This window comes from Scyliorhinus torazame, chromosome 18 (genome assembly GCF_047496885.1).
Source record: "Scyliorhinus torazame isolate Kashiwa2021f chromosome 18, sScyTor2.1, whole genome shotgun sequence".
NCBI lineage: Eukaryota > Metazoa > Chordata > Chondrichthyes > Carcharhiniformes > Scyliorhinidae > Scyliorhinus > Scyliorhinus torazame.
In genome coordinates this window covers 77197978-77342156 of record NC_092724.1, presented here as the reverse complement: position 1 = coordinate 77342156, position 144179 = coordinate 77197978, and the positions used below count along the sequence as shown (strand labels likewise).

The 144179-nt window shown below is 49.5% G+C and overlaps 1 long non-coding RNA gene across 1 annotated transcript; it reads left to right on the top strand.

Annotated features, from left to right (window-relative positions):
- Positions 1-26639: 26639 nt before the first annotated feature.
- On the top strand, positions 26640-119252 carry LOC140394825 (uncharacterized). The gene is made up of 4 exons (XR_011936019.1): positions 26640-26703; positions 26823-26936; positions 27040-27201; positions 119139-119252. It is a non-coding gene; the product is annotated as an uncharacterized lncRNA (long non-coding RNA).
- The last annotated feature ends 24927 nt before the right edge of the window (positions 119253-144179 follow it).

The following is a 144179-nucleotide window of genomic DNA, read 5'->3' as shown; positions in this document are numbered from 1 at the left end:
TGCTTTACCTGCACTGGGAGTGTTTGATGGGGATAGGGGGAATTTTAGTCTGTATCTAACCCCGTACTGTACCTGTCTTAGGAGTGTTTGATGGGGACAGTGTAGAGGAAGTTTTACCCTGTACCTAACCCCTTCCTGCACCTGTCCATGGAGTGTTTGATAGGGAACGTATAGAGGGAGCTTTACTCTGTATCCAACCCTGGGCGAAATTCTCCGGAAACGGCGCGATGTCCGCCGACTGGCGCCCAAAACGGCGCCAATCAGACGGGCATCGCACCGCCCCAAAGGTGCGGAATGCTCCGCATCTTTGGGGGCCGAGCCCCAACATTGAGGGGCTAGGTCGGCGCCGGACTAATTTCCGCCCCGCCAGCTGGCGGAAATGGCCTTTGTTGCCCCGCCAGCTGGCGCGGAAATTATATCTCCGGGCGGCGCATGCGCGGGAGCGTCAGCGGCCGCTGACAGTTTCCCACGCATGCGCAGTGGAGGGAGTCTCTTCCACCTCCGCCATGGTGGAGACCGTGGCGGAGGCGGAAGCAAAGAGTGCCCCCACGGCACAGGCCCGCCCGCGGATCGGTGGGCCACGATCGCGGGCCAGGCCACCATGGGGGCACCCCCGGGGGTCAGATCACCCCGCGCCCCCCCCAGGACCCTGGAGCCCGCCCACGCCGCCTTGTCCCGCCAGTAAGGTAGGTGATTTAATTTACGCCGGCGGGACAGGCAATTTATCGGCGGGACTTCGGCCCATCCGGGCCGGAGAATCGAGCGGGGGGGCCCGCCAACCGGCGCGATTCCCACCCCTGCCGAATCTCTGGTGCCGGAGACTTCGGCAACCTGCGGGGGTGGGACTCACGCCAGCCCCCGGCGATTCTCCGACCTGGCGGGTGGTCGGAGAATGACGCCCCCTGTGCTGTACCTGTTGTTGTGCATTTTCTCTTTACTATGCTCTTTACTCCGGCTCTGTTCCAATTAGGGCAATCAGTGAATTTGCCTTCTTTCTATATTGCCTATGTCCGAATGCTTAGAGTCGCCAGGTATCGAATGATACCACCACAAGTTTCAACCGGCTATCGATCAAAGAGCCAAACACCAGTTAGTTAGTTCAAGGTCAAGGGTACTTTATTTACAGACAATCAATCATGCAACATAAACACTACTAGTTAACTACACCTATTACTAAGACAACCTGTACTTAACTTCAGGCACCCGGTTTAGGTCAGGAAACAGTGGCCGCTGTTCAGGATCTCTTGGGTTCGAAGTGGTAACTGCTGCGCGGCTGGGCTCGTCCTTCTGGTAGTGGGCGTTGAACTCAAACTTGCTTCTGGTGTTGCTGTAGTTGGCAATGGCCGTGACCGGGGTACCAAGGCCAAAAGAGAGCGAGCATATGGCGAACTCTTCCTCTATACTTGGGGGCTTTTGCGCTATTTTGGGCGGTCCTTCGATTTGGGCCTTACTAATTGGGTGATCCCTGATCACCCCGTTCGATTCCTTAGCCAATAAGTGGGCGGGGATCTGGATGACTGGGCGTGTCTCAAGCGGTCATTGACCCTGTTGTTTGTGTTTTCCTTGGACAGGGAGTGGCACCGAAATGTCTGGGACTGTCCCGGTTGCTGGAGTACCAGTTCTTTGTGTTGGGGGAGATGGGCCATCACCTGCTAATCGGCCTGATTAACATGCTAACATGGGACGGGTTTTCGATACCATCTGGACTTTGCTGACGAATATGCATTTCAGGCTCAGAACCTGCCTGACTCTTGGCTTGTCCATTTTACCCATCAGTCTTTGCGAGGTACTCTGTGCTTAGTTGGAAGTGGCCATGTCAGATGCCTATACTCCGTCCTCTTGTTTCATAACGCGAAGCGTGAAGGATCACAATACTGGGTCTTCTTTGTTCTCTTGGGATGCCAGGTACTCTTAACCAAGGACAGGTTCTACTCTACTCTGCCCTATGGGTCCAAAAACATTTCCCTAATTTCCCGAAACAACACATGTCTAAGAATCTCTAGCTTGGGATTGCCAATCCCATTCAGCATTCAGTAAAAGGGGAACCTCTAACTGCCTCTAACTAGACTACACTCATGCTGCTATTTACAATCCAAGCTTATGTTACAATACAAAAAATATCCAATAGCAGCATCGCGTTTCTTCCTATCACTGAGACCTTGCATACACAGGAAAATAAACTTTATTCACAAAAACAACAATCGCGGAATTTATTAAAGAAAAGGTTCAGAAAGAGGGTGGGGTCTGTTGGAGTCCAAGGAAAGGGGCTCTGAATGTATATATTGGGGGGCAGGAGGCTCTCCGTCTCTCTTTCCGCAATTTAATTGTCTGAATGACGCTGTACAATATGGTTATTACTAGTAAGGCTTCCACTGTGCAGGACAGGGACTACCACTTGATGAGGTTCTCACACCATGTGGGGGTATCGGTGGCTGGGTGTGTGTGCTGGGTGGTCGTGTTCGGGGCCTGTGTGGTGAGGGGGGTGGAGGTAGGTAACGCGCGCAACTGGACTGTTCCAGCGACGGTCATCAGGGCCGTCTTCATCTTGTTTTGGTTTTCCTTCACCATCGAGTGTCTCCGTATCTCTCTGAGGGAACAAGCATAGTGTCTGTTATCATCGTGTTGTTTAATATCTCGTATATCCGTCTGTGTCTCCTTAACATCAATTCTCCCATTATAATCGTCACCATATGTGACTCCCTCATTAAAATTTTTTTTTTAACAGCCATTTGTGGAGACAAGACATTCCAAAAGTTCTGTGTCACAGCGCGAGCACTCTCACAGCCTGTGGTCGATGAGCTGGGTGGGCGGACAATTTCTCCGTCCTCTGCAAACTTGTTTTTTTTTCTAACCAAGTGTTTCTTACATGTAAATAGTATGTGGGGGAATAGCAACCGAAGGGTTGCCGGGGAGGGCAAAAAGCATTCTTTAAACCACAGGACTCGAAAAACCCCAGAAAAAGAGTTTCAAAACCAAGTAGTCGAATGGGGTGGTGCGTATGGTCCGTGGCAGGGCAAGAATGGGTGGGATCCCCGGGTAGGGCAGTGACCAGTGCCGTTGCTCCACTACCCGAGCTTGGCTGACCAAATGTATAGGGGGTCCCCAGGCAGGGCGGGGATCAGTGCCGTTACTCCACTGACTGAGTGACCTTCCAAGAGCGGAACAAATTTGTAACAATGTGGGTTGTCGACAAACTTGTTTCACTAACTGCCATGTGGCGTCAGAAGAGTGGTTATGACTGTATCAAGAACGTTGGTGTGAGACCGAAAGAAGAAACTGTATCAAGAAATTAAGTGAGAACGACACGAGTAGTCGCACAAATAAACAAACATTCACCATTTAAAAATAACAAATTAAAGAAAAAAACGGGCAGGCTCCAACAGGGTACAGGACACCGTAAATCTCCATCGGTTCCTGACTCTCATCATCTGGACACCTCACGATTCCATCTCAAAAAGAATTGCAAAAGGGTTACCATGGTGGGATTCAGACTCGTAGCTGTCTCCATCTCCCGGGTGCCAAACGCTTTCTTTTTAAAAAAATATATTTTATTAAAATTTTCAAACAGAATTTTTCCACTTTACAAATCAACATAAAAATAACACAATAGCTGATAAATAACATTATTTAAATAAGTGAACTAACAAAGTAACTAAAAATAGTGCTCCCCCCCCCCCCCTTCCCCGGGCTGCTGCTGCTGACGATCTATTTTCCCTTAACGTTCCGCGAGATAGTCAAGGAACGGTTGCCACTGCCTGGAGAACAACTGAGCAGATCCTCTCAGCGCAAATTTCATTCGTTCCAGTTTTATGAACCCTGCCATATCGTTTATCCAGGTCTCCACGCCGGGGGGTTTCGCTTCCTTCCACATAAGTAGGATCCTTCGCCGGGCTATCAGGGATGCAAAGGCCAGAATATCGGCCTCTTTCGCCTCCTGAACTCCCGGCTCTTCCGCTACCCCAAATATAGCTAACCCCCAGCCTGGCTTGACCCGGACCTTCACCACCTTTGAGATCACCTTTGCCACTCCCCTCCAGTACTCATCCAGTGCCGGACACGACCAGAACACGTGTGTGTGGTTCGCCGGGCTTCCCAAGCACCTCCCGCACCTGTCCTCCACTCTGAAGAATCTGCTCAGTCTTGCTCCCGTCATATGTGCTCTGTGTAGAACTTTGAATTGTATCAGGCTAAGCCTGGCACACGAGGATGAGGAATTTACCCTACTTAGGGCATCAGCCCACAGCCCCTCCTCAATCTCCACCTCCAGCTCTTCTTCCCATTTTCCCTTCAGCTCCTCTACCAGCGCCTCCCCCTCGTCTCTCATCTCCTGATATATTTCGGACACTTTGCCCTCCCCGACCCATACCCCGGAAATCACTCTATCCTGGATCCCCTGTGTCGGGAGCAGCGGAAATTCCCTCACCTGTTGCCTCGTGTTTACTTGCATGTATCTAAAGATATTCCCCGGGGGCAGCTCATACTTTCCCTCCAGCGCTCCCAGGCTCGCAAATGTCCCGTCAATAAACAAATCTCTCAATCTCCTATTTCCTGCCCGATGCCAGCTCTGGAACCCTCCGTCCATCCTTCCTGGGACAAACCTATGGTTGTTCCTGATCGGGGACCACACCGAGGCACCCGTCACCCCCCTGTGTCGCCTCCATTGCCCCCAGATCCTTAAGGTTGCCACCACCACTGGGTTTGTGGTATACCTTTTCGGGGAGAGCGGCAGCGGCGCCGTCACCAGCGCCTTTTAGGCTTGTTCCCTTACAGGACGCCATCTCCAGCCTCTTCCATGCCGCCCCCTCTCCCTCCTTCATCCACTTACAAACCATCGCCACATTGGCGGCCCAGTAGTAGTCGTCCAGATTCGGCAACGCCAGTCCCCCTCTGTCCCTGCTACGCTGCAGGAACCCCCTCCTTACCCTCGGGGTCTTCCCTGCCCACACAAAACTCATAACGCTCCTGTCTATTTTCTTGAAAAAGGCCTTAGTGATCAGAATGGGGAGACATTGAAACACAAAAAAAAAACCTTGGGAGGGCCATCATTTTTACCGCCTGCACTCTGCCCGCCAGTGAGAGCGGCAGCATATCCCACCTCTTGAAATCCTCCTCCATCTGCTCCACCAGCAACATCAGATTGAGTTTGTGTAGAGTTCCCCAGCTCCTAGCTACCTGAATCCCCAAATATCGGAAGCTCCTTTCCACTCTCCTTAACGGCAGGGTGTCTATTCCTCTTCCCTAATCCCCAGGGTGTATTACGAAAAGCTCGCTCTTCCCCATATTTAGCCTATATCCCGAAAAATCTCCAAACTCCCTCAATATCTGCATAACCTCTGTCATCCCCTCTACAGGATCCGCCACATATAGCAGTAGGTCATCTACGTAGAGTGACACACGATGTTCCTCTCCCCCTCTAACCTCCCCATTTCTTAGAGTCTCTCAACGCTATGACCAGTGGTTCAATTGCCAACGCGAACAGTAATGGGGACAGGGGACACCCCTGCCTTGTTCCCCTATGTAACCGAAAATACTCCGATCTTTGCCGGTTTGTGACTACACTTGCCACTAGGGCCCGATATAGGAGTCTGACCCAACTGACAAACCCCTCCCCGAACCGAAACCTCCTCAACACTTCCCATAGATACTCCCACTCTACCCTATCGAATGCCTTCCCTGCATCCATCGCCACCACTATCTCTGCCTCCTCCTCCGCTGGGGGCATCATTATCACCCCCAACAGCCGTCGCACGTTGACATTCAGTTGTCTCCCCTTTACAAACCCTGTCTGGTCTTCATGCACCACACCCGGGACACAATCCTCGATCCTTGTCACCAGCACTTTTGCCAGCAGCTTGGCGTCTACATTCAGGAGTGAGATAGGCCTATATGACCCGCATTGCAGCGGATCTTTATCCCGCTTCAGGATTAGTGATATCGTCGCCTCCGACATTGTCGGGGGTAGGGTCCCCCCTTCTCTGGCCTCGTTAAAGGTTCTCGCCAGCAGCGGGGCCAGCAAGTCCACATATTTCCTGTAAAATTCCACCGGGAACCCGTCTGGTCCCGGGGCCTTCCCTGTCTGCATGTTCCCCAGCCCTTTAGTCACCTCATCCACCTGAATTGGCGCCCCCAGGCCTGCCACCTCCTGCTCCTCCACCCTCGGGAACCTTAGTTGGTCCAGAAACTGTTGCATTCCCTCTTTTCCCTCCGGGGGTTGGGACCTATATAGCCTCTCATAAAAGGTCTTAAACACCTCATTTACCTTCCCTGCTCTCCGTTCCGTAGTTCCCGTTTCATCTCTAACTCCCCCAATTTCCCTTGCCGCTATCCTCTTGCGAAGTTCGTGGGCCAGCAGCCGGCTCGCCTTTTCCCCAGATTCATATCTCACCCCCTGTGCCTTCCTCCACTGTGCCTCTGCCTTTCCTGTGGTCAGCCTCTCGAACGACACCCGTTTCCCCACCGATATCGCACCCCCCTATTTTTCGCGTCCAACCCTGAGTGGAACACCTGTCCCACCCAACCTTTCCTTAACCTAACCTGATCCGCCACCTTCAGATGCGTCTCCTGAAGCATGACCACATCTGCCTTCAGTCTTTTTAAGTGCGCGAACACTCGGGCCCTCTTAATCAGCCCATTTAGGCCTCTCACATTCCACGTGATCAGCCGGATCGGGGGGCCACCCCCCCCCCTGCCGACTCGCCATCCCCTGTTCTGGGCCAGCCCCCCCGTCCAGGTCCCGCGCACCCACCTGTCCCCCAGGCGGCGCCTTCCCGTCCCGACCACCTCTTCTCTTGCCAGCTCCCACTCGCTCCCAGCAGCAGCCCCCCCCCCGCTAGATCCCCATCTAGCATGTTGACTTCCGAAAGTCAGCTAACTCTAACTGACCCCGGCTTCCCCCGTTCTCTCCTTAACCCCCCCTGTGCGTGGAACTCTCTTCCTTCCTGCGCCTATCTTCCCGCCATCATCTCCCTAGCGCGGGAAAAAACTTGCGCTTTCCTGGATCGGCCCCGCCCCCCATGGCGCAGCTCCCCCATTCCCCACCCCCCCTCTCAGTCCCTTTTTCCACCGGTGCCCACATTTCTCAGTGTCCCCCCATCAAGAGGAGAAAAAATCCCCGTCTGTCGTCTCGATACTATTAACCTCCCATTCCCCAATTTACACTTCTGTACATCAACCTCGTTGTCTCCCCCCCAACATCAGTCCCTCAGTTCTGGTCCAGTTTCTCTTCTTGGATGAAGGTCCATGCCTCATCCGACGTTTCAAAGTAGTAGTGCTTGCCCTGGTGCGTGACCCACAAGCGCGCCGGCTGCAGCATCCCAAATTTTAGTTTCTTCCTGTGAAGCACAGCCTTGACCCGATTAAAGCTCGCCCTCCTTCTCGCCACCTCCGCGCTCCAGTCCTGATACACTCGTATCACCGCATTCTCTCACCTGCTACTCCGTACCTTCTTGGCCCAGCTCAAGACAGCCTCTCTGTCAGTGAAGCGGTGAAATCTCACCACTATCGCCCTTGGTAGTTCTCCAGCCTTTGGTCTTCTCACAAGGACCCGGTGAGCCCCTTCCACCTCCAGTGGGCCTGAGGGGGCCTCAGCTCCCATTAGCGTATGGAGCATCGTGCTCACATAAGCCCCAACGTCAGCTCCCTCCATTCCTTCGGGGAGACCCAGAATCCGGAGGTTGCTCCTCCTCGAGCTGTTCTCCAGGACTTCGAGCCTTTCGATACACCTCTTATGCAGCGCCTCATGCGTCTCCATTTTTACCACAAGGCCCTGTATCTCATCCTCGTTTTCGGCTGCCTTTGCCTTCACCACACGGAGCTCTATCGCCTGGGCCTTTTGTGTTTCTTTCAGCCCATCGATTGCCAATAACATCGGCGCCAGCACCTCCTTCTTTAGTTCCTCCACACACCGTCGGAGGAATTCCTGCTGGTCCGCGCCCCATGTCGTCTGGGCTCCATCCGCCGCCATCTTGCTTCTTCCTTCTCTTCTCTGCCGCTGCTCCAGAGGATCCTTCGCAATCTGGCCACTACCACCGGTCCTTTCCATACACACCCGGGGGGACACCTTCCTTCGTCACCCCACACTGGGTTTGGTCCGAAATAATTTCCGTTGGGGCTCCCGAAAAACCCAAAAGTCCATTAGAACGGCAGCTGCCGAAACGTGCGGCTTAGCAGTGGAAGTACGTGCCAAACTCTTTCATGGAGTTTGCGTGCTAACGCGGCTTGTGCCGATGTGGGGTCCATTTCGTCATTTCTCGTCAAACGACAGGAATTGTCACGGTGCCAGTGCTTCATGGTCCGTAGGGAGGTTGTCAGGGGGTGTCGCTATCATCGGGTGGCGGGTCAGGTTCTGGATTGGGCAGATAAATTGTTTCAAAGGGGTTGAGTGTATCGTCGTCTGGGTTTCTGGGCCTGTAGTGACTGTGGCCTGGTTCATGGGATCTCTGTTCGGGTCTTTCAGGGGCTTCGGTAGTGCTTTCGCTGTCGCTGTCGCTAGCAGCCGAATCAAGCCTCAGGGTGAAATTTGATTCTGGGGGCTTGGTCAAGGCCATGTCTGTGGACGTGCTGCTGTTGCTGGGGGAGGGGGAGCTCGGGTTGTCAGTGGGCGGGTCCTCATTGTCTGCCATCGCCAATGAGAGATGGTGCGAGTGGCTGCACTGCGTTCCATAAACATTAAAGTTGATTGACATGGAACCATCCTGATTTTCCATTGGGAAACGTGATTTTGTAAACCGAGGGGCTTGCCTTGTCTGAAATTGAATAGGATCCTGCAAATTTCGGGGAGAGGAACGGACTAGGGTTGTACAAGGCGATCATTACCTGCTGTCCGACTGTATACTCCGTCGGGTGTACTGTTTTGTCAAAGCAGGCCTTACTCTGCTTTCGTTTAGCGCCTAGTCGAACAGCTGCAGCGAGCTGCGCTGCTTTAATATTCTCTACCATGTGCTGGACTGCTTTCTCGTGGGTCATGGTGGTGACTGCGGGGCTGGCCAAATCAAGTCCGAATAAGTATCCGGTACCCTTCATGGATCGTCCGATCATGAGGGTATGGAGGGTATATCCTGTAGAGCTCGACACTGTGTTCCTAATAAACATCAGTGCGAATGGGAGCACTGTCCCATGTTGTATTGTGCTGCTACACCATTTTCCTAAGGGTGGCTTTTAGCGTACGATTCAAGCGCTGGACTGTGGGTGATAGGCAATGTGGAACTTTTGTTTAATTCCAAATATTGTCATAACATTTTTCATGACTCTTCCCGTACAGTATTACGGTGGCAGAAAGGACGTTTGATGAGGACTCGTCTACTGAGGTAGTATGGGCTGAGGTTTGAAACAGGAAAGAAGAGGTCACCCTGTCCTCCGAAAAGTTCCACAGATGGAGAGGAAGGATTGCAAAGATGATTCTGGATAGGAGCGAAAGCAACAGGGTAGTTGTTATGGGGGACTTTAACTTTCCAAATATTGACTGGAAACGCTATAGTTCGAGTACTTTAGATGGGTCCGTTTTTGTCCAATGTGTGCAGGAGGATTTCCTGACACAGTATCTAGATAGGCCAACGAGAGGCGAGGCCATATTGGACTTGGTACTGGGTAATGAACCAGGAAAGGTCTTAGATTTGCAGGTAGGTGAGCACTTTAGTGATAGTGACCACAATTTGATTACGTTTACTTTCGTGATGGAAAGGGATAGGTATATACCACAGGGCAAGAGTTATATCTGGGGGAAAGGCAATGATGCGATGAGGCAAGACTTTGGATGCATCCGATGGAGAGGAAAACTGCAGGGGATGGGCACAATGGAAATGTGGAGCTTGTTCAAGGAACAGCTACTGCGTGTCCTTGATAATTATGTACCTGTCAGGCAGGGAGGAAGTGGTCGAGCGAGGGAACCGTGGTTTACTAAAGCAGTCAAAACACTTGTCAAGAGGAAGAAGGAGGCTTATGTAAAGATGAGACATGAAGGTTCAGTTAGGGTGCTCGAGAGTTGCAAGTTAGCTAGGAAGTACCTAAAGAGAGAGCTAAGGAGAGCCAGGAGGGGACATGAGAAGTCTTTGGCAGGTAGGATCAAGGATAACCCTAAAGCTTTCTATAGATATGTCAGGAATTAAAGAATGACTAGGGTAAGAGTAGGGCCAGTCAAGGACAGTAGTGGTAAGTTGTGCGTGGAGTCCAAGGAGATAGGAGTGGTGCTAAATGAATATTTTTCGTCAGTATTCACACAGGAAAAAGACAATTTGTCGTGGAGAATATTGAGATTCAAGCTACTAGACTAGAAGGGCTTGAGGTTTATAAGGAGGAGGTGTTAGCAATTCTGGAAAGTTTGAAAATAGATAAGTCCCCTGGGCCGGATGGGATTGATCCCAGGATTCTCTGGGAAGCTAGGGAGGAGATTGCTGAGCCTTTGGCTTTGATCTTTAAGTCATCTTTGTCTACAGGAATAGTGCCAGAAGACTGGAGGATAGCAAATGTTGTCCCCTTGTTCAAGAAGGGGAGTAGAGACATCCCCGGTAACTATAGACGTGTGAGCCTTACTTCTGTTGTGGGCAAAGTCTTGGAAAGGTTTATAAGAGATAGGATGTATAATCATCTGGAAAGGAACAATTTGATTAGAGATAGTCAACACGGTTTTGTGAAGGGTAGGTCGTGCCTCACAAACCTTATTGAGTTCTTTGAGAAGGTGACCAAACAGGTGGATGAGGGTAAAGCAGTTGATGTGGTGTATATGGATTTCAGTAAAGCGTTTGATGAGGTTCCCCACGGTAGGCTACTGCAGAAAATACGGAGGCATGGGATTCAGGGTGATTTAGCAGTTTGGATCAGAAATTGGCTAGCTGGAAGAAGACAAAGGGTGGTGGTTGATGGGAAATGTTCAGACTGGAGTCCAGTTAATAGACGTGTACCACAAGGATCTGTTTTGGGGCCACTGCTGTTTGTCATTTTTATAAATGACCTGGAGGAGGGTGTAGAAGGATGGGTGAGTAAATTTGCCGATGACACTAAAGTCGGTGGAGTTGTGGACAGTGCGGAAGGATGTTACAAATTACAGAGGGACATAGATAAGCTGCAGCGCTGGGCTGAGAGGTGGCAAATGGAGTTTAATGCAGAAAAGTGTGAGGTGATTCATTTTGGAAGGAATAACAGGAAGACAGAGTACTGGGCTAATGGTAAGATTCTTGGTAGTGTGGATGAGCAGAGAGATCTCGGTGTCCTTGTATATAGATCCCTGAACGTTGCCACCCAGGTTGAGAGGGTTGTTAAGAAGGCGTAAGGTGTGTAAGCTTTTATTGGTAGAGGGATTGAGTTTCGGAGCCATGAGGTCATGTTGCAGCTGTACAAAACTCTGGTGCGGCCGCATTTGGAGTATTGCGTGCAATTCTGGTCGCCGCATTAAAGGAAGGATGTGGAAGCATTGGAAAGAGTGCAGAGGAGATTTACCAGAATGTTGCCTGGTGTGGAGGGAAGATCTTATGAGGAAAGGCTGAGGGACTTGAGGCTGTTTTCGTTAGAGAGAAGAAGGTTAAGAGGTGACTTAATTGAGGCATACAGGATGATCAGAGGATTAGATAGGGTGGACAGTGAGAGCCTTTTTCCTAGGATGGTGATGCCTAGCACGAGGAAACACAGCTTTAAATTGAGGGGAGATAGATATAGGACAGATGTCAGAGGTAGGTTCTTTACTCAGAGGGTAGGAAGGGCGTGGAATGCCCTGCCTGCAACAGTAGTAGACTCGCCAACACTAAGGGCATTCAAATGGTCATTGGATCGACATATGGATGATAAGGGAATAGTGTAGATGGGCTTTAGGTCGGCATAACATCGAGGGCCGAAGGGCCTGTACTGTGCTGTAATGTTCTATGTTCTATGTGGGAACCTTGGTTCAACTCAATAGAACGGGGGAGTCCCCATTTGTAATAAAAGTCTGCTCTGTTAAGATCTTTGCGGTGGCCTTGGCTGTGTTCGTTCTCACTGGGAACGCTTCGACCCAATTTGTGAATGTGTCTATCACTACTAAGACGTACTTGTAACCATTTCTGCAGGGGGGGAGGGGGCCAATATAATCTAATTGGAGGTTTGTCCACGGGCCATTTACAGGGCGGGTGTGTCGTAGCTGGGCTTTCCTCGCATACGTATCGGGGTTGTTTTGGGCGCAAATTAAACAATTCTTGACGTAATGGGACACGTCGGATTTCAACTCGGGCCACCAGCTGAGTTGGGCAAAGGTGGATTCAATCCCTTGACGTCCATGTCCGTCATGAAACTTGCAAATTATTTCATTCCTCTCCTGGGTGGGGACTACATAAACTCCATTTTTAAAAACGATTCCCTCATGGACCGTCAGAGAATTTCTGAACCTGTCAGAGGGAGCTGGGAAGTTTCGTTTTAAAATTTCCCTCAATGTCTCGTCTTCCTTCTGTGCCTGGGCTGGGTCTGGGATGTTGGTCTGTGACACCTGAACTGCGTGTACTGGCGCACTCTCCGGGGGGTTGCCAAAAGTGGCCATGTCGTGAGCATGCCTTCGCTAGGGCATCAGCTTTCACATTACCGGGTGGGGAGGAGCGATGGTGACTTCTTACTTTGATGATGCCGTATTCTCTGCCTTTAGCTGTCTGAAGGATATGTTTTAGTAGTGGGGCAGAGGGTAGGTTTTCCGTCCGCGGAAATAAATCCTCTCGATTCCCACAGGGGTAGGAATTCTGTAAGGCTGTTGCAGACGTACAAACTATCCAAATATATGTCTGCAGGGGTCGGGAATGAATCGGGGTGCTGAACAATGTAAGCAATGGCTGCTAACTTGGCAGCCTGCTAACCTAATTGTCCAGGCAACTTTAAAGCTATCTGTTCTAAAGCGTGTCCCTGCGCGTCCTCTACACAAATGCCACAGTCTGTTATCCTTTTTCCCTCAAGGACGGTGGAGGATCCGTCTACATAAATTCTCAGGGCTTTGTCTGTGGGCTGGGGTCCGATACCTGTCTTTCTTGGTACCGACTTGGGAACAAAGCTATGCTTGGGGGCTATGATCTCGCACTCATGTGGGGTTCCTGCATAGTGCAAATTATCGGCCAAAAACGTATGCGTTTTGGTCCGTTTTACCGTGATGTTGCATCCCTGTAGTAGGGTCCATCGCGCTGCGCGAATTTGGCTTACTGTGCCGTCTTTTAGTCTGCCGTCCAATAAAAACTGTGTCGGGGCGTGCTCGGTCAAGATGGTTGCTGGGTTGAGTCCGGTTATGTACGAGAATTACTGTACCGCCCCGAAAACTACAAACAGGTGCCTCTCGCAGGCTGAAAATCCTTGTTCGACCAGATCTAAGATTCGTGAGGCATAGGCCACGGGTCCCAGACGATCGTACCTTTCCTGCAAGAGTACGGCCGAAAGGGCTAGGTCTATGGTCGCTACCTCTATCGCGTACATAGAACATAGAACATAGAACAATACAGCGCAGTACAGGCCCTTCGGCCCACGATGTTGCACCGAAACAAAAGCCATCTAACCTACACTATGCCATTATCATCCATATGTTTATCCAATAAACTTTTAAATGCCCTCAATGTTGGCGAGTTCACTACTGTAGCAGGTAGGGCATTCCACGGCCTCACTACTCTTTGCGTAAAGAACCTACCTCTGACCTCTGTCCTATATCTATTACCCCTCAGTTTAAAGTTATGTCCCCTCGTGCCAGCCATATCCATCCGCGGGAGAAGGCTCTCACTGTCCACCCTATCCAACCCCCTGATCATTTTGTATGCCTCTATTAAGTCTCCTCTTAACCTTCTTCTCTCCAACGAAAACAACCTCAAGTCCGTCAGCCTTTCCTCATAAGATTTTCCCTCCATACCAGGCAACATCCTGGTAAATCTCCTCTGCACCCGCTCCAAAGCCTCCACGTCCTTCCTATAATGCGGTGACCAGAACTGTACGCAATACTCCAAATGCGGCCGGACCAGAGTTCTGTACAGCTGCAACATGACCTCTCGACTCCGGAACTCAATCCCTCTACCAATAAAGGCCAACACTCCATAGGCCTTCTTCACAACCCTATCAACCTGGGTGGCAACTTTCAGGGATCTATGGGGGTACGGGGAGTGGGGATCTGGGGCTTGCAAAGCGGGGGCTCAGGGCGCGTTTCAATGCATCCATGGCATCCGTGTGCTGTGGAAGCCATTTCCATGGTGCCTGGTTTCTTTAATAAATCGGAGATTTTTGTGGCGAATCCGTCGATATGGTTCTGACAATAGCCAACCAGTCCTAAAAATGACCGGAGGGCTGTAACCTTCTGGGGCAAGGGCAAATTTACGATGGAATCAATCCGTTTGAGTTCTATTTCACGCTCCCCATGCGTGGTGACTGTACCCAAATAAGTGACCTTTTCCTGAAGAATTTGGGCTTTCTTGGGGTTAATTTTGCATCCAATCGTTGTAAGGAGTTCCAATAATTCCGAAAGAAGCGAGATGTGCTCTTCCTTGTTGTCAGTCTATTGGAGCAGGTCGTCCACATACTGAACAAGGCATTCAGGGCGGGAAAATTTAGATAATCCATTTGCCAATTGTCTATGAAAAATGGAGGGGGAGTTGTGGAAGCCTTGTGGAAGGCACGTCCACGTGTACTGCTGTCCCTGGAAGGCGAACGCAAATTTATACTGGCATGCTTTGTCCAGTTGTATGGGCCAAAAGCCATTACTGATATCTAAAACGGAAAAAAAATTTGACTGGAGTCCCTGTCTCAACATGGTCTCGGGACTTGTGGCAACTTTGTTCAATTCCCGGTAGTCGATGGTCAGTCGCCATGATCCATCGGGTTTGCTAACGGGCCAAATCGGGGCATTATTTGTCGATGCAACGGGTCGAATGACGCCTTGCGTCAATACGCTTTGAATTACCTTGGCTATCTCTCCCTCGGCTTGCTGGGGGAAGCCGTACTGTTTCTGTGGTTTGGGATCAGGACCTGTAATGTTTACAACACCTGGGATTTTACCGCAGAGGTGCTTGTGCTGGGCAAATGCTGTCTGATGTCTTTTCAAGACCTCTCTAACTGCTTTGTCTGTGGTAATGGTTTGTGGATCAAACCAGGACTCTCCTACTGAGCTAAATTCTATGGGCATAATCTCCTACTGTGAGCGTGTCGGGGGCTCGGGCTGCTCTAGCCATTTTCCAGGTGCATTGGTTAACTGGGTCGAATGAGAGGTTGTGTGTACTCATGAAATCGATGCCCAGGATGTGCTCTGCTGCCTGGGGCAAGTCTACTAAAACAACCAAATGTTTTGTCCTAATATTACCAAGCTGTACGTCCATAGGGGCTGTGATGTTTCCCTGCTGGAGGTGACCTGTAAAGCCACTAAGGGTAATGGTATCCGTAGTGGGCCATATCTCTTTCTGGGACGTGATGGAGGAGTTTAATGTGGTTCGGGACCCTCCTGTGTCCCAAAGGAACTCTACAGGGTGTCCCCGGACTGTGCCTGCAATGACCGGTCTTCTGGACCTGTCCCAAAGGGTATCGCAGACCCAAATTGGGGAGCCCGAACACCGTCAATTAGTGCCATTCATGGCCAAATGATCTGGTTGGGCGCTAACGCTGTGAATGGGTCGGATATTGTTTCTGGGGGCGTCGTTTGGGTGCTGGTTCCTTTGCTGCTTCGGGGGGGGGGGGGGGGGGGGGGGGGGGGGCTTGACATTCTCGGGCGTAATGTCCTTTCTGTCCACAATTGTAGCATTCCTGAGTCTTGGGGTGTGACACTGTACCTCTGCCTTCATTTACCCATGCGGGGTCTTGGTGTGCCTTTACTGGGTTCATGGTGGCGTCTACTCTCTCATGTTCTGTCATTTTCAGTGCCGACTGTTCCCAAGCTTTGGACAATCGTTTCAGAACGCACACTTCATTGTGCGCTGGGTCTGAGGGGTCATAATTGGCGCATGCCTTCTGTCCTGCCTCTGTGGTGTGGGACACTAACGTACGGGTCCATTTGGCCGTATTGTCTACTGATAAATGGGTGCAGGCTAACTCACCGAATACCGCAGTAAAATGGATCCAAAGGCATCCAGCAAACGCTGTTGAGTGCTCTCCCTTTTTCTGCCTGCAACGGTTGAGTCCGTCTACCGGATCTCCTCTGTTATATCCTATGGCGTCTAAAATGGCCATTTTCATTTCTTGGAGGCTACCTCCTCCTATATTTTGTGGGTTGGGAAGGGCTGAACTAACGGACGGGTCTAAGCACATAACTATGAGCTTAACCTGCTCCGGCTCATCTAAACCATACATCAGGGTTTGCTGTTTTACTAACTCGAAAAAGTGATGTGGGTCTGATGTGGGGGTGGAACGTCTCTATCTTCTCACGGGCATCTCGTAACTGGGTGATCGATAATGGGGTGGTGTACACAAAATCGGGTTGGTCTTCCGTGGTAACCCTGCGCTGTGTGGTGATGGGGTTCATTGGGTTGGGTGCTGCCTGTGCAGTCAGTGGTGCGGGTGCTTTTCTTTTCGGGGCCTGGGCGGCTCTATTTTGATTCTTGGTCTCACTTACATACCGTTGGGCCGTTTCGCTGAGTTCCTGCCAATCAGGGCCGTCTTCCTGGTCTAGTTGTGGGCCAAAGGTGTCTCTAAACCCATTTTGAACTGATAGCAGGGATTGCAACCTTGCAATTTGCTGCGTGCATTTGGCATGATCCACCGAACTCTGCCTCTGTTCCGTGGTAGAACTGTGGAGTGCTCGGAGGGCTGCCTTCAAATCATCGCACTGTTTCTTTAGGATCTGTACCTGATTCTCTGTCTCTTCTCTTACCAGTACAGCATGCTGTGTGTCCTGGTAGGCCTTATCATGTAGGGTTTAGAAGCTGCTAATGTGGGCGAGTCAGGATTGATGTGCCCTCTTGACATCATCCATTTCCTTGTCCCTCGCTGCTAACTGCTCCCGGAGCTGTACATTTAACTTCTCGCACTCACTTAAATCTCCCTCTCTACTTTTCTCTTTCTCCTCAAGCTGCTTGCGGAGCGTTCTCACGACTTCCTCTGTGCCTCGCAATTGTGCCAGACAGGACACGATTGCCATCGGCTTACGAACCTTAGCTAAACTCTTTTTATGGATCTATGTCAGGCTGTCCCATCAAGTTTGTCCTATCCTGCCAGGACCTGTCTCTTCATTCGAGCAAAATTCCGACCATAGGGGCCATCCTTTCCCCTTTGGGTATTTCCTGATCTCTCCCTCCCAAATGGGGCACTGTTCTGATCTCTTGGTCGCTGCGACCTCGGGCACTTGTGGATGCATAAGGTGTTCCGTTGCCTTCATGGACATCCTTACAAATACTTCTTTCTACCGGAAATTTGGAACAAGGGGGAATAAAACGGTGGTGTAAACACGGGTACGGCTTAAGCTATTTTCCGGTTTACGCAACTCCCGAAAGTTTCACGCAACAAAATCTATCGAGTTTACCTTATATCCCTTTGTTAGTACACATGCAAATCACACATGTCCGAATTTTGGAGGTCTGATCGATACTGGTTTCGCTTGTGGTTTCTTTTACTTTGCCAATTTGGATTCTCATTCAAATGCTTTTGTGGGTTCTCTCGGAGTGACACGGTCCATTCTGGGTCGAGTTCTGTCAGATGTCGCCAATAACTGTTGTGCGTTTTCTCTTTACTATGCTCTTTACTCTGTCTCTGTTCCAATTAGGGCAATCAGTGAATTTGCCTTCTTTCTATATTGTCTATAGAACATAGAACATTACAGCGCAGTACAGGCCCTTCGGCCCTCGATGTTGCGCCGACCTTTGAAACCACTCTAAAGCCCATCTACACTATTCCATTATCATCCATATGTCTATCCAATGACCATTTGAATGCCCTTAGTGTTGGCGAGTCCACTACTGTTGCAGGCAGGGCACTCCACGCCCTTACTACACTCTGAGTAAAGAACCAACCTCTGACATATGTCCTATATCTATCTCCCCTCAATTTAAAGCTATGTCCCCTCGTGCTCGACATCACCATCCTAGGAAAAAGGCTCTCACTGTCCACGCTATCTAATCCTCTGATCATCCTGTATTCCTCAATTAAGTCACCTCTTAACCTTCTTCTTTCTAAAGAAAATAACCTCAAGTCCCTCAGCCTTCCCTCATAAGATCTTCCCTCCATTCCAGGCAACATTCTGGTAAATCTCCTCTGCACCCTTTCCAATGCTTCCACATCCTTCCTCTAATGCGGCGACCAGAACTGCACGCAATACTCCAAATGCAGCCGCACCAGGGTTTTGTACAGCTGCAACATAACCTCATGACTCCGAAACTCAATCCCTCTACCAATAAAGGCTAGCACACCGTATGCCTTCTTAACAACCCTCTCAACCTGGGCGGCAACTTTCAGGGATCTATGTACATGGACATCAAGATCTCTCTGCCACACTACCAAGAATCTTACCATTTGCCCAGTACTCTGTCTTCCTGTTATTCCTTCCAAAATGAATTACCTCACATTTTTCAGCATTAAACTCCATTTGCCACCTCTCAGCCCAGCTCTGCAGCTTATCTATGTCCCTCTGTAACGTTTTACAACCTTCCGCACTGTCCACAACTCCACCGACTTTAGTGTCATCTGCAAATTTACTCACCCATCCTTCTACGCCATCCTCTAGGTCATTTATAAAACTGATAAACAGCAGTGGACCCAAAACAGATCCTTGTGGTACACCACGAGTAACTGGACTCCAGGCTGAATGTTTCCCATCAACCACCACCCTTTGCCTTCTTCCAGCTCGCCAATTTCTGATCCAAACTGCTAAATCACCCTGAATCCCATGCCTCTGTATTTTCTGCAATAGCCTACCATGGGGAACCTTATCAAATGCTTTACTGAAATCCACATACACCACATCAACTGCTCTACCCTTGTCCACCTGTTTGGTCACGTATTGTCTATGTCCGAATGCTTAGAGTTGCCAGATCTCAAAGAACAAAGAAAAGTACAGCACAGGAACAGGCCCTTCAGCCCTCAAAGCCTGTGCCAACCATGCTGCCCGACTAAACTACAATCTACTACACTTCGTAGGTCCGTATCCCTCTATTCCCATCCTATTCATGTATTTGTCAAGATGCCCTTAAATGTCACTATCGTCCCTGCTTCCACCTCCTCCTGCAGCGAGTCCCAGGCACCAACTACCCTCTGTGTAAAAAACGTGCCTTGTACGTCTACTCTAAACCTTGCCCCTCGCACCTTAAACATATGCCCCCGAGTAATTGACCCCTCTACCCTGGGGAAAAACCTCTGACTATCCACTCTGTCTATGCCCCTCATAATTTTGTAGACCTCTATCAGATCGCCCCTCAACCTCCGTCGTTCCAGTGAGAACAAACCAAGTTTATTGCACAAGTTTCAACCGGCTATCGATCAAAGAGCCAAACACTAGTTAGTCAGTTCAAGGTCAAGGGTACTTTATTGACAGACAATCAATCATGCAACATAAACACTACTAGTTAACTACACTTATTACTAAGACAACCTGTACTTAACTTCAAGCACCCGGTTTAGGTCAGGAAACAGTGGCCGCTGTTCAGGATCTCTTGGGTTTGAAGCTGCTGCGCGGCTGGGCTCGTCCTTCTGGTAGTGGGCGTTGAACTCAAACTTGCTTCTGGTGTTGCTGCAGTTGGCAATGGCCGTGACTGGGGTACCAAGGCCAAAAGAGGACGAGCATATGGCGAACTCTTCCTCTATACTTGGGGTCTTTAGGGCAGTCCTTCTATTTGGGCCTTACTAATTGGGTGATTCCTGATCACCCCGTTCGATTCCTTAGCCAATAAGTGGGCGGAGATCTGGATGACTGGGCGTGTCTCAAGCGGTCATTGACCCTGTTGTTTGTGTTTCTCTTGGACAGGGAGTGGCGCCAAAATGTCTGGGACTTGTAGTGATCTGTACATCTGTACATACATCTGCACATACACCAGGCACTACAACACAGATGTGACAGCAACAGCATCACTAGAAGGCAGCATCAGACACGGGTATAAAGGGTCCAGCTCAAGGGAGGAGTGCCTCTTTCAGAAGCACAAGGCTAGTGAGCAGCAGCAGACAGAGACAGCTCAGCCTAGGCAGTTTACCTTAGCTTCACTGGTCATACCTCTTGACTATATTATATATAGTTAAGCTCTGGAAACAGAGCAAAATCACTGAATAAAGTATTTGTGTTAACTGGAAGTCTACAATCTTTATTCAGACTTAGAGTCACACGGGATCAGGGGTGAACTGGCAAGGTGGATACAGAACTGGCTAGGCCATAGAAGGCAGAGTGTAGCAATGGAGGGATGCTTTTCTAATTGGAGGGCTGTGACCAGTGGTGTTTCACAGGGATCAGTGCTGGGACCTTTGCTCTTTGTAGTATATATAAATGATTTGGAGGAAAATGTAACTGGTCTGATTAGTAAGTTTGCAGACGACACAAAGGTTGGTGGAATTGCGGATAGCGATGAGGACTGTCTGAGGATACAGCAGGATTTAGATTGTCTGGAGACTTGGGCGGAGAGATGGCAGATGGAGTTTAATCCGGACAAATGTGAGGTAATGCATTTTGGAAGGGCTAATGCAGGTAGGGAATATACAGTGAATGGTAGAACCCTCAAGAGTATTGAAAGTCAAAGAGATCTAGGAGTACAGGTCCACAGGTCATTGAAAGGGGCAACACAGGTGGAGAAGCTAGTCAAGAAGGCATACGGCATGCTTGCCTTCATTGGCCGGGGCATTGAGTATAAGAATTGGCAAGTCATGTTGCAGCTGTATAGAACCTTAGTTAGGCCACACTTGGAGTATAGTGTTCAATTCTGGTCGCCACACTACCAGAAGGATGTGGAGGCTTTAGAGAGGGTGCAGAAGAGATTTACCAGAATGTTGCCTGGTATGGAGGGCATAAGCTATGAGGAGCGATTGAATAAACTCGGTTTGTTCTCACTGGAACGAAGGAGGTTGAGGGGCGACCTGATAGAGGTATACAAAATTATGAGGGGCATAGACAGAGTGGATAGTCAGAGGCTTTTCCCCAGGGTAGAGGGGTCAATTACTAGGGGGCATAGGTTTAAGGTGAGAGGGGCAAGGTTTAGAGTAGATGTACGAGGCAAGTTTTTTACGCAGAGGGTAGTGGGTGCCTGGAACTCACTACCGGAGGAGGTAGTGGAAGCAGGGACGATAGGGACATTTAAGGGGCATCTTGACAAATATATGAATAGGATGGGAATAGAAGGATACGGACCCAGGAAGTGTAGAAGATTGTAGTTTAGTCGGGCAGTATGGTCGGCACGGGCTTGGAGGGCCGAAGGGCCTGTTCCTGTGCTGTACATTTCTTTGTTCTTTGTTCTTTGTTAGAGAATAACATCTGGTACCAGAAGTGATTTCAGAAAGCTAGCTAGGCACCAGCAAGAGAAGAAAAACTTAAACCGGATATTCAACTGTGGAAGACTTTGCAGCAAATGGATCCTCAATGACTAACTGATTCGATGGAACTTGTTGGAACTCCACGGCAGCTGGAAACAACCGGTAATTTAAGTTATAACTGGAAAATGTATGAACAGCTGTTCCAAATATTTATCACAGCTAATGATTTAAACACTGCCTCTGACACAAGAAGAATAGCCCTACTACACTCAACAGGAGGGCATGAAGCTAGAGAAATCTATAATTGCTTTAATTACTTACAAGGTGAGGACAACACCAAAGTAGAAGTAATACTCAAAAAATTTGATGAACGCTGTAGCAGTCAGTCTGGTGAGATGCTGGAAAGATTTGTCAGAGAAACGGAGGGCCCATCCTGATTTTATTACAAATCTCAAGTCAATACCACAAGGCTGTGATTATGCTGATTTCAGAGACACTGTGATAATGCATCAGTTAATTTCTGGACTATAGATAAAAATTTGAGGGAAGAACTTTCACAAAATAAGTATCTAACTCTAGAAATAGCTATACAAAAATGCCTTGCTTACGAACAAAAACAAAATCAATACTGTCAGTCTTTACAAACACAGAATCAGTGTCTAGAAAATAAAATCGGAAAAAACGCCGCCAAAACTTACCACGAGGAAGAAACAGGGTTGAAACAGAAGACGGAAGTTCTGAGCGGCAGCCATCTTGAGAAAGGAGCCTCACACGCGCAGTTGTGCCAAGAACAGTAAAGGAAACTCGAATTGCGCATGCGCAGTCGAGTCCTGCGCATGACGTCACTAGCGTCATGATGTCAGAGGACCAGGACCACACCCATTTAAAAGGGAAATGCACGAAAATGAACAAAAAGAAATTTAAAGCTGCAAAACCCAATTTTCTTGCCTCAAAAGACAGAACAATGCCCAAACTTACACCAGCAGTTGAAAATAACTTTCACAACACCCAGGAACAAGCAGTTAGCACCGCCCTAGAAAATGATATGGTCCTTGGGGCTGTTTACAGGGGCTGTACAGGGACTGTTGTGCACAGGGCTAAATCTCTGGCTTAGAAAGTAGATCAAGGCAGGCCAGCAGCACGGTTCAAATCCCGCACCAGCCTCCCCGAACAGGTGCCGGAACGTGGCGAATAGAGGCTTTTCACAGTAACTTCATTGAAGCCTACTTGTGACAATATGCGATTTTCATTTCATTTGTAGACTACGACTCAGACGAAGATTTCAGCTTGAGAGATGGGTACCCCAGTACCAAATCTGAACCGCAAATAGAGGTGTTATACTGTGAAGACCCCGACAATGAGTTCTTCGGATTGGGTAATCTTCAGCCCAGCATATATTACATCCCGACTCATGAGTGCAGGATTATGCTGCGGCCTGATGCCAAGAAACAGCGAGTGGTCCACGCACCACGAAGGGTCCCAACCTCCACACAAGAAGATGATTTGTTCATTGAACATGAAAAGAACGATCACAAATCCAAAACAAAAAGCGATGATTTGTCTATCGAACAATACACACAATACTGCTCAGACATGGCTAAGTTATTCGGAGATCCTGATCACAGCATCAGCAACACGGTTGAAAAGCTCAACATGACTCTTCTCATGGTAGATGAATCCAATACCATGGTGCCATGGCAGATCGTCGATACATTGGATGACAGCAATACCCAAGACGAAGACGATGCCACACAGAGAGCACAGATCGACTCTGTTGATAGAACACAGATCGACTCTACAGTGAGAACACTGCACGACTCCACAAAGAGAGCGATGACAGACTCCACAGAGAGAGCGATGAAGGACTCCACAAAGAGAGCGACACAAGCCTCCACAAAGAGAGCGACACAAGCCTCCACAAAGAGAGTGACACAAGCCTCCACAAAGAGAGCGACACAAGCCTCCACAAAGGGAGCGATGCAAGCCTCCGCAGACAGCTTGGTGACAGGCTCAAAAATGGAAGCAAGCAAACACTCCATAGCGAACGCCATGCATGAACAAGACCATGAAGATCTATCAAGCTTATTTGAGCCACCAGAAGAAGACTATAAAAGTCTACCCAGCTCATTTAACCAAGAAGAAGACACTAAATGTCTACCCACGAAGAAATCACAATTCCCATACAGGATGTGCAGGATCACAGCGAGACTGACATATCTCAGCTCGTCTGCACAGCAGCACTCAATAATCAGAGGACGGCTACTCATGAGTCCAGAGAGACCACGTCAAATGAAATCCTGAAGATTTTGACTCCAGAAGAGGAGCACCAAGAGTCCAGAGAGACCACGTCAATAGAAATCCTGAAGATTTTGACTCCAGAAAAGGAGCACCACGACCCACAACAAAATGAAATCGTGAAGTTTTTGACTCCAGAAAAGGAGCACAAAGAGATCAATGATGATTCAAATGAACCTGAAATGACTCCAAAAGAGGAGCACCAAGAAATGTTTTCGTTACAGAGAAGAAGGTTAAGAGGAGACTTAATAGAGGCATACAAAATGATCAGGGGGTTAGATAGGGTGGACAGTGAGAGCCTTCTCCTGCGGATGGAAATGGCTAGCACGAGGGGACATAGCCTTAAACTGAGGGGTAATAGATATAGGACAGAGGTCAGAGGTAGGTTCTTTACGCAAAGAGTGGTGAGGCCGTGGAATGCCCTACCTGCAACAGTAGTGAACTCGCCAACATTGAGGACATTTAAAAGTTTATTGGATAAGCATATGGATGATAATGGCATAGTGTAAGTTAGATGGCTTTTGTTTTTTGACTTCCCATGTCGGTGGAACATCGTGGGCCGAAGGGCCTGTACTGCGCTGTATCGTTCTATGTTCTAAGAGGAGTACCAAGGAAGCAAAGAAGAGGAATCAAATCCACCACAAATGACTGATGTCACCAACATCAATGCAGCATCAGATCATTCTCACAATTCTCAAGAAGAAACGCTCAATGTAGCGGATACCACAACGGACACTGACACCAATAACTGTGACAATGACTCAAATCATCCACATGGCACACTCATTGAGTGCAACAAGAACAACAAAAATCGCAAGAAGCACAGCAGAAACAAGAACAACAACAAAAACAACATGCAGCGCAACAAGAACGACAAAAGCAACAAGAAGCATCCCAGAAACAACAAGCACGACAAGAAAAAGAAGAAGAATAAAAGTGAAAACAACAAAAACAGAATCAACAAGTGTGACAAAAAGAACGACAACAACAAGAACGGCAACGAAACCAACCAAGACAGAAACGACAGAAACAACGACAATGAAACAAGACCTGTACAACATGGTACAACTCTGCACGTGAAGGACAATGACACAGCACACTGCGAAACAATGACAAGACTACAAACATGCCATGGCATGTTAAAGAATCTCACGAATTCACATCTGCTCCAGAACAAACAAGCAAAACAGCTTTCACAAACGATGACATACAGAATCAATACCACAAACACAAGAAAAAGTCGAGGTCAGACAACGGTGCGACACAGAATCGCTACCCACAATCAAATGGAACAGGGAAAAAGGTGTCCACATCATTAAACGACTCATCAGCAAGGCAGCCGAGTCACGTTCCGACATCAACCTAGCTCTGTTATCGTACCGAGCAACCCCATTGAGCTCAGGACTGTCACCAGCGCAAATGCTCTTCGGCAGAGACATCCGGACAACTCTACCGGCAAAGCAATTCCGAGACCCCAGCAACGCACCGGTTCTCGACGACATGCGGGCACTATGCTCCAAACAAAAACTATACTACAATCAACATGCAATCCCACTCAAGCCACTGACAATAGGGGACACCATCAGAATCAGGGACCCAGAAGGCAGATGGTCTGACTCAGCCACGGTGATCAGGCAGGAGGCACCGTGGTCCTACATTGTCAAATCGTCTGCGGGGGTACTTTTACGTCGTAACCACAGGGATCTATTAGAGATTCGACCTAAAACGCCAGCATTTCCCATATTGGACTTGACCGAGTCCATTTGTCCACAGGACGTTCCTCGCCACACAACGGCAGACAGTACGCTTGATGACATCAAACCATCATCCCTACTACCAGCGTTAAGATGCTCCAGCAGAAGACGTAAGGCACCCGACCGGCTAGATTTGTAACGACACTTCAACACATGCATAAGACGAATATGGACATTTCTCACGATGGACTCACAACACAGTTAATTGTTTCTGTATTACTTTTATCATTTTCACAGTGTGCAGATTTGCATATTCTCGCCACTTGTTATGCACAGTTTTCTTGAGGCCAGTCAAGAAAACATCTGTACATACATCTGCACATACACAAGGGACTACAGACAGATGTAACAGCCACAGCATCACTAGAGGGCAGCATCAGAGATGGGTAAAAAGGGTCCAGCCCAAGGATCTGCCTCTTTCAGAAGCACAGGGCTAGTGAGCAGCAGCAGTCAGAGACAGCTCAGCATAGGCAGTTTACCTTAGCTTCACTGGTCATACCGCTTGACTATATTATATCTAGTTAAGCTCTGGAAACAGAACGAACCCACTGAATAAAGTATTTGTGTTAACTGGAAGCCTACAATATTTATTCAGACTTAGAGAATAACATAGAGGACTGTCCCGTTTGCTGGAGTACCAGCCCTTTGTGTTGGGGGAGATGGGCCATCACCTGCTAATCGGCCTGATTAACATGCTAATGGGACGGGGTTTCGATACCGTCTGGACTTTGCTGACGAATATGCATTTCAGGCTCAGAACCTGCCTGACTCTTGGCTTGTCCATTTTACCCATCAGTCTTTGCGAGTTGCTCTGTGCTTAGTTGGAAGTGGCCATGTCAGATGGCTACACTGTCCTCGGAGTGTTTGATGGTCACAGGGTAGAGGGAGCTTTACTCTGTATCTAACCCAGTGCTGTACCTGTCCTGGGAGTGTTTGATGGGGACAGTGTGGAGTGAATTTTACTCTGTATCTAACCATGTGCTGTACCTGCCCTGGGAGTGTTTGATGGGGACAGTGTGGAGTGAATTTTACTCTGTATCTAACCCCGTGCTGTACCTGCCCTGGGAGTGTTTGATGGGTAAAGTGTAGAGTGAGCTTTACTCTATATCTAACCCTGTGCTGTATCTGCTTTGGATGTGTTTGATGGGGACAGTCTGCAGTGCAATTATCCGTTCTGAAAAATATTGAGAAGAGGTCTCTGATACAAGTGTCCATGACTTGTTGGAAACTGACCTGTTGCTTTCAATGTCTCAGGGGCCAGGTGGTTGGGACCTCCATCTCCCACTATCTACTGGAGAAGTCCAGGCTTGTTTTTCAGGTAAGTGTATTCATGGGTATTCCCCTCATGACATTGTGTTTGTGTGGATTTGAGTTGAATTGTGTTGTAGTGATTGATGGATTTCTATGTTAGTTACTGTTTTTTCTTTGATGTTTAAGGCACGTAATGAGCGTAATTACCATGTGTTTTATGAATTGCTGGCCGGCCTGGATGAGGAGCAGAAACAGGAGCTGAACCTACAGGAGCCAGAGACATACTTCTATATCAACCAGGTGGGATTGTCCCCTCTGCTCTCAACTAGTTAGATTACTCCATGCTTATAACACTGTGGTTCCGTGACCAATCCTGAACTTTATATCTCTGCTTCTTGGGCAGGGCGGAGCATGTGAGATCACTGGCAAACATGAGCATGAAGACTTTCTGTGTTTGTTGGGTTCTCTGGGAAGAATCGGGCTGTTGGAGGAGCAACTGATAACAGTGTGGTCCATCTTGTCCTCCATTTTGCAGCTTGGCAATGTCTGCTTCACATCTTATGAGGTAGGTCAGACACATCCAAACTCCCATCTTAGTGTGCAATCGCATTACAATTGCAGTGCTGACATGCTGTATTTTTGCTTTGCACCAATATCTAACTTGTATTTTACTGTAAATACCCATGTGACATTTCAAGATTTCTAATTGGAGGGTCTGTTAGAAATATGTAATATGTGTTATATATGATACAATAAAAAGACTTGCATTTATATAGCACCTTAAACCTCAGGATACCACAAAATGCTTTACAGCCAATTAAATACTTTTGACATGTTCAAAATGTGGGAGCCAATTTGTGTCCAGCAATCCCCATAAATAGCAACGTGATAACAACTGGATAATCCATTTCTGTGATGGCCAGGAGGCAGGGGAGAACTACCCTGACTTCCTCGAGTAGTACTGTGTGATCTTTTATGTCCAGGCACGCCTTGGTTCAATGTCTCATTTGAAAGACAACGGACTGAATTCTTGCCCCGCCGCGCCACATTTCTGTTCCACCCTGCCGGTGGGATGCTCCGTTACGCCGACTGGTCAATGGGGTTTCCCATTGTGGGGCAGCCCCACGCCGTCGGGAAACCCCGGGCTGCCGGCAAAATGGAGCATCCCGCCGGCGGAGAATCCAGCCCAACAGCTCAATTTGTGCAGCATTCCCACAGACTGATGTAAAATTGAGTTAAACATATGCATAGAGCAGTGGTTTGGCAGACACAGATTTAAATTCAGTTGGGTGATCTAAACTAATGTGGAGGTGGAGAAGAGGCAGGGGTGGAGGCACCACTGGGATAGGAGGAGATTATGGACTGTATTGGTGCTATGCAGTCGGGGATGGCACTGGGTTCAGATGGCTTCCTGGTGGAATTCTACAGTTTGCAGCCTTGTTGACACCACACTTATTGGCGATGTTTAATGACTTTCTGTCTCAGTGGGTGCTGCTGGCCACGTTGATGCCGAAGAAGAACAATGATCCCATGGAGTTTGTGGCTTACAGGCTTATTTTACTATTGATTGCTGATGCAAAGGTATTAGCTATTAGGTACTCCCGGTTGTATAGGGGCAGAGTAGGGGATGGCCGCTGTCCCTGTTGTTGTATGTGCTGCCGATTAAATCATTGGCCTTCGCACTTAGATTGTCAGGTGAGTGGAGGGAGGGGTGGGGGTGCGTGTGTGGGGGTTGGGGGTTGGGGGCTGGGTGGGGGGGCTGGGTGCTGGATTGGGGGGGCTGGGGACTGGGGGCTGGGGGTTGGGTGCTGGGTGGGGGGGAGGGGTTGGGTGCTGGGTGGGGGGGGGAAGGAACATAGGTGCCCCTATATGTGGGGGCAGATGAAGGAGGCTTCCTGTGTAGGTTCATGCCTAAGGGTGCTGGTTACTGCCCCTCTTCCATTCTCTCTAGCCAAGTTTTCAAGGAGCCCGGTAGTGGTGGCCTCTCTAAGAATTTGGAACCAATTCAAGCAGCATATTAAATTGGGGCAATATCATTACTGTCACCAATTTGTGGGAACCTTGTGCCATCTGGGATGGATGCAATGTATAAGATTTTGAAGAGGGTGGTGTCGAAAGGTTCAGGGATTGTTTGTGGAGGGTAGGTTTGCGGACTGGAGGAGATAGTGGAGAAACTTATTCTCCTGAGGAAGAGTTTGTTTAGGTATATGCAGGTGTGAAACTTTGTTCGTAAGGAGCTGACTTTGTTCTCTCGGTTACTGGGACCTACACTTATGAATGGGATGCTATCTCGAGATGAGATGGGGAAGGGAAGATATCCAATATATGTGGATGGTTGTTGGAGACAGGGAAGACACCGTTGAAGGAAGTAAAGGGGAAATGGAAGGAAGAGTTGCGCCTGGAGGGAGGGGTGTGGAGCGAGATTTTGTATAAGGTGAATTCCAGCTCTTCTTGTGCCAGGCTGAGCCTGATACAGTTTAAAGTAGTCCACAGGGTGTACTTAACTAGAACGTGCATGAATGGGTTCTTCGTGGAATAGAGGACAGGTGTGAGCGGTGCCTGAGGGAGTTGGTGAACCATTTACAAATGTTCTGGTCCTGCCCTTAGCTGTTTGAGTTCAGGTTTGGAGATTGTGGGAGTGAAGCTGGAGCTGTGTCCTTTGGTGGCGATCTTCGGGGTGTCAGATTCGCTGGCGCTCCTGGAGGGGAGGAAGGCTGATGTCCTGTCCTTCGCCCCCCTGATAGCCTGGAGACGAGTCCTGCTTGGGTGGCGGTTGTCGGTGCCACCAAAGGCCTTGGCGTGGCTCGAGGTCTTGTCAAAGATTCTGAGACTGGAAAAGATTAAGTATGCCATTAGAGGGTCGGAGGAAGGGTTCTATTCCAGGTGGAAGCCGTTCATCACCTTCTTTAAGGATTTGTTTGTGGCCAGAAATGGGGGGTGGGGGGTGGGGGGGAGGGGGGTGGATAGGAGGGTGGGGGAAGTAGTGGGGCGGGTTGGGTCTTAAGGGGGTGGGGGTTGGTTAGGGTTATTGGTATTATTTTGTTAAAAAACCTGCTGGCATTATATTGGTTGCATTCTATGGAATATTTTGTATGTGATAATCTGAAAATATTTGGAATAAAATATTAAAAACAGATACACAGAGGGGGTCCTATTTCTTTCAGCCAATACTGTCGCAAAGCAACACATGATTCGGAAAATTCCAACCTGGAATAAAATAAAGAGTTAGTTATTTTCTTTGTGTGGCGAGTGAAGTGGTACCAGATTGGAGTAAGTGGCTTTTGGCTGCAGCTTGCACTCTGCTGTGTGAAATAAATACAGCCGCTTAAATACAGGAATCTGCTGATCTCATCTTGCCCAGTGTACACATGTCCATTTTCAGAAAGACGCAAATATCCGATTACACTCCCAAGGAGTATAATACACAAATAAATGGGTGTGATACCTTGACTTGGGTGCACTTTCTTACTGTGCCTGTCACATCAAGCTTCATCTATTGTTAGGTCATTACTAATCTGGGCAAGAATGAACATGCTGCTGCAGAATTAATGTTACAGAACATTGAACTGCTAACCTGTCATGAAGTATTTCACAGAGGATAGGCGCAATCTACCGGCCGTGTCGCACCCCCAATCGGGTGAATGAGGGTACAACACAGCTGGTAGATGACGTGAGAGGCCTCTTCCATGATCTACCCAGTTCGCCACACCTCGGGGGTTCTAACAGGATCTTGCGAGATGGCGGGATAAGTATTTTGTAAATCTGCACATTAGAGTGAAACAGCTAGTCTTACTCTAATGCACAGCTCACGTGATCAACCTAAGGCATTGGCATCTAACCCCTTCGCCTCAGAGACATCAGGCAAGCGCCGTTCAGTGCTAGTTCCCAGAAACAGGGGTCAGTTGGGGTGGCAGGTGGACAGGTTTCCCATGGGATCAGAGGCTCGTGGGTGAGTGGCCTCTGGGCGGAATAGCACCCTGACACTGCTTGTGCCACTTGGGCATCTTGGCATTGCCAGCCTGCTACCATCATGCTGGCAGTGCCACCTGGGCACCTTTGCAGTGCCAGGCTGGCAGGGCACACCCAGGGTACCAGACTGGCAGTGCCAAGGTCGCAGGCTGGCATTGTGCCCACTCCAGGGATCAGGTCCATGGGTGCCTTGCCTGTGTGAGGTGGGGTGCAGGGGGCGAGTTGGAACTTTGGGAAGTCTGGGAATCATGTCACAGGGGGGTCGAGAGATGGGGGCGCCATTTAAAAATTGCACCCTGATCTCCTCCTGTACTGGGGAGTTCTGGCGAGCCGAGCTCCTCAGTGTAGGAAACAGGACAAAGTGCAGCCTTGGTGGAGCGTTCCCTGCTGAGGCTCCGCATTGCAACAAAGTCCTTCCGATAGCGGGGTCTTTCTCAGAGCTGAGAGTGCCGGGAAATACCCGGCTAAACGCGCTCGACATGGGATTCTGTTCCAATTCGGTTAGATCGCGTGCTTTGTTTTTCTCTGGAGACTTTGGTTCACAGGTGAGAGATGAGATTCCTAGCTACGATTCTCATCAGCAGGGCACGCTTCTAAACACACCATCTCTCCTTGGTTCACCAGTCCTGATGGTATAGCTTTCCAGAATTCCTTTTCAACCACCCAATCAATGACACTCTGGTTCATGGCTTTGTCACTTTGGGGAAAACACCCAGCTCTTTAGCATTTTGAGCTATTCACACAGCTTGCCAGGTGTTAGAACTTTCTCGCAAGTTCACACAGGACATGCAAGTGTTCCTGTTTACTTTTCTGCCAGAAAAAATTGGCCACCTGCTGAGAGTGATTTTCTTCACCTCACAAGAATTCTGTGTTGCTCTTTTGTCTGTCAACTTTCGGCACAATGTGCCAGCCTCATCGTGCCCGACTTGGTGTTGCAACGAGGCCGTTGAATCTTGCAAGAGGTCTCTCGCGAGAACTGCGTCTCGAGACATCTTGCAAGATTCAACCAAACCTTACAAAATGTTGCAATCTGGATTTTGCCGCACTGGGCAAGATCCAGATGAGCATATAGGCTCAGCCATTAGGCTAACTTAAACACTCATGCATCAGATTCACTTGGCTCCCGGGAATTAAGGGCCTCCAAGAATCAGAATCACAGAATACCACAGTACAGAAGAGGCCCTTTGGCGAATCGGCCCATCAGCCCATGCACTGACGCATGAAAGGCCCTGACCTGCCCGCCTAATCCCATTAGCCAGCACTTGGCCCATAGCCTTGAATGTTATGACGTGCCAAGTGCTCATCCAGGTACTTTACAAAGGATGTGAGGCACCCCGCCTCCACCACCCTCCCAGGCAGTGTGGCCAGACCATCACCACTCTCTGGGTAAAAACATTTTTAATCAAATCTCCCCCAAAACTCCCACCCCTCACTTTGAACTTGTGTCCCCTCGTAACTGACCCTTCAACTAAGGGGAACAGCTGCTCCCTATCTGCCCTGTCCATTTCCCTCATAACTTGTACACCTCGATCAGGTGTACAAGTTAAGTGTACACCCCTGTCTTCTCTGCTCCAGCGAAAACAACCCAAGCCTATCCAATCTCTCTTCAGAACCTAAATGCTCCATCCCAGGCAACATTCTGATGAATCTCCACTGCACCCCCTCCAGTGCAATTACATCCTTCCTATAATGGAACTGTTGCTACTTCTATTAACAAACCACCAGCAGCGAGTATGTTTCTTGTATTGACTAAATGACCACACAACCAGTATGTTAGTTCAAAAGACAGTTTATTATTAAACATAAGACTTATCTCTATGTGCAATGGTACCTGTGCCTTCGCATTAAACTACACCTATCAACTAAGATAACCTTTACTTATCTTCTGGATGACCGGCTCTGTGCAGGTAGATAAGGCCTTTATCTGTGTTGGCTGGAAGTCGTCAGGTTCGTCTCGGCTGCGGCTCGTCTCTCTCAGGTAGTGATCGCAAGTCTTTAACTTGGCTGGTCATTTTGCTGCAATTGGTGTGCGCACAGGCCGGTCCCAAAAGAGACCGATCCCTAGTTGTGCAGTGCCTCTTATCCTTCTCCTTATTCGCGCCATTTTGGGCGGTGCTAACTCAGGATCCAATGGATCGATAGGGTCTCGATCACCCTAATCAATTCTGGCCAATTAGGGGCGGGTACCTCGAAGCTGGGTGGTTCCTAGTTACCATTGTCCCAAGTACGTATGCCTTTCCAAATAAGGGGAGGCGGCGCTCGTGAGTCTGCTGCTGTTGCTATTCCTTGATTTGAGTCTATTGTTCTGGGGAAATCGGTGATTGACCTTTAACAGGCGCAAGTTTCAGTTCGGTCTGGTTTTCCTTTGCACAATACACAAGGGCTGTGCATTGTCTGTGTCCCGACTTGACCACAATTCCCATTATCCTTTGCGGGTGGCCATTTTAGATCCTCTTGATCCTGAACGTGAAGCATGGTGGATCACAGACTCGAGCCCATGTCTATCTTATTGTCCCAGTCACCTGTCGGTCAGTTCAGGTCCTACTCTACTGTGTCCTAAATTCATTGCAGTTTTACCTAATTCATTCATTATTACATACAGTTCATCAAAATTAAATCCATTGCTAATTATTATCTCATTTTAAATTAAATTCATATAAAGACAATTCATTTCGAACTAACCTTTTAAGCTAACTTGCTCTCATACTGCTTGCTCATACATTAAATAACTTATTTACAACACAATTTAAAGCAGCAGCACCTTATTCATTTACTTATCCTTATCATTAATACAAAGGCACAAATGGCTCATTTCAGCAGCAGTTGTTACATTCGATTATCAGTTGTACATTCCCAGGATACCTTCTTATTGAATTCCGAAAAGGTGGGCTCGGACCGTGTAGATCAGGGGGTGGGAGGCTTTTGCCTTCCATTTGCGGAGTTGGAATGTGAGGATGACAATATATATTACCGCAATCAGGAGGAGGGCCTCGACTATGTAAGAGAGAGGGTTCCATTTTGCAAAGTCTTCCCACCAGGTGGGCGTTTTGGTCTCGATCTCTAACAGTTGTTGGGTGGTATCCTGACTGGAGGTGGTCTGTTGGGTGATGGTGTTTGGGGCTGGCTTATGTCCTAATCTAATTCTGTGCAATACCAAGTTACCTTTAGTGGGTGTCCCGGGGTAGTTTTGTTTGATTCCTAATGTGTTCCCTGAGCTTCTCCTCAAACATCCAATTTCGGGACACCCTTCATTCATAAGTTCCCACCAATCCCCTTTTTCAGTTGTGCTGATGTAGCACGCAGATGTGGTCCCGTTGGGCCTTTTGTACATTGTCCTTTGATTGTTACACCCAAATAGGATGCTTCTGTTGGGTTTTACCCATAATGTACCGTCCTCACATTCCTCTGCACTTGGTGGGGCGAATTACAGTTGTTCAGCATAGAGTAAGCCCATGTTTTGCTGCACTCGGAGTTTAGTAAGTCCAGCGATGATCATTGCGAAGAATAGGGGACCTGGATTCATTTTGTAGTTTGTCCATCTTCCGTGTATTTCTGTGTATTCCTCCGGAATCAGGCATAGTATTGTGTTATTATCTTTGGTTAACATCTGTATTTTAGTAGTCTTTCTCTCTTAATTCCAATTACCTTTTATGGTTGTCTTTGTGACTCCCCATTTTGTTTAAACAGATTTTGGAGAGAGACCAGACATGCAAATTAAAGTGCAGAATTCCATTGTTCGAGTATCGCACAGCTTGTGTGGTCGATGCTTGGAGTGGGCGGACACTTTCTTCGACCAGTCTCCATCTTACTCACAACCATGGGAGGTTGAGACTTTGCTTAAGCAGCCGAATTTCAAGGCAGCCAGTTTTATAAAGTTTCGTCCCAGGGGCACAGAGGGGTTGCATGTGTAGCCGTTGTAGCAGGGGGATGGGAACCAGATTAGGAAGTTAAAGGTCAGTAAAGAGGCAGCAACTAAAGCCAGAAAGGTACTAGATAATAAACTCAATGTGACTAAGGGAAAGAGTAGACAGGGAAGAGATGATGAACGCAAAGGGACAGGTGATCTGAGGTGCATTTGTTTCAATGCGAGAAGTGTAGCAGGTAGGCAGATGAATTTAGGGCTTGGATTAGTACCTGGGAATATGATGCTTTTAGTATAACTGAGACTTGGTTGAGGGAAGGGCAAGACTGGCAACTAAATATCCCAGGGTATAGATGCTTCAGGAGGGATAGAGTGGGAGGTAAAAGGGGTGGAGAAGTTGCATTACTGGTCAGAGATGATATTACAGCTGTGATTAAGGAGGGCACGATGGAGGATTCGAGCACTGAGGCAATATGGGTAGAGCTAAGAAATAGGAAGGGTGCAGTAACATTGTTGGGACTTTACTACAGGCCTCCCAGAAACGAGCGTGAAGTAGAGGTACAAATATGTAGACAGATTATAGAAAAATGTAGGAGCAATAGGGTGGTTGTGATGGGAGATTTTAACTTTCCCAACATTGAATGGGACTCATGTAGTGTTGGAGACATAGATGGAGCAGAATTTGTAAGGAGCATCCAGGAGAGTTTTTTAGAGCAGTATGTAAATAGTCCAACTCGGGAAGGAGCCATACTCGACCTGGTATTGGGGAATGATCACGGCCAGGTGGTTGAAGTTTCAGTCGGTGATTACTTTGGGAACAGCGATCACAATTCCGTAAGTTTTAGAATACTCATGGACAAAGCCGAGAGTGGTCCTAAAGGAAGAGTGCTAAATTGGGGAAAGGCCAAGTGTAATAAAATTCGGCAGGAGCGAGGGAATGTGGATTGGGAGCAGCAGTTTCAAGGTAAATCCACATTTGAAATGTGGGAGTCTTTTAAAGGAAGGTTGATTGGAGTGCAGGACAGACATGTCCCTGTGAAAATGAGGGATAGAAATGGCAAGATTAGGGAACCATGGATGACGGGTGGAATAGTGAGACTAGCTAAAATGAAAAAGGAAGCATACATAAGATCTAGGCGACTTAAAACTGATGAAGCTTTGGAGGAATATCAGGAAAGTCGGACTAATCTCAAACGTGCAATAAAGAGGGCTAAAAGGGGTCATGAAATATCTTTGGCTAACAGGGTTAAGGAAAATCCCAAATCCTTTTATTCGTATATAAGGAGCAAGATGGTAACTAGAGAAAGGATTGGCCCACTCAAAGACAAAAGAGGAAATTTATGCGTGGAGTCAGAGGAAATGGGTGAGATTCTTAATGAGTACTTTGCATCGGTATTCCCCAAGGAGAGGGACATTGATTTGTAATGTTGTAGGTGTAACATAAGCGGCTTCCTTGTGGTGCATTTGACAAAGGAAGGTTCAGACGTGGAGATAACTTCAACACGTTTATTAAACTATTTACACCTCTACGAGGGAACAAGCGGTCCTAGATCTGGTCCTGTGTAATGAGACAGGATTGATTCAGGATCTCATAGTTAGGGATCCTCCAGGAAGGAGCGATCACAATATGGTGGAATTTAAAATACAGATGGACGGTGAGTAGGTAAAATCAAGCACTCGTGTTTTGTGCTTAAACAAAGGATATTACAATGGGATGAAAGAAGAACTAGCTAAGGTAGACTGGGAGCAAAGACTTTATAGTGAAACAGTTGAGGAACAGTGGAGAACCTTCCAAGTGATTTTTCACAGTGCTCAGCAAAGGTTTATACCAACAAAAAGGAAGGACGGTAAAAAGGGGGAAAATCGACCGTGGATATCTAAGGAAGTAAGGGAGAGTATCAAATTGAAGGAAAAAACATACAAAGTAGCAAAGATCAGTGGGAGACTAGAGGACTGGGAAATCTTTAGGGGGCAACAGAAAGCTACTAAAAAAGCTATAAAGAAGAGTAAGATAGATTATGAGAGTAAACTTGCTCAGATAGTAAAAGTTTCTACAAATACATAAAACAACAAAGAGTGGCTAAGGTAAATATTGGTCCTTTAGAGGATGAGAAGGGAGATTTAATAATGGGAGATGAGGAAATGGCTGAGGAACTGAACAGGTTTTTTGGGTCGGTCTTCACAGTGGAAGACACAAATAACATGCCAGTGACTGATGGAAATGAGGCTATGACAGGTGAGGACCTTGAGAGGATTGTTATCACCAAGGAGGTAGTGATGGGCAAGCTAATGGGGCTAAAGGTAGAGAAGTCTCCTGGACCTGATGGAATGCATCCCAGAGTGCTAAAAGAGATGGCTAGGGAAATTGCAAATGAACTAGTGATAATTTACCAAAATTCACTAGACTCTGGGGTGGTCCCGGCGGATTGGAAATTAGCAAACATGACACCACTGTTTAAAAAGGAGGTAGGCAGAAAGCGGGTAATTATAGGCCAGTGAGCTTAACTTCGGTAGTAGGGAAGATGCTGGAATCTATCATCAAGGAGGAAATAGCGAGGCATCTGGATGGAAATTGTCCCATTGGGCAGACGCAGCATGGGTTCATAAAGGGCAGGTCGTGCCTAACTAATTTAGTGGAATTTTTTGAGGACATTAACAGTGCAGTAGATAACGGGGAGCCAATGGATGTGGTATATCTGGATTTCCAGAAAGCCTTTGACAAGGTGCCACACAAAAGATTGTTGCATGAGATAAAGATGCATGGCATTAAGGGGAAAGCAGTAGCATGGATAGAGGATTGGTTAATTAATAGAAAGCAAAGAGTGGGGATTAATGGGTGTTTCTCTGGTTGGCAATCAGTAGCTCGTGGTGTCCCTCAGGGATCAGTGTTGGGCCCACAACTGTTCACAATTTACATAGATGATTTGGAGTTGGGGACCAAGGGCAATGTGTCCAAGTTCGCAGACGACATTAAGATAAGTGGTAAAGCAAAAAGTGCAGAGGATACTGGAAGTCTGCAGAGGGATTTGGATAGGCTAAGTAAATGGGCTAGGGTCTGGCAGATGGAATACAATGTTGACAAATGTGAGGTTATCCATTTTGGTAGGAATAACAGCAAAAGGGATTATTATTTAAATAATAAAATATTAAAACATGCTGCTGTGCAGAGAGACCTGGGTGTGCTAGTGCATGAGTCGCAAAAAGTTGGTTTACAGGTGCAACAGGTGATTAAGAAGGCAAATGGAATTTTGTCCTTCATTGCGAGTGTGATGGAGTTTAAGACTAGGGAGGTTCTGCTGCAAATGTAAAATGTGTTAGTGAGGCCACACCTGGACTATTGTGTTCAGTTTTGGTCTCCTTACTTGAGAAAGGACGTACTGGCACTGGAGGGTGTGCAGAGGAGATTCACTAGGTTAATCCCAGAGTTGAAGGGGTTGGATTACGAGGAGAGGTTGAGTAGACTGGGACTGTACTCGTTGGAATTTAGAAGGGTGAGGGGGGATCTTATGGAAACATTTAAGATGATGAAGGGAATCGATAGGATAGATGCGGGCAGGTTGTTTCCACTGGCGAGTGAAAGCAGAACTAGGGGACATAGCCTCAAAATAAGGGGAAGTAGATTTAGGACTGAGTTTAGGAGGAACTTCTTCACCCAAAGGGTTGTGAATCTATGGAATTCCTTGCCCAGTAAAGCAGTAGAGGCTCCTTCATTAAATGTTTTTAAGATAAAGATAGATAGTTTTTTGAAGAATAAAGGGATTAAGGGTTATGGTGTTCGGGCCGGAAAGTGGAACTGAGTCCACAAAAGATCAGCCATGATCTCATTGAATGGTGGAGCAGGCTCGAGAGGCCAGATGGCATACTCCTGCTCCTAGTTCTTATGTTCTTATTACTCAGGTTCGACACTACTGCTAATCCTACTATAGCTACCCAGACTGACTAACCAGCTGCTACAATCCACGTGGTGGGTGTAGTATTGAATCAACCCTGTGTCTGTACTCACTGATTGTCTCCACTGGAAAGAGGCAGATCATGTGTGTGGTGTCCTTTATATATGGGTTGGTGTAATGCCCCCTTGTGGTCGTGCCACCTCCTTGTGTATCGTGAATGTCTATTGGTCGCGTCCTATCTACTTGATCTATTGGTTGAGTGTGTGTGTGTGATGTCTCTTGTGCTCCCTCTAGAGTCTAGCTAGCCTACATGTATTTACATTGATGCACATCACCACAGACATGACGGATGTTGAGGCTAGGGATGGATGTTTAAATACTCTAGGTTAAGCCAGCATTAGGAACGGGGAAGTTTTGGGTATTCTGAAAGGCATTAAGGTGGACAAGTCCCCAGGTCCGGATGGGATCTATCCCAGGTTACTGAGGGAAGCGAGGGACAAAATAGCTGGGGCCTTAACAGATATCTTTGAAGCATCCTTGAGCACGGGTGAGGTCCCGGAGGACTGGAGAATTGCTAATGTTGTCCCTTTGTTTAAGAAGGGTACCAGGGATAATCCAGGGAATTACAGACCTGTGAGCTTGACATCAGTGGTAAGCAAACTGTTGGAGAAGATACTAAGGGATAGGATCTATTCACATTTGGAAGAAAATAGACTTATCAGTGATAGGCAGCATGGTTTTGTGTAGGGAAGGTCATGTCTTACAAACCTAATAGAATTCTTTGAGGAAGTAACAACGTTATTTGATGAGGGAAGGGCTGTAGATGTCATATACATGGACTTCAGTAAGGCGTTGGATAAAATTTCCCATGGCAGGTTGATGGAAAATGTGAAGTCGTATGGGGTTCAGGGTGTACTAGTTAGATGGATAAAGAACTGGCTGGGCAACAGGAGATAGAGAGTAGTGGTGGAAGGGAGTGTCTCAAAATGGAGAAAGGTGACTAGTGGTGTTCCACAGGGATCCGTGCTCGGGCCACTGTTGTTTGTGATATACATAAATGATCTGGAGGAAGGTATAGGTGGTCTGATTAGCAAGTTTGCAGGTGATACTAAGATTGGTGGAGTTGCAGATAGCGAGGAGGACTGTCAGAGAATACAGCAAAATATAGATAGATTGGAGAGTTGGACAGAGAAATGGCAGATGGAGTTCAATCCAGGCAAATGCGAGGTGATGCACTTAGGAATGGAGTCCTGCGGAAAATTGATGTACAGAGAGATCTGGGAGTTCAGGTCCATTGTATCCTGAAGGTGGCAACGCAGGTCGATAGAGTGGTCAAGAAGGCATACAGCATGCTTGCCTTCATCGGACGGGGTATTGAGTACAAGAGTTGGCAGGTCATGTTACAATTGTGTAGGACTTTGGTTCGGCCACATTCGGAATACTGCGTGCAGTTCTGGTCGCCACATTACCAGAAGGATGTTGATGCTTTAGAGAGGGTGCAGAGGAGGAATACATTCTTTATCCCACAATCAAACAGAGAGGATTGAGTCACATTGGAAGCGAAGATTAAGACCTGTCCAAGGTAATGAAGTGTGCAGAAAACCATTCCAGCGAATTTGAGGGTGACATGGGGTGCGTATGGGCCGCTACATAGAACATAGAACATAGAACGATACAGCGCAGTACAGGCCCTTCGGCCCACGATGTTGCACCGAAACAAAAGCCATCTAACCTACACTATGCCATTATCATCCATATGTTTATCCAATAAACTTTTAAATGCCCTCAATGTTGGCGAGTTCACTACTGTAGCAGGTAGGGCATTCCACGGCCTCACTACTCTTTGCGTAAAGAACCTACCTCTGACCTCTGTCCTATATCTATTACCCCTCAGTTTAAAGTTATGTCCCCTCGTGCCAGCCATTTCCATCCGCGGGAGAAGGCTCTCACTGTCCACCCTATCTAACCCCCTGATCATTTTGTATGCCTCTATTAAGTCTCCTCTTAACCTACTTCTCTCCAACGAAAACAACCTCAAGTCCATCAGCCTTTCCTCATAAGATTTTCCCTCCATACCAGGCAACATCCTGGTAAATCTCCTCTGCACCTGCTCCAAAGCCTCCACGTCCTTCCTATAATGCGGTGACCAGAACTGTACGCAATACTCCAAATGCGGCCGTACCAGAGTTCTGTACAGCTGCAACATGACCTCCTGACTCCGGAACTCAATCCCTCTACCAATAAAGGCCAACACTCCATAGGCCTTCTTCACAACCCTATCAACCTGGGTGGCAACTTTCAGGGATCTATGTACATGGACACCTAGATCCCTCTGCTCATCCACACTTCCAAGAACTTTACCATTCGCCAAATATTCCGCATTCCTGTTATTCCTTCCAAAATGAATCACCTCACACTTCTCTACATTACACTCCATTTGCCACCTCTCAGCCCAGCTCTGCAGCTTATCTATATCCCTCTGTGACCTGCTACATCCTTCCACACTATCGACAACACCACCGACTTTAGTATCGTCTGCAAATTTACTCACCCACCCTTCTGCGCCTTCCTCTAGGTCATTGATAAAAATGACAAACAGCAACGGCCCCAGAACAGATCCTTGTGGTACTCCACTTGTAACTGAACTCCATTTTGAACATTTCCCATCAACCACCACCCTCTGTCTTCTTTCAGCTAGCCAATTTCTGATCCACATCTCTAAATCACCCTCAATCCCCAGCCTCCGTATTTTCTGCAATAGCCTACCGTGGGGAACCTTATCAAACGCTTTGCTGAAATCCATATACACCACATCAACTGCTCTACCCTCATCTACCTGTTCAGTCACCTTCTCAAAGAACTCGATAAGGTTTGTGAGGCATGACCTACCCTTCACAAAGCCATGCTGACTATCCCTTTTCATATTATTCCTATCTAGATGATTATAAATCTTGTCTCTCATAATCCCCTCCAAGACTTTACCCACTACAGACGTGAGGCTCACCGGTCTATAGTTGCCGGGGTTGTCTCTGCTCCCCTTTTTGAACAAAGGGACCACATTTGCTATCCTCCAGTCCTCTGGCGCTATTCCTGTAGCCAATGATGACATAAAAATCAAAGCCAAAGGTCCAGCAATCTCTTCCCTGGCCTCCCAGAGAATCCTAGGCTAAATCCCATCAGGACCCGGGGACTTATCTATTTTCAGCCTATCCAGAATTGCCAACACCTCTTCCCTACGTACCTCAATGCCATCTATTCTATTAGCCTGGGTCTCAGCATTCTCCTCCACAACATTATCTTTTTCCTGAGTGAATACTGACGAAAAATATTCATTTAGTATATAGCCTATCTCTTCAGACTCCACACACAACTTCCCATCCCTGTCCTTGACTGGTCCTACTCTTTCCCTAGTCATTCGCTTATTCCTGACATACCTATAGAAAACTTTTGGGTTTTCCTTGATCCTACCTGCCAAATACTTCTCATGTCCCCTCCTTGCTCGTCTTAGCTCTCTCTTTAGATCCTTCCTCGCTACCTTGTAACTATCCATCGCCCCAACTGAAACTTCACACCTCATCTTCACATAGCCCTCCTTCTTCCTCTCAACAAGAGATTCCACTTCTTTGGTAAACCACGGTTCCCTCGCTCGACGCCTTCCTCCCTGCCTGACCGGTACATACTTATCAAGAACACGCAGTAGCTGATCCTTGAACAAGCTCCACTTATCCAGTGTACCCAACACTTGCAGCCTACTTCTCCATCTTATCCCCCCCAAGTCACGTCTAATGGCATCATAATTGCCCTTCCCCCAGCTATAACTCTTGCCCTGCGGTGTATACTTATCCCTTTGCATCATTAACGTAAACGTCACCGAATTGTGGTCACTGTCCCCAAAGTGCTCTCCTACCTCCAAATCCAACACCTGGCCTGGTTCATTACCCAAAACCAAATCCAACGTGGCCTCGCCTCTTGTTGGCCTGTCAACATATTGTGTCAGGAAACCCTCCTGCACACACTGTACAAAAAACGACCCATCTAATGTACTCAAACTACATCTTTTCCAGTCAATATTTGGAAAGTTAGTCTCCCATAATAACTACCCTGTTACTTTCGCTCTTATCCAGGATCATCCTCGCCATCCTTCCCTCTACATCCCTAGAACTATTTGGAGGCCTATAGAAGACTCCCAACAGTGTGACCTCTCCTTTCATGTTTCTAACCTCAGCCCATACTACCTCGGAAGATGAGTCCCCATCTAGCATCCTCTCTGCCACCGTAATACTGCTCTTGACTAGCAGCGCCACACCTCCCCCTCTTTTGCCTCCTTCTCTGAGCTTACTAAAACACCTAAACCCCGGAACCTGCAACATCCATTCCTGTCCCTGCTCTATCCATGTCTCCAAAATGGCCACAACATCGAAGTCCCAGGTACCAACCCATGCTGCCAGTTCCCCTACCTTGTTTTGTATACTCCTGGCATTGAAGTAGACACACTTCAAACCACCTACCTGAACACTGGCCCCCCTCCTGCGACGTCAAATCTGTGCTCCTGACCTCTATACTCTCATTCTCCCTTACCCTAAAACTACAATCCAGGTTCCCATGCCCCTGCTGCATTAGTTTAAACCCCCCCAAAGAGCACTAACAAATCTCCCCCCGAACATGTGACAAATGTGTGGGATCCCTGTGTAGGGCGGGGGAAATGCTGTTTGTCCACTACCCGAGCTTTACTTGACCAGTTTTCCGAGTCCTCAGGTAGGGCGGGGATCAATGCCGTGTCTCCCTACCTGTGTGACCGTGACGAACGGGAAGAGTTTGTATTCATGTGGAATCTTTCTCCATGGGGATAGCACATCTAAAAGACGGGCAGTTCACCAACGACTTAGAACATAAAACAGTACAGCACAGTCCCCTTCAGCCCACGATGTTGTGCCGACCATTTATCCTAATCTAAGATCAACCTAACCTACACCCTGTCAATTTACTGCTGTCCATGGCCTGTCTAAGAGTTGCTTAAATGTCCCTACTGACTCTGATTCCACCATCTCTGCTGGCAGTGCATTCCACACACCCACTACTCTCTGTGTAAAGAACCCAGTTCTGACATCTCATAGAACATAGAACATACAGTGCAGAAGGAGGACATTCGGCCCATCGGGTCTGCACCGACCCACTTAAGCCCTCACTTCCACCATATCCCCGTAAGCCAATAACCTCTCCTAAACTTTTTTGGTCACTAAGGACAATTTATCAAAGCCAATCCACCTAACCTGCACGCCTTTGGGCTGTGGGAGGAAACCGGAGCACCTGGAGGAAACCCACGCAGACACGGGGAGAATGTGCTGACTCCGCACAGACAATGACCCAGCAGGGAATCGAACCTCGGACCTGGCGCTGTGAAGCCACAGTGCTATCCACTTGTTCTACCGTGCTGCCCCAATATACCTACCTCCAATCACCTTAAAATTATGTCCCCTCGTGACAGCCATTTCCACCCTGGAGAAAAGTCTCTGGCTATCCACTCTATCCATGCCTCTCATCACCTTGTACACCTCTATCAAGTCACCTCTCTTCCTTCTTCGCTTCAGTGGGAAAAGCCCTAGCCCCCTCAACCTTTCTTCATAAGACATGCCCTCCATTCCAGACAGCATCCTGGTAAATCTCCTCTGTACCCTCTCCAAAGCACCAACATCCTTCCTATAATGAGGCGACCAGAAATGGACACAATATTCCAAGTGTGGTCTAACCAGGATTTTATAAAGCTGCAGCAAAACCTCGCAGCTCTTAAACTCAATCCCCCTGTTAATGAAAGCCAACACACCATACGCCTTCTTAACAACCTTATCAACCTGGGTGGCAACTTTGGGGGATCTATGTACGTGGACCCCAAGATCCCTCTGTTCCTCCACACTTCCAAGAATCCTGCCTTTAACCATGTATTCAGCATTCAAATTCGATCTTCCAAAATGAATCACTTCACATTTATGTCGGCTGAACTCCATGTGCCACATCTCAGCCCAGCTCTGCATCCTGTCAATGCCTTGTTGTAACCTGCAAAAACCCTCAACACAATTCCCCCAACCTTCGTGTCATCGGCAAACTTACTAACCCACTCTTCCACCTCCTCAGCCAAGGCATTTATAAAAACCACAAAGAGCAGAGGTCCCAGAACAGATCCCTGCGGGACACCACTGGTCACCGACCTCCAGGCGGAATACTTTCCATCCACTGCCACTCGCTGTCTTCTTTCAGCCAGCCAATTCTGTATCCAGAGAGCCAAATTTCCCTGTATCCCATGCCCCCTAACTTTCTGAATGAGCCTACCATGGGGAACCTTATCAAATACCTTACTGAAATCCATATCCACCACATCCACTGCCCAACCTTCATCAATGTGACTTGTACTGGAAAACCCCAAATAATCTTATTTGGGGTTTTCCAGTACAAGTCTTAAAGCGCATCAAGGTAGATAAATCCCCGGGACCTGATGAAATGTATCCCAGGATGTTGTGGGAGGCTAGGGAGGAAATTGCGGGTCCCCTAACAGAGATATTTGAATCATCGGCAGCCACCGGTGAGGTGCCTGAAGATTGGAGAGTGGTGAATGTTGTGCCCTTGTTTAAGAAGGGCAGCAGGGAAAAGCCTGGGAACTACAGACCGGTGAGCCTAACGTCTGTAGTAGGTAAGTTCCTGGAAGGTATTCTGAGAGACAGGATCTACAAGCATTTAGAGAGGCAAGGACTGATTCGGGACAGTCAGCATGGCTTTGTGCGTGGAAAATCATGTCTCCCAAATTTGATTGAGTTTTTTGAGGGGGTGACCAAGAAGGTAGATGAGGGCAGTGCAGTAGACGTTGTCTACATGGACTTTAGCAAAGCCTTTGACAAGGTACCGCATGGTAGGTTGTTGCAGAAGGTTAAAGCTCACGGGATCCAGGGTGAGGTTGCCAATTGGATTCAAAATTGGCTGGACGACAGAAGACAGAGAGAGGGTGGTTGTAGAGGGTTGTTTTTCAAACTGGAGGCCTGTGACCAGTGGTGTGCCTCAGGGATCGGTGCTGGGTCCACTGTTATTTGTGATTTATATTAATGATTTGGATGAGAATTTAGGAGGCATGGTTAGTAAGTTTGCAGATGACACCAAGATTGGTGGCACAGTGGATAGTGAAGAAGGTTATCTAGGATTGCAACGGGATCTTGATCAATTAGGCCAGTGGGCCGACGAATGGCAGATGGAGTTTAATTTCGATAAATGTGAGGTGATGCATTTTGGCAGATCGAATCAGGCCAGGACCTACTCAGTTAATGGTATGGCGTTGGGGAGAGTAATAGAACAAAAAGATCTAGGAGTACAAGTTCATAGCTCCTTGAAGGTGGAGTCGCAGGTGGACAGGGTGGTGAAGAAGGCATTCGGCATGCTTGGTTTCATTGGTCAGAACATTGAATACAGGAGTTGGGACGTCTTGTTGAAGTTGTACAAGACATTGGTACGGCCACACTTGGAATACTGTGTGCAGTTCTGGTCACCCTATTATAGAAAGGATATTATTAAACTAGAAAGAGTGCAGAAAAGATTTACTAGGATGTTGCCGGGACTTGATGGTTTGAGTTATAAGGAGAGGCTGGATAGACTGGGACTTTTTTCCCTGGAGCGTAGGAGGCTTAGGGGTGATCTTATAGAGGTCTATAAAATAATGAGGGGCATAGATAAGGTAGATAGTCAACATCTTTTCCCAAAGGTAGGGGAGTCTAAAACTAGAGGGCATAGGTTTAAGGTGAGAGGGGAGTGTTTCAGAAGGGCCCAGAGGGGCAATTTCTTCACTCAGAGGGTAGAGAGTGTCTGGAATGGGCTGCCAGAGGTAGTAGTAGAGGCGGGTACAATTGTGTCTTTTAAAAAGCATTTAGATAGTTACATGGGTAAGATGGGTATAGAGGGTTATGGGCCAAGTGCGGGCAACTGGGACTAGCTTAATGGTAAAAACTGGGCGGCATGGACTGGTTGGGCCGAAGGTCCTGTTTCCATGCTGTAAACTTCTATGATTCTAATCTCTCATCGTAAGAATTCGATGAGGTGAGTGCGGTTCGGCGTGGGGCCCACAGATTCCGTCTTTGACTGCCATTGGTCAGTATACTGTGTCTTTGACTATATAGAGATCTTCTGGTACGATGTGATGTCGGTCTGACAGGATTTAACCATGCGTTAAAAAGAGAGGTGAGGAAGAAGAAGAGGATGGGCAAGCTCCATCAGAAATTGGACACCTTAATTCTTAGTAGGCGTCCGCTTGTCATCATCTGGACACCTCAGATATTTGCAGACATCAATTGTTCCATTAAATCATTTCCCAGTTCATTGCCTGAATCATCTTCCACTCCTGGCTGCCAGACACGCGTCTGCAGGTTCATACCATTACTCTGGGTGTTTGCCGCATGGGCCTGTGAATTGTCTGATCCGCCATGCCTTACCAATCTGCAAGAAGGGTCACGGTGCCATAGTGGAGGATTGGGGTTGTGGCGTGGCGGAGGGTAGTCATGATATGGGGTCCTGGAAGTGGAAGCAATGCTGCGAGGGGAGGGCGGATAAGTAGGTGGCCAGTCGGGCATGGGGCCTAATTGAACCAAATCGTTGCTCTGGGGGCTAGGACTGCTGACGTCAGAAAGATCAAGCAAGTCGCTAGGGTTACTAGTCAAATCCAGGTCAAGTTCAAGTGCGAAGCCTGCATGTATGGCGGAGTTAAGGGGGGGTGTCATCATGAGGGGGGGAGTGGTTGGATTGGTAAGCTTCAGTGGGCGGGGTGTCGCCATCTCCCATTGCCAAGGTGACGTGGTGGGCGTGGTTACATTGGGCTCCGTAGACTTTGAGTTGGTTGATGTGGAACCAACCAGTCTTCCTGTTAGGGAATGCTATTTTGTAAACGGAGGGGCTTACTTTGTCAGAAATGGAGTAAGGGCCTGCGAAGTTAGGGGATAGGAAGGAGCTTGGGTTGTACAACGAGATCATAACTTGCTGGCCGACTGTGTATTCTATGGGGTGAACACTTTTGTCAAAGCTGGCTTTACTCTGCCTTTTTCTAGCGCCTAGTCGGATAGCAGCAGCCAGTTGTGCCGCTTTAATGTTTTCTGTGACCTGTTGCACTGCTTTTTCATGGGTGAGAGCGGTTACTGCGGGGTTGGCCAAATCGAGTCCTTGTAAATAGTCAATGCCTTTCATGGGTCTCCCAGTCATAAGTGTGTGTGGGGCGAAACCTGTAGAACTGGAAACTGTGTTTCTAATGAACATGAGGGCGAAGGGAAGTACTGTGTCCCAAGTGGTGTTGTTCGGCTGCACCATTTTCCTAATAGTTGTTTTTATCGTGCTGTTCATGCGCTCTACGATGCCACTGGTCTGAGGGTGGTGTGCTATGTGGAATTTCTGTTTAATGCCAAATATGGTCATTACGTTTTGCATTAACCTGCCGGTGAAATGTGAACCTTGGTCTGACTCAATGCCGCGTGGAAGTCCCCAGCGCGTGAATATCTGATGGGTCAAGATTTTAGGGGTGGCCTTTGTTGTATTGGAACGAGTGTGAAATGCCTCGACCCATTTAGTAAATGTATCGATAACAACCAGAACATATTTGAAACGCGGGCAGCACGGTAGCACAAGTGGCTAGCACTGTGGCTTCACAGCGCTAGGGTCCCAGGTTCAATTCCCCGCTGGATCACTGCCTGTGCGGAGTCTGCACGTTCTCCCCGTGTCTGCGTGGGTTTCCGCTGGGTGCTCCGGTTTCCTCCCACTGTCCAAAGACTGCAGGTTAGGGGGATTGGCCCTGCTAAATTGCCCTTAGTGATCAAAAAGGTTAGGAGGGGTTATTGGGTTACCAGGATAGGGGGGAAGTGAGGGCTTAAGTGGGTCAGTGCAGACTCGATGGGCCGCATGGCCTCCTTTTGCACTGTATATTCTATGCTCTATGCTGAAACCATTTCTGCTGGGGGGAGGGGACCAATGTAATCGATTTGAAGATTTGTCCAGGGGCCCTCTACAGGTCGGGTGTGTCTTAATTGTTCCTTCTTTGCATAACGGTCGGGTTTGTTTTGAGCACCAATAAGGCAGTTCTGAACATAATGGGTGACGTCGCTTTTCAATTCAGGCCACCAACACAGAGGTTTTAAATGGGCAATGGTAGTGTCTATTCCCTGATGTCTGTGTCCGTCATGGAACTGGTACATTAACTGGTTTCTGTCCTGGGCGGGGACCACATAAATTCCGTCCTTTAAAACTATGCTGTCCTGGATAGTGAGTGTCCTTCTATTTATCATAAGGGTAGGTGCCGTTCAAAACCTGTTTAAGGGACTTGTCTGTCTTCTGTGCTTGGGACAGATCTTCGATATTGGTTAGAGATACCTGGAGTGTATGCATCTGCTCGCCTTCGAGTGGCTGCCAGAAGTGACCATTGCGGGTTCCAGCTTTAGTTAAGGCGTCTGCCTTGCGATTACTGGGTGGGGAGGTGCATTGATGACTTTTCACTTAAACAATGCCATATGTGCGGCCGGCGTCTTCTTTAAGGATGTGTTGCAGTACAGGGGCGGAGGGTAAGGGATTTCCGTCGGCGGACACAAAACCACGAGCTTCCCATAGGGGGAGGAATTTGGTTAAATTGTTGCAAACATACATGCTGTCTGAGTGTATGTCCGCAGACATTGGGAAAGAGTCCGGGTCGTCAATTACATAGGCTATGGCAGCGAGCTCTGCTGCCTGAGCTCCTAAATGTCCTGGCAATTTTAAAGATACCTCTTCTAGTGAACGTCCCTGTGAGTCCTCCATATAAATCCCGCATCCAGTTATCCTAACACCATCCTTTACAGTGGAGGAGCCATCCACATAGATTTTAAATGTGTCCTCTGAGTTTTGGGAACCTGGTTTCTCGCTGCCTACGCGTGGCTGTAGTGACTTGGGAATAAAGGGTCCTGTGTGGTGTTTGGCTGTAATGATCTGGCGCTCATGTGGGTTCCCTGCATATTGTAAATTGTCTGCTAAAAATGTATGGGGCTTGTGCGCTTTACGGAGATGTCCCTGCCTTGCAGTAATAGTGTCCAGCGAGCTGCTCTGACCTGGTGAGGCATGATCAATTTGACTGGAGACGAAGTTGAATCCAAACTGAGGCTTTATTAGTATCAGATGTGTGGCCTCCCACAGCAGCTGGCGAAATGGCTGCGAGCTGGAGGCCACACATATTTATAACCCGCCTCCTGGGTGGAGCTAGCATGCAGGGGCCTGTCGTGCAGGTTCTACCGTACAACCTCTAATATCAGAACATCGTGGTTTACCACATTCACCCCCTGTTAAAATTGAGTCCGGCGGGGGTGGTGGATAACTATATACAATTAGAAATTTTAATATTTACAGAGCAGCAAAACAAAATGTCTCTGGGCATCCAGCGGGCCGGTCAGAGGTTCAGCCGGTCCGGTGCCTTGATGGTCCTTTGAAATCGGCGAAGTGGTGACAGCGATGTTGCCGCTGTCGTGGTCGAAGTTGACTCCGGGAGCGTGCCGAAATCCTCCTCATCAACAGGGCTGGGCAGGGGGAGGACGGACGGTCCTAGGGGGGTGCTGGGAGCAGTGGGGGAGGGGAGGGTGGTGCGAGGGGTGGTGTGGGGGTGGCACCTGCTGATGCCAGGTACTTGAGGGAGACGGTATCCTGGCGGCCGTCGGGGAACGCCACCTAGGCGTACTGTGGGTTTGCGTGGAGCAGGTGCACCGTTTCCACCAACGAATCCGCCTTGTGGAGCCGCACATGTTTACGGAGAAGCGCGGTTCCCGGAGCTGTAAGCCAAGTTGGGAGCGATACCCGGATGTGGACTTCCTGGGGAAGGCAAAAAGACGTTCACGTGGTGTACTGTTAGTGGCAGTGCAGAGTAATGAGCGGATGGAATGTAGTGCATCAGGGAGGACCTCTTGCCAGCGGGAGGCCGGGAGATTTCTGGACTGCAGGGCCAGCTGGACTGCCCTCCATACCGTCCCATTCTCCCTTTCTACCTGTCCATTTCCCTGGGGGTTATAGCTCATCGTTCTGCTGGAGGCGATACCACTGCTGAGCAGGAACTGACATAGCTCATCACTCATGAATGAGGATCCCCTGTCACTGTGGATGTAGGCGAGGAAGCCGAACAGAGTGAAGATAGAATTAAGGGCTCTAATTCGGTGGCAGACGTCATGTCGGGGCAAGGGATGGTGAAGGGGAACCGTGAGTATTCATCGATCACGCTGAGGAAATATGTGTGACGATCGGAGGAGGGGAGGGGGTCTTTGAAATCCACGCTGAGGCGTTCAAAGGGGCGGGAAGCCTTTACCAGACGCGCGCGGTGCGGCCGGTAGAAGTGCGGTTTGCACTTCGCACAGACCTGGCAGTCCTTGGTGATTGTTCTTACTTCCTCGACGGAGTAGGGCAAATTTCGTGCCTTAATGAAATGGTACAACCGAGTGACCCCTGGGTGACAAAAGCTGTCGTGCAGGGTCCGGAGTCGGTCTACTTGTGCGCTGGCACATGTACCTCGGGATAGGGCGTCTGGGGGCTCGTTAAGTTTGCCAGGGCAATACTTAATCTCGTAATTATAGGTGGAGAGCTCGATTCTCCACCGCAAGATTTTATCATTTTTGATCTTGCCTCGCTGTGTGTTGTTGAACATGAAGGCTACTGACCGTTGGTCAGTGAGGAGAGTGAATCTCCTGCCGGCCAGGTAATGCCTCCAATGTCGCACAGCCTCAACGATAGCCTGGGCCACTTTCTCGACTGATGAGTGCCGAATTTCAGAGGCATGGAGGGTGCAGGAAAAGAATGCCACGGGCCTGCCTGCTTGATTGAGGGTGGCGGCAAGGGCGACATCCGATGCGTCGCTTTCTACTTGGAAAGGAAGTGTTTCGTCGACACAGCGTTCATTCCAGCTTTGGCAATATCAGCTCTGATCCGGGAGAAAGCCTGTTGGACCTGGGCCGTCAAGGGGAAATGAGTGGACTCTATGAGTGGGCGGGCCTTGTCCGCATAGTTTGGGACCCACTGTGTGAATATGAGAAGAACCCCAGGCAAAGTTTGAGGGCCTTGGGGCAATGGGGGAGGGGAGCTCCATGAGGGGGCGCATGCGGTCGGGATCGGGCCCCAGAACTCCGTTCTGGACCACGTAGCCGAGGATGGCTAAGCGGTTTGTGCGGAACACACACTTCTCCTTGTTATACGTGAGGTTGAGGAGAGTGGCGGTGCGGAGAAATTTAGCGAGGTTAGCGTCGTGGTCCTGCTGGTCATGGCCACAGATGGTCACATTGTCTAGGTACAGAAACGTGGCCTGCAAAACGTACCGGTCGACCATTCGGTCCATCTCCCTTTGGAAGACCGAAACCCCGTTGGTGATGCCGAAGGAGACCCTTAGGAAGTGATATAGATGGCCATCTGCCTCGAAGGCGGTGTATGCAAGGTCCGATTTACGGATGGGGAGCTGGTGGTAAGCGGATTTCAGGTCCACCGTTGAGAAGACCCGACACTGTGCAGTCTGGTTAACCATGTCAGATATGTGTGGGAAGAGGTACGCGTCGAGCTGCGTGTACCTGTTGATGGTCTGGCTGTAGTCCACAACCATTTGGTTTTTCTCCCCAGATTTAACCACTACGACTTGGGCTCTCCAGGGGCTGTTGCTGGCCTCGATGACGCCTTCCCGAAGCAACCGCTGGACCTCGGATCTGATGAAGGCCTTATCCTGCGTGCTGTACCGTCTGCTCCTGGTGGCGACGGGTTTGCAATCTGGAGTTAGATTGGCAAAGAGGGAAGGAGGATCGACCTTTAGGGTCGCGAGGCCGCACACAGTGAGGGGTGGTAAGGGTCCGCCGATTTAAGGGTCAGGCTCTGGAGGTTGCACTGGACGTCCAGGCCGAGGATAAGTGCAGCGCAGAGGTTAGGGAGGACGTAGAGTCGAAAGCCATGGAACTCTATGCCTTGGACTGTGAGCGTGACCGTGCAGTACCCCCGGATCGCTACGCGATGGGATCCAGAGGCCAGGGAGATTTTTTGATTGGTAGGGTGTACCTTAAGGGAGCAGCGCCTTACCGTATTTGGGTGTACAAAGCTCCAGTAGGCAGGAGGTCACATTGCCATTGACTTTCATGCTGGTGGATGCATTGGTCAGATTATGTGGTCGGGACTGGTCGATTGCCATGGAGGCGAGCCGCGGTTGATCGTCGGGTAGTGAGGCGGCCGTTGAGTTGAGGTCCTGGAATGCCGTTGGTGTCCATTTTTTAAAAAAAGGCCTTAGTAATCAGGATGGGGAGGCACTGAAACACGAAAAGAAACCTCGGGAGGCCCACTATCTTGACCGCCTGTACTCTGCCCGCCAATGACAGGGGCACCATATCCCACCTCTTAAAGTCCTCCTCCATCTGCTCTACCAGTCGCGTCAGGTTAAGTTTGTGTAGGGTTCCCCAGTTCCTGGCCACCTGAATCCCCAGGTATCGAAAATTCCCTGTCACTCTCCTCAGCGGCAGAGCATCTATCCCCCTGCCCTGTTCCCCGGGGTGCATCACAAAAAGTTAGCTCTTTCCCATATTTAATTTATATCCCGAGAACTCTCCAAACTCCCGGAGTATCTGCATTACCTCTGGCATCCCCTCTACTGGGTCCGCCACAAATAGCAGTAAATCGTCTGCATATAGTGACACTCGATGTTCCTCCCCCCCTCTAAGCACCCCCCTCCACTTCTTAGAGTCCCTCAGCGCTATGGCCAATGGTTCAATTGCCAACGCGAACAGTAACGGGGACAGGGGGCACCCCTGTCTTGTACCCCTATGTAATCGGAAGTAACCCGATCTTTGCCTATTTGTAACAAAGCTTGCCAACGGGGCCCCGTACAGGAGTCTAACCCATCTAATGAACCCCTCCCCGAACCCAAATCTCTTCAGCACCTCCCACAATTAGTCCCACTCCACTCTATCGAATGCCTTCTCTGCATCCATCGCCACCACTGTCTCTGCCTCCCCCTCCGGTGGGGGCATCATCATCACCCCCAACAACCTTCGTATATTGGCGTTCAAATGTCTCCCTTTAACAAACCCTGTCTGGTCGTCATGTATCACCCCTGGGACACACTCCTCTATCCTTGTCGCCATCACTTTGGCCAGCAGCTTGGCATCTACGTTTAGGAGGGAGATGGGCCTGTATGACCCGCATTGTCTCGTTTCAGAATTAACAATATTGTCGTCGCCGACATTGTCGGGGATAGTGTCCCCCTTTCCTTAGCTTCATTGAAGGTTCTCACCAGAAACGGGGCCAGCAGGTCCATATACTTCATATACAATTCTACCGGGAACCCATCTGGTCCCGGGGCTTTCCCTGCTTGCATATTCCCAATTCCATTGATCACCTCCTCCACCTCAATCTGCGCCCCAAGACCTGCCACCTCCTGCTCCTCCACCCTCGGGAACTCCAGCTGGTCCAAAAAGTGTATCATTCCTTCTTTCCCCTCCGGGGGTTGGGACTTATACAGCCTCTCATAAAATGTCTTGAACACCTCGTTCACTTTCCCTGCTCTCTGCTCCATCTTTCCCGTTTCGTCCCTAACTTCTCCGATCTCTCTCGCCGCCCCCCTCTTTCGAAGTTGTTGGGCCAGCAGCCGGCTCGCCTTTTCCCCATATTCATATTGTATTCCCTGTGCCTTCCTCCACTGCGTCTCCCCCTTTCCCGTGGTCAGCAGGTCAAACTCCGTCTGTAGTCTTCGTCTTTCCCTGTATAGCCCTTCCTCCGGGGCCTCCGCATACTGCCTATCCACCCTCAGAATTTCCCCAACCAATCTCTCTCTTTCTTTACCCTCTTGTTTCCCCCTGTGGGCTCTAATGGAAATCAGCTCTCCTCTAACCACCGCCTTCAGCGCTTCCCATACTACCCCCACCTGGACCTCCACACCGTCATTGACCTCCAGGTATCTTTCGATACATCCCCTCACCCTTGCACATACCCCCTCGTCCGCCAGTAGTCCCATGTCTAATCTCCAAAGTGGGCGCTGTTCCTTTTCCTCTCCTAGATCCAGATCCACCCAATGTGGGGCGTGATCTGAAACGGCTATAGCCGAGTCCTCCGTTCCTGCCACTTTCGGGATCAGCGCCCTTCCCAAGACAAAAAAGTCTATCCGGGAGTATACTTTATGGACGTAGGAGAAGAAGGAAAACTCTTTCCCCATCGGTCTGGCAAATCTCCACGGATCTACCCCTCCCATCTGCTCCATAAATCCCTTAAGCACCTTGGCCGCTGCCGGCCTTCTCCCGGTCCTGGATCTGGACCGGTCCAGCCCTGGGTCCAGCACTGTGTTAAAATCCCCCCCCCATTACCAAGCTTCCAGGTCCGAGATACATCCCAGCATTCGCTTCGTGAATCCCGCGTCATCCCAGTTCGGGGCGTATAGGTTCACCAGCACCACCGCCTCACCTTGCAATCTGCCACTCACCATCACGTACATGCCCCCACTATCCACCACTATGGTCTTAGCCTCGAACGATATTCGTTTCCCCACCAGTATTGCCACCCCTCAGTTTTTCGCATCTAACCCTGAGTGGAATACCTGTCCCACCCATCCTTTCCTTAGTCTAACTTGATTTCAGGTGCGTCTCCTGGAGCATAACCACATCCGCGTTCAGTCTCTTTAAGTTCGCAAACACCCTTGCCCTCTTAATCGGCCCATTTAAACCTCTCACATTCCACGTGATCAGCCGGGTTGGGGGGCCGTTTACCCCCCCCCCCCTCGTCAACTAGCCATCCCCTTTTTTAAGCCAGCTCCCCACCCAGGTCCCACGCACCCATCTGTTCCCCAGACGGCGCCCTCCCGTCCCGACCACCTCGTCTCGTATCAGCTCCCCCTTACCCTCAGCAGCAGCAACCCAGTTGATCCCCCCCCCTCCCCCTCCCCCCTTCCCCCCCCTAGATCCCCCTCTAGCTTGATTGCTCCCCCATATTGCTTCCGGGAGTCAGCTAACTCTGGCTGACCTCGGCTTCCCCCGTTTATCAGTTGACCTCCCTTCCTTCCTGCGCCCTTTTTCCCGCCTCAATTTCCATAGCGCGGGAAAAATCCCGCGCTTCCCTCTCGGCCCCGCCCCTAATGGCGCAGTTCCCTCAAGGGGGGGGGGAGAAAAAATTCCCCGTCCAACATTATTACATATTAGCCCTCCCCTCTCCCCACTTTACATTTCTTACATTTCTCTCCAGACATCAATTTGTCAAGTCTAGTCCAGTTTCTCTTCCTGAATGAATGTCCTCCTCCGCCGTCTCGAAGTAGTGGTGTTTGCCCTGGTGTGTGACCCACAATCTAGCCGGCTGCAGCATCCCAAATGTGACTTTCTTCCTATGTAGCACCGCCTTGGCCCGATTGAAGCTCGCCCACCTTCTCGCCACCTCCGCACTCCAATCTTGATAGACGCGTATCACCGCGTTCTCCCACTTGCTGCTCCGTGTCCTCTTAGCCCAACTCAGGACCATCTCCCTGTCCCTGTAGCGATGGAACCTCACCACTATTGCTCGTGGTGTTTCCCCTGCCTTTGGTCTTCTCACGAGGACCCGGTACGCTCCCTCCACTTCCAGGGGGCCCGTTGGGGCCTCAGCCCCCATTAGAGTATGGAGCATCGTACTCACATACGCCCCAGCATCAGCTCCCTCTGTCCCTTCGGGGAGACCTAAAATCCTTAGATTCTTCCAGCTCGAGCTGTTCTCCAGGGCTTCCAGCCTTTCTATGCACCTCTTATGTAGTGCCTCGTGCGTCTCCGTTTTTACCACCAGGCCCTGTATCTCGTCTTCGTTCTCGGCTGCCTTTGCCTTCACTCCACGGAGTTCTATCGCCTGGACCTTCTGTGTTTCCTTCAGTCCCTCGATTGCCAGTAACATCGGCGCCAGCACCTCTTTCTTGAGTTCCTCCACACATCGTCGGAGGAACTCCTGCTGTTCAGGGCCCCATAACATCTTGGCTCCCTCGGCCGCCATCTTGCTTCTCCCTTCTCTTCCCTGCCGCTGCTCCAGAGGATCCTCCGCAATCTGGACACTGCTGTCGCTCCATTCCATCCACACCCGGGGGGACTTCTTCCTTTGTCACCTCACACTGGGTTTGGCCGTAAAAAATTTCCGATAAGAGCCCAAAAGTCCGTTGAAACGGGAGGTGCCGAAATGTGCGGCTAAGCTGGTCATCGCCGCAACCGGAAGTCCCGCACATGGCCATGGGAGGAGAGGCGGATGGCGGCACCCATTGTCCGTGACCGGGGGGGGGGGCGGGGGCGACCACGGGCGCTGAGCGGGCCTGGCACACCCCAGCGAAGTGGCCCTTCCCGCAGGCCTTAGAAAGGGCAGCGCGGGCAAGGCAGCGTTGGCGGGTGTGTTTTGCTGGCCGCAAAAGTAGCATCGGGCCCCCAGAGATCACTGGCTGGCGCGTAGTGCATGCGTATTAGGTGGGTAGCGCCCCCGCTGGGGCGGTTGCGTGTAGGGCACAGGAAGCGTAGGAGGAGTGGGCCGCGCGTTTGGGGACATAGGACTGGACATTGCGCAGGGCGACCGTCATGGAGAGCGCCAGTGTTTTAGTCTCTGCGAGGTTGTGCGTGGCCCTGTTAGGAGCCGCTGCCTGATAATATGAGACCCATTCCCAGTCACAAAAGCATCCCGCATAAGGAGATCTGAGTGCTCCTTAGCTGTAACGTCCTGGCAGTCACAGTTCCGAACTAGTGGGATCAGGGCCCTCCAGAAGTCCTCGATTGACTCACCAGGTAGTTGAACAAAGAAGAACAAAGAAATGTACAGCACAGAAACAGGCCCTTCGGCCCTCCAAGCCCGTGCCGACCATGCTGCCCGACTAAACTACAATCTTCTACACTTCCTGGGTCTGTATCCCTCTATTCCCATCCTATTCATGTATTTGTCAAGATGCCCCTTAAATGTCACTATCGTCCCTGCTTCAACTCCTCTTCCGGTAGCGAGTTCCAGGCACCCACTACCCTCTGTGTAAAAAACTTGCCTCGTACATCTACTCTAAACCTTGCCCCTCTCACCTTAAACCTATGCCCCCGAGTAATTGACCCCTCTACCCCGGGGAAAAGCCTCTGACTATCCACTCTGTCTATGCCCCTCATAATTTTTTAGACCTCTATCAGGTCGTCCCTCAACCTCCGTCATTCCAGTGAGAACAAACCGAGTTTATTCAACCGCTCCTCATAGCTAATGCCCTACATCACAGTCAACATTCTGGTAAATCTCTTCTGCACCCTCTCTAAAGCCTCCACATCCTTCTGGTAGTGTGGCGACCAGAATTGAACACTATACTCCAAGGGTGGCCTAACTAAGGTTCTATACAGCTGCAACATGACTTGCCAATTCTTATACTCAATGCCCCGGCCAATGAAGGCAAGCATGCCGTATGCCTTCTTGACTACCTTCTCCACCTGTGTTGCCCCTTTCAGTGACCTGTGGACCTGTACTCCTAGATCTCTCTGACTGTCAATAATCTTGAGGGTTCTACCATTCACTGTATATTCCCTACCTGCATTAGATCTTCCAAAATGCATTACCTCCCATTTGTCCGGATTAAACTCCATCTGCCATCTCTCCGCCCAAATTTCCAAACAATCTAAATCCTGCTGCATCCTCTGACAGTCCTCATCGCTATCCGCAATTCCACCAACCTTTGTGTCGTCTGCAAACCTACTAATCAGACCAGTTACATTTCCTCCAAATCATTTATGTATACTACAAACAGCAAAGGTCCCAGCACTGATCCCTGTGGAGCACCACTGGTCACAGCCCTTCAATTAGAAAAGCATCCTTCCATTGCTACTCTCTGCCTTCTATGACCTTGTCAGTTCTGTATCCACCTTGCCAGTTCACCCCTGATCCCGTGTGACTTCACCTTTTGTACTAGTCTACCATGAGGGACCTTGTCAAAGGCCTTACTGAAGTCCATATAGACAACATCCACTGCCCTACCTGCATCAATCATCTTTGTGACCTCCTCGAAAAACTCTATCAAGTTAGTGAGACACGACTTCCCCTCCACAAAATCATGCTGTCTCTCACTAATACGTCCAGTTGCTTCCAAATGGGAGTAGATCCTGTCTCGAAGAATTCTCTCCAGTAATTTCCCTACCACTGAAGTAAGGCTCACAGGCCTGTAGTTCCCTGGATTATCCTTGCTACCCTTCTTAAACAGAGGAACAACATTGGCTATTCTCCAGTCCTCCGGGACATCACCTGAAGACAGTGAGGATCCAAAGATTTCTGTCAAGGCCTCAGCAATTTCCTCTCCAGCCTCCTTCAGTATTCTGGGGTAGATCCCATCAGGCCCTGGGGACTTATCTACCTTAATATTTTTTAAGACGCCCAACACCTCGTCTTTTTGGATCTCAATGTGACCCAGGCTATCTACACACCCTTCTCCAGACTCAACATCTACCAATTCCTTCTCTTTGGTGAATACTGATGCAAAGTATTCATTTAGTACCTCGCCCATTTCCTCTGGCTCCACACATAGATTCCCTTGCCTATCCTTCAGTGGGCCAACCCTTTCCCTGGCTACCCTCTTGCTTTTTATGTACGTGTAAAAAGCCTTGGGATTTTCCTTAACCCTATTTGCCAATGACTTTCCGTGACCCCTTCTCACCCTCCTGACTCCTTGCTTAAGTTCCTTCCTACTTTCCTTATATTCCACACAGGCTTCGTCTGTTCCCAGCCTTTTAGCCCTGAAAATTGCGTCCTTTTTCTTTTTGACGAGGCCTACAATATCTCTCGTTATCCAAGGTTCCTGAAAATTGCCGTATTTATCCTTGTTCCTCACAGGAACATGCCGGTCCTGAATTCCTTTCAACTGACACATGAAAGCCTCCCACATGTCAGATGTTGATTTGCCCTCAAACATCCGCCCCCAATCTAGGTCCTTCAGTTCCCGCCTAATATTGTTATAATTAGCCTTCCCCCAATTTAGCACATTCATCCTAGGACCACTCTTATCCTTGTCCACCAGCACTTTAAAACTTACTGAATTGTGGTCACTGTTCCCGAAATGCACCCCTACTGAAACATCTACCACCTGGCCGGGCTCATTCCCCAATACCAGGTCCAGTACCGCCCCTTCCCTAGTTGGACTGTCTACATATTGTTTTAAGAAGCCCTCCTGGATGCTCCTTATAAACTCTGCCCCGTCTGAGCCCCTGGCACTAAATGAGTCCCAGTCAATATTGGGGAAGTTGAAGTCTCCCATCACCACAACCCCGTTGTTTCTACTCTTTTCCAAAATCTGTCTACCTATCTGCTCCTCTATCTCCCGCTGGCTGATGGGAGGCCTGTAGTAAACCCCCAACATTGTGACTGCACCCTTCTTATTCCTGATCTCTACCCATATAGCCTCACTGCCCTCTGAGGTGTCCTCCCGCAGTACAGCTGTGATATTCTCCCTAACCAGTAGCGCAACCCCGCCACCCCTTTTACATCCCCCTCTATCCCGCCTGAAACATCTAAATCCTGGAACATTTAGCTGCCAATCCTGCCCTTCCCTCAACCAGGTCTCTGTAATGGCAACATCATAGTTCCAAGTACTAATCCAAGCTCTAAGTTCATCTGCCTTACCCGTAATACTTCTTGCATTAAAACATATGCACTTCAGGCCACCAGACCCGCTGTGTTCACCAACATCTCCCTGCCTGCTCTGCCTCAGAGCCACACTGTCCCTATTCCCTAGTTCTCCCTCAATGCTCTCACCTTCTGACCTATTGCTCCCGTGCCCACCCCCCTGCCATACTAGTTTAGACCCTCCCGTGTGACACTAGCAAACCTCGCGGCCAGGATATTTATGCCTCTCCAGTTCAGATGCAACCCGTCCTTATCTAGGTCACACCTGCCCCGGAAGAGCTCCCAGTGGTCCAGATAACGTAAACCCTCCCTCCTACACCAGTTGTTTAGCCACGTGTTTAGCTGCTCTATCTTCCTATTTCTAGCCTCACTGGCACGTGGCACAGGGAGTAATCCCGAGATTACAACCCGAGAGGTCCTGTCTTTTAACTTTCTGCCTAGCTCCCGGAACTCCTGCTGCAGGACCTCATGCCCCTTCCTGCCTATGTCGTTAGTACCAGTATGTACAACAACCTCTGCCTGTTTGCCCTCCCCCTTCAGAATGCCCTCTACCCGTTCGGAGACATCCTGGACCCTGGCACAAGGGAGGCAACATACCTTCCTGGAGTCTCTTTCACATCCACAGAAGCGCCTATCTGTACCCCTGACTATAGAGTCCCCTATTACTATTGCTCTTCTGCGCTTTGACCCTCCCTTCTGAACATCAGAGCCAGCCGTGGTGCCACTGCTCTGGCTGCTGCTGTTTTCCCCTGATAGGCTACCCCCCCGACAGTATGCAAAGGGGTATACCTGTTCGAGAGGGGGACAGCCACAGGGGATTCCTGCACTGACTGCCTGCCCTTTCTGGTGGTCAACCATTTCTCTGTCTGCACCTTGGGTGTGACCACATTTACATAACTGCGATCTATGATGCTTTCCGCCACCTGCATGCTCCTAAGTGCATCCAATTGCTGCTCCAACCGAACCATGCGGTCTGTGAGGAGCTCCAGTTGGGTGCGCTTTCTGCAGATGAAGCCATCCGGGACGCTGGAAGCCTCCCGGACCTGCCACATCTCACAGTCAGAGCACTGCACCCCTCTAACTGACATTGCATCAATTAATTAGTAAATTAAAATTAAAAGTTTAAAAACATTTTTTTAAAAAAAGTTACTGTTAACTATCTGTTTCCTGGCACTAGATTTCTACTATAAATGTGAAAGCTAAATATAGTACTCTCCGATCTCTGGCTTAGATACCCCTCTAAATTATAATTATGTAATTATGTTTAATTAATTACCAATGCTTAATTTTTTTAATTTAGTGTAGATTCCCAACCAGCCACTCAGGTCACAGCGTTTCTGTGATGTCACTTCAGTTCCCCCCCCCCCACACACACAATTTGAAAAAGTAATAAAAGTAAAAATGAGTAAAAATCACTTCCTTACCTTCTTACCTCCTGACGGTCTTAGATGTTCTCGGGTTCTCTCCCTGACAGAGACTGCTCCTCCTCCTCCGAACGGCTCCCGAAACTAGGCTGCGATCTTTTAAAATCGTTGTATGAGTTGCGAGCGCGTGTCTGGCGAAGAGCGTGTTCGTCTTCTGTTCATAATTTTCTTTGAGTCGAGTCATGGCATCAGCGTAATTGGGCGCATCCCTGATCAGCGGGAAGACTTTGGAGCTGAGTCCGGAGTACAATATTTGGATCTTCTGAGCCTCTGAACAGGGGTCGGCGCCGTGTTGATATATGCTTTAAAACAAGCTAGCCAGTGCTGAAAGTCCTTTCTGGCGTCGCTTGAGTGTGGATCCAGCTGCAGGCGATCTGGTTTAATACGGAGGTCCAGCTTCTGAATCTGATACTAATAAATTGAGGCACGATCAATTTGACTGGAGACGAAGTTGAATCCAAACTGAGGCTTTATTAGTTTCAGATGTGTGGCCTCCCACAGCAGCTGACGAAATGGCTGCGAGCTGGAGGTCACGCATATTTATAACCTGCCTCCTGGGCGGAGCTAGCATGCAGGGGCCACAGGTGAACCTGTAGTGCAGGTTCTACCGTACAACCTCTAATATCAGAACACAGTGGTTTACCACACCTGGCTAACTGAACCGTCCTTTAGTCTGCCATCTAACAAAAGTTGAGTGCGGGTGTGCTCGGTGAGAATCGTGACTGGGTTGGGGCCTGTAATTATGCAAAATATTGAACTGCCCAAAAGACTGCAAGCAGATGGCGTTCACAGCCAGAAAATCCCTGTTCTATGGGGTCTAAAACTCTGGATGCATAGGCCACTGGTCCTAATCGGTCATGGTGTTCCTGTAGGAGATAGTGTTTGGTCAGTGGTTGCTCCTTCTCTGGCATATGGCACGTCAGGGCCGGGAACTTGTAAAGCGGGGGCTGTTCCTAAGGTGCGCTTTAAATCATTAATGGCGTCTGTGTGCTGTGGAAGCCAACTCCAGGGTGTGTCCTTTTTCAAGAGCTCTGAGAGATTGGCGGCTTTGGTGGCAAACCCATCTATGTGATTCGTGCAATATCCCACTAAACCTAGGAATGAATGGAGTACACTTACATTACGGGGCAGGGGCAATTTTACTGTGGCGTCTATTCGCTTCTGTTCAATCTCTCTTTTGCCGTGGGTGATAATTGTCCCTAAATAGACAACCTTCTCCCTCAGTATCTGGGCCTTTTTGGGGTTTACTTTACATCCCATGGACTGGAGCAGGGTCAGTAATTCGGCTAACAGAGCCACGTGCTCTTCCCTGGTATCGGTTTGCAGGAGCAGGTCATCGACATACTGAACTAGGCATTTGGGGCGGGAGAATTTAGAGAGACCAGCGGCTAGCTGTCTGTGGAAAATGGAGGGGGAGTTATGGAATCCTTGTGGGAGACACGTCCATGTGTACTGCTGACCTTGAAACATGAACGCAAATTTGTATTGGCAAGCTCGGTCAAGAGGAATGGACCAGAAACCATTGCTAATGCCCAGCATGGTGAAATATCTCACTTGCACTCTCTGTTTAAGCATGGTCGCAGGACTTGTGGCAACGGTGGGGGCTGTTAAAGGGCTAACTTTATTTAATTCGCGATAATCAATTGTGAGTCGCCGTGAGCCATCTGGTTTCTTTACTGGCCAAATCGGGGCATTGTTAATAGAAGCTACAGGTCGAATTACTCCTTGTTTTAGTAGGCTGCTGATAACCTTTGAAATCTCGCTCTCAGCCTGCTGGGGAAAGCCGTATCGTTTCTGCGGTTTGGGATCGGGACCGAAGATCATGACTGTGCCTTTTATCTGACCACAATCGTGATTGTGCTGGGCGAAAGCATCTTTATATTTGGTCAGCACTTCTCTGATGGTTGCGCCAGTGCTAATTGCTGAGGGATTAAACCAATAGTCTCCTATTGAGCAGATCCTGTGTGCATAATCCCCTACAGATAGTATTGGGGGAGCCCTTGTTGCTTTATACATCTGCCATACACACCGATTTACTGGGTCAAAGAAAAGGTTATTGGAGTTCATGAAATCCATTCCGAGAAGGTGTTCCGTGGTTGGGGGTAGCTCAACTAAAACGACAGGGTGCTTAGTGGTTTTAGTTCCAACATGGACAGGTGTAGGGGCTGTAATGTATTGTCATGTGAGAGTACCTTTAAGAAATGGGTGTTTATAAATGGGTGTGTATATAAATATCTGTAGTGAGAGTACCTTTAAGAAATGGGTGTTCACTACTGCAGTGATGTCAGAGAGTGGGTGGAGCTGGGCTGTCTGTCAGCTTTTTACTTTTGTTTTTGAGCAGGCCGCAGGGTGTGTTTTAGTTTCGTTTTCAGTGTTGGAGCTGAAGCCAGACCAAGCAGGTATACTGCTGTCCTCTCTGCCATCAAAAGACTATCTCTTGATCAATTGGTGAACTCAGAATTATAAATGATGTCAGCAGTGAATGTAACCCTAATGTGCTTCTGTTGAAAGGTGTTTCTTCTGTCTTATGGATGTTAAAAAGGAAAGTTTAAAGGTTTAGTGTTGTAGTCGTTGGGGGTTGTATTTGAATTAATGGTTGCTAAGATGTTCACTGTATGTTTCAAAAAGGTTAACTTGAGTTCATAGAATAAACATTGTTTTGCTTTAAAAATTACTTTTCCATTTCTGCTGTACCACACCTGTAGAGTGGGCCGTGTGCTCCCCATACCACAATTTAGTAAAAGTAGTAGGTGAACGCCATGATACACTTTGGGGTTCTCTAAACCCTGGCCCATAATAAATTGGGGGCTCGAGGGGGATAAAAGTCTATCTATTGGATTGGCTTAGTGAACTTAAAGACAGTGAGAGCATATTGTGGTTGCTTTTCAGGTGTGGTATTCTAGTTTAAGTAGGGAGTGTGTTGTGGACAATAGCTCTTTCAGAGGCTCTGAAGTTTTTGGGGGTGGAGACTGTCACATGCAGTACCTTATGGACAGAGACTAAAAGCAGACTGTTAGATTTGGCAAAAACATTGCAGTTAACACTGAACAAAATGAAATGAAAATGAAAATCGCTTATTGTCACAAGTAGGCTTCAAATGAAGTTACTGTGAAAAGCCCCGAGTCGCCACATTCCGGCGCCTGTTCGGGGAGGCTGGTTCGGGAATTATCTGACAAAATGTGAAAAGATTAGGTAATTATAGCGGTGGCTAAGCATAAGTTGCCTGAGATACAGTTTGACTCACTGGAAATGGCAAAAATTCAGTTGCAAATTAAACAAATGGAACATGAGAAAGAATTAAAGCAGCTTGAATACGAAAGAGATAGAGAGGAAAAAGAAAGAGAGAGAGAAAGAGATAGAGAGGAAAAAGAAAGAGAGAGAGTAGAAAAAGAAAAGGAGATAGAAGAAAGGAGAAAAGAAAGAATAGCCTTAGCAGAACAAAAAGAGAGAGAAAGGGAGATACAGATCAGGGAAAAAGATAAAGAGAGAGAGTTTGAACTTCAGAAAATGGCCATGAAACATGACAGTCAGTTAAAATTGGCAGACGTAAAGGGAAACGTACAGTTGGATGATAGTGATGAGGATAGTGAGTAAGAGCGTCAAAGTCGAAGGCTTGGTGGGAATCTATTTAATTATGTCCAAGCATTGCCAAGATTTGATGAGAAGGAGGTAGAAGCCTTTTTCATTTCCTTTGAGAAGGTAGCAAAACAAATGAAATGGCCCCAGGAAATGTGGGTATTACTGATTCAAACAAAGCTGGTAGGTAGGGCTAGTGAAGTGAAGCGAAGGAAATGCAAAAGATTGTATTGCCTAATCAGGAGGTGATTGATAAGGAGGTGCCAGATCTCTTCAAAGAATTCACTTGTGTGGGTAAAGTTTACTCATGTGTATCAGGAGGAGCAGGTAAAGAAGTCACAATTTTAAGAGATACGGGAGCTAGTCAATTTTTAATGGTAAGAGATGAGGAGTTATGTGGTTTGGGAAGAATGTTGCCAGAAAAGGTGGTAATATGTGGAATTCAGGGTGAGAGGAGTAGTGTTTCATTATATAAGGTAAGGTTGGAAAGTCCAGTGAAGAGTGGTGAAGTGGTACTCGGAGTAATAGAGAAACTATCTTCTCCAAGAATACAGTTTATCTTTGGTAATGATATAGCTGGATCGCAGGTGGGAGTGATGTCTACTGTGGTTGATAAGCCAGTGCAAAATCAGACAAATGAAGGGTTGAAGGGCGAATATCCTGGGATTTTTCCGGATTGTGTCGTAACAAGGTCTCAAAGTCACAGGTTAAGACAAGAGGAGAAATCAAAGAGTGAAGATGAAGCTGAAGTGCAATTATCAGAAACAAATTTTGATCAGATGGTTGAGAACAGGTGGAGGATGAGGCGGATATTTTTAGTTCAGGAAAATTGGCAGAGTTACAACAGAAAGATATAGAAATAAAACGGATGTACCAGAAAGCATACACAGAAGAGGAATCTGCATGTATACCAGATTGTTATTACCGTATAAGTGATGTCTTGATGAGAAAATGGAGACCTTTACATATGCAGGCGGATGAAAAGTGGGCAGAAGTTCATCAAGTAGTATTGCCGATAGGGTATAAAAAGGTGTTGCGAGTTGCACATGAGGTACCAGAGGGAGGTCATTTGGGAATCAGGAAAACTCATGCTAAAACCCAGAAACATTTTTATTGGCCTGGACTACATAAAGATGTAGTTAAATTTTGTCGATCATGTCACACATGTCAAGTGATAGGGAAACCTCAAGCAGTGATAAAACCAGCGCCCTTAATACCCATTCCAGCATTTGAGGAATCTTTTACAAGGGTCCTAATTGATTGCGTAGGACCGTTTCCTAAAACAAAAAGTGTGAATCAATATCTTTTGACTATAATGGATGTGTCTACTCGGTTTCCAGAGGCCATTCCAGTATGTAATATTACAGCTAAAAAGATTGTGGAGGAGTTACTTAAATTCTTTACTAGATATGGACTACCCACAGAAATTCAATCGGATCAAGAATCGAATTTTACCTCAAGGTTATTCAAAGAAGTTATGGATAGCTTAGGAATAAAACAATTGAAATCAACTGCGTACCATCCAGAATCGCAGGGAGCGTTAGAAAGGTGGTATCAGACATTAAAGACAATGTTGAGGGCTTATTGTCACAATTATCCAGTGGATTGGGAGAAAGGAATTCCATTTGTACTGTTTGCAATTAGGGATGCACCTAATGAGTCAACCAAATTTAGTCCTTTTGAACTAATCTTTGGTCATGAGGTAAGAGGACCACTTAAATTGATTAATGAAAAATTGTTGAGTGAGAAATCGGAAATTACACTATTGGATTACGTGTCAAATTTTAGGGAACGATTAAATAGAGCAGATGAATTGGCGAGACAGCATTTAAAAGTTGCACAAAATGTGATGAAACGGGTAGCGGACAAGAAATCCAAAGTTCGTAGTTTTGCCAGTGGAGATAAAGTTTTAGTACTGTTACAGTGGTAGGTGGACCTTATCAGATTGAAAGGAAATTAGGTGAGGTGAATTATGTGGTAAAAACACCAGATAGACGGAAGACTCACCGAGTGTGTCATGTGAATATGCTTAAAAGGTACTTTGAAATGGAAGGAGAGAAAAAGGAGGTTTTAATGATTCTAACTCAAAGTGACAAACCAAATCCAGATGACTGTGAATTTGGCATACCTCAAATTAAATTGGAAAACGAGGATGTTCTTAAAAATTGGGATAAATTGTTGCATTACCTTCCAGAGGAAAAACAAACTGACCTGAAAGAGGTATTGATATCACATGGGCAAGTTTGTGAAGATAAGTTGGGAAGTACTAAAATGGCTATACATGATGAAGATGTGGGAAATGCTGTTCCAATTATCCTTTAAAATTGGCACAGGTTAACAAAGAGATTCAGAGTATGCTTAAAAATGGCATAATTGAAGTGGGTTGCAGCCAATGGAGCTCATCCGTAGTCATGGTACCTAAACCAGAGGGTACCCAACGGTTGTGTGTGGACTATAGAAAAGTTAATGCAGTTACAAGAATGGACTCTTATCCTATCCCATGTTTGGAGGATTGCATTGAGAAAGTGGGACAATCAGCTTTTATTTCTAAACTGGATTTACTTAAAGGTTACTGGCAGGTACCTTTATCTGAAAGATTTCAGCTTTTGTGACTCCAGATGGTATATACCAATTCAAAGTTATGCCATTTGGCATGAAAAATGCACCAGCCACATTTCAACGGTTAACTAACAAAATCGTTTCAGGATTACCCAATTGTGCGGTGTACATCGACGATCTGGTAATTTTCAGCCAGACATGACAAAACATTTTACACATCTGATGGAGTTATTCGATCGACTTCAGGAGACAGGTTTGGTGATAAACCTAGCCAAATGTGAATTTGGAAAAGCCTAAGTCACTGTCCTTGGCTGTACAATTGGACAGGGTCGAATGGTCACATGGGATGTTAACCTAACAGTTATTGAGGAGTTTTCAATACCCTCAAGGCGAAGGGAAATAATGCTATTTCTTGGCATGAGTGGATTTGATCGAACATCTGTGAAAAATATTTGTAGCGTGGTTGCACCACTGATTTCAGAATAGACAAAAATTTCAGTGGACAGCGGACTTTCAACAGGCATTTGATGGCCTGAAAGCTGTGATAATCAATGCTCCTGTGCAGGATAATTACAAGGGACTCTGTGATCAGATTGAACTAAAATATCTGACTTTAAAGAGAAATGCCGAGGCGTAGGGAAATGGACGGATAGTGCAGAGACCTTCTTGTTCAAAGAGACTGTCAATCGAGAAGGATTTCAGTTGGAGGAAGAAGAACAAAAATGGACTATATTATTGTACCTGTTTGCGTGTGTTGTTTTTGTTGAAACAAAAAGGAATATTTACTGTGTGCATATTTTAAAGGATGGTGAAAAGGTGAAAAATGAAACCATCTTGAAGTTGATGGTTTAATTTTTTTTCTTGGGGGGAGGTGTCATGTGAGAGTACCTTTAAAGACTTCCGGGTGCGGCTATGCAGAGCCAGGTCGCATATTCGGTAGCTCCAGCTTGGAACGGACTTTTGGGCTCTTTTATAGGGCCCCCACGGCATTTGTTTGACATTTGCCGGTGTGGCAAGAAGACTGTGTCCCCCAGGAATGTTATGTCTTTTGGCTACCAGACCCGGCAGAAACAGTAAAAGATTTGGCTGCAACAGGTATAAACAGGGCCTCTTCCAGCATGCAGGTGGGGGAAGGGCAAGCTTAAAGCTGCAAACTGACCTGAGGGCCTTTATCAAAAGTGAATTCTAACAGCAGAGGGAACAACTGTGAAAAGATCTCACCAAGGCCACTGAAGAAGCGGGGACGAGGCTTCCGGTGGCGGCCATGGAGGAGTAGGTCACGCATTCGGCAGCTCCCGTCTGGAACGGACTCTTAGGCCTTTTTCAGGAGTTTCCACAGACATTTTGGGGCAAATTGGTGAAGCGAACACTGCCAAAAGGATTCCCTCTCGAGACTTTTGGGCTCTTTTCAGGGCCCCCAAGGGCACTTTTTCGGCATTTCCCGGTGTGGGAAGGAGTTAATCATAGTTCCCTGTCAGTATATGGCTTTAACTAGGAGCGGGGTGACAAAAAAGGTGGTGGTGGACCAGAAGAAGGGAGGGAAGAAGGACAAAATGGCGGCGGGCGGAGACCAAGCAGCGTGGAGGCAGTGGGCGGAGGAGCAACAGGAGGGTATCCAGCGCTGCCTCAGAGAGATTAAAAAGGACCTGCTAGAGCCGATGAAGGCTTCTATTGATAAGCTGCTGGAGACACAGACGGCCCAGGGGGTGGCGATCCGAGAGGCTCAACAAAAGATCTCTGACAATGAGGACGAGATCTTAGTCCTGGCGGTAAAGGTGGAGGCGCACGAGGCGCTCCACAAGAAATGGCAGGAGCAGTTCGAGGAGATGGAGAATCGGTCGAGGCGGAAGAATCTGCGGATTCTGGGCCTCCCGGAGGGGCTGGAGGGGCCGGACGTGGGGGCCTATGTGGTCACCATGTTAAACTTGCTGATGGGAGCGGGGTCCTTCCAGGGGCCCCTGGAGCTGGAAGGGGCCCATAGAGTGTTGGCGAGGAGGCCCAAGGCTAACGAGCCTCCGCGTGCGGTGTTGGTGCGGTTCCATCGTTTCGTCGATCGGGAGTATGTGCTCAGGTGGGCCAAGAAGGAGAGGAGCAGCAGGTGGGAGAACGCGGAGGTTCGGATATATCAGGACTGGAGTGCGGAGGTGGCGAAGAGGAGGGCCGGGTACAATCGAGCGAAGGCGGTGCTGCACAGGAAGGGGGTGAAGTTTGGCATGTTGCAGCCAGCGCGATTGTGGGTTACCTACAAGGACCGGCACCATTATTTTGAGTCTCCGGAGGCGACGTGGGCCTTTGTTCAGGCCGAGAAGCTGGACACAGACTGAGGGTCGGGGTGGGCGATTGGGGACTGCGGTGGATATGTTATGCCTATTTTTGGTTCGGTGGGGGGGCCTTTGCATTGTTTTGGGTTTCTTTTTCTCTGTATTTTTCTCTTTTGGGTTGGGGAGGGTGGATGGGGCGGGTTGGGCACTGTTTTGGTTGGTGGCGGGGCCTGGTAGGTGGAGAGCGCGGGATTTTTCCCTGCGCCGAAGACTGGGGGGGGGGGCGGGACCGGGGTGGAGAAGCGAGGATTGTTTCCCGCGCTTAGAACGGAAGGGGAGAGCCTGTGAATGGGGAGCGGGAGAGGAGGGTGTGCCACACAATGGGAGGAGTCGAAGGGGAGGCGGGAGTGGCCTGGGTCAGCAGGAGTCAGCTGACTTGCGGAAGTGCAATGGGGGGAGTAAACCAGCTAGGATGGGTCCTAGCCGGGTGGGGGGTGGGGGTGTGGGTGGGGGGGAATCGAGTTTCTGCTGCTAAGATCAAGGAGGCGCTGGAGCAAGTGGGGTGGGTCGAGACGGGGGTATGTCGCTGTGGGGAACGGGCCGGGTGTGGGGTGCGGGCGCGTGGCTGGCCTAGGAGGGGTCATGGCTAGTCGGCGGGGGAGGGGGGCGGGTAGTCCCCCTGATCTGGCTGAATACCTGGAATGTAAGGGGACTGAATGGGCCGGTTAAGCGGGCCCCCGTGTTCACGCACCTGAAGGTGCTCAAGGCGGATGTGGTTATGCTCCAGGACACACACCTGAAGGTGGCAGACCAGGTAAGACTGAGGAACGGGTGGGTAGGTCAGGTGTTTCACTCGGGGCTAGATGCCAAAACTCGAGGGGTGGCGATCTTGGTGGGAAAGAAGGTGTTATTCGAGGCGTCGAACATTGTGGCAGATAATGGCAGTAGGTACATAATGGTAAGTGGTAAGTTGCAGTGAGAGAGGGTGGTACTGGTCAATGTGTATGCTCCGAACTGGGACGATGCGGGTTTTATGCGGCGTATGTTGGGTCGGATCCCAGACTTGGAAGTGGGGGGCCTGATAATGGGGGGAGACTTTAACACGGTGTTGGATCCTGCACTGGATCGCTCCAGGTCTAGGACGGGTAGGAAGCCGGCGGCGGCTAGAGTGTTGAGGGGATTTATGGACCAAATCGGAGGGGTGGACCCTTGGAGATTTGCAAGGCCGGGGGCTAGGGAATTTTCATTCTTCTCACATGTCCATAAGGCTTATTCTCGAATCGACTTTTTCATTTTGAGTAGGGCGCTGATAGCGAGAGTAGAGGATACCGAGTATTCGGCAATAGCCATTTCGGACCACGCCCCGCATTGGGTGGACTTGGAGATGGGGGAGGAGAGGGACCAGCGCCCGTTGTGGCGCTTGGAGGTGGGGCTGTTGGCGGACGAGGAGGTGAGCGAGCGGGTCCGAGGAAGCATAGAGAGGTACTTGGAGACCAACGACAACGGGGAGGTCCGAGTGGGGCTGGTATGGGAGGCACTGAAGACGGTGGTGAGGGGAGAGCTGATCTCCATCAGGGCCCACAAGGAGCGGAGGGAGCGGGGGGAGAGGGAAAGGCTGGTGGGGGAGATGGTGAGGGTAGACAGGAGGTATGCAGAAGAACCTGAGGAAGGATTGTTGAGGAAGAGGTGCAGCCTCCAGGCCGAATTCAACCTGGTGACCACCAGGAAGGCGGAGGTACAGTGGAGGAAGGCCCAGGGGGCGGTCTACGAGTATGGGGAAAAGGCAAGCCGGATGCTGGCGCATCAGCTTCGGAAGCGGGACGCAGCTAGGGAGATCGGGGGAGTTAAGGACAGGGGAGGGAGCGAGGTGCGGAGTGGGGTTGGCATCAATGGGGTCTTCAGGGACTTCTCCGAGGAATTGTACCGATCCGAGCCCCCACGGGAGGAGGGAGGGATGGGCCGTTTCCTGGACCAATTGAGGTTTCCAAAGGTGGAAGAGGGACTGGTGGCGGGACTGGGGGCCCCGATTGGGCTGGAGGAGCTGATCAAAGGGATAGGAAGCATGCAGGCGGGGAAGGCACCGGGGCCGGACGGTTTCCCGGTTGAGTTCTATAAAAAATATATGGACCTGTTGGGCCCGCTGTTAGTTAGGACCTTCAATGAGGCAAGGGAGGGGGGGGCTTTACCCCCGACGATGTCCCGGGCACTGATCTCCTTGATCCTGAAGCGGGACAAGGATCCCCTGCAATGTGGGTCTTACAGACCGATTTCCTTGCTAAATGTAGATGCCAAGGTGCTGGCGAAGGTCTTAGCCACGAGGATTGAGGATTGTGTGCCGCAGATCATCCATGAAGACCAGACGGGGTTTGTGAAGGGGAGACAGTTGAACGCGAATGTGCGGAGGCTTTTGAACGTTATCATGATGCCGGCGAGGGAGGGGGAGGCGGAGATAGTGGTGGCGATGGACGCTGAGAAAGCCTTCGATAGGGTAGAGTGGGGGTACCTGTGGGAGGTGCTGAAGAGGTTCGGGTTTGGGGAGGGGTTTGTCAGGTGGGCTAGGCTGTTGTATGAGGTCCCGATGGCGAGTGTGGCCACAAATAGGAGGAGGTCCAAGTACTTTCGGTTGCACCGAGGGACGAGACAGGGTTGTCCCCTGTCCCCCCTGCTCTTCGCACTGGCGATTGAACCCCTGGCTATGGCACTGAGAGAGTCGAGGAACTGGAGGGGGTTGGTGCGGGGTGGGGAGGAGCATAGGGTGTCGCTTTATGCGGACGACCTGCTGCTGTATGTGGCGGACCCGGTGGGAGGAATGCCAGAGGTAATGAGGATGCTTAGGGAATTCGGGGACTTTTCGGGGTACAAGCTCAATATGGGGAAGAGCGAGCTGTTCGTAGTTCAGCTAGGGGACCAGGAGAGGGGGATTGGCGAGCTCCCACTAAAAAGGGCGGAGAGGGGTTTCAGATATTTGGGGGTCCAGGTGTCCAGGAGCTGGGGGGCCCTGCATAGGCTTAACTTTACAAGGCTGGTTGAGCAAATGGAGGAGGAGTTCAAGAGGTTGGACGCGTTGTCGCTGTCCTTGGCGGGTAGGGTGCAGTCAATCAAAATGACGGTGCTCCCAAGGTTTTTGTTCCTGTTCCAGTGCCTCCCCGTGTTTATCCCAAAGGCTTTTTTCAGGCGGGTTAACAGGAGTATAATGGGGTTTGTGTGGGCGCAAGGGACTCCGAGGGTGAGAAGGGTGTTCCTGGAGCGGAGTAGAGATAGGGGGGGGGCTGGCGCTGCCCAACCTCTGTGGGTACTACTGGGCCGCCAATGCAACACTAGTGCGCAAGTGGGTGATGGAGGGAGCTGCATGGAAGAGGCTGGAGACGGTGTTCTGTGTGGGTACGAGTCTGGGGGCGCTGGCAACGACGCCGCTGCCGCTCCCTCCAAGGAGGTATACCGCGAGCCCGCTGGTGGTGGCGGCCCTCAAAATCTGGGGGCAGTGGAGGCGGCATAGGGGGGAAGTTAGGGCCTCGGCGTGGACCCCATTACGGGGGAACCACCGGTTCGCCCCAGGAAGAACAGGTGGAGGGTTTTCGGGGTGGCACAGGGCAGGCATACGAAAGTTGGGGGACCTGTTTGTGGACGGGAAGTTCGCGAGCTTGGATGAGCTGGAGGAGAAGTACGGGCTCCCCCCGGGGAACACCTTCAGGTACTTACAGGTAAGGGCGTTTGCCAGACGGCAGGTGGTGGAATTCCCACGGCTACTGCCACACACAGTACAGGACAGGGTGCTCTCGGGGGGGTGGGTGGGAGTGGGGAGGATCTCGGAAACTTACCAGGTGATGCAGGAGGAGGAGGAGGCCTCCGTGGTGGAGTTGAAAGGTAAGTGGGAGGAGGAGTTGGGAGAGGAGATCGAAGAGGGGACGTGGGCAGATGCCCTAGGGAGGGTGAACTCCTCCTCTTCATGCGCGAGGCTCAGCCTCATTCAGTTTAAGGTGCTGCACAGGGCACACGTGACCGGGACAAGGATGAGCAGGTTCTTTGGGGGTGAGGACAGGTGTGTTAGGTGCTCAGGGAGCCCAGCAAATCACACCCATATGTTCTGGGCATGCCCAGCGCTGGAGGAATTTTGGAAGGGCGTAGCGAGGACGGTGTCGAGGGTGGTAGGATCCAGGGTCAAACCGGGCTGGGGGCTCGCAATATTTGGGGTGGCAGAGGAGCCGGAAGTGTAGGAGGCGAAAGAGGCCGGAATTCTGGCCTTTGCGTCCCTGGTAGCCCGGCGAAGGATTCTCCTTCAGTGGAAAGATACGAGGCCCCCAAGCGTGGAATCCTGGATCAGCGATATGGCAGGATTCATTAAATTGGAGAGGGTGAAATTTGCCTTGAGAGGGTCGGCACAAGGGTTCTTTAGGCGGTGGCAACCGCTCTTAGACTTTCTGGCAGAACAATAGACATTGGTCAATGGCAGCAGCAGCTCGGGGGGGTGTGGGGGGGGGGGGAGGTTTATTTTATTTTTGTTTATGTTATTTACACTGGAAGGGTCTGAGGGGGTGTATACACCTGTTGTCTTAAGTCGGGGTGTTAATGTTAATTTATTATTTAGGTACCTGTTGGGTTCTTTTTTCTTTCTCATTTTGTTATTGATATTTTATGAAAACCTTTAATAAAAATTATTTTTTAAAAAAAGAGAGTACCTTTAAGAAATGGGTGTTTACTCCTGCAGTGATGTCAAAGAGTGGGTGGAGCTGGGCTGTGGAAGTCGGGGTGTTAATGTTAATTTGGATAACGAGAGATATTGTAGGCCTCGTCAAAAAGAAAAAGGACGCATTTGTCAGGGCTAAAAGGCTGGGAACAGACAAAGCCTGCGTGGAATATAAGGAAAGTAGGAAGGAACTTAAGCAAGGAGTCAGGAGGGCTAGAAGGGGTCACGAAAAGTAATTGGCAAATAGGGTTGAGGAAAATCCCAAGGCTTTTTACACGTACATTAGCTATGAGGAGCGGTTGAATAAACTCGGTTTGTTCTCACTGGAATGACGGAGGTTGAGGGGCGGCCTGATAGCGGTCTACAAAAGTATGAGGGGCATAGACAGAGTGGATAGTCAGAGGCTTTTCCGCAGGGTAGAGGGGTCAATTATTGGGGGCATGGGTTTAAGGTGAAAGGGGCAAGGTTTAGAGTAGATGTACGAGGCAAGTTTTTTACACAAAGGGTAGTGGGTGCCTGAAACCCGCTACTGGAGGAGGTGGTGGAAGCAGGGACGATAGTGACATTTAAGGGGCATCTTGACAAATACATGAATAGGATGGGAATAGAGGGATACGGACCCAAGAAATGCAGAAGATTGTAGTTTAGTCAGGCAGCATGGTTGGCACGGGCTTGGAGGGCCGAAGGGCCTGTTCCTGTGCTGTACATTTCTTTGTTCTTTGTTCAGACTTGATGGGCCGAATGGCCTCCTTCTGCACTGTAAATTCTATGTAATCTATGTAGTCACTAGCACGTGGCACCGGGAGTACTCTAGAGATTATAACCCAAGAGGTCTTGCTCTTTAGTCTATTGCCTAACTCCCTGAATTCCTGATGCAAGACCTCATCCCTCTTTCTACCTATGTCATTGGTACCAACACGTACCATGACCATTGCCTTATCACCCTCCGCCTTCAAGATGCCTGAAGCCGTTCAGTGACATCCGGGACCCTGGCATCAGGGAGGCAACACACCATTCTGGACTCTTTTCCACGACCACAGAAGCGCCTATCTGTGCCCTTGATATGGAGTCCCCCTATGACTATTGCTCATCTGCGCTTTGACCCTGCTGAACAACAGAGCCAGCCGTGATGCACTGCTCTGGCCGCTGCTGTAGTTTTCCCTCCATAGGCAAACCCCCAACAGTATCTAAAGAGGGAGACAGCCACAGGGGATTCCTGCACTGACTGCCTGCCCTTTCTGGCAGTCACCCATCACACCTTGGGTGTGATCAGGTCTCTATAACTCCTGTCTATGACACTTTCCGCCATCTGCATGCTCTTAAGTGCATCCAACTGCTGCTCCAACCGAACCACATGGTCTGTGAGGAGCTGCCATTGGGTACACTTCCTGCCGATGTCGTCATCCGAATGTTGGAAACTTCACGGACCTCCCACATCTTACAGTTAGAGCACTGCACCCCGCTGACTGACATTTTTGCATTAATCAATTAATTACATCAAAATAAATAGTTATTAAATTTAGTACTAATTAATTAAGTCAAAATAAATACTTATTAAAGTAGGCACTAATTAACCAATTACGTTAAAAAATACTTATTAAATTTAAGTTAAAATTAACTATATGGATCCTTGTGCTAGGTTTCTACAATAAATATTAAATGCGAAATACACTAATCTCCTCGTTTCTGCTCTACTTAGTTAATTACTCTAGTTTTCAAATTTAGAAGAGATCCCCAACTAGCCAACCAGGTCACAATTTTACTGTGACGTCACTTTTCAGTTTTTTTCCCCAGTCCCTGATATCCAACAGGTACATTATTCAAACTTACTGTTCCGCAGCTCCGCCTCCACAAGTTATTTTTAAAATAATAATCTTTATTAGTGTCACAAGTAGGCTTACGATGAAGTTACTGTGAAAATCCCCGAGTTGCCACACTCCGGCGCCTGTTCGGGTACACCAAGGGAGAATTCAGAATGTCCAATTCACCCAACAAGTATGTCTTTCAGGACTGTGGGAGGAAATTGGAGCACCCGGAGGAAACCCACGCAGACACAGGGAGAACGTGCAGATTCCGTACAGACAGTTGCCAAAGCCAGGAATCGAACCTGGGACTCTGGAGCTGTGAAACAACAGTGCTAACTACTGTGCTACCGTGCCGCCTGTTCGCGCCAACTCCACTCCCTGTGGTCTCGGTCTCGATTCCCCGAAGTAAGTTACTGTCCTGAAGCTCCACCTCCCCATGTTTACGGCAACTTCACTCCCTGCGGGAGAGGCCGCGAATCCCCAAGTTAGGTTATTCAAATTTACTGTTCCAAAGGTCCTCCTCCCCGAGTTTGCGCCACCTCCGCTCCCTGCGGACTATGCCACAAATCCCCAAGATAAGTTATTTATTCTTACTGTTCCGAAGCTCCTCCTCCCCGAGTTCGCGCCAACTCCGCTCCCTGCGGACTAGTTAGATTAACTCCAATTTTCTATGGCCTTTCTTTGCTTGTCCTCGTTACTACTAATTAGAGCCCTTACAGATTATAAACCACAAAACTTCATTTCAAATTATAATTGATGAAACTTGTGTTATGGGCCAAGGTTTAGAGAACCCCAACGTGTATCATGGAGCTCACCTGACCCACAACTTTTAATAATTTGTTTTATGGGGAGCACACAGCCCACTCTACAGGTGTGGTACAGCAGAAAATGGACAATTATTTCTTTAAAGCAAAACAATGTTTATTCTATGAACGCAAGTTAACCTTTTTTAAAACAAACAGTGAACATCTAAGCAACCATTAATTCAAATAGAACCCCAAAGACGACAACTGTCCTTTTAACATCCAAAAGACTTAACAAACCTTCAAACAGGAGCACATTAGGTTTACATTTAATACTGAGATGTTTTACGGCTTTGGGTTCACCAAATGATCCATAGATAGTCTTTGAATGGCAGAGATCAACCGTACAGCTCTTTGTTCAAACTTCAGATGCAGCTCACTGAAAAACAGACACACTCAAGCTTTTCTCAGCTCCACCCACACTCTGACATCACTCCAGTAACATGAGCAGCTCCATTTCTTAAAGATACTCTCACATGACACTTGTATAGACTTACCGACTTGTCGACTACTTACCAATCAGCTATCTCCCTTATATCCTCAGGTGTAGCAAGGCAAGATCGCTCTCTGAAGATTTAAAAGTTACAAAGCAAGGAGAAAAAGCAAAGAGCAACTCTTCCCGATGTGCAGCGAATACTGACTCTGCTTCACATTCCCAAGTTTAAAGCTTACTCTGGATGTGGCCTCACTCTGCCTGTGGCCTCACTCTCACTGCTCATGTGCAAAGCTTACTGTGAGTGCACTTTGAAGCTCTTTTTTTAAATAGAGCTGAGACAGTCTGAGATGACGCACACACCAGTTAAGCTTCAAATGACGTAATCAACACCTTTTGCCTGCTAATCAGGCTTCAGGAGATTGACAGGAAACTGCCAGTCAGGTATTTCGGGTAGCTCCTTATTAACCTTTTAACTGGATAATCAAACTTATAGAAAATGAAGCTTATAGAAAATGAAACTTATAAAATGAAAATGAGTAGACTTACCAATCCAATCCCCACTCTGTTTCAAATTCCCAAGTTCAAAGTTTAAAATGCACTCTGCCTGTGGCCTCTCTCCCACTGCTCGTGCACAAAGCTCGAGTAAGGTCAGGCCTTTTACACCTGGACCAGATGTAACAGCACTCCCAGGCCATTGGAGACCTGAGTGGTTGGGGATGGGGGAGGGTGGCACCCTGGCTCTCCCCTGGCACCTTGGCACTGCTAACCTGGTACCTTGGTACTGCCACACTGCCCAGGTGGAACAGCCAGGCTGACATGGGCACTACCAGGTGCTATGGTGGCAATGCCAAGGTGCCTTGGTGCCAGGCTGGCAATGCCAAGCATCGGGACCTGAAGTGAGGCCATGCCCATGAAAGAGGGAATGAGGGGGGATCATAAAATTATAGAATTTACAGTGCAGAAGGAGGCCATTCGGCCCATCGAGTCTGCACCGGCTCTTTGAAAGAGCACCCTACCTAAGCCCACACCTCCACCCTATCCCCATAACCTAGTAACCCCACCCAACACTAAGGGCAATTTTGGAAACTAAGGGCAATTTAGCATGGCCAATCCACCTAACCTGCACATCTTTGGACTGTGGGAGGAAATCGGAGCACCCGGAGGAAACCCACGCACACACGGGGAGAACGTGCAGACTCCACACAGACAGTAACCCAAGCCGGGAATCGAACCTGGGACCCTGGAGCTGTGAAGCAATTGTGCTAACCACCATGCTACCGTGCTGCCCTAAATGATGAAGGGTAGGTATGAAGGGGCCTCAGAAGGTTTACGGGTGAAGGGTGGGTATTTTGACACAGAAAACCACTGAAATGGCTTTAGCTAATTCTACTGCCAAACAACCAATTCTCTAATTTATATATTGAAATGGGATCAAAACAGAGAGGGAGATCTCTAATTTCAATAGTGATGTGGTATCCTAATGACATCATTTTAACCGTGAATCTAACTCAGACCAGTGAAGAAAATGTTGCAGGCATCAAAAAGGCCCAAGTAAATGGGTATTTTGCAACCTTTTGAGAAGATCCTTCAGAGCTTGGAAGACGAAAGGTCTTCCCACTACACCCCATTCACTCACCAGGCTTTTCTCTCATCCCCTCCTCTCACCGGGGACTGTTTCTATGGTTCCTCACCAGTGCCCAGCCACCAACTTCCCCAACAAGACTTGACTCCCACCTATCAGCAGTGATACCATTCTCGTTACAGTGGGAGCCTCTAACGAGATATGTGGAAAACCCTCACAAGACTCATGGGGACACACCAATTGATCTCCCCGGGGGGCTCATGGAATGCGAGCTGCAGAATACTATTGCAGTGGAGGCCCATCAGCTGGGACTTGTGGAAATAAACTTATAAAAACCCACTCAGCAGAGACTGGCTAGAATGGTCGTCCCGTTTAGACCATACGACCAGAAGACATAGGATCGGAAGTAAGGCCATTCGGCCCATTGAGTCCACTCCACCATTCAATCATGGCTGATTTCAACTCCATTTACCCGCTCTCTCCAAGTTTAGGATCTTGTAAGCTTTGTTGCGGACTTTACTATTGTTGTGAAGTTAAACCTCTTTTGAATCTACTTTCCCGGGTCCCCTGAGCTGTTATAGTATTTAAGTGAGGTCCGGGGGTTAAACGATCCTGGCCTCAAACTATTGTGGAGAGGAGGGGATGGGCGATCACAGGAGTTCAGAGCAAATGATTCACTTTCCATTGATTCCCATCCCAAGTTAAATTTGCATCTTAAATTGCAGCAGGCTCTTCACTAAGTGTAAAATAGTACACCAGCGGCAGCATTTCCCAATCACAGTGAGGACTTCATCTTCACAGGAGCTTGATACCCACCTGATGAAGGAGCTGCGCTCCGAAAGCTAGTGATTCCAAATAAACCTGTTGGACTTTAACCTGGTAAGACTTCTTACTGAGCTTAATACAGGTTTTAAACAGAAATAATGTTTGATGACATGTTCTTTGTGCCCCTTGGAAGTGGCCATTGTGTCTTCAAAGTATTTCTGTGCTCTGGTGAAAGGCACGATAAAGATAAAGGGGAGGTGATTCAGTGATTGGTGAAGTTGTGGACAGGGAGAAGCAACAGAACCCTGAGTTATTGGAAACAGTTGCATCAATTACCACTTTGGGAGACCCACTTGGCAAACATCAGAGGTTTGATAGTAATTTATTTAATTGTCCAGGTTCCCTTTGACATGTTCAGCGGAATGATAAATGACTCAGCGCAGGCACAAAGTGACATAGCAAAAAGATGGCTAATAGAACAACAATAGTGTTAACCATGTTAGCAGTCATGCACTTGAGAAGACAGCTCCAATGGGGGCAATTTAACAGGGCACAAACAGAGTCCCGTTTTGGGTGCGTTTAGCGGGGTATTTCTTGGTGGCTGCAGCGCCGAGAAGGACAGTGCTATTTAATGACTTTGCTGGTTTTTTTTGGCCTCAGCTCGCCCGTTCAGGAAGAGTATTCGCGGATCAGGGTGACATTTTTAAATGTCGCCCAGATATTTCAACCCCCAACCACCACACCGCGGCCTCTGGACCCCCCCCCCAATGCACCCAACGTACCTCTTAGGGGTCCTCAAGTCCCCCTCATCCCACCTCCTAACGGCAAGGCACCTGCAGGCCTGATTCCTGGCATGGGTAACCTGGTATGGGGTTGGTTTAGCACAGTGGGCTAAACAGCTGGCTTGTAATGCAGAACAAGGCAGCAGCGCGGGTTCAGTTCTCGTACCGGCCTCCCTGAACAGGCGCCGGAGTGTGGCGACTAGGGGCTTTTCACAGTAACTTAATTGTAGCTTACTTGTGACAATAAGCGAGTATTATTATTATCTGGGCCCCTTGGCAGTGCCAGACTGGCAGTTCCCCTGCTAGCCTGGCAGTGCCTAGACCCCCACCCCCGCAAAGGTGCCCTTATGCCTGATCCGCGTTTGTGGAAACCAATGTTAAATGGCGCCCTGGAGAGGTCTCCCAGGGGAGGCTGTTAGCTCCCGGGGCTCGGGAGAATACAGCGCAGACATATTTAAATGAGCCTAGTCTTGTCAGACCTCATTAAATCTTGCAAGGCCTCTCGCAAGAATCAATAGCCTCGTCACATCACCAAGTCGGGCACGGCGAGGCCATTAAATTGTGCCCGAAATCATTAGAAAAGCATCGGTAGAAGTTCAGTATTAGAAAGGGAGTTAGAAAGGTGAAAGGAAATCATCATTATTAGGTTTAGAGTGGAGACAAGCAAACTCAAAATGAAAATAAACAGTGGATTAAAAGAGAGCTTGAAGATTTCAAATAGATCAGTGGTACATTCCAGTAGATTGGTGGTACTTCCAAATATATCAGTGCTACACTCCAAATCAATCGGTGGTACATTCCAAATAGGCCAGTGATACATTTCAAATAGACCAGTGGTACATTCCAAATATATCAGTGGTAAAGTCCAAAGAGACCAGTGGTACATTCCAAATAAATCAATGGTACATTCCAAAGAGACCAGTGGTACATTCCAAATATATCAATGGTACATTCCAAAGTGAAAAGGTGGGAAGGAGGATCCAGAGGAGTTAACAAGGAAGCTGGATAGAAGCAGCGGCTCCTGAGCAGCAGGGAGAATACTAAATTTTCAAGAACATAGGATTAAATTCTCCGATTTTGAGGCTGTCTGGAGGATCCGTGGTATTTTACGTGGGAAAAATCGGCGGCACCCCAGCATCGATCCTCCAACTGGTACGAGGCTAGCAGCCGCACCACGTAAAACTCCTGGCCTCCACGGAATAAACAGCAGGAGAATGCCGGGTCCCTGGCCACGCATGCGCTAGGCGCCGGCCTGCAGCCGGCCGTAATATGGCCATTGTGCCAGATAACATGGCACCAGCCGTGCCCCATTGGACATCCCCTCACCACCCCCTGGCCAACCCCCACTAGCCCTCGCCGAAGCCCCCCTCGGCCAGCAGCCCGGCGCCCATCCGACTGTGGCGGCGCTGGACACAGTCCGCAGTCGCTGCGCTGGGTTCCCCCACGGCTGGGCCCACACGTCAAGCATGCCATTGTGAACCCGGCCCATCGGGTGCGGAGCATTGTGGGAGGGCCTTCAGGTGACGTCCTGAGGCCATCCCAACTGCGTGCGCGGCGTCGCGATGCCGCTGTTTTTGAGGGGGCGGAGCATGCACCCCTAATTCGGTCGTAAAAATGGATTCGCCGCCCGATCGGCAATTATGATATTGGGATCGGGAAACAGAGAATCTTGCAATTATTTTTTGAAGATGATACCACAGAATCACAGAAAGAGGCCATTTGGCCCGTGGTGTCTGATATATAGTACATCAGCAGAATATACAACTTTTGGAGGTGAGTGTGAAAGGCAAGGGAACAGGTCCCTTTAAAAATAGATGTCGGATGTCATAAAATCATAGAATCTCTACATGCAGATGGAGGCCATTCGGCCTATCAAATCTGCACCGAACCTTCGAATGAGCGCTCTATCCATGTCCACTACCCTGTTCACCTGCCCTTTCCCTGTAACTCCATAACCAAACCTGTATATCCCTGGACACTAAGGGGCAATTTATCATGGTCAATGCGTGTAACCTGCATATCTTTGGACTTTGGGAGGAAACTGGAGCACCCAGAGGAAACACAGGGAGACAGGGAGAGCAAGTGCAAACTCCACACAGAAAGTTACCCGAGGCCGGAATTGAGCCTGAGTCCCTGGCACGGTGATGCAGCATGCTAACGACTGTGCCACCATGCCACCCTGCTGAGTTGAAAAACAGACATTTGGAACTCCCTGAGACAATCATATTAGCAACTGTGGTATAGTGGGTAACAGTTACCTCCTGAGTCAATAGGTTGTGGGTTCAGTGGGCAACAGTCTAACCCCCTGAGTCAGTCGGTTAGGGGTTCAGTGGACAACAGTCTAACCCCCTGAGTCAGTAGGTTGTAGGTTCAGTGAGTAGCAGTGTCACCCCCTGAGTCAATAGGTTGTGGGTTCAGTGGGCAACAGTCTAACCCCCTGAGTCAGTAGGTTGTAGGTTCAGTGAGTAGCAGTGTCACCCCCTGAGTCAATAGGTTGTGGGTTCAGTGGGCAACAGTCTAACCCCCTGCGTCAGCAGGTTGTGGGTTCAGTGGACAACAGTCTAACCCCCTGAGTCAGTAGGTTGTAGGTTCAGTGAGTAGCAGTGTTACCCCCTGAGTCAGTCGGTTGAGGGTTCAGTGGGCAACAGTCTAACCCCCTGAGTCAGCAGGTTGTAGGTTCAGTGAGTAGCAGTGTTACCCCCTGAGTCAGCAGGTTGTAGGTTCAGTGAGTAGCAGTGTTACCCCCTGAGTCAGTAGGTTGTGGGTTCAGTGGACAACAGTCTAACCCCCTGAGTCAGTAGGTTGTGGGTTCAGTGGACAACAGTCTAACCCCCTGAGTCAGTCGGTTGAGGCTTCAGTGGGTAGCAGTGTTACCCCCTGAGTCAGTAGGTTGGGGGTTCAGTGGACAACAGTCTAACCCCCTGAGTCAGTAGGTTGGGGGTTCAGTGGACAACAGTCTAACCCCCTGAGTCAGTAGGTTGTAGGTTCAGTGAGTAGCAGTGTTACCCCCTGAGTCAGTAGGTTGTAGGTTCAGTGAGTAGCAGTGTTACCCCCTGAGTCAGTAGGTTGGGGGTTCAGTGGACAACAGTCTAACCCCCTGAGTCAGTAGGTTGTAGGTTCAGTGAGTAGCAGTGTTACCCCCTGAGTCAGTAGGTTGTAGGTTCAGTGAGTAGCAGTGTTACCCCCTGAGTCAGTAGGTTGTAGGTTCAGTGAGTAGCAGTGTTACCCCCTGAGTCAGTAGGTTGTAGGTTCAGTGAGTAGCAGTGTCACCCCCTGAGTCAATAGGTTGTGGGTTCAGTGGGCAACAGTCTAACCCCCTGAGTCAGCAGGTTGTGGGTTCAGTGGACAACAGTCTAACCCCCTGAGTCAGTAGGTTGTAGGTTCAGTGAGTAGCAGTGTTACCCCCTGAGTCAGTCGGTTGAGGGTTCAGTGGGCAACAGTCTAACCCCCTGAGTCAGTAGGTTATAGGTTCAGTGAGTAGCAGTGTTACCCCCTGAGTCAGTAGGTTATGGGTTCTGTGGACAACAATCTAACCCCCTGAGTCAGTAGGTTGTAGGTTCAGTGAGTAGCAGTGTTACCCCCTGAATCAGTAGGTTGTGGGTTCAGTGAGTAGCAGTGTTACCCCCTGAGCCAGTCGTTTGGGGGTTCAGTGGGCAACAGTTTACCCCCTGGGTTTGTAGGTTGGTGTTTAGTGGGTAGCAGTCTTACCCCCTGAGCCAGTCGGTTGAGGGTTCAGTGGGTAATAGTCTTATCCCCTGAGTCAGTAGGTTGTGGGTTCAGTGGGCAACAGTCTTACCCCCTGAATCAGTACGTTGGGTGTTCAAATACAGCTGCAAAAATTGAGCAACGATATCTAGGCTGGCCCTCCAGTTCTGTGCTTTCCTTTGGGCGAAATACAGAAGAGCCCAACTGCCCTCAGGTCGGTGTAATCAATCCCATGGCATGATCTGAAAGAGCAAGTCTGTGCAAAGTGCAAATCTGTGGGCGCCACCCTGGGAAATCCGTCTCGCCAGCCGGCCAATGGGGTTTCCCATTGTGGGCAGCCCCATGCTGTCGGGAAATCCTCGGGCAGCCGGCGCAACGGAGAATCCCGATAGCAGAGAATCCTGCGCCCGTGGTGTTTTGTCCAATATTTATTTCTCAATCAATATCACAAAACAGACGCCTGGGACTGGATTCTCTGATTTTGGGGCTATGTCCGGAGGAACCGTGGCGTTTGTTGTGGGAAAAATTGGCGAAGCCCCAGCACCGATCCTCCAGCCGGTGAAAGGCTAGCAGCCGCACCACGTAAATCGCATAGCCGTCCCGATATAAACGGCCGGAGAATTGCCAGACCCATGGCCATGCATGTGCACGGCGACGACAACAAGATGCTGGCCATGCGCGGACCCGACTTGCCAGATAGTGCCCCCCTGGACACAACCTCCCCCTCCCACTTGGGTCACCCCCCCCCCCCCCCCCGCCCACCAGTCCCCCCACCCCTTGCGAAGCTCCCACCGGTCAGCAGCACGGCTCCTGCCCGACTGTGGCGGCGCTGGACAGTCTGCAGCCACCACGCTGGGTTCCCAACCATAGAGACCACACGTGCCCCGCGGGGTCAGGAACTCGGCCCATCAGGGAGGAGCTTCAGGGGAGGGGCTTCAGGTAACGTCCTGAGGCCATCCCAATGGTGTGCGGCGTACTCCTCGATGACACCATTTTGGAGGGGGCGGAGCAACCGGAAATAGGTACCGCCCCCGATTCGGTCATAAAAAATGATTTCCCCGCCTGATCGCCGATTACAAAATCGACACTGGCAAGTGGAGAATCCCGCCCCTGGGGCGAAATTCTCCGTTATCGGCGCAAAGTCCGCCGATCGGCGCCAAAAACGGCGCAAATCCGACTTTCATCACGCCGCCCAAAACGTGGCAACGTCTCCGGCCCGGAATGGGCTAGCAGCGACGTGATGGGAGTGCGCTTGCTCAGGTGCTTCACGCCGTGCGGCGTCATACACGCCGCATGGCGTGACGGCTCATCAGGACGCGCTGCTCCCCCCCACCCGACAGGAACACCCGACCGGAACACCCGACCGGATGGCCGCCCGCCGCTCAGCCCCGAGGTTCCAGTCACGGGATGTGGAGGCGCTCCTGGACGCAGTGGAGCAGAGGAGGGAGGCCCTGTATCCCAGACACGGCCGCAGAGTTGCCCCACGCCACAGCCGGCGTCTGTGGAGGGAGGTGGTAGAGGCCGTCACCGCTGTGGCCCTGACACCACGGACAGGCACCCAGTGCCACAAGAAGGTGAACGACCTCGTCAGAGCAGCCAGGGTGAGCCTCCCCCCCTGCCCGATATCCATATCCCCCATATCCCCCCTCCCCCATGTCCCCCCTCCCCCATGTCCCCCCTCCCCCACATCCCCCATATCCCCCCTCCCCCATATCCACCTTCCCCCATTTCCCCAAGTGAATCCAGCCCTAACCTTAACATCTGCAATACACACGCAACCGATGGCGTGCATTCATATACCTGTCTAACACTGTTGCCTTTTACCCCTGCCATGATGCCCCTCGGAGGCCACGGGAGACGGAGAGGCCTGGACCCTCCGGCATGCGATGCCTGCAGGATGCCCCTCGCACACCACGGGAGACGGAGAGACCCGGACCCTCCGGCATGCGACGCCCGCAGGATGTCCCTTGGAGACCATTGGAGATGGAGAGACCTGGAGCAACAGGGAGATGACGCCCCCGTCTCGTGCGGGTGCGACGGCGCAGGCGTGTGCCACCCAGCGACGAGAGCGGCAGCCATAGCCGAGCCAGGACACCACTCCCCAGGACACCACTACCCGGGACACCACTACCCGGGACACCACTACCCGGGATACCCCTACCCGGGACAGCACTACTCAGGAAAACAAAATACTGGACAGTGACACAGAGTGGATGGGTGGAGACGAACCCCCACCCCAAAGTGCCATGGACTCAGAGTGGGATGAAGAGCACGACACAACGCCACTGCTGTCACCAACACCCTCCACCATCGCAGAAACACTCACCTCAGTTGGGCACTTTAGCGATGAGGCGTCTGGTACACTCACTGGTGTGCACAACACAGCCGTCCCGGTACAGCAGGTGGAGGTAGGAGCAGCAGAGGGGCCGGGTGGTCAGAGTGCAGCCCAGCCCAAGCGAACATCTGCCGCCCAGATAGATCCCGGGTTCCTGGAGTTACCACACCCACCCATAGATCCGATGCAACCACCGAACCGGTGACGAGCGAAGAGGGTGACGGCCGGCTTGCGTCAGCTGCTGTCGCAGGTGGAGGAGTCCACCCGTGTCCAGGAGCTGGGAGTGGTGCCGGTCATGCGTGCCACCCAGGCCGACACCGCACGGGTGGCGTCCGCGGTGGAGGCAATGGGTGCGACGGTGTCAGACATGGGGAACGGTTTGCGAGGCCTGGGGCTTTCCGTGCAGGCTGCGTCTGTAGCCCGGGGCATGGCTGCCCTCTCACAGGAGGCCATGAGCCAGTGCCAGCGCCAGATGGCAGAGGCGCTCAACGCCATGGCCCAGTCTCTGCAGGCCATGGCCCAGTCTCAGCAGGCCATGGCCCAGTCTCAGCAGGCCATCGATGAGGGCATCGGCGCCATTGGCCATGTGCGAGCCGGCGTCGCACAGTCACAGACAGGGTTTGCCAATCCCCGGAGCTCCATGGCTGCAAACCTGCAGACCCCTGTCGATACCAGCACGGGCCTCCAGGACTGGCAGCGCCAGATGTCAGGGGGGCGTCGGATGGCCAGTCCGTTCGCATCCCCCACCCATGTAGAGGCCTGAACAAAGAACAAAGAACAAAGGAATGTACAGCACAGGAACAGGCCCTTCGGCCCTCCAAGCCCTTGCCGACCATGCTGCCTGACTAAACTACAATCATCTACACTTCCTGGGTCCGTATCCCTCTATTCCCATCCTATTCATGTATTTGTCAAGATGCCCCTTAAATGTCACTATCGTCCCTGCTTCCACCACCTCCTCCGGTAGCGAGTTCCAGCCACCCACTACCCTCTGCGTAAAAAACTTGCCTCGTACATCTACTCTAAACCTTGCCCCTCTCACCTTAAACCTATGCCCCCTAGTAATTGACCCCTCTACCCCGGGGAAAAGCCTCTGACTAGCCACTCTGTCTATGCCCCTCATAATTTTGTAGACCTCTATCAGGTCTCCCCTCAACCTCCTTCGTTCCAGTGAGAACAAACCGAGTTTATTCAACCGCTCCTCATAGCTAATGCCCTCCATACCAGGCAACATTCTGGTAAATCTTTTCTGCACCCTCTCTAAAGCCTCCACATCCTTCTGGTAGTGTGGCGACCAGAATTGAACACTACTCCAAGTGTGGCCTAACTAAGGTTCTATACAGCTGCAACATGACTTGCCAATTCTTATACTCAATGCCCCGGCCAATGAAGGCAAGCATGCCGTATGCCTTCTTGACTACCTTCTCCACCTGTGTTGCCCCTTTCAATGACCTGTGGACCTGTACTCCTAGATCTCTTTGACTTTCAATACTCTTGAGGGTTCTACCATTCACTGTATATTCCCTACCTGCATTAGACCTTCCAAAATGCATTACCTCACATTTGTCCAGATTAAACTCCATCTGCCATCTCTCCGCCCAAGTCTCCAAACAATCTAAATCCTGCTGTATCCTCTGACAGTCCTCATCGCTATCCGCAATCCACCAACCTTTGTGTCGTCTGCAAACTTTCTAATCAGACCAGTTACATTTTCCTCCAAATCATTGATATACTACAAAGAGCAAAGGTCCCAGCACTGATCCCTGTGGAACACCACTGGTCACAGCCCTCCAATTAGAAAAGCATCCTTCCATTGCTACTCTCTGCCTTCTATGACCTTGCCAGTTCTGTATCCACCTTGCCCGTGTGACTTCACCTTTTGTACAAGTCTACCATGAGGGACCTTGTCAAAGGCCTTACTGAAGTCCATATAGACAACATCCACTGCCCTACCTGCATCAATCATTTTAGTGACCTCCTCGAAAAACTCTATCAAGTTAGTGAGACACGACCTTCCCTTCACTAAACCGTGCTGCCTCTCACTAATACGTCCATTTGCTTCCAAATGGGAGCAGATCCTGTCTCGAAGAATTCTCTCCAGTAATTTCCCTACCACTGAAGTAAGGCTCACCGGCCTGTAGTTCCCGGGATTATCCTTGCTACCCTTCTTAAACAGAGGAACAACATTGGCTATTCTCCAGTCCTCCGGGACATCCCCTGATGACAGTGAGGATCCAAAGATTTCTGTCAAGGCCTCAGCAATTTCCTCTCCAGCCTCCTTCAGTATTCTGGGGTAGATCCCATCAGGCCCTGGGGACTTATCTACCTTAATATTTTTTAAGACACCCAACACCTCATCTTTTTGGATCTCAATGTGACCCAGGCTATCTACACACCCTTCTCCAGACTCAACATTTACCAATTTCTTCTCTTTGGTGAATACTGATGCAAAGTATTCATTTAGTACCTCACCCATTTCCTCTGGCTCCACACAAAGATTCCCTTGCCTATCCTTCAGTGGGCCAACCCTTTCCCTGGCTACCCTCTTGCTTTTTATGTACGTGTAAAAAGCCTTGGGATTTTCCTCAACCCTATTTGCCAATTACTTTTCGTGACCCCTTCTAGCCCTCCTGACTCCTTGCTTAAGTTCCTTCCTACTTTCCTTATATTCCACGCAGGCTTTGTCTGTTCCCAGCCTTTTAGCCCTGACAAATGCGTCCTTTTTCTTTTTGACGAGGCCTACAATATCTCTCGTTATCCAAGGTTCCCGAAAATTGCTGTATTTATCCTTCTTCCTCACAGGAACATGCCGGTCCTGAATTCCTTTCAACTGACACTTGAAAGCCTCCCACATGTCAGATGTTGATTTGCCCTCAAACATCCGCCCCCAATCTATGTTCTTCAGTTCCCGCCTAATATAGTTATAATTAGCCTTCCCCCAATTTAGCACATTCATCCTAGGACCACTCTTATCCTTGTCCACCAGCACTTTAAAACTTACTGAATTGTGGTCACTGTTACCGAAATGCTCCCCTACTGAAACATCTACCACCTGGCCGGGCTCATTCCCCAATACCAGGTCCAGTACCGCCCCTTCCCTAGTTGGACTGTCTACATATTGTTTTAAGAAGCCCTCCTGGATGCTCCTTACAAACTCCGCCCCGTCTAAGCCCCTGGCACTATGTGAGTCCCAGTCAATATTGGGGAAGTTGAAGTCTCCCATCACCACAACCCTGTTGTTTTTACTCTTTTCCAAAATCTGTCTACCTATCTGCTCCTCTATCTCCCACTGGCTGTTGGGAGGCCTGTAGTAAACCCCCAACATTGTGACTGCACCCTTCTTATTCCTGATCTCTACCCATATAGCCTCACTGCCCTCTGAGGTGTCCTCCCGCAGTACAGCTGTGATATTCTCCCGAACCAGTAGCGCAACTCCGCCTCACCTTTTACATCCACCTCTATCCCGCCTGAAACATCTAAATCCTGGAACGTTTAGCTGCCAATCCTGCCCTTCCCTCAACCAGGTCTCTGTAATGGCAACAACATCATAGTTCCAAGTACTAATCCAAGCTCTAAGTTCATCTGCCTTACCCGTAATACTTCTTGCATTAAAACATATGCACTTCAGGCCACCAGACCCGCTGTGTTCAGCAACTTCTCCCTGTCTGCTCTGCCTCAGAGCCCCACTGTCCCTATTCCCTAGTTCTCCCTCAATGCTCTCACCTTCTGACCTATTGCTCCGGTGCCCACCCCCCTGCCATACTAGTTTAAACCCTCCCGTGTGATGGTCTGGGGGCCATTGGGCACCCCGAGGGAGGAGGAGGTGCTGTGGTCCATCCCGTGTCCCCCTGTAGGGGAGGTCCCGGAACACCGTGACACCTCGGACACCCCGTCTTCCGTCCCAGGTGCATCGGGTGGGCAACGGGCAGGACAGGCTGGCAGCTCGCCATCCCAGTCGCCCGGGCCGCGTCCTGGCCCATCTAGGCCAGGACGCCCCAGGAAACGGCCGCCAAAGGGATCCCGTGTCAGAGGGCAGGAATCACAGGAGTCCACCTCCAGTTCTGCTGTGCCGTCTGGGGAACCATGTAGACGTAGTCAAAGGGCCCGTAAGGCCAAACAATTAGACACTGAGTAAGTTGGCACGGGTGCAGGGCACAGATGAGTTTTAGGGGCTAGGACACGTGCATTAACTCCTTTGGTTATTAAAGTCAATGTTACACCTACAGAAGCTGCCTTTGTGCTCTGTCCAAAGCGTGCGGTGGTGTCATGTACGATGAGCGCAAGTGTGTGTGTGAGGGGGTGGTCTTACCTCAACCCCAGGTGAGTCTGCCCCCTTCCCCCTGGGCCGCCATCAACATCCCCCCGGGCAGAGGACGGGACCGTGCGCTGCAGTGTCACAGCCGCATGCAGGGATGGTCCGGGTGGATGTTAGTACTGTGGCCATGGGTCAGACATAGTCCAACGATGTGTAGCCAGGAGATCATCGCAGGGCGGGTTGTCATCATCCTCCATGGCTTGCGATAGACACGCGTCCACCGGCAACTGTGTGAGCCCGGCTGTTGTGCCGCAGGTGGATCGGCAATGGGGGGGTGGTGTGCATGCGGGTGGGGTGGGTGGGGTTGGGGGTGAGGGTGCTGGGTGGGTGGATGGGTGGATGGGTGGGGGGTGTGGGTGGTCGGCTGTTGCCATGGTGTGCGGTCTGTGGCCATACTACCCGATTCCCATGCCCATCTAGTCAGTGAAGCGGGCGTCTATCAGCCTGTCCCATGCCCGCTGGCCCAGCCGATAACGGTGGACAGCCACCCTAGCCCGTCTGCCCTGACCATTGCCCCCATCCCCCTCATCTGGGAAGACTGCGCCTCTTCCTGCTGCTCCTCCACTCCGCCCTCCTCTGCCTGCGGCACATCGCCCCTCTGCTGGGCTATATTGTGCAGGACACAGCACACCACAATGATGCGGCCGACCCTATCTGACCGATACTGGAGGGCGCCCCCAGAGCTGTCCAGGCACCTGAAACGCATCTTCAGCATGCCAAAGCACCTCTCTATGACTCCCCTTGTCGCTACATGGGCATCATTGTAGCGGTTCTCCGCCTCATTGCGTGGCCTCCGTACAGGCGTCATCAGCCACGATCGCAATGGGTAGCCCCTGTCTATTCCCGGCAACCAGCCCCTCAGCCGGGAATGGTGTCCCTCGTACATGCCGGTGATGGATGACCACGACAACACGTATGAGTCGTGTACACTGCCCGGGTAACGGGCGCAGACCACCTGTATGTTCATCGAATAGGTCCCCTTCCTATTGGTGAACATGGCCCTGTTATCTGCAGGTGGCCGCACGGCGACGTGCATCCCATCAATCGCGCCCTGGACCATGGGGAACCCGGGCACGGCAGAGAAGCCCACGGCCCGGGCATCTTGGCTGGCCCGGTCCACAGGGAAGCGGATGTAGCGGTGCGCCATGGCATATAGGGCGTCTGTCACTGCCCGGATGCACCGGTGCACCGATGTCTGCGATATGCCGGACAGGTCCCCACTCGGTGCCTGGAATGACCCAGTTGCATAAAGGTTCAGGGCCACCATAACCTTGACGGACACGGGGAGAGGGTGTCCCCCGCCAGTGCCACGCGGTGACAGGTGTGCCAGCAGGTGGCAGATGTGTGCCACGGTTTCCTGCCTCATCCGGAGTCTCCTCCTGCATTCCCGGTCCGTGAGGTCCTGGTATGACTGCCGGGGCCGGTACACACGGGTGCCCCCGTTGCCGTAGGGGCCGCAACGTCCTCCTCCCCCTCCTCGTCCTGTCGGTCAGGTGTCCCTCCAGCCTGGGCGGCTGCCGCCTGCCCCTCTGCGGCAGCCTGCCCCGCCTCTCTGGCACGCTCCTCCTCCTCCTCCTCCTCCTCATCCAGGGCAACATAGACGTTAGCGGCTGCCGCCATGGCGGCCAACATCGCTGGCTGATCGGAAAACATGATGGCCTGGGGGGGGGGGGAACGACAACATGTCATCATTGCCCATACCCCCTCCTCCCCCCAGCCAGGTGGCATGGACCGCATGGGTCCAACTGTTGGAGGCTGGCACCTGGCCAGGTGGACCAACTCACTTGCCCTCGCACACCCCTCCCCGGCACGGACCCCCCCATCGTGCAGAAGTTATGTATGTAAGTTAAAGGGTGGGCATTTGGGTAGTTTGGGCGGCACAGTGGCACAGTGGTTAGCACTGTTGCCTCACAGCGCCAGGATCCCAGGTTCAATTCTGGCCGTGGGTCACTGTCTGTGTGAGTTTGTACACCCTCCCAGTGTCTGCATGGGTTTCCTCCAGGTGCTCCAGTTTCCTCCCACAGTCCAAAGATGTGAAGGTTAGGTGGATTGGCTGTGGTAAATTGCCCCTTAAAGTCCAAAAAGATGTGTGGATTAGATTGAGGGGTTAATGGGATAGGGTGGGGATTGAGCTCGAGTGAGGGTCGGTGCAGACTCGATGGGCCGAATTGCCTTCTTCTGCACTGTAGGGAATCTATGAGGGTAGTGGGGCTAGGGGTTGTGTTTGCGTCCAGATGGTCGAGGGGGAGGTTTGGATGATTTTTCAGAAGGACGTTAGCGGTAAGGGAGGGTTGGGTAGTCAGGGGAACAGGTATTGTATGGCAGGCAGAGTCAGTTGGTCAGGGATCAGGGGTAGTCAGGTGGTGTGATAGTTAGGGGTTGGTGGGTTGGAAGGATCGTCATGGTGTGGGGATGAGTTGGGGGTGTGGTGGGTTGAAGGTTGGGATGGAGTTGTTTGGGGTGTGTACAATTCCACAGAGATTGGAAGTTCCGGGCATTTGTTAAGATTGTGTATGTTTGACGAGAAATTTGAACACCCAGCAATCACCCAACAAAGCTATACCACGAGATTTCATGTTTTAAAACAATAACAAACTTTATTATGAATCCAAAATAATTAAGCAAGGCAAGCACTACTACCTAAACTTAATAATTACTTATGCTATAACCTCAGCTCCACTTTTAAAACATTTCCCAAGAGTTCTCTTATCTTACAAAGTTTTGATGGTTCATTCAATTTCCAAGGACCAACTCAAACATATGCTTTGGCCCTCTGGAATTCACTTCAATTCTCCTCAGAGTTCTAGCTATCCTTTGAAGTATGATTCTGTTGAGGTGCTTGGATTAGGTTTTAGGCTTCTTGACCTTTACATCTAATGACTGTGGATACCTCAGCATCTTGACTTAGTTGCTGGCAAATACGCAAACACCTTCCCACAACTTTCCAAACTAACTCTGCTGGTTGCTTTTTAAAATTAAAAAAAAATAATAATCTTCATATTAACACTGCAATGATGTTACTGTGAAAAGCCCCTAGTCGCCACATTCCGGCGCCAGTTCCGGTACACAGAGGGAGAATTCAGAATGTCCAAATTACCTAACAGCATGTCTTTCAGGATTTGTGGGAGGAAACCGGAGCACCTGGAGGAAACTCACGCATTCACAGGGAGAACATGCAGGCTCCACAGAGACAGTGAAGTGACCCAAGCCGGGAATCTAACCTGGGTCCCTGGTGCTGTGAAGCAACAGTGCTAACCACTGTGCTAGCATGCCATGTGGCAAGGGTCTATGAAGACCACTTTAGGCTGGAGCAAATGTCCAGCTACTTTCCGCTCACAAAATCCAAACTGCATTCCATGTGAACAATAAAATTAATGTCTTTTCCTGCTTAAATTTAAAGCTGATTAACTTGCATTTGCTTTGGCTCTCCCCACTCAGTGAGCTGCAGCCTACACAAAGCCAAATTTTCAATAGTCTGCTCCCAAACTGGTCTCCAAACAGCAAACACACAGCTAATTTAAACAAAATAATCTTCTAACCAAGGTTCTTGGTTAGAACTCGCCAACATTGAGGGCATTTAAAAGTTTATTGGATAAACATATGGATGATAATGGCATAGTGTAGGTTAGATGGCTTTTGTTTCGGTGCAACATCGTGGGCCGAAGGGCCTGTACTGCGCTGTATTGTTCTATGTTCTATGTTCTGCCTTGAATCACTATCTCTATGACAAATGGTTTGCTTTTGGAAGTCCTAAAACTATAAAATAAATTATTTATGTTACCTTCAACATGACTCTTTGGTCCTGTAACCCATATGAATTATACATATTTAAATTTTTCTCTTTAAGGGGCACTTTAGTGTGGACAATCCACCTACCCTGCACATCTTTGGGTTGTGTGGGTGAGACCTGCAAACATGGTGAGAATATGTAAACTCCACCCGGACAGTAGCCCAGGGCTGGGATCAGATTCGGGTCCTGGGCACCATGAGGCAGCAGTGCGAACCACTGCACCACCGTGCTGCCATCATTTATAATTTTATTGGATGTAATTGCCCATGCTCCAGTCTCCGGCATCATTTATAAGCTTATAGATAAATCATTCATTGTTCAATATTTTGCATTAGTAACCCTGACCTTGCAAGAGAAACACAAGTGTAATAAACCCAGGCTTTTTTGTGTTGATTTCCATCAAAGTTGTTTTTATTAGTTTCTCACCAGATGCCCCCATTTTTCTACAGTCAAAACATTAATTCTTAAAACTAAAAGTCAAATTCTAAAATATAATAGTTATGAACTAGATATTCTGTACAACATAAATGACTTGAAATTGAAATCTCCACATCTTGAAATTGAAATACGTTGTAAAATTTCCAAAGGTGCAAAGCGTATAGATAGAGTTGACAGTGACGATGACATCAATCAACTGCAAAATAACATAGAATGGACAGAGAGTTACAGATGAAATTTAAAATAGAGAAATGTGAGGTGATTTGTTTTTGCAGAAAAGATAGGGAGAGGTCTTTAACTTAATGGCCAAATTGTAAAGAGTATACAGACAGAGGGACCTGGCGGTGCTTGTGAGTAGATCTTTATCTTCAGGATTTATTAATAGAGTAAAGGTAGGTAAGGTAAAGTTGTCATAGTCCCCGATGACCATGGCTGCTTTCCCCTTTCAGGGGGAGATCTGATTGGTGGTGCTTTAACCTGAGGATCACCACACCTCAGGTGAGGGGCAGGGTTGAGAAGGTGGGCTGCCATGAATAACATTAGCCGGTGCGGGAATTGAACCCGTTCTGTTGGTCTCACTCTGCATCACAAACCAGCTGTATAAACAACTGAGCTAAACCAGCCCCCAAATAGAGTAATAGAATAGGTAGTAAAGCATATTTAAAGGCCTTTGACAAGGTCCCTCATGGCAGACTGGTACAAAAGGTGAAATCACATGGGATCAGGGGTGAGCTGGCAAGATGGATACAGAACTGGCTAGGTCATAGAAGGCAGAGAGTAGCAATGGAAGGGCGCTTTTCTGATTGAAGGGCTGTAACTAGTGGTGTTCCACAGGGATCAGTGCTGGGACCTTTGCTGTTCGTAGTATATATAAATGATTTGGAGGAAAATGTAACTGGTCTGATTAGTAAGTTTACAGACGACACAAAGGTTGGTGGAATTGCGGATAGCGATGAGGACTGTCAGAGGATACAACAGGATTTAGATCGTTTGGAGACTTGGTCGGAGAGATGGCAGATGGAGTTTAATCCAGACAAATATGAGGTAATGCATTTTGGAAGGTCTAATGCAGGTAATGAATATACAGTGAATGGTAGAACCCTCAAGAGTATTGACAGTCAGAGAGATCTAGGTGTAGAGGTCCACAGGTCACTGAAAGGGGCAACACAGGTGGAGAAGGTAGTCAAGAAGCCATACGGCATGCTTGCCTCAATTGGCCGGGGCATTGAGTATAAGAATTGGCAAGTCATGTTGCAGCTGTATAGAACCTTAGTTAGGCCACTGTTATGGGCGAGGCATTTTCAGAACCCCAAAATGTATCATGGAGTTCAACCTTTAATGGATTTGTTGCTTTTCCTAGCACACGGCTTTTTCCCTAGGTGTGGACACGTGGGTTTCTAAACACAAAATACTATTTATTCCATAAACTCAACTTAACATCTTAAATAAACATTGGATCTCTTAACACCCCTTACTTCAAAGATAACTCAGAAAAAATTGCACCAGTAAATAATTCCTTAAAATGTTCCTTCAAACTTCCAAGAGACTTAAGTCCTTTAAACAAAATCACATCAGGTTAAAAGCTTCACTATTATAAGTTTAAATCACCCAAATGATCCAGAGATAGACTTTCATGGCAGAGATCCAGCTCACTGCAAAACACAGACACGCACCCAGCACTTTTCCTACAAACTGTAAAACTAAACTGCAAAATGGCTGACCTGACCTCAGCTCCACCCACTCTCTGACATCACTGTTTTCTTAAAGGTACATTTCTTAAACATCCATGTCTTAAAGGTACTCTCACATGACACCTCCCCACAAGAAAAAAAAATAAACCATCAACTTCAAGTTGCTTTCCTTTTTCACTTTTGCACCATCCACTAAGAAATGTACACAATAAATATACCTTTTCGTTTAAAAAAAAAACACCTGCTAACAGGTATAATAATATAGTCCATTTTTCTTTATTCTTCTTCCTCCAACCGAACTCCTTCTCGATTGACGGTCTCTTTGAACAAAGTCTCTGCACGATCCATCCATTCCTCTACTCCTCGGCATTTCTCTTTAGAATCAGATACTTTAGTTCAATCTGACCACAGAGTCCCTTGCAATTCTCCAATACAGGAACATTGGTGATCACAGCTTTCAGGCAGTCTAATGCCTGTTGAAAGTCCGCTGTCCATTGAATTTTTTTAGGTTTCTTCAGCAATTCCATCAGTGGAGTAATCACGCCACAAATCATTTGTACAAAGGGGCGATCAAATTCATTCATGCTAAGAGATTGCATTATTTCCCTTCGTCTTGAAGGTATCGGAAACGCCTCAAGGAAAGTGATTCGGGCTTCTCCAAATTCACTTTCGGCGAGGTTCATCACCAAACCCGCCACCTGAAGTCGATCGAAGAACTCCATACGTTGGTTTAAATGTTCTTTCCATGTCTGGAAGTTGGAAATAAAAGCAGATTGTCCCACTTTCTCCGTGCGATCCTTCAATGGTGGGATAGGATAAGAGTCAGTTCTTGAAACTGCATTCCCCTTTCGATAGTCCACACACAACCGTTGGGTACCATCTGGTTTAGGTACCATCAGTATGGGTGAGCTCCATTGGCTGCAACCCACTTCAATTATGCCATTCTTCAGCATACTCTCAATCTCTCTGTTAACCTGTGCCAATTTTAAAGGATTAAGTCTACATGAAATGTTGTTTGATAGGAACAGCATTTCCCACATCTACATCATGTATAGCCATTTTAGTACTTCCCAATTTATCTCTACAAACGTGCCCATGTGATATCAAAAGAACAAAGAACAAAGAAATGTACAGCACAGGAACAGGCCCTTCGGCCCTCCAAGCCCGTGCCGACCATACTGCCCGACTAAACTACAATCTTCTACACTTCCTGGGTCCGTATCCTTCTATTCCCATCCTATTCATATATTTGTCAAGATGCCCCTTAAATGTCCCTATCGTCCCTGCTTCCACTACCTCCTCTGGTAGCGAGTTCCAGGTACCCACTACCCTCTGCGTAAAAAACTTGCCTCGTACATCTACTCTAAACCTTGCCCCTCTCACCTGAAACCTATGCCCCCTAGTAATTGACCCCTCTACCCTGGGGAAAAGCCTCTGACTATCCACTCTGTCTATGCCCCTCATAATTTTGTATACCTCTATCAGGTCGCCCCTCAACCTCCTTCGTTCCAGTGAAAACAAACCGAGTTTATTCAATCGCTCCTCATAGCTTATGCCCTCCATACCAGGCAACATTCTGGTAAATCTCTTCTGCACCCTCTCTAAAGCCTCCACATCCTTCTGGTAGTGTGGCGACCAGAATTGAACACTATACTCCAAGTGTGGCCTAACTAAGGTTCTATACAGCTGCAACATGACTTGCCAATTCTTATACTCAATGCCCCGGCCAATGAAGGCAAGCATGCCGTATGCCTTCTTGACTACCTTCTCCACCTGTGTTGCCCCTTTCAATGACCTGTGGACCTGTACTCCTAGATCTCTTTGACTTTCAATACTCTTGAGGGTTCTACCATTCACTGTATATTCCCTACCTGCATTAGACCTTCCAAAATGCATTACCTCACATTTGTCCGGATTAAACTCCATCTGCCATCTCTCCGCCCAAGTCTCCAGACAATCTAAATCCTGCTGTATCCTCAGACAGTCCTCATCGCTATCCGCAATTCCACCAACCTTTGTGTCATCTGCAAACTTACTAATCAGACCAGTTACATTTTCCTCCAAATCATTTATATATACTACAAAGAGCAAAGGTCCCAGGACTGATCCCTGTGGAACACCACTGGTCACAGCCCTCCAATTAGAAAAGCATCCCTCCATTGCTACCCTCTGCCTTCTATGGCCTAGCCAGTTCTGTATCCACCTTGCCAGTTCACCCCTGATCCCGTGTGACTTCACCTTTTGTACTAGTCTACCATGAGGGACCTTGTCAAAGGCCTTACTGAAGTCCATATAGACAACATCTACTCCCCTACCTGCATCAATCATCTTAGTGACCTCCTCGAAAAACTCTATCAAGTTAGTGAGACACGACCTCCCCTTCACAAAACCGTGCTGCCTCTCACTAATACGTCCATTTGCTTCCAAATGGGAGTAGATCCTGTCTCGAAGAATTCTCTCCAGTAATTTCCCTACCACTGAAGTAAGGCTCACCGGCCTGTAGTTCCCTGGATTATCCTTGCTACCCTTCTTAAACAGAGGAACAACATTGGCTATGTTGGGACATCCCCTGAAGACAGCGAGGATCCAAAGATCTCTGTCAAGGCCTCAGCAATTTCCTCTCCAGCCTCCTTCAGTATTCTGGGGTAGATCCCATCAGGCCCTGGGGACTTATCTACCTTAATATTTTTTAAGACACCCAACACCTCGTCTTTTTGGATCACAATGTGACCCAGGCTATCTACACCCCCTTCTCCAGACTCAACATCTACCAATTCCTTCTCTTTGGTGAATACTGATGCAAAGTATTCATTTAGTACCTCGCCCATTTCCTCTGGCTCCACACATAGATTCCCTTGCCTATCCTTCAGTGGGCCAACCCTTTCCCTGGCTACCCTCTTGCTTTTTATGTACGTGTAAAAAGCCTTGGGATTTTCCTTAACCCTATTTGCTCATGACTTTTCGTGACCCCTTATAGCCCTCCTGACTCCTTGCTTAAGTTCCTTCCTACTTTCCTTATATGCCACACAGGCTTCGTCTGTTCCCAGCCTCTTAGCCCTGACAAATGCCTCCTTTTTCTTTTTGACGAGGCCTACAATATCACTCGTCATCCAAGGTTCCCGAAAATTGCCGTATTTATCTTTCTTCCTCACAGGAACATGCCGGTCCTGTATTCCTTTCAACTGACACTTGAAAGCCTCCCACATGTCAGATGTTGATTTGCCCTCAAACATCCGCCCCCAATCTATGTTCTTCAGTTCCCGCCTAATATTGTTATAATTAGCCTTCCCCCAATTTAGCACATTCATCCTCGGACCACTCTTATCCTTGTCCACCAGTACTTTAAAACTTACTGAATTGTGGTCACTGTTACCGAAATGCTCCCCTACTGAAACATCTACCACCTGGCCGGGCTCATTCCCCAATACCAGGTCCAGTACCGCCCCTTCCCTAGTTGGACTGTTTACATATTGTTTTAAGAAGCCCTCCTGGATGCTCCTTACAAACTCCGCCCCGTCTAAGCCCCTGGCACTAAGTGAGTCCCAGTCAATATTGGGGAAGTTGAAGTCTCCCATCACCACAACCCTGTTGTTTTTACTCTTTTCCAAAATCTGTCTACCTATCTGCTCCTCTATCTCCCGCTGGCTGTTGGGAGGCCTGTAGTATACCCCCAACATTGTGACTGCACCCTTCTTATTCCTGATCTCTACCCATATAGCCTCACTGCCCTCTGAGGTGTCCTCTCGCAGTATAGCTGTGATATTCTCCCGAACAAGTAGCGCAACTCCACCTCCCCTTTTACATCCCCCTCTATCCCGCCTGAAACATCTAAATCCTGGAACGTTTAGCTGCCAATCCTGCCCTTCCCTCAACCAGGTCTCTGTAATGGCAACAACATCATAGTTCCAAGTACTAATCCAAGCTCTAGGTTCATCTGCCTCACCCGCAATACTTCTTGCATTAAGACATATGCACTTCAGGCCACCAGACCCGCTGTGTTCAGCAACTTCTCCCCGTCTGCTCTGCCTCAGAGCCACACTGTCCCTATTCCCTAGTTCTCCCTCAATGCTCTCACCTTCTGACCTATTGCTCCCGTGCCCACCCCCCTGCCATACTAGTTTAAACCCTCCCGTGTGACACTAGCAAACCTCGCGGCCAGGATATTTATGCCTCTCCGGTTTAGATGCAACTCGTCCTTCTTATACAGGTCACACCTGCCCCGGAAGAGCTCCTAGTGGTCCAGATAATGGAAACCCTCCCTCCTACACCAGCTGTTTAGCCACGTGTTTATCTGCTCTATCTTTCTATTTCTAGCCTCACTGGCACGTGGCACAGGGAGTAATCTCGAGATTACAACCCTCGAGGTCCTGTCTTTTAACTTTCTGCCTAGCTCCCTTAACTCCTGCTGCAGGACCTCATGCCCCTTCCTGCCTATGTCGTTAGTACCAATATGTACAACGACCTCTGCCTGTTTGCCCTCCCCCTTCAGGATTCCCTCTACCCGTTCGGAGACATCCTGGACCCTGGCACCAGGGAGGCAACATACCACCCTGGAGTCTCTTTCACGTCCACAGAAGCGCCTATCTGTGCCCCTGACTATAGAGTCCCCTATTACTATTACTCTTCTGCGCTTTGACCCTCCCTTCTGAACATCAGAGCCAGCCGTGGTGCCACTGCTCTGGCTGCTGCTGTTTTCCCCTGATAGGCTATCCCCCCCGACAGTATCCAAAGGGGTATATCTGTTCGAGAGGGGGACAACCACAAGGGATTCCTGCACTGACTCCCTGCCCTTTCTGGTGGTCACCCATTTCTCTGCCTGCACCTTGGGTGTGACCACATTTACATAACTGCGATCTATGACGCTTTCCGCCACCTGCATGCTCCTAAGTGCATCCAATTGCTGCTCCAACCGAACCATGCGGTCTCTGAGGAGCTCCAGTTGGGTGCACTTTCTGCAGATGAAGCCATCCGGGACGCTGGAAGCCTCCCGGACCTGCCACATCTCACAGTCAGAGCACAGCACCCCTCTAACTGACATTGCGTCAATTAATTAAAATTTGTCTTTTTTTTTTTAATACTTTTATTAAAATTTCAAAGTTACTGTCAACTATCTGTTTCCTAGCATTAGATTACTAATAGAAATGCGATAGCTAACTATAATATCAATAACTCTTTCAGTTCAGTTTGTGTTTCCTCTGGAAGGTAATGCAACAATTCATCCCAATTTTAAGAACATCCTCATTTTCTAATTTAATTTGAGGTATGTCAAAATCACAGTCATCTAGATTTGGTTCATCACTTTGAGTTAGAATCATTAAAACCTCCTTTTTCTCTCCTTCCCTTTCAAAGTACCTTTTAAGTATATTCACATGACACACTTGGTGAGTCTTCCTTCTATCTGGTGTTTTAACCACACAATTCACCTCACTTAATTTCCTTTCAATTAGATACGGTCCACAAAACCTAGCTTTTAAAGGCTCCCCTACCACTGGTAACAACACTAAAACTTTGTTCTCCACTGGCAAAACTACGAACTTTGGATTTCTTGTCCGCTACCCGTTTCATCACATTTTGTGCAACTTTCAAATGTTGTCTAGCCAATTCACCTGCTCTATTTAATCGTTCCCTAAAACTTCACATGTAATCCAATAGTGTAATTTCCGATTTCTCACCCACCAATTTTCCCTGAATCAATTTAAGTGGTACTCTTACCTCATGACCAAAAATTAGTTCAAAAGGACTAAATTTGGTAGACTCATTAGGTGCATCCCTAATTGCAAACAATACGAATGGGATTCCTTTATCCCAATCCTCTGGATAATCTTGACAATACACCCTCAACATTGTCTTTAGTGTCTGATGCCACCTTTCTAACGCTCCCTGCGATTCTGGATGGTACGCAGTTGATTTAAATTGTTTTATTCCTAAGCTATCCATAACTTCTTTGAATAACTTTGAAGTAAAATTTGTTCCTCGATCCGATTGAATTTCTGTGGGTAGTCCATATCTAGTAAAGAATTCAAGTAACTCCTCCAGAATCCTTTTAGCTGTAATATTACGTACTGGAATGGCCTCTGGAAACCTAGTAGACACATCCATTATAGTCAAAAGATATTGATTCCCACTTTTTGTTTTAGGAAGTGATCCTACACAATCGATTAGGACCCTTGTAAAAGGTTCCTCAAATGCTGGAATGGGGAGTAAGGGCGCAGGTTTGATCACTGCTTGAGGTTTCCCTATCACTTGACATGTGTGACATGATTGACAAAATTTAACTACATCTTTATATAGTCCAGGCCAATAAAAATGTTTCTAGATTTTGGCATGAGTTTTCCTTCTTCCCAAATGACCTCCCACTGGTACCTCATGTGCAACTCGCAGCACCTCCTTTCTGTACCCTACGGGCAATACTACTTGATGAACTTCTGCCCACTTTTCATCTCCCTGCTTATGTACAGGTCTCCGTTTTCTCATCAAGACATCACTTTTACGGTAATAACACTCTGGTATACTTTCAGGTTCCTCTTCCCTATATGCTTTCTGATATATCCGTTTTATTTCTACATCTTTCTGTTGTAACTCCGCCAATTTTCCTGAACTAAAAATATCCGCCTCATCCTCCACCTGTTCTTGTTCTTTTTCAACCATCTGATCAAAAATCGTTTCTGATAATTGCACTTCAACTTCATCTTCACTCTTTGATTTCTCTTCTTGTCTTAACCTGTGACTTTGCGGCCTCGTTACTACACATAAGGGCAATTATGATGCCATTAGACGTGACTTGGGGGGGATAAGGTGGAGAAGTAGGCTGCAAGTGTTGGGCACACTGGATAAGTGGGGCTTGTTCAAGGATCAGCTACTGCGTGTTCTTGATAAGTATGTACCGGTCAGGCAGGGAGGAAGGTGTCGAGCGAGGGAACCGTGGTTTACCAAGGAAGTGGAATCTCTTGTTAAGAGGAAGTAGGAGGCCTATGTGAAGATGAGGTGTGAAGTTTCAGTTGGGGCGATGGATAGTTACAAGGTAGCGAGGAAGGATCTAAAGAGAGAGCTAAGACGAGCAAGGAGGGGACATGAGAAGTATTTGGCAGGAAGGAAAACCCAAAAGCTTTCTATAGGTATGTCAGGAATAAGCGAATGACTAGGGAAAGAGTAGGACCAGTCAAGGACAGGGATGGGAAATTGTGTGTGGAGTCTGAAGAGATAGGCGAGATACTAAATGAATATTTTTAGTCAGTATTCACTCAGGAAAAAGATAATGTTGTGGAGGAGAATGCTGAGCCCCAGGCTAATAGAATAGATGGCATTGAGGTACGTAGGGAAGAGGTGTTGGCAATTCTGAACAGGCTTAAAATAGATAAGTCCCCGGGACCTGATGGGATTTATCCTAGGATTCTCTGGGAGGCCAGGGAAGAGATTGCTTGACCTTTGGCTTTGATTTTTATGTCATCATTGGCTACAGGAATAGTGCCAGAAGACTGGAGGACAGCAAATGTGGTTCCTTTGTTCAAAAAGGGGAGCAGAGACAACCCCGGCAACTATAGACCGGTGAGCCTCACGTCTGTAGTGAGTAAAGTCTTGGAGGGGATTATAAGAGACAAGATTTATAATCATCTAGATAGGAATAATATGATCAGGGATAGTCAGCATGGCTTTGTGAAGGGTAGGTCATGCCTCACAAACCTTATTGAGTTCTTTGAGAAGGTGACTGAACAGGTAGATGAGGGTAGAGCAGTTGATGTGGTGTATATGGATTTCAGCAAAGCGTTTGATAAGGTTCCCCACGGTAGGCTATTGCAGAAAATACGGAGGCTGGGGATTGAGGGTGATTTAGAGATGTGGATCAGAAATTGGCTAGCTGAAAGAAGACAGAGGGTGGTGGTTGATGGGAAATGTTCAGAATGGAGTACAGTCACAAGTGGAGTACCACAAGGATCTGTTCTGGGGCCGTTGCTGTTTGTCATTTTTATCAATGACCTAGAGGAAGGCGCAGAAGGGTGGGTGAGTAAATTTGCAGACGATACTAAAGTCGGTGGTGTTGTCGATAGTGTGGAAGGATGTGGCAGGTTACAGAGGGATATAGATAAGCTGCAGAGCTGGGCTGAGAGGTGGCAAATGGAGTTTAATGTAGAGAAGTGTGAGGTGATTTACTTTGGAAGGAATAACAGGAATGCGGAATATTTGGCTAATGGTAAAGTTCTTGAAAGTAGAGGGATCTAGGTGTCCATGTACATAGATCCCTGAAAGTTGCCACCCAGGTTGATAGGGTTGTGAAGAAGGCCTATGGAGTGTTGGCCTTTATTGGTAGAGGGATTGAGTTCCGGAGTCGGGAGGTCATGTTGCAGCTGTACAGAACTCTGGTACGGCCGCATTTGGAGTATTGCGTACAGTTCTGGTCACCGCATTATAGGAAGGACGTGGAGGCTTTGGAGCGGGTGCAGAGGAGATTTACCAGGATGTTGCCTGGTATGGAGGAAAAATCTTATGAGGAAAGGCTGATGGACTTGAGGTTGTTTTCGTTGGAGAGAAGAAGGTTAAGAGGAGACTTAATAGAGGCATACAAAATGATCACGGGGTTGGATAGGGTGTACTGTGAGAGCCTTCTCCCGCGGATGGAAATGGCTGGCACGAGGGGACATAACTTTAAACTGAGGGGTAATAGATATCGGACAGAGGTCAGAGGTAGGTTCTTTACGCAAAGAGTAGTGAGGCAGTGGAATGCCCTACCTGCTACAGTAGTGAACTCGCCAACATTGAGGGCATTTAAAAGTTTATTGGATAAACATATGGATGATAATGGCATAGTGTAGGTTAGATGGCTTTTGTTTCGGTGCAACATCGTGGGCCAAAGGGCCTGTACTGCGCTGTATTGTTCTATGTTCTATGTTCTACACAATCCAGAAAAATCCCAGGATATTCGTCCTTCAACACTTGAGTTGACTGATTTTACAATGGCTTATCAACCACAGTCGGCATCACTCCCACCTGCGATCCAGCTATATCATTACATCGAACATAAAACATGAAAATACAGCAAAGAACAGGCCCTTCGGCCCACGATGTTGTGCCGAACCTTTGTCCTAGATTAACAAAGAACAAGAACAAAGAAATGTACAGCACAGGAACAGGCCCTTCGGTCCTCCAAGCCCGTGCCGACCATGCTGCCCGACTAAACTACAATCTTCTACACTTCCTGGGTCCGTATCATAGAACATAGAACATAGAACATACAGTGCAGAAGGAGGCCATTCGGCCCATCGAGTCTGCACCGACCCACATTAATCCCTCACTTTCACCCTATCCCCGCAACCCAATAACCCCTCCCAACCCTTATGGACACTACGGGCAATTTTTAGCATGGCCAATCCACCTAACCTGCACGTCTTTGGACTGTGGGAGGAAACCGGAGCACCCGGAGGAAACCCACGCAGACACGGGGAGAACGTGCAGACTCCGCACAGACAGTGACCCAGCGGGGAATAGAACCTGGGACCCTGGCGCTGTGAAGCCACAGTGCTATCCACTTGTGCTACCGTGCTATCCTTCTATTCCCATCCTATTCATATATTTGTCAAGATGCCTCTTAAATGTCCCTATCGTCCCTGCTTCCACTACCTCCTCCGGTAGCGAGTTCCAGGCACCCACTACCCTCTGCGTAAAAAACTTGCCTCGTACATCTACTCTAAACCTTGCCCCTCTCACCTTAAACCTATGCCCCCTAGTAATTGACCCCTCTACACAGGGGAAAAGCCTCTGACTATCCACTCTGTCTATGCCCCTCATAATTTTGTATACCTCTATCAGGTCTCCCCTCAACCTCCTTCGTTCCAGTGAGAACAAACCGAGTTTATTCAATCGCTCCTCATAGCTAATGCCCTCCATACCAGGCAACATTCTGGTAAATCTCTTCTGCACCCTCTGTAAAGCCTCCACATCCTTCTGGTAGTGTGGCGACCAGAATTGAACACTATACTCCAAGTGTGGCCTAACTAAGGTTCTATACAGCTGCAACATGACTTGCCAATTCTTATACTCAATGCCCCGGCCAATGAAGGCAAGCATGCCGTATGCCTTCTTGACTACCTTCTCCACCTGTGTTGCCCCTTTCAATGACCTGTGGACCTGTACTCCTAGATCTCTTTGACTTTCAATACTCTTGAGGGTTCTACCATTCACTGTATATTCCCTACCTGCATTAGACCTTCCAAAATGCATTCCCTCACATTTGTCCGGATTAAACTTCATCTGCCATCTCTCCGCCCAAGTCTCCAGACAATCTAAATTCTGCTGTATCCGCCGACAGTCCTCATCGCTATCCGCAATTCCACCAACCTTTGTGTCGTCTGCAAACTTACTAATCAGACCAGTTACATTTTCCTCCAAATCATTTATATATACTACAAAGAGCAAAGGTCCCAGCACTGATCCCTGTGGAACACCACTGGTCACAGCCCTCCAATTAGTAAAGCATCCCTCCATTGCTACTCTCGGCCTTCTATGGCCTAGCCAGTTCTGTATCCACCTTGCCAGCTCACCCCTGATCCCGTGTGACTTCACCTTTTGTACTAGTCTACCATGAGGGACCTTGTCAAAGATGAAGTCCATGTAGACAACATCTACTGCCCTACCTGCATCAATCATCTTAGTGACCTCCTCGAAAAACTCTATCAAGTTAGTGAGACACGACCTCCCCTTCACAAAACCGTGCTGCCTCTCACTAATACGTCCATTTGCTTCCAAATGGGAGTAGATCCTGTCTCGAAGAATTCTCTCCAGTAATTTCCCTACCACTGAAGTAAGGCTCACCGGCCTGTAGTTCCCGGGATTATCCTTGCTACCCTTCTTAAACAGAGGAACAACATTGGCTATTCTCCAGTCCTCCGGGACATCCCCTGAAGACAGCGAGGATCCAAAGATTTCTGTCAAGGCCTCAGCAATTTCCTCTCCAGCCTCCTTCAGTATTCTGGGGTAGATCCTATCAGGCCCTGGGGACTTATCTACCTTAATATTTTTTAAGACACCCAACACCTCGTCTTTTTGGATCACAATGTGACCCAGGCTATCTACACCCCCTTCTCCAGACTCAACATCTACCAATTCCTTCTCTTTGGTGAATACTGATGCAAAGTATTTATTTAGTACCTCGCCCATTTCCTCTGGCTCCACACATAGATTCCCTTGCCTATCCTTCAGTGGGCCAACCCTTTCCTTGGCTACCCTCTTGCTTTTTATGTACGTGTAAAAAGCCTTGGGATTTTCCTTAACCCTATTTGCCAATGACTTTTCGTGACCCCTTCTAGCCCTCCTGACTCCTTGTTTAAGTTCCTTCCTACTTTCCTTATATTCCACGCAGGCTTCGCCTGTTCCCAGCCTTTTAGCCCTGACAAATGCGTCCTTTTTCTTTTTGACGAGGCCTACAATATCACTCGTCATCCAAGGTTCCCGAAAATTGCCGTATTTATCTTTGTTCCTCACGGGAACATGCCGGTCCTGTATTCCTTTCAACTGCCACTTGAAAGCCTCCCACATGTCAGATGTTGATTTGCCTTCAAACATCCGCCCCCAATCTATGTTCTTCAGTTCCCGCCTAATATTGTTATAATTAGCCTTCCCCCAATTTAGCACATTGATCCTCGGACCACTCTTATCCTTGTCCACCAGTACTTTAAAACTTACTGAATTGTGGTCACTGTTACCGAAATGCTCCCCTACTGAAACATCTACCACCTGGCCGGGCTCATTCCCCAATACCAGGTCCAGTACCGCCCCTTCCCTAGTTGGACTGTCTACATATTGTTTTAAGAAGCCCTCCTGGATGCTCCTTACAAACTCCGCCCCGTCTAAGCCCCTGGCACTAAGTGAGTCCCAGTCAATATTGGGGAAGTTGAAAAATCCCATCACCACAACCCTGTTGTTTTTACTCTTTTCCAAAATCTGTCTACCTATCTGCTCCTCTATCTCCCGCTGGCTGTTGGGAGGCCTGTAGTATACCCCCAACATTGTGACTGCACCCTTCTTATTCCTGATCTCTACCCATATAGCCTCACTGCCCTCTGAGGTGTCTCTCGCAGTACAGCTGTGATATTCTCCCGAACAAGTAGCGCAACTCCGCCTCCCCTTTTACATCCCCCTCTATCCCGCCTGAAACATCTAAAACCTGGAACGTTTAGCTGCCAATCCTGCCCTTCCCTCAACCAGGTCTCTGTAATGGCAACAACATCATAGTTCCAAGTACTAATCCAAGCTCTAAGTTCATCTGCCTTACCCGTAATGCTCCTTGCATTAAAACATATGCACTTCAGGCCACCAGACCCGCTGTGTTCAGCAACTTCTCCCCGTCTGCTCTGCCTCAGAGCCACACTGTCCCTATTCCCTAGTTCTCCCTCAATGCTCTCACCTTCTGACCTATTGCTCCCGTGCCCACCCCCCTGTCATACTAGTTTAAACCCTCCCGTGTGACACTAGCAAACCTCGCGGCCAGGATATTTATGCCTCTCCGGTTTAGATGCAACCCGCCCTTCTTATACAGGTCACACCTGCCCTGGAAGAGCTCCCAGTGGTCCAGATAATGGAAACCCTCCCTCCTACACCAGCTGTTTAGCCACGTGTTTAGCTGCTCTATCTTCCTATTTCTAGCCTCACTGGCACGTGGCACAGGGAGTAATCCCGAGATTACAACCCTCGAGGTCCTGTCTTTTAACTTTCTGCCTAGCTCCCTGAACTCCTGCTGCAGGACCTCATGCCCCTTCCTGCCTATGTCGTTAGTACCAATATGTACAACGACCTCTGCCTGTTTGCCCTCCCCCTTCAGGATGCCCTCTACCCGTTCGGAGACATCCTGGACCCTGGCACCAGGGAGGCAACATACCATCCTGGAGTCTCTTTCACGTCCACAGAAGCGCCTATCTGTGCCCCTGACTATAGAGTCCCCTATTACTATTGCTCTTCTGCGCTTTGACCCTCCCTTCTGAACATCAGAGCCAGCCGTGGTGCCACTGCTCTGGCTGCTGCTGTTTTCCCCTGATAGGCTATCCCCCCCGATAGTATCCAAAGGGGTATATCTGTTTGAGAGGGGGACAAACACAGGGGATTCCTGCACTGACTGCCTGCCCTTTCTGCTGGCCACCCATTTCTCTGCCTGCACCTTGGGTGTGACCACATTTACATAACTGCGATCTATGACGCTTTCCGCCACCTGCATGCTCCTAAGTGCATCCAATTGCTGCTCCAACCGAACCATGCGGTCTGTGAGGAGCTCCAGTTGGGTGCACTTTCTGCAGATGAAGCCATCCGGGACGCTGGAAGCCTCCCGGACCTGCCACATCTCACAGTCAGAGCACAGCACCCCTCTAACTGACATTGCATCAATTAATTAAAATTAAAATTAAAATTTGTCTTTTTTTTATAAAATATTTTAATAAAAATGTCAAAGTTACTGTCAACTATCTGTTTCCTAGCACTAGATTTCTAATAGAAATGCGATAGCTAACTATAATACTCTCCGATCTCTGGCTTAGATATCCCTCTAAATTATAATTAAGTTATTATGTTTAATTAGTTACCAAATACTCAATTTTTTTTTAAAATTTAGGGTAGAATCCCAACCAGCCACTCTGGCCACAGCTTTTCTGTGATATCACTTCAGTTTCCCCCCGACACACACAATTTGAAAGAAGGTATAAAAGTAAAAATAAGTAAAAATCACTTACTTACCTTCTTACCTTCTGAGTGTCTTAGATGTTCTCAGGTTCTCTCTCTGACAGAGACTGCTCCTCCACCTCCGAACCTTGACCTGCACAATGCTAATAATATAATAATAATATAATATGGCACTTACCTTACACCAATGGGTCTTATTATTAGGTTAGAGGAGGAGGGCGGGTGGGAAACACTACACGTGCTGTACATTTCTTTGTTCTTTGTTCTTTGTGTAGTGTCTCGGGTTTCCTCTCCACCAGAATTTATTGGTTGGGGGTGGGGGGGGACTTCCCAGAGGTCCGCAGGCCGAACTTCCGGTTCCCGCTTTATATAAAAACAAATAAAACAGAAAAGAAGAACAGACACGGGACCAGGTAAGGCTTGTTAAAGTAAGTACTCACCTCCCAGAGGGCCCCTGCGCACCGCTGCCGCCGAAATCCAAAGGGCTGCTCCTGTAAAGGTAAGTGGTTTTAAAGTCGCTACTCACCTCCCAGAGGGCCCCTGCGCACCGCTGCCGCCGAAATCCAATGGCTGCTCCTGTAAAGGCAAGGCTTTTTAAAGTAAGTACTCACCTCCCAGAAGGCCCCTGCGCACCGTGCAAGAGGCCATTCGGCCCATCGATTCTGCACCGGCTCTTGGAAAGAGCACCCTACCCAAGGTCAACACCTCCACCCTATCCCAGTAACCCCACCCAACACTAAGGGCAATTTTGGACATTAACAGCAATTTAGCATGGCCAATCCACCTAACCTGCACATCTTTGGACTGTGGGAGGAAACCGGAGCACCCGGAGGAAACCCACGCACACACGGGGAGGATGTGCAGACTCCGCACAGACAGTGACCCAAGCCGGAATTGAACCTGGGACCCTGGAGCTGTGAAGCAATTGTGCTATCCACAATCTACCGTGCTGCTCTTAAGAACAAATTAATCTACACTATAGCGTTCTACCGTAATCCATGTATCTATCCAATAGCTGCTGGAAGGTCCCTAATGTTTCCGACTCAACTACTTTCACAGGCAGTGTATTCCATGCCCCCACTACTCTCTGGGTAAAGAACCTACCTCTGACATCCCCCCTATATCTTCCACCATTCACCTTAAATTTATGTCTCCTTGTCATGGTTTGTTCCACCCGGAGAAAAAGTCTCTGACTGTCTACTCTATCTATTCCCCTGATCATCTTATAAACCTCTATCAAGTCGCCCCTCATCCTTCTCCGTTCTAATGAGAAAAGGCCTAGCACACTCAACCTTTCCTCGTAAGACCTACTCTCCATTCCAGGCAACATCCTGGTAAATCTCCTTTGCACCTTTTCCAAAGCTTCCACATCCTTCCTAAAATGAGGTGACCAGAACTGTACACAGTACTCCAAATGTGGCCTTACCAAAGCTTTGTACAGCTGCATCATCACCTCACGGCTCTTAAATTCAATCCCTCTGTTAATGAACGCGAGCACACCACAGGCCTTCTTCACAGCTCTACCCACTTGAGTGGCAACTCTTTTTTGAACATGGACACGACATTCGCCACTCTCCAATCCACTGATACCACCCCTGTTGACAGTGAGGACAAAAAGATAATTGCCAACGGCTCTGCAATTTCATCTCTTGCATCCCATAGAATCCTTGGATATATCTCGTCAGGCCCGGGGGACTTGTCTATCCTCAGGTTTTTCAAAATGCCCAACACATCTTCCTTCCTAAAAAGTATTTCCTCGAGCTTACCAGTCTGTTTCACACTGTCCTCTCCAACAATATGGCCCCTCTCATTTGTAAATACAGAAGAAAAGTACTCATTCAAGACCTCTCCTATCTCTTCCGACTCAGTATACAATCTCCCGCTACTGTCCTTGATCGGACCTACCCTTGTTCTAGTCATTCTCATATTTCTCACATATGTGTAAAAGGCCTTGGGGTTTTCCTTGATCCTACCCGCCAAAGATTGTTCATGCCCTCTCTTAGCTCTCCTAATCCCTTTCTTCAGTTCCCTCCTGGCTATCTTGTATCCCTCCAGCACCCAGTCTGAACCTTGTTTCCTCAGCCTTACACAAGTCTCCTTCTTCCTCTTAACAAGTCATTCAACCTCTCTTGTCAACCATGGTTCCCTCACTCGACCATCTCTTCCCTGCCTGACAGGGACATACATATCAGGGACACGTAGTACCTGTTTCTTGAACAAGTTCCACATTTCACTTGTGTCCTTCCCTGACAGCCTATGTTCCCAACTTATGCACTTCAATTCTTGTCTGACAACATCGTATTTACCCCAATTGTAAACCTTGCCCTGTTGCACGCACATATCTAACTAACTAACAAATCTAACTAACAAATCTATCACTTGCCCTGAGTCATTACCAAGTACCAAATCCAATATTGCCCCTCCTCTGGTCGGACAATCTACATACTGTGTTAGAAAAGCTTCCTGGACACACTGCACAAACACCACCCCATCCAAACTATTTGATCTAAAGAGTTTCCACTCAATGTTTGGGAAGTTGAAGTCACCCATGACTACTACCCTGTGACTTCTGCACCTTTCCAAAATCTGTTTCCCAATCTGTTCCTCCACATCTCTGCTACTATTGGGGGGCCTATAGAAAACTCCTAACAAGGTGACTTCTCCTTTCCTATTTCTGACTTCAACCCAGACTACCTCAGTCGGCAGATACTCCTCGAACTGCCTTTCTGCAGCAGTTATACTATCTTTAATTAACAATGCCACCCCCCCCCCCCCCCCCACACACCTCTTTTACCACGCTCCCTAAACTTATTGAAACATCTATAACCAGGGACCTCCAACAACCATTTCTGCCCCTCTTCTATCCAAGTTTCCGTGATGGCCACCACATTGTGGTCCCAAGTACCGATCCATGCCTTAAGTTTACCCACCTTATTCCTGATGCTTCTTGCGTTGTAGTATACACACTTCAACCCATCTCCGTGCCTGCAAGTACTCTCCTTTGTCAGTGTTCCCTTCCCCAATGCCTCACTACATATTTTGGCGTCCTGAATATCGGCTACCTGAGTTGCTGGACTCCAAATCCGGTTCCCATTCCCCTACCAAATTAATTTAAACCCTCCCGAAGAGTACCTCCCTCCCAGGTTTTTGGTGCCCCTCTGGTTCAGATGCAAACCGTCCTGCTTGTTCAGGTCCCACCTTCCCCAGAATGCGCTCCAATTATCCAAATACCTGAAGCCCTCCCTCCTACACCATTCCTGCAGCCACTTGTTCAACTGCACTCTCTCCCTATTCCTAGCCTCGCTATCACGTGGCACCAGAGATGACAACTCTGTCTGTCCTGGCTTTTAACTTCCAGCCTAACTCCCTAAACTCATTTATTACCTCCACACCCCTTTTCCTACCTATGTCGTTGGTACCAATGTGCATCACGACTTCTGGCTGCTCCCCCTCCCCCTTAAGGATCCTGAAGACACGATCCGAGACATCCCTGGCCCTGGCACCCGGGAGGCAACATACCTTCCGGAGTCTCGCTCGCGACCACAGAATCTCCTATCTATTCCCCATACCATTGAATCTCCTACTACTATTGCTTTTCTATTCTCTCCCCTTCCCTTCTGAGCCGCAGAGCCAGACTCAGTGCCAGAGAGCTGGCCGCTAGGGCCTTCCCCCGGTAGGTCATCCCCCCAACAGCATCCAAAACGGTATACTAGTTTTGAAGGGGAACGGCCACGAGGGATCCCTGCACTGTCTGCCTGTTTGTTTTCTTTCCCCTGACTGTAACCCAGCTACTCTTGTCCTGTACCTTGGGTGTGGTTACCTCCCTGTAACTCTTCTCTATCACCCCCTCTGCCTCCCGGATGATCCGAAGTCCATCCAGCTCCAGTTCCCTAACACGGTCTTTGAGGAGCTGGAGTTGGATGCACTTCCCGCAGGTATAGTCAGCGGGGACACCGGTGGTATCCCTCACCAACCACATCCTACAGGAGGAGCATGCAACTGGCCTAGCCTCCATCCCCTCTTACCTTACAGAATATAGCTGCCCTGTGGACCAACTAAACTTCCGCCCTCCGACTCTGCTCCCAGTCAGCTGCACTCTCTGTAAACTCCTGGCTCCTTTCTCGCTCTTTGTGGAAATGTAGGAAACTAAATGAAGGGAGCACCTTACTTCCTCCTCACCTAACTCCCTCAGTCACCAAACTCTCACTATAGCACTCAAATGCACCAAATTCAGCACTCTGTGCAAACTCAAGATACTCAAGTTTACCCAAGATGAACTGTATTCCTGGACAAGATAGTTTATCTATTACTCCTACTACAACTTCACCACTCTTCACTGGACTTTCCAACCTTACCCTATATAATGGAACGCTACTCCTCTCACCCTGAATTCCACATATCACCACCTTTTCTGGCAACATTCTTCCCAAACTACATAATTCCTCATCTCTTACCATTAAAGATTGACTAGCCCCTGTATCTCTTAAAATTGTGACTTCTTTACATGCTCCTCCTGATACACATGAGTAAACATTACCCACACAAGTAAATTCTTTAAATCCATCTGGCACCTTCTTATCAATCACCTCTTGATCAGGCTGTACAATCTTTTGCACCTCCTTCGCTTCACTTGGGCTTTCCTGAACCACTTTCACAAACCCCACTGTCTCCTTAACCACTTTCACAAACCCCACTGTCTTATCCTGTTTTACCACATCAACCTTCCCAGTGCTTTTCTTCAACCACCAACACTGTGACTTTCCATGGCCTAGTTTATTACAGTGAAAACATCTGAAACTTTTCATTTATTTTCCACCCTCCTGGATTTCTTTTTTAACCTGAGGTACATTCTCCTTCTTATCTCCCATCAGATCAACTTTACCTTTACCACTTGAGTATTTCTCATGTCCCCAGTTTCTATCCCTCACCGGCTGAAACTGATGTCGGAAACCAATCTTTGATTTATGAACAAATTCATAATCATCTGCCATTTCCACTGCTAATCACGCAGTTTTAACCCTCTGTTCTTCCACATGAGTTCTCACTACATCAGGAATTGAATTTTTAAACTCCTCCAAAAGTATAATTTCTCTGAGAGCTTCATACGTTTGGTCTATTTTCAAAGCCCTTATCCACCTATCAAAATTCCTCTGTTTGAGCCTTTCAAACTCCATGTATGTTTGACCAAATTCTTTCCTTAAATTTCTAAACTTTTGTCTGTAAGCTTCAGGTACTAGCTCATATGCACTTAAGGTGGCTTTCTTCACCTCCTCATACGTTTCAGATACCTCCTCCGGTAGTGATGCAAACACTTCACTAGCTCTACCTACCAGCTTTGTTTGAATCAGTAACACCCACATGTCCTGTGGCCATTTCATTTGTTGAGCTACCTTCTCAAATGAAATGAAAAAGGCTTCCACTTCCTTCTCGTCAAATCTTGGCAATGCTTGGACATATTTAAATAGATTCTCACCAAGTCTTTGACTATGACGCTCTTTCTCAATATCCTCATCACTATCATCCAACTGTACGTTTCCCTTTATGTCTGCCAATTTTAACTGATTGTCATGTTTCATGACCATTTTCTGTAAGTTCAAACTCCCTCTCTTTATCTTTTTCCCTGATCTGTATCTCCCTTTCTTTTTATTTTTGTTCTGCTAGGGCTATTCGTTCATTTCTCCTTTCTTTTCTCTCCTTTTCTTTTTCCTCTTTCTCTCTTTCTCTTTCTTTTCCTCTCTCTCTGTTTCTCTTTCTTTTTCCTCTCTCTGTTTCTCTTTCTTTTTCCTCTCTCTCTCTCTCTCTTTCTTTTTCCTCTCTCTCACTCATGTATTCCAGCTGCTTTAATTCTTTCTCATGTTCCATTTGTTTAATTTGCAACTGAATTTTTGCCTTTTCCAATGAGTCAATCTCTATCTCAGGCAACTTTAAATGCCATAATTACCTCCTCTTTTCGCATTTTGTCAGGTAATGTTAACTGCAATGTTCTTACCAAATCTAACAGTCTGCTTTTCGTTTCTGTCCATAAGGTACTACTTGTAACATTCTCCACCCCTAGAAACTTCTGAGCCTCTGAAAGAGCCATTGTTCACAACACTCTCCCGACTTAAACTAAAATACCACACCAGAAAGCAACAATCCTTCACTGTCTTTAAGTTCACAAAGGCCAATCCAATAGATAAACTTTTATCCCCCTCGAGCCACCAATTGTTTTCAGAACCGCAAAATGTATCATGGAGTTCAACCAACTCTCCCTTTAATGGATTTGTTGCTTTTCCTAGCACACGGCTTTTTCCCTCGGTGTGGGATTACAATTATGGACACGTGGGTTTTTTCCAACACAAAATACTGTTTATTCCATGAACTCAACTTAACATCTTAAACAAACATTGGATCTCTTAATACCCCTTACTTCAAAGATAACTCAGAAAATATTGCAACAGGAAATAATTCCTTAAAATGTTCCTTCAAACTTCCAAGGGACTTAACACATTTAAACAAAATCACATCAGGTTAAAGGCTTCACTATTATAAGTTTAAATCACCCAAATGATCCAGAGATAGTCTTTCATGGCAGAGATCCAGCTCACTGCAAAACACAGACACGCACCCAGCACTTTTCCTACAAACTGTAAAACTAAACTGCAAAATGGCTGCCCTGACCTCAGCTCCACCCACTCTCTGACATCACTGTTTTCTTAAAGGTACATTGCTTAAAAATCCATGTCTTAAAGGTACTCTCACATGACACCACACTTGGAGTTTAGTGTTCAATTCTGGTTGCCACACTACCAGAAGGATGTGGAGGCTTTAGAGAGGGTGCAGAAGAGATTTACCAGGATGTTGCCTGGTATGGAGGGCATTAGCTAAGAGGAGCAGTTGAATAAACTCGGTTTGTTCTCACTGGAACGACCGAGGTTGAGGGGCGACCTGATAGAGGTCTACAAAATTATGAGGGGCATAGACAGAGTGGATAGTCAGAGACTTTTCCCCAGGGTAGAGGGGTCAATTACTAGGGGGCATAGGTTTAAGGTGCAAGGGCAAGGTTTAGAGGAGATGTACGAGGCAATTTTTTTACACAGAGGGTAGTGGGTGCCTGGAACTAGCTGCCGGAGGAGGTGGTGGAAGCAGGGACGATAGTGACATTTAAGGGGCATCTTGACAAATACATGAATAGGATGGGAATAGAGGTATACGGACCCAGGTAAGTGTAGAAGATTTTAGTTTAGACGGGCAGCATGGTCGGCACAGGCTTGGAGGGCCGAAGGGCTTGTTCCTGTGCTGTACTTTTCTTTGTTCGTTGTTATATACGGAATCTTTGGCTTCAGAAATAGAGATATTAATTACAAAAGCAGGGAAATGTTGATGGACTTTCATAAAGTTCTAGTAAGAACAGAACTAGAGTCTTACACAGAGTTCTGGTCACCATACTTTAGGAATAATGTGACGGTCCTTGATTTGCTGCGGAGGAGATTTACCAGAATGGTTCCAGGGATGAAAGTTGGAGTTGTTCTCCTTGGAACAAAGGAGGTTGAGCACTGCTGCCTCACAGTGCCTGGGATCCGGGCTCAATTCCGGACTTGGGTAACTGTGTGGTGTTTGCACCTTCTCACTGTGTCCCTGTGGGTTTCTTCACACTGTCCAAAGATGTGCAGGTTAGATGGGGTTACGGGGTTACAGGGAATGGGGGAGGGAGTGGGCCTATGTAGGCTGCTCTTGGATTAGATAAGGTGGAGAAAGAAAAGCTGTTCCCATTAGCTGATGTTGCAAGGTCTTGGGGACAGATATTTAAGGTAGATGCAGAGAAGGGGGGTTGTGAGGGAAGGTTTTTTAACAGTGAGTAGTAATGACTATAATGATCATAATGAATGGCTGAGCAGGCTCCAAGGGCCAGATAGCCTCCTGCTACTATTTTCTTTGTTTCTCTGACTTGGAAACCCTGCCTATGAGAGTGGTGAAAGCAGTGACCATCAATGATTTCAAAAGGAAATTGGTTAGGCTCTTCAGGGTATTATGCATTTGGGAATACATTCCAGATGGTTCTGCATGACATGATGTGTAGTGACGTCAGCAGAATATTTGCGTGGACTTTGGGCAGATCACCATCTTGACTATATTGAACAATACCTTTAATAAACCTCTCAATCTGTTTTATGAGCAATTCCATTCCTTTTCTCTTTGTGGCAACAAAGAAATATAACAGAGTGAAATTAACTTTCAGGCCGGATATAGAGCAGGAAATGGGAGAGGCTTGCTTGCTCGACAGAAAAGGCATGGGCCAGATGGGCTGAATGGCCTCCTCCTGTGCTATAATGTGCTGGGTGTACTGAATGAATATAAGACACCTGATTACAATGTTTAAGAACGTTATTGAAAACCTTAGTCCATAGGTACCACCTGGCACCTTGACTGCATTGATCCCAGGGCCCCAATAACAGGTTTGATTCTGCTCCTCCTGGACTCGCGTGTCTCCGGGTGACCGTTCCACTGGAATTGTCAAACAGCTCCTGATCAATTAGGCAGTGACTGCTGCAACAGGATGACTCTGAAATTTGAGTGACCTTGAGGGTTCTTTTCTAGGATGGGTCCCAGGAGCTGGCTGTAATTGTAAATCACACCGAGATACGGATTGTGGCCAATTTGCTGCAGGTCTCATTGAACACGCTTCACAGTGTCATCGTACAACGAGTTACAGTGAGTATAAGACAACACAAGGCAAATCAATCATAACTATCGGCAGGAGGGACTCTGAGCAAGTACTGGATCCATATTTCTTTGTATAAATATGTGTCTCTATACCTGTGTCTATGTGTGTGTGTGTTTATGGGCTCCTATCAATGTGCACATGTGACTGTGAACTATATTTATATGGACATATTTTCCTGCATTTTGTATTCATACACGGGATGTGCATGTCGCTGGCTAGGTTAGTATTTATTTCCCACCCCTAATTGCCCTTGAGAAGATGGTGGTGAGCTGCTCTTTTGAACTACTGCAGTCCCTGTGGTGTAGGTACACCCACTATGCTGTTAAGGAGGGAGTTCCAAGATTTTGACCCAGCAACAGTGAAGAAACGGCGATATATTTCCAAATCAGGATGGTGAGTGACTTGGAGGGGAACCTCCAGGTGGTGGGGTTCCCAGATATCTGCTGCCCTTGTCCTTCTAGATAGGAGTGGTCGTGGATCTTCACAAATCTTCTCTACTTCTCTCTCTTTCTTTATGAGGAGCCTGAGAGCCTACCTCTGGAGAAGGCACACCTCATCGCACTCAGCAAACTAGCCCTCAATCCTTCCTGACTCAGGCCAGCACGCACATCACGGAGTTTCCCCAGGTGTCAATCACCCTGGGAAAGACAGATGGACAAACCCGGGACCCAGTGGAACCAGTCAAGAATACTGGGACATGACATTTTACCCCGAGACCTCTCGAGTCCATTTCCTGCATTGTGCACACTCAGCACGAGGAAAACCTATTCTGAGGGGCAAATATGGGGGAGTGACAGGAATTAGAGGCAATTAAAGGGGAGTAACAGGAGGGGCATGAAACACAGAAAGTTAGCTACAGGTGCAGCAGGTAATCAGGAAGTCTAATGGAATGTTGGCCCTTATTTCAAGGGGTTGGAGTATAAGACTAGGGAACTCTTCCTGCAATTGTACAATGCGTTGGTGAGATCACATTTGGAATACTGTGAACAGTTTCGGTCCCCTTGTTTAAGGAAAGATTCTGGGTGTGATTTAACAGCCTCATCGTGCCTGACTTGGTGTTGCGACGAGGCCGTTGAATGATGTGAGAGACGTCTCGCAAGATTTGTGGCGCTCAGGACACCTCATGAGATTGAACCTCACATCACAAGGTGGCACGATCTGGATCTTGCTCTCACTGGATTCCCCCGGTGCCCGGGATCTAACAGGCACACCTGGGAGACCTTGTCAGGCTATTTAACACTGGTTTTCACAAGCGTGGGCCAGGCATAACAGCACCAGGGGGTGTCTCCCAGATCATTGGAGACCCCTGGGAGGTCAGGGACAGGGCAGGATGGTACCCTGACACCCCGGCACCTGGGCACTGCTAGCCTGGCACTGCCACCAAGGCAGTGCCACCCTAGCACTATAAGGGTGCCCAGGTGGCACTGCCAGGCTGGCAAGGACACTGCCATGGTGCCAAGCTGGCAATGCCAAAATGCCCAGGTGCCAGGTTGCCCATATCAGGGGTTAGGCCCGGGGGTACCTTTCCCATGAGGTGGGGACCCTTGAAGAGGCAAGTTGGGTGAAGTGTGGGGATCCGGAGGCCGCAGTGGGTTGCTGAGGGGGTTTGAAAGATCGGTGCTGCTTTTAAAAATGACGCTCCAATCCACGAGGAGTCTTCCTGCACTAGTGAGCTGAGCTCGTCAGTTGTGGAAATGACTAAAGTGCGTTCCTCGCTGAGGCCAAAGTGTTGTTTAATAGCGGGGTCTTTCTTGGCGCTGCAGTTGCTGAGAAACACCCCACTAAAAGTGCCTGAAACCGGACACTGAAATTTGTTTGTTGAATCATGCCCTTTATTCCAATGGAGACGGTTCAGAAAAGATTCACTAGGATGATCCCTGGTATGGAGGAACTGTCTGATGAGCAAAGGTTAAACAGGTTGGGACTCAGCTCATTGGAATTTCGAAGAATGAGGTGATCTCATTGAAACAGATTGGATTCTTCAGGGGCTTGACAGGGTAAATGCTGAGAGGATGTTCCCCTGGTGGGAGAGTCTACGACCAGAGGGCATAGTCTCAGAATAAAGGGATGCCAATTTAAGACTGACATGAGGAGGAATCTCTTCTCTCAGAGGGTTGTGAGACTTTGGTAGATGGACAAACCCGTTCACTCCTTGCCACAGAGAGTTGTGGGGGCAGAGTCCTTGGGTGCGATATACCGGCCACATCCCGGCGGATGTGAATACGAGCAATAGTGGGAGAACCGGCCCATTTCCGTTGGCGAGATCCAGATCCTGCCATGGCGTGGCAAGAAACCAATATGGCACGGTGCATTGTTAAGTGCGAAATGAAGGTTGCTCACCTCCGAGGAGGTGAGTAGAGACATCTTCGAAATTGGGAAGTCAGACTGGGGACACCGGAGTTGCCCCAGTGCTCGGATGGGATGGGGGGGAGGAGACCCCGGTGGGGATGGACTCATTCGGAGGGGGGGGGGGGGGGCGTAGCGCACGTGTATCCACCATGCCGTGCCCCCCCGGATCGTGTATACCCATAACAGGGGCAGCCTGTCCGGCCCACCGAACAACCCGAGGATAGAGCCACACCGGTGGTAATTTGGTGATGGTCACTTTAACTCCCATTCACCACTGGCCGCACAGCTAAACTATATTGTTAATGGGGAATTGGCAGTTCTAGTAATGCGAGCACTTCACAGCTCTCAGTTATGTGATCCGTGAGCTCCTGCTTTCTTAGCTGAAAGACTGCCTAAGAGCTTCCTACTGTTCCTTGGCTGCTGCCTGAAGGACAGAGGGAGGAAGAAAGGTGCTGTCTGAAAGAGGGAGAGGGATGCCTTGATCCTCTGCTGCTTGCCTGCCTCCCTTCCCACCTTGTTTGCTTGGAGGAGGGGGAGGGGAGAGAGGAGGATGCCTGACGATTGTTGTTGCCACTTGGACACTGCGTCTTCTTGCTGCTTCCTCTTTACTTCTGTGACTTGGAGTGAGAAAGGATGGGAAGGGTGGCGGCTGAGTGAATTGCAGGCTGCTGTGAAGCTTGCTAGTGCTTGTATCTGTACTGCTGCAATGTTTCATGTCTGGAAGCCATGAATTGCTGTTACTGCCTGTAGCGCACAAAGACTCCCGAGAGACGAATAAAGGTGAAGTCGATGAGGCTTTATTAAGCGTGACTCGTTCCCCGCAGTTCAGCAACAGACTGGCCTGCGGGGGAGAATTCCTGGTTCTTATACTCCGCCTTCAGGGCGGAGCTAGAGATCAACAGCCAACCAGGACCCGGGATCTGTCAGCCAATGACATCACGGCTTCACAGTCCCACATGACCCCTAATGCATACTACCACATTCACCCCTTGTTAAAAATGAACCCGGCGGGGTGGTGCTTCGCATGGTGGTAGGGGTTTACAAGGCTGGTCCTGGGAGGAAAAAAACTTTTGCATGTCATTACAGTGCCCTACACTGGGCTATGTACAGGATTTTCTTGTTTTGAACTATTTACAGTATTCGTAAGAGGGAAAAGGAAAAAAAAAACATTCTCGTTAAAGTCCACAACATTCTAGTGTTACACCGATGCCACGAGTCGGGCGGGCGGTCTGGTCGTCCTTGTCGATCGCCTCAGCCCCGGTGGTGGTGGTGCTTGTTCCAGTGTTGTCGCCTCCGGGAGCTTTACGGTTTCTGCTTCAGCTTCACTTCTGGTCGGAGCTGGGAGGAGGACCGATCCTCCCGGGAAGGGGGCTGTCGCGGGGTGCGCCGGTGGCAGGGAGGGGGTGATTGGTGTCGAGGGTGTGTGTGTGTTGCCGGCGGGCGCCAGATCTCGCAGGGAGACCGTGTCCTGTCGGCCGTCGGGGTACTCCACGTAGGCGTACTGCGGGTTCGCGTGGAGGAGGTGAACCCTCTCGACCAAGGGGTCCGATTTGTGCGCCCGCACATGTTTCCGGAGCAAGATGGGTCCTGGGGCCGCCAGCCAGGTCGGCAGCGACGTTCCAGAGGAGGACTTCCTGGGGAAGACAAGGAGGCGCTCATGGGGCGTTTGGTTAGTGGTGGTACACAGTAGCGACCGGATGGAGTGGAGGGCGTCCGGGAGGACCTCCTGCCACCATGAAACTGGGAGATCCCTGGACCGTAGGGCCAGTAGGACGGTCTTCCAGACCGTGCCGTTCTCCCTCTCTACTTGCCCGTTCCCCCGGGGGTTGTAGCTGGTCGTCCTGCTCGAGGCTATACCCTTGCTGAGCAGGAACTGGCGCAGCTCATCACTCATGAAGGAGGACCCCCTGTTGCTATGGACGTATGCGGGGCAACCGAACAGTGTGAATATGGTGCTAAGGGCTTTAATGACTGTGGCCGCTGTCATGTCAGGGCAGGGGATGGTGAAGGGGAAACGGGAGTACTCGTCCACCACGTTCAGGAAGTATGTGTTGCGGTCGGTGGAGGGGAGGGGCCCTTTGAAATCCAGACTGAGGCGTTCAAAGGGACGGGAAGCCTTGATCAGGTGCGCACTATCCGGCCTGAAAAAATGCAGTTTGCACTCTGCGCAGATGTGGCAGTTCCTTGTGACTGTACGGACCTCCTCCACGGAGTAGGGGAGGTTGCGGGACTTTATAAAATGGTAGAACCGAGTGACCCCCGGGTGGCAGAGGTCCTCGTGGAGGGTTTGGAGACGGTTAATTTGTGCGTTGGCACATGTGCCGCAGGATAGGGCATCGGACGGCTCGTTCAGCTTTCCGGGACGGTACAAGATCTCATAGTTGAAGGTGGAGAGCTCGATCCTCCACCTTAAGATCTTGTCATTTTTAATTTTGCCCCGCTGTGCATTATCGACCATGAAAGCTACCGACCGTTGGTCAGTGAGGAGAGTGAATCTCCTGCCGGCCAGGTAATGCCTCCAATGTCGCACAGCTTCCACTATGGCTTGGGCTTCCTTTTCCACTGAGGAGTGGCGGATTTCTGAGGCGTGGAGGGTTCGGGAGAAAAAGGCCAACGGTCTGCCCGCTTGGTTAAGGGTGGCCGCTAGAGCTACATCGGAGGCATCGCTCTCGACCTGGAAGGGGAGGGACTTGTCGATGGCGCGCATCGTGGCCTTTGCGATATCCGCTTTGATGCGGCTGAAGGCCTGGCAAGCCTCTGTCGACAGAGGGAAGGTCGTGGTCTGTATTAGGGGGCGGGCCTTGTCTGCGTACTGGGGGACCCACTGGGCGTAATATGAAAAGAACCCCAGGCAGCGTTTTAGGGCTTTTGAGCAGTGAGGGAGGGGAAATTCCATGAGGGGGCGCATACGTTCGGGGTCGGGGCCTATTATCCCATTGCGCACTACATATCCCAAGATGGCTAGCCGGTTTGTGCTAAAAACGCACTTGTCCTCGTTGTATGTGAGGTTCAAGGCTTTAGCGGTCTGGAGGAATTTTTGGAGATTGGCGTCGTGGTCCTGCTGATCGTGGCCGCAGATGGTTACGTTGTCGAGATACGGGAACGTGGCCTGCAACCCGTGTTGATCAACCATTCGGTCCATCTCCCGTTGGAAGACCGAGACCCCGTTTGTGACGCCAAATGGGACCCTTAGGAAGTGGTATAATCGCCCGTCTGCCTCGAAGGCTGTGTACTTGCGGTCACTTGGGCGGATGGGGAGCTGATGGTAGGTGGACTTGAGGTCCACGGTGGAGAAGACCTTATATTGGGCAATCCGATTGACCATGTCGGATATGCGGGGGAGAGGGTACGCATCTAGCTGTGTGTACCTGTTGATGGTCTGGCTATAGTCTATGACCATCCTTTGCTTCTCCCCTGTCTTTACTACTACCACCTGTGCTGTCCAGGGACTATTGCTGGCCTGGATTATGCCTTCCTTCAGTAGCCGCTGGACTTCGGACCGAATAAATGTCCGGTCCTGGGCGCTGTACCGTCTGCTCCTAGTGGCGACGGGTTTGCAATCCGGGGTGAGGTTTGCAAACATGGATGGGGGCTCAACCTTGAGGGTTGCGAGGCCGCAGATAGTGAGTGGGGGTATTGGGCCGCCGAATTGGAAAGTTAGGCTCTGCAGATTGCACTGGAAGCCTAATCCCAGTAATGTGGGCGCGCAGAGTTGGGGAAGGACGTAGAGCCTGTAGTTTTTAACCTCCGTCCCTTGCACCGTTAGGGTCACTATGCAGAAGCCTTTGATCTGTACGGAGTGGGATCCTGCAGCTAGGGAAATCTTTTGTGCACTGGGACGGATGGGCAAAAAACAGCGTCTTACCGTGTCGGGGTGGATGAAGCTTTCTGTGCTCCTGGAGTCGACCAGGCATGGTGTCTCGTGTCCGTTGATCAGCACCGTTGTTGTCGTCGTCTGGAGCGTCCGGGGCCGTGCTTGGTCCAGCGTCATTGAGGCCAGACGTGGTCGTAGTGCTTCAGCGTCTTCCTCGAACCCCGTGGAGCCGTCGATGCTGGGGTCCATTGTTGCCGTCCAAGATGGCGGCGGGGGTGAACAAAATGGCCGCCCCATGCATCGCACATGGCTGGGGGTCACAAGATGGCGGAAGGGGTGGACAAAATGGCCGCCCCCACGCGTCACGCAGGGCTGGGAGGTCCCAAGATGGCGGCGCCCCTCCTCCCCTCGTGGTGGCCGGGACCCAAAATGGCGGCGCCCGCGGGTCGCACATGGGGCGCTGGGGGGGTTGGGGAGCGTTTGGAACGCGCAGGACTCCTTCTTTTCCGGGGACAGTGGCGACCCCCCGGGACCGGCACACAGCCGCAAAATGGCCCTTTTTCCCGCAGCTCTTGCAAATCGCTGCGCGGGCCGGGCAGCGCTGCCGGGGATGTTTCGCCTGGCCGCAGAAATAGCAGCGTCTGAACCGCGCAAGCCTGTGGGGGGGGGGGGGGGGGGTTTGTCGCGACGGGGGTCCACGGAGCCCAAGGGGCTGCCGCGCGGTCGGGGCCGTATGCGCGGGCGTTTCGCGCGGCCACATCTAGTGAGGCTGCAAGGGCCCGTGCCTCTGAGAGTCCTAGCGACTCTTTTTCTAACAGTCTTTGGCGGATTTGGGGAGAGTTCATACCAGTCACAAACGCATCGCGAATTAACATGTCCGTGTGTTCCATCGCGTTTACCGGCGGGCAGCTGCAGGCCCGTCCCAAAATTAGCAGCGCGGCGTAGAATTCGTCTAGCGATTCTCCGGGACTTTGCCATCTCGTTGCGAGTTGGTAGCGTGCGTAGATCTGGTTCACTGGGCGAACATAGATGCTCTTTAGTGCTGCGAACGCCGTCTGGAAATCCTCTGCGTCTTCTATGAGAGGGTAAATTTCCGGGCTTACCCTCGAGTGCAGGACCTGTAGTTTCTCGTCTTCTGTGACCCGGCCGGGGGCCGTTCGGAGGTAGGCTTCGAAACAAGTCTGCCAGTGTTTAAAAACTGCTGCTGAGTTCACTGCATGGGGGCTGATCCTCAGGCATTCCGGGACGATCCGGAGCTCCATAGTCCTTTAAGCACGCTTAATAAATTGTAGCGCACAAAGACTCCCGAGAGACGAATAGAGGTGAAGTCGATGAGGCTTTATTAAGCGTGACTCGTTCCCCGCAGTTCAGCAACAGACTGGAGCCGCGGGGAGAATTCCTGGTTCTTATACTCCGCCTTCAGGGCGGAGCTAGAGATCAACAGCCAACCAGGACCCGGGATCTGTCAGCCAATGACATCACGGCTTCACAGTCCCACATGACCCCTAATGCATACTACCACACTGCCTTTCTCTGTGGCCTGGGGCAAGGAGAGGGAGGAAGTCAGTTGCCTTGCTGCCAGTGTTTTGGGAGGAAGGATGGAGGCCCGATTGAACAGCACAGCTTGCTGGAGATCTGAAGGACAGCTTAGCCATTTGCCGGTGCTGATTGTTCAATGTTTCATGTTTGCAAACTGTTCCTGCCTCTACTGCTTCTGTGGCCTGGACCAAGGACTGGGAGGAGCAGGTGACCAGATGCCAGGATTGCAATAGGAAATGAAATGAAAATCGCTTATTGTCACAAGTAGGCTTCAATGAAGCTACTGTCACCACATTCCGGCGCCTGTTCGGAGAGGCTGGTACGGGAATCGAACCGTGCTGCTGGTCTGCCTTCAAAGCCAGCGATTTAGCTGTGTGCTAAACCAGCCCCTTGTCCAATAGGAGGACATCATGAAGGTCATGAAGACGCACCTTTTGAAGGATGTTGCAAATTGTATGTTGTTGTTTAATGTTAGGAAGTTATATGCTTGCGATTGTATTGTTGCTGTTTCTTGTTTAATGCCCGGAGCTTGTTTGCTGCAGCCCCTTTTCTGAGGCCTGGAGCAAGGTAAGATGACCTACTGTCAGTGTTTGGGAGGAGGGGGGGTGCTCTCACTCTCCCACCCGCTCTCTGACTGCAGCTTTAGGGACGGAGAGGTTTTATATTGTCGGTTGTTTGTTGGTGGATGTCTGAAGGCCGTGTGTTAGCCACAGCCCTTTTTGTCGGCAGCAAGCAGCCATCCAGCGGCAGGGAAAGGATCCAGCCTCCTTCGCAACTCCGGATCTCCGGCAACCTCGGCGCCAACTGGAAAGTCTTCAAACAAAAGTTCCTCCTGTACACCGAGGCCTCCGACCTCGAGGCAGCATCGGCTGCCAGAAAGATTGCGCTGTTCCTGTTGACTGCGGGTGATCACGCCATCCACATCTAAAACTCGCTTACGTTTGCCGATGGCGAAGACAAGACAACGTTCAAGACAGTTCTGCTGAAATTCGACAGCCACTGCGACATTGAGGTGAATGAGAGCTTTGAACGGTACATCTCCCAACAGAGGCTTCAGGGTAAGGATGAACCTTTTTAGTCCTTTTTTTTTGTTGAAAATATATTTATTCAAATTTTTCAACAAATTTTCAACAACCCCCCCAACAAGAAAAAGAAACAAAAACACAACAAGAAGAAATTATACATTGGATTTCCCCCAAATACAATAACCCCCCATATAACAGCAGAAGACACAAATAGGGAAACCCCCCACCTTAACCCAAACCCCCATAAGAAACACCCCCTCCCCCCCTCCCCACCCCCCCAGGCTGCTGACCTCCTCCTAACGCTCCGCAAGATAGTCTAGGAATGGTTGCCACCGCCTGAAAAACCCTTGCACAGACCCTCGCAACGCAAACTTTATCCTCTCCAGTTTGATGAACAAAGAACAAAGAAATGTACAGCCCGGAAACAGGCTCTTCGGCCCTCCTAGCCCGTGCCGACCATGCTGCCCGACTAAACTACAATCTTCTACACTTCCTGGGTCCGTATCCCTCTATTCCCATCCTATTCATGTATTTGTCAAGATGCCCCTTAAATGTCACTATCGTCCCTGCTTCCACCACCTCCTCCGGTAACGAGTTCCAGGCACCCACTACCCTCTGCGTACAAAACTTGCCTCGTACATTACTCTAAACCTTGCCCCTCTCACCTTAAATCTATGCCCCCTAGTAATTGACTCCTCTACCCCGGGGAAAAGCCTCTGACTATCCACTCTGTCTATGCCCCTCATAATTTTGTAGACCTCTATCAGGTCGCCCTTCAACCTCCTTCGTTCCAGTGAGAACAAACCGAGTTTATTCAACCGCTCCTCATAGCTAATTCCCTCCATACCAGGCAACATTCTGGTAAATCTCTTCTGCACCCTCTCTAAAGCCTCCACATCCTTCTGGTAGTGTGGCGACCAGACAACCCTGCCATGTCATTGATCCAAGCTTCCACACTAGGGGGCTTTGCATCTTTCCACAGTGACAAAATCCTCCGCCGGGCTATCGGGCCGCAAAGGCCAGAATACCGGCCTCTTTCGCCTCCTGTATTCCCGGCTCGTCCGATACCCCAAATAACGCTAATCCCCAGCTCGGCTTCACCCGGGCGTTCACCACCTTGGACATAGTCCTCGCAAAACCCCTCCAAAACCCATCCAGCGCCAGGCACGACCAGAACATATGGATGTAATTTGCTGGGCTCCCCGAGCACTTCCCACATCTGTCCTCCACCCCAAAGAACCTACTCAACCTCGCCCCTGTCATATGCGCTCTGTGAGTAACTTTAAACTGTATTAGGCTGAGCTTGGTGCAAGAGGAGGAAGAATTAACCCTACTCAGGGCATCAGCCCACAGACCCTCATCTATCTCCTCCCCAAGATCCTCCTTCCACTTGCCCTTTAACTCCTCCACCGAGGCCTCCTCCTCTTTCTGGAGCTCCTGGTAAATCACCGAAACCTTGCCTTCTCCAACACATACACCTGAAATCACTCTGTCCTGAATCCTACGTGCTGGAAGCAGCGGCAATTCCCTCACCTGCCGCCTCACAAACGCCCTCACTTGCATGTACCTGAAAGCGTTTCCCGGGGGTAGCCCAAACTTCTCCTCCAGCGCCTCTATGCTCGCAAACGTTCCATCGATAAATAGGTCCCTCATTCTTCTAATCCCTGCCCGATGCCAGCTCCGAAACCCCCCCATCCATCCTTCCCGGGACGAACCGATGATTCTCCCGAATCGGGGACCAAACCGAGGCTCCCACCTTGCCCCTGTGTCGCCTCCATTGCCCCCAGATCTTCAGCGTCGCCGCCACCACCGGACTCGTGGTGTACCTTGTCGGCGAGAGCGGCAGCGGTGCTGTCACCAGTGCCCTCAGGCTCGTGCCCACACAGGACGCCATCCCAAGCCTCTTCCATGCCGCCCCCTCTCCCTCCATTACCCACTTACGGATCATCGCCACATTGGCTGCCCAATAATAGCCACATAAATTCGGCAGCGCCAGCTCCCCCCCGTCCCTGCTATGCTCCAGAAACACTCTCTTCACCCTCGGGTCTTATTCGCCCACACAAATCCCATGATGCTCCTGCTTTCCCGTTTGAAAAAGGTCTTGGGGATCAAAATGGAAAGGCACTGGAACACAAAGAGAAACCTCGGAAGGACCGTCATTTTGATCGACTGCACCCTACCCGTTAGTGAGAGTGGCAGTTTATCCCATCTTTTAAAATCCTCCTCCATCTGCTCCACCAACCGCGTCAAATTGAGCTTGTGTAGGGCCCCCCAACTCCTAGCTACTTGGATCCCCAGGTACCGAAAGCTCCTTTCCGCCCTCTTCAGCGGTAGCTCGTCTATCCCCCTTCTCTGGTCCCCTGAATGCACCACAAAGAGCTCACTCTTCCCTACGTTGAGTTTATACTCCGAAAAGTCCCCAAACTCCCTCAGGATCCGCATGACCTCCGCCATTCCCTACACTGGATCCGCAACATACAACAACAGGTCATTGGCATACAACGACACCCGGTGTTCCTCTCCCACCGCGCCCCCCCGCCCCCCCCCCCCCCCCCCCCCCCCGAACCAATCCCCTCCAATTCCTGGACTCCCTCAGTGCCATGGCCAGCAGCTCAATTGCCAGTGCAAACAACAAGGGGGATAAGGGACACCCCTGCTTCTTCTCCCTGTACAGCCAAAAGTACTCCGACCTCCGCCGGTTCGTATAGCAGCCTGACCCAACTGATGAACCCCTCCCCGAACCCAAACCTCCGCAACACTTCCCAAAGATACTCCCACTCCACCCGATCAAAGGCCTTCTCCGCGTCCATAGCTGCCACTACCTCCGCTTCCGTCTCCACCGAGAGCATCAGAATAACATTGAGGAGCCTCCGCACATTAGTATTCAGCTACCTACCCTTCACAAATCCCGTCTGGTCCTCATGAATCACCCCCGGGACACAGTCCTCAATTCTCGTAGCCAGCACTTTCGGCAGCGGCTTAGCGTCAACATTGAGGAGCGAGATCGGTCAAAACGACCCACATTGCAATGGATCCTTGTCCCGCTTCAAAATCAAAGAAATCAGCGCCCTGGACATTGTCGGGGCAAGGTCCCCTCCTCCCTCGCCTTATTAAAAGTCCTCACTAGCAACGGGCCCAGCAGGTCGACGTATTTCCTGTAAAATTCAACCGGGAACCCATCCGGCCCCGGGGCCTTCCCTGCCTGCATGCTCCCCAATCCTTTAACCAGCTCCTCCAGCCCAATCGGCGCCCCCAAACCAGCCACCTGCTCCACCCTCGGGAACCTCAGCTGACCTAGGAATCGTCGCAACCCCTCCTCCCCTGCTGGGGGCTCAGACTTGTACAGATCCCCATAGAAGTCCCTAAATACCTTGTTTATTCTCACCGCACTCCGCACCATAGAACATAGAACATAGAACATTACAGCGCAGTACAGGCCCTTCGCCACTCGATGTTGCGCCGACCTGTGAAACCACTCTAAAGCCCATCTACACTATTCCCTTATTGTCCATATGTCTATCCAATGACCATTTGAATGTCCTTAGTGTTGGCGAGTCCACTACTGTTGCAGGCAGGGCATTCCACGCCCTTACTACTCTCTGAGTAGTAACCTCTGAACCTACCTCTGACATCTGTCTTATATCTATCTTCCCTCAATTTAAAGCTATGTCCCCTCGTGCTAGACATCACCATCCGAGGAAAAAGGCTCTCACTGTCCACCCTATCCAATCCTCTGATCATCTTGTATGCCTCAATTAAGTCACCTCTTAACCTTCTTCTCTCTAACGAAAACAGCCTCAAGTCCCTCAGCCTTTCCTCATAAGATCTTCCCTCCATACCAGGCCACATTCTGGTAAATCTCCTCTGCACCCTTTCCAATGCTTCCACATCCTTCCTATCATGCGCCGACCAGAATTGCACGCAATACTTCAAATGCGGCCGCATCAGAGTATTGTATAGCTGCAACATGACCTCATGGCTCCTAAACTCAATCCCTCTACCAATAAAAGCTAACACACCGTATGCCTTCTTAACAACCCTCTCAACCTGGGTGGCAACTTTCAGGGATCTATGTACATGGACACCAAGATCTCTCTGCTCATCCACACTGCCAAGAATCTTACCATTAGCCCAGTACTCCGTCTTCCTGTTATTCCTTCCAAAATGAATCACCTCACACTTTTCTGCATTAAACTCCATTTGCCACCTCTCAGCCCAGCGCTGCAGCTTATCTATGTCCCTCTGTAACTTGTAACATCCTTCCGCACTTTCCACAACTCCAACGACTTTCGTGTCATCTGCAAATATACTCACCCATCCTTCTACGCCCTCCTCCAGGTCATTTATAAAAATGACAAACAGCAGTGGCCCCAAAACAGATCCTTGTGGTACACCACTAGTAACTGGACTCCAGTCTGAACAATTCCCATCAACCACCACCCTTTGTCTTCTTCCAGCTAGCCAATTTCTGATCCAAACTGCTAAATCACCCTGAATCCCATGCCTCTGTATTTTCTGCAGTAGCCTACCATGGGGAACCTTATCAAACGCTTTACTGAAATCCATATACACCACATCAACTGCTTTACCCTCATCCACCTGTTTGGTCACCTTCTCAAATAACTCATTAAGGTTTGTAAGGCACGACCTACCCTTCACAAAACCATGTTGATATCTCTAATCAAATTATTCCTTTACAGATGATTATACATCCTATCTCTTATAAACCTTTCCAAGATTTTTCCCACAACATAAGTAAGGCTCACTGGTCTATATTTACCGGGGTTATCTCTACTCCCCTTCTTGAACAAGGGGACAACATTTGCTATCCTCCAGTCTTCTGGCACTATTCCTGTAGACAAAGATGACTTAAAGATCAAGGCCAAAGGCTCAACAATCTCCTCCCTAGCTTCCCAGAGAATCCTTGGATAAATCCCATCTGGCCCAGGTGACTTATCTATTTTCACACTTTCCAGAATTGCTAACACCTCCTCCTTATGAACCTCAAGCCCTTCTAGTCTAGTAGCCTGAATCTCAGTATTCTCCTCGACAACATTGTCTTTTTCCTGTGTGAATACTGACGAAAAATCTTCATTTAGCACCTCTCTTATCTCCTCGGACTCCCAAGCACAACTTCTGACTACTGTCCTTGACTGGCCCTACTCTTACCCTAGTCATTCTTTTATTCCTGACATATCTATAGAAAGCTTGAGGGTTATTCTGGATCCTACCTGCCAAAAGACTTCTCATGTCCCCTCCTGGCTCTTCTCAGCTCTCTCTTTAGGTCCTTCCTAACTAACTTGTAACTCTCGAGCGCCCTAACTGAACCTTCATGTCTCATCTTTACATAAGTCTCCTTCTTTCTCTTGACAAATGTTTCGACTGCTTTAGTAAACCACGGTTCCCTCACTCGACCACTTCCTCCCTGCCTGACAGGCACATACTTATCAAGGGCACGCAGTAGCTGTTCCTTGAACAAGCTCCACATTTCCATTGTGCCGTATTCCCCCCTCTATCCCTAACTCCACCAATCTCCCTCGCTGCCTCCCTCTTACGAAGCTGATGTGCCAGCATCCGATTCGCCTTCTCCCCTTACTCATAAACCGCCCCATGCGCTTTCCTCTGCTTGTGCCTCTGCTTCCCCCGTGGTCATCAGGTCGAATTCCGTCTGCAGGTTCTGTTGCTCCCTAAGTAGCCCCTCCTCGGGGGCCTCTGCATAACTCCTGTCTGTCGTGTTGGGTGCTCTGCTACACAGACGAACCAACATGGTTGCGGATGGTACAACTCAGTTTTATTACGAGCAATATTTACAATGGTAAACTGGTTACTGTGGTTCGTTCATTACCTTTGAATCTGTGGACCTATCCCTCACACTATCTTGGAGTGGCACTTAGCACATGGTGGATGTCTGAGTGGCCTGCTGTGAGCTCTGTACCCTGAGCTGTCTCCTTCTGGAATGACCGGGAAGTGTTGTGTTCCCCGTTTTATAATGTGTATGCTCTTGCCTGTGATTGGCTGTGGTGTTGTGTGTGTATTGATTGGTCCGTTGATCTGTCCATTATGTATGTATGTTTGCACCATGATGTTTACCTGAATATCATGACATCCCCCCTTTTGTACAAGAACATGTGCCTATGTGGTTATAAATAGAGATGTGTACTGAGTGCAGCTGAATGTGTGTGCAATATCTACAGCATGTACATGAGGCTAAACTATATACATGGGGCGATGTCAGGTGCGACATAGCAACGAGGTTGTACCATAAACAAAACACGTGGAAATGTTAAACGTCAAAACGAACTCCTGTAACGACAAGGAAAAAGAGAAACATATTAACACAGTGGTATGATACATCAGTGAGTTCAATGTTCAAACAGGCTCATAAGTCCAGCCTAGTAGGTGGGTGACGAATTCGGGTTGACCGCCTCAAGGGTTGGTCAGGATTCACTGGCTGAGGAATGGGCCTGGCCACGGGCGACGACGGAATGGGCATGGTGGCAGGAAGCTCCACGAAGTCGACATCAGGAACAACAGGAGGGCGTGGCACTGGTGTAAGTTCCCGTAGCGAGTGTGGAAGCTGACGAAGAGCCCGGCGATTGCGCCTGCGAATGGAGCCATCAGGCATGCGAACCAGGAACGAGTGGGGAGCCACGCATCGGAGAACTTCGGCAGGTGCTGATCAGCCACCTTCTGGTAGGTGGATGCGGACATCGTCTCCAGGTGCCAGGGTGGGAAGATCAGTTGCCCGTGTGTCATGTGCCACCTTCTGGCGAACGCGCTGCTGTCGCATCCTGTGCAGTACTGGAGCATGGTTGGTTGTGAGGACCAGAATGGACGGCACAGTGGTCCTGAGGGCGTGACCCATCAACAGCTGGGCTGGTGAGAGGCCAGTGGCTAGTGGGGCCGAGCAATAGGCTAGCAGGGCTAAGCAGAAATCCGATCCGGCAGCAGCAGCCTTGCAGAGGAGCTGCTTGACGATGTGAACGCCCTTCTCCGCCTTTCCATTGGACTGGGGATGCAGAGGGCTGGATGTCACGTGTGTGAAGCCATACGAAGCAGCAAAGGAAGACCATTCCTGGCTGGCAAAACAGGGCCCATTGTCCGACATGACAGTAATCGGAATGCCGTGGCGTGCAAAGGTGTCTTTGCAGGCCCTTATGACAGCGGACGATGTCAAATCGTGCAGGCGTATGTCCTCTGGATAGTTTGAAAAGTAATCTATGATGATTCCATAGTCCATGCCGAGCGCGTTAAAAAGGTCCACACCCACCTTCGCCCAGGGGACGTCACCAGCTCATGGGGCTGAAGCGTCTCAGGAGGTTGCGCCGGCTGAAACCTTTGGCAGGTGGGGCATTTGAGCACCATATTGGCAATGTCATCACTGATGCCCGGCCAGTATACCGCCTCTCAGGTCCTTCGTCTGGACTTCTCGACACCCAGATGGCCTTCGTGTAGTTGGCCGAGGACCAGTTTGTGCATGGTGTGTGGAATCACAATCCGGTCCAGCTTTAGGAGGACATCATCAATGACGGCCAAGTCGTCCCGGACATTGTTGAACTGCGGGCACTGTCCTTTGAGCCACCCTCCCGTCATGTGGCGCATCACACATTGTAGAAGGGGGTCAGCCACAGTCTCCCGGCGAATACGGGCCAGACATTGGCTGGCAGATTTGCCGATGTGAAGGCCACCTGCGCTTCGACCTGACAGACGAACCCCTCAGAGTCGGGCGGTGTGCTCACTGCTCTAGATCGGGGATCCGCAATGATAAGGTCCTTTCCCGGGGTGTAGACCAGTTGGAAGTCATACCTCCTGAGTTTGAGTAGGATGCGCTGGAGGCGAGGGGTCATCTCGTTCAGGTCCTTATGTATGATGCTGACCAGGGGGCGATGGTCTGTCTCAACGGTAAACTGGGGGAGACCATACACGTAGTCATGGAACTTGTCTATTCCGGTTAGCAAACCCAGGCACTCCTTTTCGATCTGCGCGTAGCGCTGTTCTGTGGGGTCATGACCCGCGAGGCATAGGCGACCGGGGCCCATGACGCAATGTCATCCCGCTGTAGGAGTACCGCCCCAATGCTGGACTGGCTGGCATCAGTCGAAATTTTTGTGTCACGAGATGTGTCGAAAAACGCCAATACCGGGGCTGTGGTGTGCTTAATTTTGAGCTCCTCCCATTCCTTCTGGTGTGCGGGCAGCCACTGGAACTCCGTGGACTTCTTGACTAGGTGGCGAAGAGCCGTCGTGTGGGAGGCAAGGTTGGGAATTAACTTCCCCAGGAAGTTGACCATGCCTAGGAAGCGTAGCACTGCTTTCTTGTCTGCCGGCTGCGGCATGGCTGTAATGGCGCTCACCTTGTCTGCATCCGGACGGACCCCTGACCGGGATATGTGGTCCCCCAGAAACTTCAACTCGGTTTGGTCGAAAGAACACTTGGCTCGGTTGAGGTGCAGGCCATTTTCCCGTATCCGTGCAAAGACGCGCTGGAGACGATTGATGTGCTCCTGTGGTGTGGTAGACCAGATGTAGACCAGTCAACGTAGACGCGCACCCCTTCGATGCCCTCCATCATCTATTCCATGATCCTGTGAAAGACCTCGGATGCCGAGATGATGCCAAACGGCATTCTATTATAGCAGAACCTGCCGAAAGGAGTGTTGAAGGTGCACAGCTTCCTGCTGGACTGGTCCAGTTGGATCTGCCAAAAACCCTTCGAGGCATCCAGCTTTGTAAATATTTTAGCCCGGGCCATTTCGCTCGTGATCTCTTCCTGTTTGGGTATGGGGTAGTGTTCCCTCATTATGTTGTTGTTCAGGTCTTTTGGGTCAATGCACATCCGGAGTTCGCCAGAGGGCTTCTTAACACACACCATGGAGCTGACCCATGGCGTGGGCTCCGTGACCCGGAATAGCACCCCTTGGTCCTGGAGATCCTGCAGCTGCTGCTTGAGGCGGTCTTTGAGTGGCGCTGGGACCCTGCGAGGTGCGTGAATGACCGGGGTGGCGTCCGGTTTGAGTCGTAATCTGTAGGTATAGGGCAGTGTGCCCATGCCCTCGATGCCTCCTGGTTGTGGGCGAGGAGCGATTGAAGCTGTGCCCTGAATTCTGCATCCGGGAAGTCTGATGTGCCTTCTGGAGACAGAGCGTGGACCCGCTGCACGAGGTGGAGAACCTTGCATGCCTGTGCGCCAAGCAGGGAGTCCTTTGATGATCTGACTATTTAGAAGGACAGTGTGGCCGTGTATGTGTTGTGTGTCACCTGGAGCTGGCAGGATCCCTTGGCCGGGATAACGTTTCCATTGTAGTCGACCATCTTGCAATCGGATGGCCGAATTGGTGGTCAGACCTTCAAGGCATAGAAGGCTGACCATGCTATTAAGTTGGCGGAGGCACCAGTGTCCAGACGGAATGTTATCGGTGATCGGTTGATCGTTAGGGTGGCACACCATTCATCACCTGGATTGACACTGTTCACTGGCATCGGCTGGTGGGTCCTGCCTGGAGACATCCGGTTCCTATCAATGACCGCAACACGGAAGGCGTCCCGGTCGTCTGTGTCACTGGTTTGGATATCGTCTGGGCACGACACGTAGTACGGAGGCTGAATGGTCCGCACGTCCTTGCGAGGTTGTCGGAATTGGGGAGCATTGGCAGGTTGAGCTGCTCGACAGCAGGCAGCGTAGTGGCCCATCTTGCCACAGCGGAGGCATTGTCGGTTTTTTGCCGGACATTGCCGCTTTAAATGTGCGGCTCCGCAGTTGCCGCACCTCGTGATGTCATGGAGTTTGTTGCGCCACTACGCATGTGCAGTTCGGTCTTGCGTCGAGCGCGCCTGCGCATCACGTCCCTCTGCGTCAACGTCTTTTTTTCTCCCATAAATGCGGGAGGCCACGGAAAGCGCGTGAAATGGCCGCCCTCGTTCGGGCCGCGGGCCGGGAGGAACTCGATCGCCTGGACCCGTTCGGCCTCGTAGGACGCCTGTCTTGCTGATTCGGGCACGTAGGACCTCTGCCACGCCGATTCGGCCGCTTGAAATTGGGAGTAGCGGCTGGTCGCGTTTTCATGAAGGACACAGGCTTCGATTGCGGAGGCTAGGGTGAGGCCTTTAATTTTGAGGAGCTGCTGGCGTAGGGCGCCAATCTGGTCCCGAATCATTGAATCGGAGGTGGTGTCGTAACCGCAGGACTGCGCGAGGATTCGGAGGTGTGTAAGGAAAGATTGAAAGGGCTCATCCTTCCCCTGCAGGCGCTGCTGGAAGAGATACCTCTCGAAACTCTCATTTACCTCGACGCTGAAGTGTTGCTCGAGTTTGAGAAGGACCGTCTTGTACTTGGTCGTGTCCTCACCTTCCGCGAACACCAGGGAGCTGTCGACATGGATGGCGTGTTGCCCTGCCATGGAGCGGAGGAGGGTGATTTTCCTGGTGTCCAAAGCGCTCTCCCTTTCGGTGGCTTCCAGGAAGAATTGGAAGCGCTGTTTGAACAGCTTCCAATTGACGCCGAGGTTTCCAGCGATTTGTAATGGCTGCGGCGTGCTGACACTGTCCATGGCGCAGGATGGCGGATTCTTCGGTAGGTCTCACAGTTACCGGGTTCCATTCCTGGTACTATGTCGTGTTGGGTGCGCTGCTACACAGACGAACCAACACGGTTGCGGATGGTACAACTCTGTTTTATTACTAACAATATTTACAATGGTAAACTGGTTACTGTGGTTCGTTCATTACCCTTGAATCTGTGGACCTATCCCTGACACTATCTTGGAGTGGCACTCAGCACATGGTGGATGTCTGAGTGGCTTGCTGTGAGCTCTGTGCCCTGAGCTGCCTCCTGCTGGAATCCGTGGGAAGTGTCGTGTTCCCCGTTTTATAATGTGTATGCTCTTGCCTGTGATTGGCTGTGGTGTTGTGTGTGTATTGATTGGTCCGTTGATCTGTCCATCAGTATGTATGTATGTTTGCACCATGATGTTTACCTGAATATCATGACACTGTCCACCCTTAAAATCTCCCCCACCAACCTCTCCCTCTCCCTCCTCTGTCTCTTCTCCCTGTGGGCCCTAATGGAGATTAGCTCTTCCCTGACCACCGCCTTCAACGCCTTCCAGACTACCCCCACCTGCACCTCCCCATTGTCGTTGGCCTCCAAGTATCTTTCAATACACCCCCGCACCCGCCCGCACACCCCCTCAGTCCCACATCGAGGCGTCACAGCGGGCACTGGTCCCTCTCCTCCCCCAACTCCAGCTCCACCCAATGCGGGGAGTGGTCCGAGATGGCTGTGGCCGAATATTCCATTCCCTCCATTTTCGGGGTTAGCGCCCTACTCAAAATGAAAAAATCTATCCGGGAGTAGGCTCTATGGACGTGGGAAAAAAAGGAAAATTCCCTGGCCAGCGGCCTGGTAATCCTCCATGGATCCACTCCCCCCATCTGGTCCATAAACCCCCTGAGCACCTTGGCCGCAGCCGGCCTCTTTTTTCTACCCCCCCCCCCCCCCCCATTATCAAGCTTCCTACCTCCAGATCCGGAATCCGACCCAGCATGCGTTTCACAAATCCGGCATCATCCCAATTCGGAGCATATACGTTCACCAGTACCACCCCCCTGCAACCTACCACTCACCATCACATATCGACCTCCATTATCCGCTACAATATTCAGTGCCTCGAACGCGAACGTCACCCGCTTCCCCACCAGTATTGCGACCCATCTGTTCTTCGCATCGAGCCCTGAATGAAAGACCTGCCCTACCTATCCCTTTCTCAGCCTAACCTGATCTGCCACCTTCAGATGCATCTCCTGGAGCAAAACCACGTCTGCCTTCAGTCCCTTTATGTACTCGAACACCCGGGCCCTCTTGACCGGCCCGTTCAGGCCCCTCACAGTCCAAGTTATCAGCCGGATCAGGGGGCTACTTGCCCACCCCCCCCCCCCCCCCCCCCCCGCCGACTTGCCATCTCCTTTTCTAAGCCAGCCACGTGCCCGCGCCTCCTGCACCCTCCAGTCCCCCAGGCAGCGGACCCCCGCCCCGACTACCTCTCCTACTTCCAGCTCCCCTTTGGCCAATGCAGCAGCAACCCAGTTCCCCCACACCCCCTCCCTCCCTCCCCACCCCCGCGCTAGATCCTCATATAGCCATTTTGCTCCCCCCACGACACTCCTGTAAGTCAGCTGACTCCTGCTGACCCCGGCCTCTCCCGCCATTCCATCGACCCCCCAGTGTGAGAGTCCTCCCACCCCTTGGCAATCAGTGTGCGCTGATTGCCGTTGGGGCCCCTCTAAAGAGCCCAAAAGTCCGTTCCTGGTGGGAGCTGCCGAACGTGCGACCTACCTTGGCATCGCCGCAACCGGAAGTCACCCTTTTCAGTCCTTCTTGATCCATCTCCGCATCCGAGCGCAGTCTTGTAATTATGACTCGACGACTGATTCCATGATCCGGGATCAGATCATTTTCGGAGTCCAGCCCAATCCCTGCGGGAGCAGCTCCTCAAAATCAAACAGTTGACCCTCTCCGTCGCCATCGAAATGTGCGTTGTCCATGAGCATGCCAGAAGTCACTACTGCCGCATCAGGGTGGCAGAAACTGCAAAACTGGCCTCCCATGAGGCAGAAAGGGTATAGGCCATAGCGAAAATGCAAGGCCTGGGCATCGAGGAGAGTGGCCGCTTCGCGCGCTTTTCTCGGGTCCCCACGCATGCGCGCCACGACCGGGTGGATGATGAGGCCGAAGACCCCGAGGCGCATGCGCGAACGTCTGCCGACCGCACTGCGCATGCGTGATGGCGCACAGAACGTGCTGACGTCAGCGTCATGACGTGTCCGAATTGTGGCTCCGCCCATTTAAAGCGACAATGTCCAGCCAAAGGCAGGCGATGTCTACAGTGTGGAAAGCCTGGCCACTACGTGGCCTTCTGCAGTTCCGCTCCACCGAACAACATTTCATTTCATTCAACAGCCAGAGATCCCAGCTGCAGCGCAGACGTGTCCACTGCGTACAACAAGGCATGCAGGATTCTGATCCCGAAAGCCCGTCGGACCCCGATGCTGACTGCCTCGAGTCTCCATATAGGGTGGGCATCATCACCACAAGCGAGTTGGTCTCTACCATGCCTGCCAACCGCCTTATGATCCTCAGTGTGGATCCTGACGACGAGCGGTGTGCCGTCATCACGGTCAACCAGTCTCGCATTGATTTAAATTGGACACTGGCGTATCTGCGAACCTCATATCACAGTCAGACCACAACAGCATCCGACACCAACCTAGCATTCTTCCACCAGCCTGCCAGCTCCTTGACTACAATGGTAATGCCATAGCTGCCAGTGGGTTGTGTCAGCTTGGTGTATCTCACAAGGAAATCAAGACGACGTTGAGATTCGAGATCGTCCGGCCTGACAAGGCATCCCTGCTTGGTGCTCGCGCATGCAAGCTCCTAAATCTGGTCCAGCGAGTTCATGCCATGTCCTCGCCCAATGCGAATCTCCAGGCTGAGATAGACGACATTCTCACACAATACCACAGTGTGTTTGATGGGATGGGCACGCTCCCATATCGCTACAAGATATTGCTCAAGCCGAATGTCACCCCAGTCATCCATGCACCACGCCGGGTGTCGGCTCCTCTCAAGGATTGTCTGAAAACGCAGCTACGAGAGCTCCAAGACCAGGGCATCATCTCAAAGGTCACGGAACCCACAGACTGGGTCAGCTCCATGGTCTGCGTCAAGAAACCCTCTGGCGAACTCCACATTTGCATTGATCCCAAAGACCTGAATCGCAAAATCCTGCGAGAGCATTACCCGATCCCGAAGCGTGAAGAATTGACCTGTGAGATGGCTCACGCCAAATTCTTTACCAAGCTGGACGCCTCCCATGGCTTCTGGCAAATTCAGCTGGACGAGTCCAGTCGGAAGCTGTGCACTTTTAACACTCCATTTCATGCCTTTTGGTATCATATCAGCTTCCGAAATATTTCATCGCAGAATGGAATAAATGATGGAGGGCAGCGAGGGGGTGCGAGTCTATGTGGACGACGTGATCATCTGGTCCACGACGCCCAAGGATCACATTGCTCGCCTCAAAACAGAGGCAAGCAATGGATTCATGAAAATGGCCTCCAGCTCAACAGGGCCAGATGCTCGTTTGGGCGGTCCGCTATCAAGATTTTAGGTGACCACATTTCACAGCAAGTTGTGCAACCTGACGCCCACAAGGTGCTGGCAATCAATGCCATGAAGACACCAGAGGACAAAAAGGCGGTCCTCCGTTTCCTCGGGATGGTAAATTTTCTCGGAAAATTCATTCCCAACATGGCATCCCACACCACGGCCCTCCGGCATCTCGTTAAAAACTCAGCAGTGTTCCAGTGGCTTCCCGCACATCAAGCGGAGTGGCTTGAGCTGAAGGCGAAGCTCACCACAGCCCCAGTACTGGCGTTCTTTGACCCAAGCAAGGATACCAAGATATCCACAGACGCAAGCCAGGACGGCATTGGGGCGGTGCTCCTCCAGCGAGATGATTCCTCGTCCAGGGCTCCAGTGGCATATGCCTCCAGGGCCATGACTCCGACCGAACAACGGTATGCCCAGATCGAAAAGGAGTGTCTGGGTCTTCTGACAGGAATAGTCAAGTTTCATGACTACGTATACGGTCTGCCGAAGTTCACGGTGGAAACAGACCACAGGCCTTTAGTCCACATAATCCAGAAGGATTTAAATGACATGACACCTCGGCTGCAGAGAATTCTTCTTCGTCTCCTCCAATATGACTTTGAACTCGTCTATACACTGGGCAAGGAGCTGATCATCGCGGATGCCCTATCCCGATCCATCACCACACCGTGTGAACAGAGCGACTTCATTCGCCACATCGAGGCACAAGTGCAGTTGTGTGCCAGCAACCACTGATGAACGAGTTGTCCAGATACGTGATGAAACTGCCAAAGATCCTCTACTGCAGCGCGTGATGCAACACCTTGCCCATGGCTGGCAAAAGGGGCAGTGCCTCCAATTCTTCAACGTTAAGGACGAGTTAACGGTTGTCGAGGGGATCCTACTTAAACTAGATAGAATCGTCATTCCCCAAAGCATGCAAGCCATGGTGCTCAGACAGATCCATGAGGGTCACCTCGGGGTCGAAAAATGTCGACGCAGAGAGGGCAGGCAGTTTACTGGCCTGGCATCAGCCAGGACATTGCCAACGCAGTCCTCAACTGAACAACATGCCAGAAATTTCAACCAGCTCAGCCCAAGGAAACACTGCAACAGCACGAGATCGTGACTTCTCCATGGTCCAAGGTGGGGATATGCCTCTTTCACGCAAATGGGCGTGATTACGTGCTCTTGGTCGACTACTTCTCCAGCTACCCGCAAGTGGTGAAACTGTCGGACCGCACTTCCAAGTCAGTGATTAAAGCCTGCAAAGAGACGTTTGCCAGGCACGGCATACCACTCACAGTAATGAGTGACAACGGCCCATGTTTCTACAGCCAAGAGTGGTCCGACGTTGCACGATCCTACCACTTCAGTCACATCACATCCAGTCCCCATTACCCGCAATCAAATGGGAAGGCCGAAAAAGGGGTCCATATTGTCAAGCGGTTGCTGTGCAATACTCAGCCTGGGACTTCAACCAGGCGCTGTTGGCATACAGGGCAACCCCTCTGTCGACTGGTTTGTCTCCGGCGCAGCTGCTCATAAACTGCAACCTGAGGACGACTGTTCTAGCCATCCATGTTCCAGACCTTGACTGCCTCACGGTGCTGCAGAAAGTGCAGTGATCCAGGGATCGTGCAGAATATCACGTATGATGCTCATGTCAAGGAGTTACCTGCGGTGGATCCAGACGATGTTGTTCGCGTCCAGTTGCCTGAGGGAGGTTTATCAGCCCCAGCTATTGTCGTCAGGCAGGCTGCCCCCAGGTCCTTCGTTGTCCAAATGGCCGATGGCTCCATTCTACGGCGCAACAGGAGAGCGCTACGAAAAGTTCCCTGCCCACCGCCTGGCCGCACTTCTCTGCATATCATCATGCCTCCTCCGGACATCTCGCAACACGAGGCCACTGATCTGGCAGCAATCCCGCCTCTCCATGAGGTCACCGACATGGCAGCAATCCCACCTGTCCAAGTGCCGGCGTCCCCCCCTCCACCTCTGAGGTGATCGACAAGGATTCGTCGCCCGCCACAAAGACT